The following is a 144,179-nucleotide window of genomic DNA, read 5'->3' on the forward strand; positions in this document are numbered from 1 at the left end:
AAACATATCAGCAAAAGTCACAGGCCTAGAGGGGCCTTGAATGATTTGGAAATGAAAGACCACCAGGGTCTCGTAAGTCTACTACTGTCGGTGTCGGAAGACAGAAGGTGTTGACCAAGAGAGGTCATGCAGAAAAATAAGAGTTACTGGAAGCAACTTCGCAAAGGGTCCCGTGGACGCCATTCTGACTAGTGTGAGAACACCGGGGAAAGGACGAGGAAGATTTTAAAAAGCCATCCTTCAGATGTCTGCAAAATGTGTTTCTTAATGCTGGAAGTTCAGACTCCTAGACAAATTATCGCGCCTTGGAACAGTATCCAGAAGAGCTTATGTAGAAATCCGAAATGGATGCTAGCGCAACCTGTTGACCGCTACATGTAACTATCTCGAGCAGTACGAAGGCGCCGGAATCAAAGGAAGGATCAAACTCTCCGAATTGTTATTTTAAAATAAGCATAATAGTGGGAGTAAGCGTTATATCTTCATGGTTCTGGAAAATTATTATTATTATTATTATTATTATTATTATTATTATTATTATTATTATTATTATTATAAGTATTAAGGGACCTATTGTCGGGCTGAGTGGCTCATATAGTTAAAGCGCGCGCCTTCTGACCCCAACTTCTCAGGTTCGATCCTGGCCGAGTCCGAAGGTACTTGGAAGTGCTCAAATACGTTAGTAGCCGGGCTGAGTGGCTCAGACGGTTAAGGCGCTGACCTTCTGACCCCAACTTGGCAAGTTCGATCTTGGCTCAGTCCGGTGGTATTTGAAGGTGCTCAAATACGTCAGCCTCGTGTCGGTATATTTACTGGCACGTAAAAGAACTCCTGCGGGACTAAATTCCGGCACCTCGGCGTCTCCGAAAACCATAAAAGAGTAGTTAGTGGGACGTAAAACAAATAACATTATTATTATTATTATTAAATACGTTAGCCTCGTGTCGGTAGACTTACTGGCACGTAAAATAACTCCTGAGAGGGCTAAATTCCGGCACCTGGGCGTCTCCGAAAACCGCAGAAGTAGTTAGTGGGATGTAAAGCAAATATTATTATTATTATTATTATTATTATTATTATTATTATTATTATTATTATTATTATTATTATTATTATTAAAACGCAAACCAAAGCCCAGATAGCTCCTCATTTGTAATCACGTAGCTGAGTGGACCTCGGAAAAGCCCTCAAATCCAGGTAAAAATCCCTGACCTGGCCGGAAATCGAACTCAGGACCTCCGGGTAAGAGGTAGGTACGCTTCCCCTACACCGTGTGGCAGATGGTATTATTATTATTATTATTATTATTATTATTATTATTATTATTATTATTATTATTATTATTATTTATTCATCGTTTGGCTTTCTTAGTGCCAGGAGTGTCCAAGGGCATGTTCAGCTTGCTTGTTGTAGGTCTTTCTATTTGACGCCAATAGGCGAACTGCGCGTCTTGATGTGGGGGGATAATGATGATGATGATGATGATGATGATGATGTTAATGAGGTAGGGAAAGGATGAAACCCGGTGTCGGTACGTAGTCTACTCTTGTCGAATAACACTAAGGGGTCTGCTCAAAGTTTTACGTCCCCATCCGACGGACGAATCATCATCAACAGCGTCATATGCCCTCACTCCAAACGAGCACTGCGGAGAGGTTTCGAATTTAATCCAGGCTTTTGGCACGCAATCTAGTGATTAGAAATTGTATGCCACCAAATCTCCAACCCTGCCGGGCAACATTCTGATGGTGAAATTTTTTCCGACCTAACGAGACTCGAAGCTGCTAACCATGGTTTCAGACCATATAGACTTCAAAGACACCAGGCGGGAATAATAATAATAATAATAATAATAATAATAATAATAATAATAATAATAATAATAATAATAATAATAATAATAATAATAACAAGCAGAAGATGCACAAGACCGAAATCTTTTCAGAGCAGCCATCAAGACTGTTGGGACTTTCCGGGACGAAAAACGGGCAACTGGTGCTAAACGGACAGAAGAACATCGTGCTAAACACAGTGAGCTAATGAAGACGATGTGGATCAAGCGAAAGATGAACAAATGCCAGAATGTAAAGTGAGGCTTATCGTGGTCCCTCGTTGCCCGATTAGCGAAGATGAGTGAGTGAATAATAATAATAATAATAATAATAATAATAATAATAATAATAATAATAATAATAATAATAATAATAATAATAACGAAATGAAATGGCGTATGGCTTTTAGTACCAGGATGTGTCCGAGGACTTCGGCTCGCCAGGTGCAGGTCTTTTAAACTGACTCCCGTAGGCGACGTGCGCGTCGTGATGAGGATGAAATGTTGATGAAGACAACACATACACATACACCCACTGCCCGTGCCAGGGGAATTAACCAATTATGGTTAAAATTCCCGACCCTGTCTGGAAATGAATCCGGGACCCCTGTGACCAAAGGCCAGCACACTAACCATTTAGCCATGGAGCCGGAAATAATAATAATAATAATAATAATAATAATAATAATAATAATAATAATAATAATAATAATTTGTGGGCTATTGATAGCCTTGGTGTATCCCTCGTAAGGTGAACCCTCCAACTTTGGTGGGCAGCGACTTTTCTGTATGGTAAACTTGCCTGTTACTGTTTATTTGCTTTACGTCGCACTGACACAGATAGGTCTTATGGCAAGGATAGTATTGTCTGCGGTATGCGAGTTGTAGGGATGTTCGCAAAAGTACGTTCACCTAGTCCATTAGCCAACGGAATCAACCGTTTCAGATTAAAATACCACAAGCCGGATGGTAATCGAACCTGGTACTCTGAGAACCAAGGATCAAGACGCTGGCAACTTAGCAATGGAATTGGACTCCCAAAAAAATTATTTTCAATCTTTCATCTCAGGTACATTAACATAAGAACCGAGGGAGTTGGGTACGTAGCCATGAGCTTGTTTAAGGGATTTTGTGGGTTCAAACCTCACTCTCGGCTGCCCTGAAGAGGTCTTCCGTTGTTTTCCCATTTTTTTTTATTTTTTTTATTTATTAATTAATTAATTTATTTATTTATTTATTTATTTATTTATTTATTTATTTATTTATTTAATTTATTTATTTATTTATTTATTTATTTTTGCTAGTGGCTTTACGTCGCACCGACAAAGATAGGTCTTATGGCGACGACGGGATAGGAGAGGTCTAGGAGTTGGAAGGAAGTGACCGTGGCCTTCATTAAAATAGGAAACCACGGAAAAACATACTCAGGGCTGCCGAAAATGGGATTCGAACCCACTATCTCCCGGATGCAAGCGCACAACCGCGCGCCTCTAACCGCAAGGCCAACTCGCCCAGTTTTCCCCTTTATTTCCATGTTTATACCAGTCAAATGCTCGGGCTCTACCTTAATAAAGACCATGGTTGCTTCCTTCCTAGCCATTCCCTATCCCTTCGCCGCCATAGGACCTGCCTGTGTCGGTGCAACATTAAACAAATACCAGAAAACAAAATGTGTTGCAAGGCATGCACATAGTCCAGTGATTGCAATTTAAATGCCGGTCGCCTTCACAAACAGATTAATTTCCCTGTAAAACATGTATAATTTTGTTTAAAAAGAGCAAAGAGGCAGAGTAAATGTTCTTTGGAGGAGACAAGTTAGTGGCTGACGACCAAACGTCTCGTTCTAGAGCTCTTTCTTCCCTCTCTGATGAAAGTTCTGTATCATTGAAACGAGCAGGTTTTCGAGAAACCGCTTTTCCAAACTGATCTCAGAGTTTTTCTATTAACTTAGCTGGGCCTTTTTCCCAATAACAAAACGCTGTGCGGCACTTTCTTTTCACTCACCTCTCTTGTAGATCCGACAAGACAGAACTGGTTCCCATCTACCTGAAAGTGAGAAGCGGGGTTGTAACTTCACCCCTCCAAGATCACTAACCTGTGGCGGCGTTGTTCGGAAAGAATCAGCCATGGTTACATTTAAATCGTCTTGTACTACTACTACCGCTTATAGCACTCATTTGACCTGATAAGAAACAAAACAATGAAACCAAAAAAACCATACCCCATGGCGCAACAGCCTCGAAGGGCCTACCACGCGACCGCTGCTCAGCACGAAGGCCTGCAGATTATGAGGTGTCATGTGGTCAGCATGGCGAATCCTCTCGGCCGTTATTTTTGGCTTTCTAGACCGCGGCCGCTATCTCACCGTCAGATAGCTCCTCAATTGTAATCACGTAGGCTGAGTGGACCTCGAACCAGCCCTCAGGTCCAGGTAAAAATCCCTGACCTGGCCGGGAATAGAACACGGGGCCCGCGAGTAAGAGGCAGGTACGCTACCCCTACACCACGGGGTGGGCTAAACAAAACAATGAAGCTAGCCAAAATGCTATTAGGATGCCGAAGTACAGTAAAAGGAATAGAATAATTCGAACCCATTGTCATGCATAGGCTATCCGCATCCGTGGATATTGTAAATATTGTGTTAACATAATATAGTAGGCCTGGCACCAGAACCCCTACAGTCACAGTTTTATGAGGGATTTTCTTTTGCGACATCTACCGACGTTTTGACGTTTGTTCCTTCCTTCCATTAGTTGTGGGCAGGAGCCAGTTAGGCTTAGGTCAGATTTACGCCTTAATGGTCTCAAGGCTCTTTATATATCACTGTTCTCCCATACCACTGTCAAGGGTCGCCTAACCACAAGCAAAAATAAGAGTCGTTATTTAGAAATCACCAGCAAAATTATCCACACTGTCACACGGTTTGTATCCGCCAAGAGACATCCGCATCCGTGCTCTAGCTTTCAGACGACTCCACTGTCCAGCGTGACAGAGGGAATGGTGTCAGGTAGGTATATGTATAAGACAGTCGCAAACAACATAACAAGATGAGATAGTCGTCTCACTCATCAAGTACTCCGTTTCGATTCTTCGTCACCATTTATATGGAGTTCATGCCATTTAACATGGTTAATTGTAACCTATCATTTTTTTAAACATTAATCTTTTTATTTTCCCTCAAAATTGTTATTGTGTATTATTCTGTGTCTTATGGCAAATCTAGGGTGTCCTGGATCAGACTAAATAAATAAATAAATAAATAAATAAATAAAGACGATCGACAAAAACGGTACAAAATCATCTCTCAATGTGGCGGGGGGGGGGGGAATGATTTAAATCAATTGCCGACCTCAGAACTTTTACGCAAATATTCTTATTCCAGTATTTTTTCCTTCTTCAGTGTACAGTACATGTAGCCCGTAAGAGAACGAGCAGCGTGAAATTTGACATAGCAAAGAGCAATCCAATGCCGCAGGATGCACAGATTTCTCAAAATGTATCTAAAAACTCTGCAAAACATTTCTTTGTCCCGTAATATACGTGCACACTATCTGGAGTTTCATCCATGTACTGTTTGCTTATTTCGGATGGTAAAAATCAAGGACATGTGATTTATAAAAATGCTTGACATTACAAATGGGCAGATAAACGTGATGTATAACCAAAACATTGTATCAATTAAATTCCTATTTATATAAAATACTCAAGTTGTCCCTGCATGTAAACAATACAGTCTACATTTCTTGACTGATAAAACAAATCTACTCACCTTAGAAAGTCCTGCTTGGTAACGAAATAGGTGACGGCACTATTTTTCCTTCGAACAGTACAAACATGGATTTCTTCAGAATGAGGTCGGAATATTTAACATCCGTTCTTAATATCAATTTACTATCACACCTTTTAAAGTCACTGTGTTCGCTCTGGCACGTTGGTCATCGTAACGACAGTCATGGTGGTATTTAAAACAAGTAACCTATCTCATTTACTATCACAAAGGCCTCATGCACGTATTCATAAAATGAGAACTCATACTCGCGTCTAAATTCGTTTTGACTGCTCTAAGGACGTAAGATAAAGGTGTAATTTACACTGTTATCCGACTGAGGATCCAGTTCGTACTCACTCTGCCTTATTTCCAAACCGGCCTAGAATATGTGGCGAACATGTGACTTCCCCAAAAACAAATGAAGCACGTGCAGCGTATGTTTGATACGAGAAGGAAGCTTGCGCAATACAGTCACGAATATTCGTACATTAGAACATATTAGAACAGGTACAATTTCTTCGGCTCTGACGTTCACAATTCTTCCATGGACATGATTGAAGATTCTAATACCCTTTAAGCAAGTAGAACCTCGCACTTTCTTCGCAAGTGTGACGTGATTTATAGGTTTTCCTCTTTTTTTACATGCTGCATTAGATCGCACCGACACAGGTAGGTCGTATGCCGACGATGGTATAGGAAAGGGCTAGGAGAGAGAAAGAAGCGACCGTGTGATTAATTAAGGTACAGCCCCAGCATTTGCCTGGTGTGAAAATGGGAAACCACGGAAAACCATTTTCAGGGCTATCTACTATCTCCCGAATACTGGATACTGGCCTCACTTAAGCTGCAGCTATCGAGCTCGGTCTTCAATAGAAAAAAAGGACACATATTTACATAAACATCTTGTATTTGACCGCGACATTGTAGTTATAGGGTTGAACGTGGGTAAGCTGATACGGTGTATATTCCGGAAATTATGGGTATCAATTAGAAGTGTAATTGTGTACAGCTAAGTCGTAAACCTGTATTAGTGCATATGGATGAGAATTAGCCTTGCTTATCGCAGGGAATGTATTCAGATGACCATCTCCATAAATGGATCGTGGAAAACGATGTCAAATAGCGTCGAAGTCAAAGATATAGAGGAGCAATAAGACACTAAATTACTTCATTTTATTTTTTATTTAATTGTCGGTTTACAACAGGATAGTAAACCCCAATAAAGTAAACCTAAAAATCTTTAAAGTGCTTATTAAATTACATTGACCCAATTCTTCGATCTTAATAACTAAAAATACAATTCTTAATAACTAATTTATTCATTAGTTACATTGATAAAAGTCTTGTATCTTAATAACTAAAAAGACAATTCTTAAAAACTAAATTATTCGTTCAGTTACATTGATAAAAGTATTGTATCTTAATAACTAAAATACAATTCTTAATAACTAAATTATTCATTCAGTTCCATTGATAAAAGTCTTGTATCTTAATAACTAAAAATACAATTCTTAATAACTAAATTATTCATTCAGTTACATTGATAAAAGTCTTGTATCTTAATAACTAAAAATACAATTCTCAATAACTAAATTATTCATTCAGTTACATTGATAAAAGTCTTGTATCTTAATAACTAAAAATACAATTCTTAATAACTAAATTATTCATTCAGTTACATTGATAAAAGTCCTGTCTTAATAACTAAACATACAATTCTTAATAACTAAATTATTCGTTCAATTATATTGATGCAAGTCTTAGATTTTAATAACTAAGAATAAACTTCTTAATAAATACATTTTTCAGTACCTACAATAACGTTCTGACAGCTTTCAGTGGGATGTTAATTCTTAGTGTTGTGGCAGTGTAGCTGCAAAACGTTTTACGAATACAGATATTGACTTGTCGAAGTCCAAGTTATAATCTAAGTTAACAGCTTCATTATAGTAGTTACAAAACCTACAGAGTGGTGAATGGTTGTGGGCGGTCGTCAGAGCTCTTTCAGTCCGAAACGTTCTGCATTCTCTTGAGTGCAAACGAGGTACGCGAAAACTCAATAACGACAGTAAATACACATTATCTACTTTATTGTTTAATAAATTTTTGCAAGTACTTAGCATCGATTAGGGGCTGCCAGGCCGAGGCGGTAAAGGCGTGCTCGGTTCGCCCGGAAGGACGTGGGTTCGAATCCCCGTCAGGAAGTCGTAAAATTTAAGAAATGAGATTTCCATTTCCGGAGGTGCATATGGCCCTGAGGTTCACTCAGCCTACACCAAAAATGAGTACCAGGTTAATTCCTGGGGGAAAAGGCGGCCGGGCGTAGAGCTAACCACTCTACCCCACCACGGGCCGCGGTTAACAATGGCGAAAGCCTTTACCTTCCACTCCTCCACGGGCCTTCATGGCCTGTACAGAAATGACTTAACATCGATTATGTTTCTCTCATTTTCAAGGCTGGTCATTCAGACACTGGTTAGTCAATTTTTATGACATCATAAATGGGTACCAGCCATGTGTTTGGTGATGTAGGAATCTTACAAAACGTTTTTTCACTCTTTCGATTAACTTAATAGGATTATCGAACCTTGGATTCCATAAAACGCTAGCATATTCCAATTTAGTTCGTAAAAAGGCATTACAGAGTGTTATGATGGAATTCGTCTTCCTGAACAGTTTTGTGTTCCGTATGATAAATCCCAATGCCCGGTAGGCCTCTCCTGCCACCTTGTTTACATGAGCTGTGAAAGTAAGACCCTTGTCAAGCCGGACGCCGAGGTCACTAACTTGGTTAACTTCCTGCAGAGCGTTTGGACCCAGCATCCATCGTACTGGAAGATATGTCAGAATTCTTTTTCTTAATATTATTTGTTGTAAGTCCCACTAACTGCATTTACATCGTTCAAAAACGCCGAATATTTGGTACAATAAGTTCCCGCTATGTGATAATATTTCAGCTTAGAGCTCTGACCAGAAAGATTAAAGTTCTGTCATCTAAGGTTCAGTACTCCATGAACTGTATCAACGATTTTTTTTTGTTCTAAGTGATTTCATGAGCTGCGGGTCATTATTTGTGTCCTCCTTAACATCTGAAGGTGCAACGACAATATTCAGTCTTACGGCTGGTTTTCCCCTTTCGAATGTCTTCTCCATTTTGATCGGCATTGAGCAGCACATTTGGTCTGAGAGTCTTGCGTTCTCAAGAAATTGCTTCAAGATGATCTATCTTGGTCTTCCTCAGGGGTGCTTGCCTGGTATTTTACCTCCAACCACTATCCAAATAAACTCTCTCCTTCTCAGCCGCTTTCTTCTCTCTTGTGCATTGTCTAATACATCAGCGGTGGGCATCCTCTTTACCCAACTTACTTTCTGCTTTCGACGCCAACACCACATCTCAAAGGCTTCCATTCTCTTGCTGTCTTGATTACGAGCGTCAGGGTGTGGCAATGAACAATGCAACAGACCAAACATATGTCTTCATTATCCATTTACATATACTGTGGAACATTGTATTTTGGCATAGCAGATATTGCTTGTCACGAAGTACTTCTTACACCATAACTATTCGAGTCCTTATTTTTTTAAATTTTCGTTTCGGCCGTCTATGGACCACGCTTGACAATCTTTGCAGTAATTTTAGTCTTCTCTGCCTTCACTCTCTGCCATACCCTGTCATCCTTTCTCCAACTTCCTTCTTCTTCTCTTCCGAGAACCTCCCTTTCCTCACTAGTGTTTCCCCCAGTCTCCTGGAAACCACGGAACTTTTTGACGAGTTGTCTAAATTGATTTCTGCCCATGATGTAACTTTCCGGAACCTCCATCTTCGTCAAGTCCAGCCTCACTTCTCTAAACCATTTCAGCTCTGCCTTCCTCTTCCTGAAGAATTCAAAGATTCTCTTCATCAGTCTGTCACTGTCCATCCTCAACAAGAGTCCATAGAACTGTAACCTTCCCTTTCTCATCAGTTCAACCACTCCTTCAGTTCTATGTCACAAATCTTAGATTTGAGTCTCCTCTCCCCACGTTTTACAGTTGGGCCCAGAATTTTTCACAGCATTTTTCTTTCTCTCTTCTGGATATCTTCAAGTCCACATTTTTCAATCATGTCCAATGTTTCCACTGCCTACGGTACTCCGGTTTAACAACGGTGCCAAGTTGCCTCAATTTAGCCCCATAAGATAAAATATTATTATTATTGACATGATACTGTATAGGCTTGGGCTTATGCCGTGTCAAGAAAATAAGATGAAATTCTTCACGTTTCGCAGAGAACTGTGCTCTGCCAAACGTCCTATCTATCCTTTCTCATGGACATTCGAGATTTCTTCTGATGACGCAGAGCACAGTTCTCTGCCAAACGTGAAGAATTTCACCTTATTTTCTTGACACAGCATAAGCCCAAAAGCCTATACAGAATCATGTCTATAAGTACGGGCCGTGAAAGCATCAATGGCAAACACTATTATTATTATTATTATTATTATTATTATTATTATTATTATTATTATTATTATTATTATTATTATTATTATTATCATCATCGATTGCGGTCATCTAAGGATCATGCAAAGTAACCCTTTGCATTTATCTTGACCCTTCTTTTGTACTTCCAATATTTCTTCATCTTTTCACTTTGCTATTTCCTCCTCTATTGTGTCCCGATGTTATTACATTTCTCTCTTCTCCTCCTCGTGGAAACCGTTGAATTTGTTTTATCAATCTTCTGAAAGTTGTTCTGCCTTGTATTATATCTTCTCTTATTCCAATCTCTGTCATTTCTTTACTTCTTGGATCCACTGCATGTCATGCTTGCTTTTGTAAATATGGCTGAACATTCGTGTTGTCAATCTGCTGTTATCCATCCTCATTATGTGACCAAAAGTAATTTTCCTCTCTCTGATCATGTCTGACATCCTTTCATTTGCATCGCCCTTGTATACACTGACTGACAGAGCAAATGCAACACCAAGAAGGAGTGGTCAGAACTTTATGCCAATTGCAGGGTAGACTGACGTCACTGAGGTATGCTCATGATGTGAAATGCGCCGCTGTGCTGCGCACGTAGCGAACGATAATTGGGACACGGCGTTGGCGAATGGCCCACTTCGTACCGTGATTTCTCAGCCGGCAGTCATTGTAGAACGTGTTGTCGTGTGCCACAGGACACGTGTATAGCTAAGAATGCCAGGCCGCCGTCAACGGAGGCATTTCCAGCAGACAGACGACTTTACGAGGGGTATGGTGATCGGGCTGAGAAGGGCAGGTTGGTCGCTTCGTCAAATCGCAGCCGATACCCATAGGGATGTGTCCACGGTGCAGCGCCTGTGGCGAAGATGGTTGGCGCAGGGACATGTGGCACGTGCGAGGGGTCCAGGCGCAGCCCGAGTGACGTCAGCACGCGAGGATCGGCGCATCCGCCGCCAAGCGGTGGCAGCCCCGCACGCCACGTCAACCGCCATTCTTCAGCATGTGCAAGACACCCTGGCTGTTCCAATATCGACCAGAACAATTTCCCGTCGATTGGTTGAAGGAGGCCTGCACTCCCGGCGTCCGCTATTCTCAGAAGACTACCATTGACTCCACAGCATAGACGTGCACGCCTGGCATGGTGCCGGGCTAGAGCGACTTGGATGAGGGAATGGCGGAACGTCGTGTTCTCCGATGAGTCACGCTTCTGTTCTGTCAGTGATAGTCACCGCAGACGAGTGTGGCGTTGGCGTGGAGAAAGGTCAAATCCGGCAGTAACTGTGGAGCGCCCTACCGCTAGACAACGCGGCATCATGGTTTGGGGCGCTATTGCGTATGATTCCACGTCACCTCTAGTGCGTATTCAAGGCACGTTAAATGCCCACCGCTACGTGCAGCATGTGCTGCGGCCGGTGGCACTCCCGTACCTTCAGGGGCTGCCCAATGCTCTGTTTCAGCAGGATAATGCCCACCCACACACTGCTCGCATCACCCAACAGGCTCTACGAGGTGTACAGATGCTTCCGTGGCCAGCGTACTCTCCGGATCTCTCACCAATCGAACACGTGTAGGATCTCATTGGACGCCGTTTGCAAACTCTGCCCCAGCCTCGTACGGACGACCAACTGTGGCAAATGGTTGACAGAGAATGGAGAACCATCCCTCAGGACACCATCCGCACTCCTATTGACTCTGTACCTCGACGTGTTTCTCTGTGCATCGCCGCTCGCGGTGGTCCTACATCCTACTGAGTCGATGCCGTGCGCATTGTGTAACCTGCATATCGGTTTGAAATAAACATCAATTATTCGTCCGTGCCGTCTCTGTTTTTTCCCCAACTTTCATCCCTTTCGAACCACTCCTTCTTGGTGTTGCATTTGCTCTGTCAGTCAGTGTAGATCTTTATTCATCCTACGTCTGAACTCTTCTTCCTCCATTTCCAATAGTCCCCGGAGTATTATTAACATTATTATTTTTCTGCGTGAATGGATCGCTGCCCGGCTCCATGGCTAAATGGTTAGCGTGCTGGCCTTTCGTCATAGGGGTCCCAGGTTCGATTCACGACAGGGTCGGGAATTTTAACCTTAATTGGTTAAATTCGCTGGCACGAGGGCTGGGAGTATGTGTCGTCTTCATTATCATTTCATCCTCATCACGACGCGCAGGTCGCTTACGGGAATCAAATCAAAAGACCTGCATCTGGCGAGCCGAACTCGTCCTCGGACACTCCCGGCACTATAATCCATACGCCATTAATTAATTAATGGGTCACTTAGGACCACGCGAAATCAACATTTGTTGAGCTCTCCTCCGTGCCCAATAGTTGTTGATTTTCATCGATTCTTGTGATTTCTTTTCCTCGTGTTAGTTTCTTTTCGTGTGAACAATTTTCCTGATTACATTTCCATCCTTCGGATTTAGTGATCCTAATTTTGTGAGGTCTTTCTCTACTTGCAGGGGGGAGACCCAGCTTAACAAAGGAAAGAAAAAGGTTAATGTTCATTCCATTGTTAAATATGCTACAATTGTTGTTTACAATTGCTGCACATATACCAGTATTGGCATGCTTCCTGGCAACCAGAAGCAACTTCAACAATGTCAAAATTCTAATAATTATAATGTTTTAACATAAAATGTTCAAGATTTTCCACCTTTTTTACAATAAATCACCATCTTTCTTATAAATTCCAAGTTTATAAGAATTTTCGTACTTTTCCTTTTTTAAAGTGTGTATCAAACCTCCACCTACAAAATGAACCACAATCACTAACATAGACTGTGATTTAGATATTTTTGTCAAGTTTTTTATTCCGAGCATCTGAAAATATTAATATTTTTGTAAATAAATATGTTATATAAAATCTAATCTAAATTCTAGTAAAACACTATGGGAGGAAACCCTGAAAAAATTCATAATTATCCGTGAAACAGTAAGAGACTTATGAAGAAACCCGTGATATATTAAAAAGGCGGGAAATTTTGAACACTTTTTTTAAATTGTTAGAATTTTGACATTACTGAAGTTGCTTCTGATTGATAGGAAGCATGCCAATACTGGGATATGTGCAGCATTTGTCAACAACGTTTGTAGCATATAAAACAATCGAATGAATATTGGCTTATTTAACCCGTGTTAAGCTAGCCCCCCCCCCCAATCCATTTTTGATCTCGTACGTTTAATTTGCACAAAAATTGTGTTTTTGATAAGTAAGTCTATTGTTATTCATTCTTTTAAAATGGCTTAAAAATTGAATTCATCGCAGTCCTACAGTAGGTTTAGATATTTTTAAATATATTTTTGAGTTGGGTTTGGGGTAATGTATTCCTTGTTGCTTGTTGTTTAAAGGACATCGGCCCGTAATGTATTACATTTTTAATTCTTGGCTCTAAGATTTTTCTCATGACTTTCCTTTCTCTAATCTCTAATTATTCCTTTGCATTTTTATGATGTAAATTGAGCATTTCTGAAGCGTAAAGAGCGTCAGGTTTGACCACTGTTAAGTAATGCAACAACAGAGGACTGAAAATAAACATTAAGAAAACCCAGTTCATGGTCATCAGTAAACGGCAAGACGTCCACGTGCAGCTCAATCTCGACAATGAACCCATTGCTAGGGTTCACCAATACCAGTATCTAGGATGTTACCTCAACCAGAAATGGGACTGCAGCCAAGAAATACGGGTCCGCATTGAACATGCGAGAAGCATCTTCATGCAGATGGAGAAACTGCTCAACAACCGCAACCTACAACTAAACCTAAGGCTCCGTCTGGTCCGTGCCTACGTCTTTCCCACGTTACTTTATGGAATGGAAGGCTGGACACTTACTCAAGCCCTCTGTAAAAGACTGGAAGCATTCGAAATGTGGGTGTACAGACGGATGCTTCGCATTTCGTGGACAGACAAAATCCGGAATTCCGAGGTGTTGGATCAACTTGGAAAGAAGACTGAAGTCATGCTGACCATTAAAAGGCGGAAGCTGGAATACTTCGGCCATATAATGCGGAATGATAAGTACAGAATCCTGCAGCTTGTTATACAAGGAAGAATAGAAGGACGTAGGAGTCCTGGTAGACGACGAACTCTATGGATGAAGAACCTCGTAGACTGGTATGGGTTGGACACGATGGCTCTCTTCCGTGTCGCTGCATCCAAATTCAAGATCGCCATGTTGACCGCCAACCTTCGCTAGAAGATGGCACATTAAGAAGAAGAAGTAATGACAAATTTTACTGTTCCAGGACAAGCATTTTTGTCATAAACATTCTTTGTGTTTTGAAAAGCAGTTTCCATTTTCTGAATTCTTGAAGCTACTGATGTATTATCACTGCCATTTTCAGTGAAAACATTCCCCTTAGTACTGTACATAAATTCCTTCATTCTTGCAATTTTATTCTTATCAATGCTAAGTTCATGTGGAGCAGTTTTGATATTTGTCATAAATTTTATTATTATTATTATTATTATTATTATTATTATTATTATTATTATTATTATTATTATTATTATTATTATTATTATTATTATTGTACCGGGCGGTACACCTCCACGCCGCTAATTTAAAATGTGCGCCAGTTGAAACTCCTCTGCTGGAGGAAGTCTGAACTTTATCTACGGTATTAATTTTCTACTTTCTCAGAAGATGTCACTACCTGGAAATTTTGGAGTTTTTGAACTGTGTCATTTTCCACATATTTTTTTTTGCTTGTAGTAAGAAGTGTGAACTTTCTCTTCTAGAGGACACTACTGAAGATCAACAATAGTGCACCCTAGTGCGGAGTGAAAGAACTGTTTTTTTGGAGAAAATTTAATTTCAAAAGTTTGTTCTTTGCTAAATTTCTTTCAGTCATTGTTTAAGTTGGCAATATTAACCCTTTCTTTCCCCTTGTTTTGAATTTAGCCAATCCCGAATTTCTTAAATTAATTTTCCACCAATAATGTGTTTCTTCTTCATCTTGTGTAGGGGTTTTCGTTATCCACCAATAAATGATTGTGGGCGGGTGTTTTCCTTCCTGAAACGCCTCGAACTTTCCGCGAGAGTATATAAACTGCTGATTTTTGGGTCTCTGCGCCACTTCTGTTCCATCTTTCAGTGTGTAAAGTACATAGCAGGGGGCGGGAAGCGCCTCTTTCTTCGGCAGCGGTCAACAACAAGGTAATGGCCGATTAATAACTTCTTTCTTTGCTAGCTCAGCAGTTTAACTCTCGGGGCGGGTCCGAAGTTTTTCCATAATGTAACCTTCCTTAAAATGTATCTATTCTATCTTTAAACTGCATATCGGGATAGAGAGTGCTTAACCCTCTCGAGCTCCCAATCATATTGTTTTGAGGTGAACTTATTTTTCTCAACCTATTCTTCGTTAACGTAAAGCAAATTGTTCTTTTCTAAAGTCACCTCTGTAGTATGGGATTAGCCCTTGCATTAGTGGCCTAGAGCCAGATTAGGTTTTAAAAACAAATGCATTAGGAGTGCTGATCGCCTCCTCTCTAATTGTTATTTTAGAGGTCATGTAATTAACCTTCTTCTCATTTAATAGACCTCAGTAGGTTGGGTATTTTACCCCTGTGTATATGTCCTTGGAGGACAGCTTGAAGGTGGAATTAGGTGTGGCCTTTGACAGGCCTGAATTTTGAGAGCAAGTTGCTATTTTCCCGAAAATTTTGTTTTCTGCGTGCCTCAAGGAGGCCTTACTGTGTATTTTGGAGCAAGTGCTCCTAGGCATGAATGGGGTTTTCTGCCCCTCTGTTGAAACTTGTGTTTGGGGTAAAACTGGGCTAATTGCTCAAGAAGTGTGAGGCTGGGGCTCGAAGCCCAAATCCTGTAAATATTGTAATTGTATTTTTATTGCCTTGCTACTCTGTACCTGCCATGATTGTTATTTCTTTATTTGGAAAAGAAAATATAACCTTGTTAATTTTACATGCACTATAATTTCGTAGCTTGAGACCCGTTCACACCCGCACCTTCTTTCACGCATAACTACCACAAAAACACGGTAACAATTATTATTATTATTATTATTATTATTATTATTATTATTATTATTATTATTATTATTATTATTATTCCGAGTTAAACAAGGTTTAACAATTTTCACTAGGTGAAATAACAAAGAAAAATCAGGTACAATGTAATTTTACAAACGAAAGCACAAGTTAAGGGGTCTTTACAAATTCTGGGCTCCGAGCCCCAAAGTTTAACAATTTCTGAGCTCTCAGCTCACAACCACATATTTTAGAAAAGGGCAGAAATTTCCTCAATACAATGGAGCACTTGCTCCCAGCAATCAAAATGTTACGCCTCCCCGAAGCACCTTTCAAAATACCAGAAAGAGCTGACCCGCTCTCAGTCTTTCAAGCCTATTCGCGGCCATACCATACATTACGATCGCTTGCCGTCACGGCACAACTTACAAGAATTAAACGGGGGTACCTTGTACCCAGCCTACTGGGCCTTCGTGGAAAAGGAACAGATTAATTAAATGGCCCAAAATATCAAGATGAATGGAGGCGTGTACTAGCATTCCTACACGAAAGCTTGTTAAAACTTACGTGGCGCTAAGCCGATACACAGGGGCTATTCCCACACTATAGAGGTGACTTGTATAAGAAAAATTTTAACACATTAGAAAAGAATAGAAAAGCAGTTACGAAAACATAGTCACCTCAAGTCAAAATGAAGGGGAGCTCGAGAGGGTAAGGCACTCTCTATCCCCGATTTACATTTAAAGATATATGAAGTTTTACAAAGATGGAAAAAGATTTACATGTTTTAAGTTAATGGTTACATATTAAAGGTTTCGGACCTGTCCCGCGGGTTAAACTGCTGAGCTAGCAAGGAAAAAGAAATATGTTAAACGGCCATTACCTTGTTGAAGAGCTGCTGCCCGAAGAAAGAGGCGCTACCCGCCCCCTACTATGCTTCTATACACTAAGCAAGATGTTGTTGAAGTGGCGAAGAGCCGAGAAAATCAGCAGTTTTTAAACCCTCGTGGAAGATTCGAGACCTTTCATGAATAATAAAGACACACCCACTCAACTTCATTGGGTAGCTAAGAGTTACACATGGAAATTCGAAGAAGAAACCTCTGATAGGTGGAAAATTAATTACAGATATTACTGATTGGCTAAGTTCAAAACAGGCGGAAAGAAAGCTTTATATTGCCAACCTACAAATGAAAGAACGAAATTTAGTTATAGGAAAACTTGAGTATAAAATATCTTCAAGAAACGTTCCATCACTTCGCACCTGGGTGCATGATCATAGTTTCTGGTAGAGACATCTGTTAGCGAATGTCCACACTTCTTGATCCATAGAAAACAAAACACTTTGAAATCCACACAGTATAGACAACTTTGTAATCCCAAAATTTATAGTAGAGACCTCTTCTGAGAAAACTCATGAATTAATACAGTTCTAAAAGTTCACAGTTTCTCCGGCAGAGGAGGATTTATTGGCGGAAGATTTAAATTTGCGGCGTAGAGATGTACCGCCCGGTACAATTATTATTATTATTATTATTATTATTATTATTATTATTATTATTATTATTATTATTATTATATAATACGCTGGGGCCATCAAGGACCACGTTAAGTCTTCTTGCGTTTGACACTGAACTTGGCCTTCTTGAGAACCCAAATTTCCCTCATTCTTTGTGAGTGGGCCTGCTTACGCTCCTCTGTCCAAGGGGCACCGTGTTTTCTCTTCGGTTGCTCGTCTCGGTTTAGCCCGTTCGTCAATACTTTCTTGCGGAAGCGATCTCTGTTAAGGGTATCTTCAGCTGAGATATGTAGCATGTTCAGGTCTTCTTTAGTATTCCTAAGCAGGGAATTGAGGTTTTAGGGTTTGAATCAAAAAGGTGAAAGATCTCTTTAGTTAACTTTCTTCCGTCCATTCTTTTCAGATGACCGTAAAATCGTGGCCGTATTTTTCGGATTGTGTCAGTAATTTTCTCTACTTTGCTGTAGACTTCCTCGTTGGATCTCTTTTGATGGATTCCATTTCTATACTTTGATCCCAAGATTCCCCTCACAATTGTGTGCTCTTTTTTCTCCAGTTCTTCAAGGAGTCCTCTGTTGGCATTTAGAGACAGGGTTTGAGCTGCATATAGAACTACTGGCTTCAGAACTGTTTCTTAGTGACGTATCTTGGTGTTTTGGGAAAGGCATTTTTGTTGTACATTGTGCGGGATGTTTGGTAGGCTATTTCCAGTTTGCGTACTCGCTCCTGAAGTGCTTCTTTGTCCAGTCCATTTTTCATGACGATCTCACCCAGGTATTTGAATTTGTCTACTCGGGTGATGTCCCCGTATTTTGTAGGGATTTTTGGCGGGGCATCTTTGATGTTAGTCATTACTTCTGTTTTCTCAAACGATATCTGCAGACCAGTTTATTCGGCAATTTCCTTTAACATTTCAACTTGAGCTCTAGCGGTTTCTACGTCGTTTGAGAGAACGGCAATATCATCGGCAAATGCTAAGCAGTCTGTTGTGATCCCCTTGGATTTGGTTCCTATTCTTAGTGGACTGTAGTTGGTTTCCTGTAATCTCGCCCGCAAGGTTCTGATGATCTTTCAAGAACACAGTTGAAGAGTATCGGGGATAGCCCATCACCTTGTCGGACTCCTGTTTTGATGTCAAAAGAATGCGAGAGACATCCGTGGAACTTCATCTTGGATTTTGTATCGGTCAGGGTGGCTCTAATTAATGCCAACAGTTTCAAATCAACTCCAAATTCACTTAAGATGTTTAGCAGGACTTCCCGGTCAATGGAGTCGTACGCTTTCTTGAAGTCCACAAAGGCAGACACATACTGCTTGGACCTTAGTGTACAATATCTGATGATCGTTTTGAGATTTTGGATCCGTTCGGCTGTTGAGCGACTTTTTCTGAACCCTCCTTGGTATTCACCTATTTGATGTTCGACTTCTGCTTCCAAACGCTCCAGGATGGTAAGTGATAGAATTTTGTAAGTCACGGGTAGCAAAGATATTCCTCTGTAGTTGTTGATGTTCTTCATGCTGCCTTTCTTGTGTAATGGATGGATCAAAGCTATTTTCCAATCTTCGCGTAGGGTCTCTTTGCTCCAAATTTCTTCTATTCGCTTTTGCAAGATATCAAGTAATTCCTCTGGGGCATATTTCCATAGTTCTGCTACTACTGAATCTTCCCCCGGCGCTTTGTTATTTTTGAGACGGGCAATGTGGCGCTTTATTTCATCTCTGTCGGGTGTTCTGGAATCCGGGAACCTGAGTAAGGGTTCCTTGGTCTCAATGGGGCTTTGCAGTTTAGAGCAATTAAGTAAATTCTTGAAATAGTCTGCCAGAATGCTACAATTTTCTTCATTTGACGTCGCCAGTGTGCCGTCCTTTCGCTCAAAGCATAGAGATGGTGGTTTATAGCCAGTGAGTTTGCGTTTGAAAGCTCTGTAGTACTCTCTGCTTTCATTCTTCCTAAAGTTTTGTTCTATCTTTTCAATGAGAGATTTTTCGTATTTACGTTTCTCAGTACTGAACACCCTAGCTGCTTGGGCAAGTTGGGTTTTGTGGGTTTCCCAATCATTTTCTGATTTCGTAGAGTAGTATTGTTTCCACGCATTGAGTCTTTCTTTGAGGACTGATTCGCAAATATCATTCCACCAGGCATGCTTTTTGCTTCTCTTGATTTCTGCAACGTCTTTGGCGGCCTCAACACGGAGACTTTTGGTGTTGTTAAAGTCACAGTTATTTGGTCTAGACTTCTCCTGGAACTCCTCGACCTTTTGCCGAAGTGTATTATTATTATTATTATTATTATTATTATTATTATTATTATTATTATTATTATTATTATTATTGTCGTTGTTTTAAGCCCACTAGGAAGCGCTCATGACTAGTTCTGTTTGGAGCTTCGCTTTCTTTCCCAATATCTCTGAAACACGGCTAATAATTTTTCCTTTTCTACATTATTTGTACATATCAATTGAAGTGCCTGTCTGTGTTTATACGGGCTAATTTCGAGAGGCTCAGAACAAATATTTACGCAGGTTTTATTGCTTCAATTGATAATGTACAAATGCAGAATTTAGATGCGTTAAGAAAATATATATCCAACAGATAATATGTTTGAACTTACTGCCAATTTATATTCGGAAAATATATGTCGTATATATAACCTTTTAAAAACTTACAGATCTAAAATTTTAATTTTGTTACTGATTCTCCTGGTTCATTATTTTAAGCTTGCCGGGCTTATTAGTTCCCACGGTAGAGCGCTGGCCTTCTGAGCCCAACTTGGCAGGTTCGATCCTGGAATGGCTCCGTCTGGTGGTTTTTGAAGATACTCAATTACGTCAGCCTCGTGTCGGTAGATTTACTGGCACGCAAAAGAAGTCCTGCGGGACAAAATTCCGGCACCTCGGCGTTTCTGAAAACCGAAAAAGTAGTTAGTGGGATGTAAAAACAATAATATTACTATTTTAAATTTAACAACAATTTAACAATTTTAAATTTAACAATATGTATGGTGTATGGAACAGTTTTTCTGTTACAACCTACTGATTTCATACAATAACTTTCTTTCTGATTCTCCTGATTCATTGTTTTAAATGTTCTAATTCGTTTGCGATGTTTCGAATTTATATTTAGGTGTATTAAAGGAAATGTGTATTGAACAGACAATCTACTGCAATTATCAGTCCTAATTTTTAATTGATCTTCCTGATTTACATTTTTTATTGAAGTTTGCTTTTTTCTCCTGTGGTGGCTCAATACATGTTGTGTCCTAATTACCTTTGGTATTATTTACTATTGATCCGAGCGCTGCAGTGGCGCAATGGACGTCATCACTGATCCTCTTCAAGTTCAGAATAAAGACGTTAGATGGCAGTTAATGGCCAACAGATAACGCGGCATGTACTTACATGTGACCTCGTTATTAACTCCAGTCTGGATTAATTCAGTAAATCAGACGACATGCTACCCCCTGCGCACTATTGAAATCCATAATTTACTTCTCCCACACTGTGTTTCACAGCTGATGAGATGAGTACAGGGATGATTCAGCTTTACGTTGAGTGCAGATATGAATTATTTTCTTCCTTACGTCTGTGAGTCCTTGCTTGATATTTAATGTTTGCCTAAACTGAACGGAGATCTTCTAATTCATTTTTAATATTTGTCGTAATAATTCTCAGGCATCCTATTAATAATAATAATAATAATAATAATAATAATAATAATAATAATAATAATAATAACAATAATACGGTCGCGTAGCTGTGAGCTGGCATTCGGGAGACGTTGTGTTCGAATCCCACCGTCGGTAGCCAAAAGGTGGCTTCGTATTTTCATACTAGGCTGTACCTTAATTAAGGTCATGGCCGCTACCTTCCTAATCCTAGCCGTTTCTTACATTTGTGCCGCCGTAAACCTTCGATATGTTAGTGCAAAGTTAAACAATAATAATAATAATAATAATAATAATAATAATAATAAGTAAAATAATAAGAAGAAGCCAGCCTGTCTATGTCAGGATTAATATTATAATTCTCATGTCGGTAGATATACTGCAACGTAAAGGACTCATTCCGGAAAAAAATTTCGGCATCTTGGCGCCTCTGAAAACCATAAAGGCAGTTAGAAAGGATGCCCCGTTTAGTGAAGAATACTGCAATCATCCTTTACTCCACTGACCTTGACTTTCGCACAGTCGCAGGAATACCCTCATCTTCAAACATCCACACCTTGTTCTGGGATTTTGAATTTGAATTTTGAATTTGAATTTATTGATCATGATTTACATGCCACTGAGGCTGAAAAGCCCCTTTGTGTAGCGTCTTCTTATAATACAAAACAGGTTTATGAACACAGTAACTACATTTTTATAATATTAAAGTATTAAACTAAACATGAAACTTTAAAATAAATAAAAAATACAGATACCAAATCCAAATCAAGATTAAGACATACATTATATAATAAGTTAGAAAGTAAATCATTAAGCCCTTCTGTTATTTTGGACAACAAGGATCTAAAGAATATAAAGCTAAAGCAGAGAAACGATTTTCTTCGAAATATACATATTTCTGATTGTTAGACACAAGAAGCCTGATCTCAGCCTCTTGCGTACTCCTCCAGAAAGATAGATGTTAAGAACTGCTTTAGTTGGGTACAGTTAGTGTTGGAACATCGTAATTATAAAGCCAAGTTTCGTCACCTATAACGATGCTATTGACGTTACGCGAAGTCCGATTTTCAAACTGTTTTAGCATTTCTCGGCACCATTTCACTCGATGTGCCCTTTGTTCCTCTGAAAGTGAATGGGGCGCCCAAAGGGAACAAACCTTTCTAACATGGAGATGGTTGTGTAGAACTGAATGAATAGCTGATGCAGGGATGTGGAGGGTCTCTTCTACCTGCCGGTATGTGAACCACCTCTCTTGCTGGAACATTTTCCTCACAGCTTCAATTTTTTCCTCAGTCACTGATTCAGATGTTCGCCCAGAACGAGGATCGTCTTCAACCCCAAAATTTCCCCTCTGGAACTTTTTGTACCAGCGGAAACTTGTTGTCCGATGTGGACAGTCTTTCCCCAGCACAGGAGTCATTTCCTCCAGGCACTGGTCAACAGTTAATCCACGCGCAAAATTGTAGCGGATAATTGCACGATATTCACCTTTAGACCACACTGACATCTTAACTTGCTTTCATTCCCACTGCTTGGTAACAACTGGTGTGAAGGTCGCGCCTTGCTGTCTTCTAGACCGGTTTACACCCCTCTTTTTATCCCTCACCATAACAGGGGTGTCCAGTCAACCGTTTTTGCATATTGCAAAACTTTCCTAGTGCCATTTGTAGGACTTAAAAGCAAAAACATTATTATTATTATTATTGTTACGGAGTTATCCGTGGAAGTCAGAGGTGAAAGAAGGTGCGGGCTGGAATGGGTCTAAGTATAAGTCCGAAGTATGAATTTAAAATTTAAATAAAGGTTATATTTTCAACAGACAACAACATTTAACAACTTTTCACTAGGAATGAAAATTCAGGTACAATAATGCTTTCACAAACGAAAACAAGAGTTTCGGGTTTTAACAAGTTCTGGGCTTCGTGCCCCAAGTTACAATTCCTGTGCTCTCAGCTCACAACTACTAATTACCAAAGGGCAGAAAACCCCTAATTACATGGAGCATTTGCTCCCTCCTCGTAATGTCAAGCCTCCTAGAGGCACCTAGAGATCAAATTTAGGAAAGAGCACGCCCGCTCTCAATAGTTCAAGCCTATCAGAAGGCCCTAAACAGACTTTACACTTAACTGCCCTTAAGGCATACTTATAAATAAACAGGGGTAACTTGTACCCATTCTACTTGGCCTAGAACGAAAAATAATAGGTTAATTTAAATGGCCCTAAATGCAAAAGGAATGGAGGCGTGAGTTAGCACTCCTAAATACACATTTTAAAACCAAAGAGGCACTAGGCCGATTTCACAGGGGCTAATCCCAATCTATGGAGGTGACTAGTATACAAAATAAATTTAACACATTAAGAAGGAAGAGAGAAACGGTTACGAGATCATAGTCACCTCAAATTCAAAAATGAAGGGGAGCTTGAGAGGGTACAGCACTCTCTATCCCCGATTTACAGTTGAAGAAATGTGTAGTTTTTACATAGACTGAAGAGGGATTTACATTTTAAAGAGATGGGTTACATATTAAGGGTTTCGAACCTTCCCCGCGAGTTAAACTGCTGAGCCAGCAAGAAAAGATGTTAAACGGCCATTACCTTGTTGAAGATCTGTTGCCCGAAGAAAGAGGCGCTTCCCGCCCCCTGCTACATATCCACACGCTAAGCTAGATGTTATTTTCAGGGCTGCCGACAGTGGTATTCGAGACCACTATCTCCCGAATGCAAGCTAATAGCTTCGTGACTCAAACTGAGCAGCAACTTGTTCGGTAAAACAGAGTGTCTTTATGCAAGTGAGAACCTCCGAATGACTGGAACTGAGAAATTTGAGAGAATTTTTTTTCGCAAGATAATAATAATTTCATGTGGCTGTTGATCGCTGGTGCAGCCCTTGTATAGCAGGGTATAGGGTGGGTGGCATCTATCGTTCATGGAAATATGCGTGGAATTGTGGTGGAGAGTGGTGTTGTGTGTCATGTATGAGTTGCAGGGATGTCCGAAAGCCGAAGGTTAAAATCTTCAACCTGACCGGTAATCGAACCCGGTGCCCTCTGAACCGAAAGCCACTATGGTGGCCAATCAGCCACGGAGTGCGAAGATGGTGGATGGGCAACTTAAGAAAAATTGAAGAATGTTGTATTAGGAAAACGAACGATTGAAAATGAAATGTCGTATGGCTTTTAGTGCCGGGATATCCCAGGACGGGTTCGGCTCGCCAGGTGCAGGTCTTTCTATTTGACTCCCGTAGGCGACCTGCGCGTCGTGGTGATGATGATGATGAAATGATGATGAATACAACACATACACCCAGCCCCCATGCCATTGAAATTAACCAATTAAGGTTAAAATCCCCGACCCGGCCGGGAATCGAACCCGGGACCTTCTGAACTGAAGGCCAGTATGCTTACCGTTCAGCCAACGAGTCGGACAACGAACGATTGATGGAGTTAATAAGGAGACGAAGACTGAATTTCAATGGACATCTGGATATGAATGAAAAGCGGTTCACAAAACAGGTCTTCAAAATGCTAGACGATAGGCCTGAATAAGTAGTTTCAGGAGTTCAAAAAGGATTTCGACAGGTTTGGTCTCAGGAAAGAAAACATCTCAGATCGAACACGATACAGATTAGAGATCAACAACACCAAGAGATACCATGAAGAAGTGAAGCAGAACAGAGGACGGGCAGGTGAAAGAACACAGGCTGTCAAAGAAAGAATGTAACGATTCTGGACTGCAGAAAAAATTTCCAAAAATGTACAACGAGGTTTCCAATGGCCCAAAATGATTCATGGCCTCAGCTACGCCATTTAGGCTGCATTCGTATGTCAGTCTCGACATTCCCGAGAATTTTATTGGGTGACATTGCTGGGATTTTTTTGCTTAATACCAAATGTATCAACATAGATATTTCACATGCCGACATCATAGGACAGTGCACCGAATGAACCATTTTCTCCCTTCAAAAATCTGTCTATTTCAGCACGGTTATTACCCACGATATTGAGGTTCAGAGACTGATTACTCTGCATCTGATCCACAGTGGAATGACGATGATTATGATGATGATGATGATGATGATGATGATGATGATGATGATGATGATGATGATGATGGTGATTATGGTGGTGGTGGTGGTGGTGGTGGTGGTAGTGGTGGTAAGAAGAAGAACCTTTGTTGATTTTAGGAAGCCCTACGACTCCGTGGAAAGACAAACCCTCAGTTAAGTTCTCGACAGAACAAGGACTAGACAACAAAATCCGAAGAGTGATTCTACAAACCCTGACAGACACACACTTCAAGGTAAAATTCAGAGGTTAAATCACGGACACCTTCGATATAAAATAGGGGTTAGATTAGGTGATGGACTTCCGCTCTCCTCTTCAAATGTATCCTTGAAAAGGTTATGAGAGAATGGAGCAAGGGACGGTTGAACTTGGTTGTCAAGAGTGGGGTCTATTTGTGTCATAAAAGGGAAGGGCTGACAGTAGATTTTCTGGCACAGTCGCTTATTATCTGGAAATAGCAGCGATCCAGGTCAACTGTCTAAGGAAACCGGCGGCCAAAACGGGCCTCCAAGTGATCCCAGAGAAACCCTTACAAATCTCAATGAAGCTAACGAAGAAATGTGACAAGAAGAGGGTAAAATAAAGCGACTGGACTGAACCCTACTTGTAAGAGAAAGAAGCCCTCTAAGTGAGAATGAACAATGTGTGTCAAAACACCTACAATGAACGATGTCTATTACGCAGTCTGAAGCTGAAACACTACACTACGGTCACCTTGTATGCGATGGAGTGTCTACTTCTACGCAGAAAAGACTTTGTTTAAAAACTAGAAGTCAAAGAGGAGAATTCTCAGTAGGATTCTAGATCCAATATTGGATGATGAAGAATACCGAAGACTTCACAACTCAGAACTCTATTCCCAGCCTCTTTAACTGCGCCAAGAAAAGGAGGGTAGCTTTATATGACTATGTGGTAAGATCGTCACCCAGCAGACTGACCAACCGCCTGTTCGCTCACCATCTGGCAAAACAAGAATGTCCTTTCCACCTGGATAACGGAGACTGAGAAGAACAAAAATCAACAGGACTGCGAGACTCAAAAAACAGACAAACAGTCAGACAGATCCTACTGAAACAGAAAGGCTTTGGTTTTCAGGAAAAACTCTGAAGTAGAAAGGTGCCTCCTGCTCAGAGAAAAAAAGGAGTATCACTCGGAGAAAATGCAGTAATATTGGGTGAAGATCTAAGCCCAACGTTTATACAAGTGTGATAATATCCATCCTTTTCATAAGGATTGTACAACCACTGAATTTAGGCATAGAATTTGGCCAGAGAAGACGCCTAATTCATTATAAATTCTGACATTTGTAAGTGGATGATGCATTCCAGATCTTTAATGAGACGGTACATATTGAGAGTTCTGACGTTTCGCGTGCACTGTTATACGCTTCCTACCGAGCAAGTTGGGTAAAAGGTTTGCGTCACGTAGCTATTAGATAGCTTCGAACCTCACTGTCGGTACCAATGAAGATAGTTTTCCATTGCTTCCCATTTTCAGCCCATGCAAATGCTGGGGTTGAAAATTAAGGCCATGGTGGTTTTCCTCCTAACCCCAGCCCTCCCTTATCTCACCGTCGCTGTAAATCCTGTCTGTGTCGCTGCGACATTAAACAAATATGAAGGGAAAAAAATGTTTCAATAATTGCGATATAAAGGTGTGCATATTCGATGAGTAGTTGTGAATATTAGTATATTAAAGAAAGAGTTTCATCCCATATTTGAAAGCTGATATTGATTTCACCTCTAAGTTTTCGTACATTCCCTCAGTTACGTCATCGCAGGTTGTTAATCATCGTGTTATAGACGTTGGATCTAATTGGCACGAGGAGTTGTGAAAAGAATTTGAAAACTATTAATCACATTAAATGTTTACTCAAAAGCAGATAAATGCTCAAATGATCAAAAATTAGATTTTTGCAGTTTCGTATCAAGCTTGTTGTCATGCATTACCTTTTGAAACGGGTTTGTCAAAACCTGATATTTGCTACTGTTACAGGTTATTGAAATCTACGAATTTTTGCAAAACTCAATATTTGCTCTCAGCCACTTAAGTCGATAAACATCAACAGTGTTTTGCTTCTGTGAGACATGAATGGACAATAACAATGGAGGACGTCATTATCAGTGATAATGTGAGAAAGAAATAAAGAAAAGAAAGAAACGCTGGGCAAACACTTCCCGCCAGAAACAACAATAGGAATTTGTTTTTCACACACCGTAAACTTCTAATATTATTATTAATTTCGAGCCAGCTTTGTCAGGGAGAAGTTTCCATTAAAAGAGTAAGCTATTAAACGATAAAATGAAGGTTAATGATTTTTAAAATGATATACAGGTAACTGAATGTACAGGTGGTAGGAAGTCCAGGTCGAAAGTGAAAGCACCCAATAAGTCTAACAAGAACAATGTTCGCATGGGCTACCAGACATATCAGTGAACCCAAAAACTGTGAGAAGAAAATAATGCAGAGCAGCTGATCTCACTTATGATGATTTCACTAGTTTTCATCATCATGTAAATAGTTAAAAGAAAATTGACCAGGTTAAATTATTACTAAAATGCATCATCAAAACGCAGGATCAAGATAGAAGCAAAAAAGAATAATACTGTTTCAATAAAGTACAGCACAAGGAAAAAAGATGGCCATACAGTACCTGTATGTGCCGCAACATTTCAGTCAACATTAGGGGTGTCCAAGGACAGACTCTCACATTTACCCGGTAAATATCAGGTAACAGGGAAGTTAACAGCTGGAAACTGAGGGGGACACCGCAGCACCACAAAAGATAAGGAAGTTACACAGGCTATAAAGAATGACATCAAAACATATAGGTGCAGAGAGAGCCACTATTCAACTAAAAAAATCCAGAAGGGGATATTTACCTTCCGAACTGAATACAGTCAAAATGTGGAAATATTTATGTAAACAAACGATAAGCGCCAACCCTTCCTCCTTTCTCCTTGTCGAAGTACAAACATATTTTCTATCACAGCTTTGCCATTCAGAACTCCCCATACAGATACATGCTCAACATGCAAGATTGGTGTCCTGAAATTGAAAAAGCGACAAGATCTGGAGAAAAAGAATGAAATAATAACAAACCACAGATTGCACAAACTTCGTTCAAAAACGTTCTATGCAATACTGAAGGAGGGAAATCCAAATGTGATTAACTATGTTTTGATATACAAAAGAATCAGCCAATAACAAAGCTCCCCATTCCTATTCAAGACTGGTTTGATTTTATAATTTGTGCGTTATGATTCATTCCCGAACACATACAAAGGAACGGACTGCTTTTTATACTTGGCTTAAAACAGAAGGACCAAAAGGATTCAACCAAGTAGCTTCTGATCTATTCAACTTTCTCATAAACCTTACGGCACCCCAGCAAGAAATATGAATGAATTTCATTTGTTTTCTGGCTCCTGTAGCAGTCAGAATAAAAAAACAGTAATGGTTTGCACACTAGTTGCCATTAGGAAAGAAAGCAGAAAGTTTAATAAATTGGCACATTATTTCCCTATTCGTGGCCACAGCTTTATGCCACCCGACAGAGACTTCGGAAGAGTGGAAAAAGACTAACTAAAAAGGAAAGATATTATTTCACCGACCGAATACTATAAAATGCTGGAACGGCATGGCATAGTCCGGATACTAAATAAAGATTGGGAAGCAAAGGATCTCAAGTCCAGCGCACTAAAAACCCTGCGATCTAAGATGTCTTTCAAAATAACTGCTCAGCGAGTGATGGTTTATGAAAAGTCTAAGAAGAAGGTATTGTTATCAGTATCAGGCACTTATAACAGAAGTCCTGTAGAGGTTAAGGTACGGAAATCCAGAAACTACAGCCAAGAAGTGCGGAAAGCGACCACATTGGGAAAGAAGAACATGGTCAACAAGGAAAAAGAAAAGGATGTCTTAAAACGTATGAGGCATTTTAGCGTGCCAGAAGGAGCAGAAGATTTGTATAAGGGCATTGTGGAAAGTGACCAATAGGTTTCCAGTTTAGTAATGTTGTAGACATTATTTCTTTTCTTTTTTATTTTAACATTGTTTGTTTGTTTGTTTGTTTGTTCCTATTTTGCACGTCTGCTTATCAAACAATGTATGGAAAAGTGTAATACTAAAGTACTGTATCGTAGTATTATAGTATATCACTGTATTTATATGCACTTTGAATGTGTCTATCAAGAAAAATGTTGTAATTCAGCAATGTTTGTTGCTGTTTTGCACTTCCGGTTTTTCAAACATTTATGGAAAATTGATGATACCAAAATGTTATATTGTAGTATAATGTCGTATTTCTATTCAAAATGAAAAATAAAGTGGCCTTTCTGCAGTTAATACTGTTTAAAATGTTTTAAAATATTTTAAAACAGATAAAATAGAAGCAAGAAGAGGGCACTTTCAATGTATATTCACAAAACTTTTATTATCTTCCATCCTTGCATTTATCGACTTTTGAAAAAACTTGAAAACTTTGTCCCTCTATTCTGATATAAGGAAAGACAAATTTAGAAAAATCAAACACATAATCGGAATCGTGCCTACAAATGCATTACAAATGTTATATTGTTTCGTTTATATAATTCGTATTTTAGTGTGATATTTAAAAAAAAGCACTTTCCCTACGATTTACTCGTTTGTTTCTTCACAAAGTTGGGGTATCTCGACACAGATCATCGCAAAAATTTAATTATTACAATTTACAAACTGTTGTTATGTTGTGAGAGACCAAACAAAGAAATAATTTGTACTGAATAATCTCGTTATCTTCGAGTACGCAGTATCATAAAACGCTTGAGCCGTGCAGTCGTAAACTTTAAGCTATTGCAAAAGTATAAATAATTTAATGACCAATTAAAATGCGAAAATGAACATTAATTGAAAAAATTTACGGTGTTTAAGGTAGGCAATGATATATCTAAAAAGGCGTGTAATGTAAGTAAGGTGAAGGCTCCCATTATCTGCAACCTTGGCACTCAATGGGGTGGAAAAGCAAGTAGTTTTAATTGACGATATTATGATCGTAACGAAAGGATCACAAAATACGTCGAATTTAAACCACAGAGACATAAATGTTCGCATCAAAACTTCCACAGGTATTGGTTGGCATAAAAATCGCAACCTCTCTCTTTTTTTTGTTAAAATCGAGAGATAACTCCTTATAGATGGGACCAGGTGCTCTCAAGTTAGGAGCATAGGTTAACAAACACCAGACCCTAGCTGAGTCTGACAGCCGAGCTGAGTGGCTCGGGCCTTCTGAGCCCAACTTGCCAGATCTGAACCTGGCTCACTCTGGTGGTATTGGAAGGTGCTCAAATACGTCAGTCTCGTGCCGGTAGGTTTACTATCACTTTAAAGAACTCCTACGGGACAAAATTATGGCCCATCGGTATTACCGAAAACAGTAAAAGTAGTTAGTGGAATGTAAAACTATTATTATTATTATTATTATTATTATTATTATTATTATTATTATTATTATTATTATTATTATTATTATTATTATTATTATTATTCTGGCATGGCTTCCACCTTCTTGTGCCACACTCCTCACTTTCATCCTTTCTATCTGTCTTTCCGTGGTATTGTTCTCTTACGACCCTTATGGTATTCATCTTGTGAGTCTTCGTGGCCCTTCCATTCTTAGGACACAATATTCATTTTTCGAAAGATCAGACCTCGTCCATTGTTCCAACACCTTCATTCTTCGATCTTCAATTCTTTCGAAACCTTCATCCTGCGAAGGATCGGACCTCTTCCATTCTTCCGACATATTCGTCCTTCGAAAGGTTCAGACCTCTTCCATTCTTCCGACACCTTCATTCTTTGAAGAATCAGACCTCTTCTATTCTTCCGACACCTTCATTCTTCAAAGAATCAGACCTCTTCCATTCTTCCGACACCTTCATTCTTCGAAGGATCAGATTCTTCTATTCTTCCGACACCTTCATTCTTCGAAGAATCGGACCTCTTCCTTTCTTCCGACACCTTCATTCTTCGAAGGATCAGACCTCTTCCATTCTTCCGACACCTTCATTCTTCGAAGAATCAGACCTCTTTTATCCTTCCGACACCTTCATTCTTCGAAAGTTCAGACCTCATTCATTCTTTCTCTGATTGGTGTTATTAAGAGGGGATGGTTTCCTATAATCTGCGTCAAATGGGAAGCTGTTTCCGCTGGGGTAATTTTCATTAAGTATAACTATTTTGGCCTCGCTAAAGGGTTATATAAGTCCGAGGAATATTACGTGGAGCACAGAGCAATGAGTGGGTGGGATTAAGTGACAACATAGCAGCAGCTTGGTTGGAAAATTCTGAGTAGACTCTCGAGGCCAAAACGCTTACCATTTGAAACAGATTATAATTGTGCTTCCCCCTAATAAAATCACCACCACATTTTCCTCTGTGGGTGAAGGTGGTATAATATACCCACAGTAGCCCACACCTGTCCTAAGAGGCGAATGACAGGGGGAACCCCCGAAGCGTGAGTAGACGACCATGGATATCCTAACTGAGTCTGGCATAGCTTCCGCTTCCTTGTGCCAGGGACAAGCGAGAGCGAGAGCTTCCCGTAAATAGATAACGATATCCAAGAATATCTCTTCTTCACTTCCAGAACTTTTAACGCGTAAAACGATGTGCACGTAACACCCCAGTATCAGCATTACTGCACTGTTCAGTTCAGATGGTCTCAAGCTGAGTATAGGAGGAATGAGCCAATCAGACACAATGTAGATGCCTTACTGGTTTATAATGGTTTCTAATATCCCATTAAACTGTCTCCATGCCTACTACATGACTTACTGAGCATTTCTACAGTTCCTACAGGTCGTTTGCTTTCATATTAATGTGGTGGAACTTGATGTTTGTATGTACAGTATAATACCGTATATTACTCTGTACCAGGTCCCGCGAGATGTTTTGGGAATGCATGAATAGACAGATGCATTCCTAAAGTTGAAATTCAGTTGCCGTCTTTTTGCAATGAAATCATCCATTAGGATTTTCCAATCCTTGCCGTTAAGCATAATTTCAATGTCACTCTGTGTTTCATAACATTTGTCAAATTCGTCTCCAACTGCACCCTCGCATGGTGATAACAATGAGAAAACTATCGTCCTGATTCCTATCACCGCTAAATCTATCCACACCATTCGATCAATTACGTGTCTAATATAAACTACGTTGCGTGCTGTGGTGGTCTTGATGAACAGTCCTGCCCTACACTCTACCCGTCCTCTTTTCATACCTCCTAAAATAACTTTTAATATCATATCTTCTACTTGGAAACTTCCTTTACCCAAATATGATTCATTCTTAGCATATCCAGGCACATCTTCTTTGTTGACTCCAGTAATTGCACTTTATTTCTTCCATAAGCCTCATTAATACCGATAGCTCCCGTCGAATTCCATTTCGTTCCTCAAGTTGTTTCCGTGGAGTCTCTGACTTTCCCACTAGTCACAGGCTTGCTTAAAATGTTCTGAGCATGTTCAGTAAACGTTCTGTGAAGAACTATGCTACCCTACTTATACATGGTCCCGTTGAGAATCACTCCTCTGACGGGTTAAGGATCACCGGTGAATTGCATAGTTCTAACCACCTGAGCGCAACGAAGGCCACGATTTAGAATATGTCCGAGATGCTCTCTCACATTCTATAGCATTTGGTATCTCATCTCTCAGAATAATTTACCAGGCCATTCAGCCGTTGCTCTTGGTTCACGAATTAGGACGTGTCTACAGTAACCCACGCCATGAACCATCTGGCCACAATTAGGATTGATGGCAGAACAAGTTCTTGGTTCTTGGGTTGGACAAGACTGAAAAACACCCTTGCTGTTCATAGTACGTAAGGATCATTTACTGAAGGATATGCAATAGCAAGTTCTCCACCCCACGTCCGCGTATCTCTTCTTATCTTGCCTTTTAAGATCAGTTATATCAGACTGAATTTGTCATTCCTGAAGACATGACTACATTTCTGCATTTTGCGAGGTTTAACTTTACATGATTTGCGGACACGACGGAGTAGGCTGTCTTCTCGTTGGTGGCGTGCTATGTTCATTAGATCTTGAACATTCTGCGATAGATCCATATTTTAAGGGAAGTCTCCACTCCAACATACGTATTTATTAAGATAAGTTCCATATTGCAATTTCATAGGTGTTTGGATAGAAATAAACATAAATATTTGCAAATATTGAGTATGACTTGATAGAATCTTTGTTTAACAGGGTGTATTTTTATTCCTTGCACAATAGTGTGTGATTTTTACAGATATGTTACAGTGTAATATTTATGTTTAACTTGTGTGTTCGACAGACTGAAAGGCTTTTAAGTTACATTTAACTCAGTCGACACTAGAAAGTATGGCTTCGTTCATAACAAAATAAAATACTTTCATCAGCCCCAGGTGAGAAGTTAGTTCTTTCATAGAATACACATTTCTCTTAAAAGAGATCTCGGGGAATCAGTTTTAACTTCATATCACAAAGTTTATACTCTAGTGCAGGCCCTCTCAAACGCCCAAAATCTCACGCGTGCAAGTAGTGGTGCAGAGTTCCTGTGCACAGTGCATCGGTCCCGCTCGGCTCGGCTCGGACCAGCGCTTCGTCTCTGGGCTACTCGGCTAAGCTCGTCTCAACTCGGCTCAACTCAGCTCGGAATTGGAGCGCTACGGAGCAAGTGAGGAAGAGGGAGACAGGGGGGAACGAGCGAGACAGGCGTGGGGAAAGAGAGAAACAGCGCTATTGCTCCAAATCGAGGAGTGGGGGTCTGCACTCTGGTCAACCAAGCGAAGTCTTCTTTTGCACCGTGCACAGTGCATGTACCAGGCACATGCACCCTGAGAGGCCCTGCTCTAGTACGTCTTCATTCTTCGGCAGGTCCAAACGTTTCCTTCTCTATACATACAACTCACCGTTGTGCCACTCACCGAAACTTTATCACTTTACTAAGCCAGTATTCACTTTTACCTTCATAATTTACAATGACTTTTTTTTCTATGTGAATATTTACTTTCTACGAAGAAAGTATGATTTCAATATTCTGATTCTTGGAGATTAGATTCTATGGCTAGTATACAACTGACCATTGCTCCAGCTTTTATCATATGCATTATTCGGGTTATTTCCATTTCAACAAACTGAAACTGAATATTATAACTTCTTAAACACTTCGAAACATATAAAACGTTTAATAATTACTTTAAAGGATGATTTGCGAAGTTAAATATAATTGCAATGTTATGTAAACACTGGCCTATAGTTGCGTTTCAAGTTATCATTTTCCATTTAAACCTTAAGATCCACATGAATATTTTAATAATCACGGATATTAAAAACATCTCCAATAAATGCAATTACAAGTACGATATTCTTTTTCAATTTCTCTTCTAATCTTGCTTTCAATGCACAACGAAGTTTCCATAGGTGTCTCCTCACAACAAAGTAGATTCTCACAAATAAAGCTGTCTCCAGCCAACACCTCCTCTAGGTGGTGCTGCTCCGGCTGTCACTTCTTTATTGGTAGTAAATTGGTTTCCCCAAAAAGGGCACCACTAAGTAAGCTTCCATGTTCAACGCAGAAAACAGAGAACTAAGTAGAAGACTTGGTTAAGACAAAAGTGTACAACGGACCATAGTTACATGCCAGGACTATAGTTGTGGGAAATTACAATACAAATTTTGAAAGAGAAGTAAAGAATGTTTAAAACCAAAAGTCGGAAAAATCGATATCTTGGACGAAAATGGCTAAAATTTTAGTCATGACTACCCTTAAATGCCTGCAATTGGTTGTTGATAGATGGAGCTTTTAGTATCAATCCTTCGACACAACAAAGCAGCACCGTTAACACATAACACTTCACGACGCACCAACAAGTTTAGAATCGGAAGTTAAGGATACACACAAGATATTTAATTTCAGCAAAACACTTCCTATAATGGCGTTTCTGGTCTTCATTTTATCAGGGAGCCCTCTACTTAAAAGTACCCCGCATGCACTAATGATGAATGAGATGCCTAATGACTGCATCACAGAAGTGCTGTATTTCGAATGTGAAACAAATAGCTGTCGTTTTACTACACGCGTTCTCCGACGGGGTACGTTTGTAAATGCTCCAAAGATGCAGAAAATACAATTTAGTACACCTAAAAACATTAATCTCTACCAAAGGGTTGCTTGTATGTGCCTTGAACGATTCATTAGATCTTAACTGCAACTATGTTCGGCGAAATACGTGTATAGAAGCCAGGAGGCTATTTGGGAACTCCTGCGCATACCGTATGCGAGCTTCGGCTGCATTCCGACCAGATTCTCCACAGATTAAAATCGTCTGTGTATTCGTCGTTGCTGAACACACCAGCCTCTGTCGATATGTTAACAGCAACTTTAGTGCTGCTGTACGAAATACCAGTTCGAAAATGAAACTTACTAAAGGAAGGGCCGTCCGGTTGTTATCGTATTCTGAAGTAATCTTACTGCAGGCAGTAATCGGTTATTAGACATCCCATTCATCATCAGTGCTTGATGTGCACTTAAAGTAGAAAGTACGGCGCTAATGAGCCACCTGGTGCGTCCAGAGCTCATTCTTGAGTTAGCCAACATCCTACTTACTAAAATAATAATAATAATCGTATGGCCTCAGCTACCGTTTGCAGACATTTCGATTTGACGCCATCTGGCTGTCTGCTCGTCAATTTCGACGTTCCGGTTTACTCTGTCTGCCATCTAGCGGACCTAGAGTAAACCGGATCTCTCTTGGGCGTCTATGGCTGAGATTTAATTAATTTTGTCGGGTAAATACCAAATGTATCACCAGAGATCTTTTACATGCCGACATCGTACGACATGGAGTGTCGAATGGACTTTTTCCGCCCTTCAAAAATCCGACTACCTCTGCCGGGTTTGAACCCGCTATCTTGGGATCCGGAGGCCGACACTCTACCACGGATCCACAGAGGCAGCTATCCTACTTACTTACTTACCTACTTACTTAAAAGGTTATACACAGAGTAAAGGAAAATAGCAGAAGCATACCTACAGTACGATAAGATCTACAACGACAAGACGAATCTGCAAGGTGGGAGACTACAGTATCAAACCGTCAAAGCACATCCATCACAAACTAGCTAAAGTATCCGTTCTTGGTGCGGATTTATGAGCAATGATTAAAGTGGTTAAAGATTGGTGGCCCGCACGTATACGTGTGTCTTATAACACCCTCTGTAGATAATATTTACTATCTTCTCATCGGGTACATGAACATGAAGGTTATACCCACTCGACACTTGAGAAGACGGCACGTAAAGCTGAACGTGACTGAAGCACTGGTTCTCAACATAACGACGCAAAATGAAAAGCGAAACGCTTAGTAAAATTCTCCGCGGAACAACAAAATCCGCAGACACATTCTAGAATAGACTAACACCCATTTCAAGGTTACATTTAGAGGCGAAGTCTCGGAGGGCTTCGAGATAAAAACAGAGGTGAGGCAGGGGGATGGACTTTCCCCACTTTCTTTCATCTGCGTTCTTGAAGAGGTTGGGATAGAAAGGCACAAAGGACTGACCAACTTGGGTGTCCAGAGTGGGATATACCTGGGTCATAAGAAGGAAGGGCTGGTTGTAAATTGCCTGGCCTTTGCTGACGACATGGCACTGATTGCCGATTCGCTGGATACAGCATCAATACAGGTCAATCGCCTCTGAAGACAGGCAGCCAAAGTGAATCTTCAAAGCGCCGTTGGAGAAAACATAGTTCTTCACCATTATCAAAGAAGCTAGCAGAGATATAGTACTAGAACGCGGAAAAATCAAGAGGACTGAAAAATTTCAGTATCCCGGGGAATGGATTTAAGCCGACTTATCAGAAAGAGCATCATTATCCCTGAGAGTCAACACGTTGAAAGTGGCCTATCGACTGACAAGGAACACTTATAACAAAAAATGCCTGCTCTGCAACCTGAAACTGAAGCACTGCACATCAGTCATAAGACCAAAAATTCTGTATGCCATGGAGGATCATTCATTGAACCGAAGAGGTCTGATGGAGAAATTCGATGTCAGAGAGAGAGGAGAATTCTCATGAAGATCTTAGGTCCGGTAAAGGAAGATGAGGAATTCCGTAGACGGCGAAATTCCGATCTCTACGAAAATATAGAGAGGCTTTGTGATTGTGCTAGGAAAAGGAGAGTAGCCTTATATGGTCATATAGTATGACTCCCTCCCAAAAGGCTGACCAATCGCCTGTTCATCTCCTGGAAGAAAAAGAAGATTCGCATCACTTAACTGACAGAAACTGAGAAGGGCATTAAAGAACTGGGAATATCAGAGATCTAAAGAAGTCCATGGATTTCAGGAAAAACCCCGGAAGAAAGGTACCCCTGGACAGATGAAAAAAGGGGGTTACACCGGCAGAAAAAGAAAATGCGACAATACTGGGCAAATATCGAAGCCCAACGGTTGAACAACTGTGGTCCAAAGTAGGTCCATTTGAACCAAGAAGAAACCTAGTAAATATGAATTCTAAACCTCCTCAAAGTTAAAAAGATAGAAACAGGGAATACAAGTGTAGTACGATGACAATAATGATTAAAATGGCTGAATAAGTATACTACAGCCCGCAGCAGTTCTCAAATATTGATGATCACGCTTTACTTTAACAGTCATACTAGTCTTCACGAAAATGTAATCTCCGTTTTACACAGGCAGTAATTGGTCCCTGAATTATATCCGTGACATGTTCTTGGATCAAGAACACGACATCTGAGTACTATGAAAAAACAAATAACGCAATTTTATGTACTTTGATAGTTACTACAATGATTACAAAATATTTTTGAAGATTAGAACCACTATATCCAAACATCATCACTTGAGTAATCCTAGAGAATACAACCAGTTAAGCAGTAAACCTTCAACACGTAATAGTCATTAATTCCTTTCGTAAAAAGGAATATTTTAACAACACAGGTGTTCAATTTCATCAAGATATATGTCAAATAAAATGTCCTGTATCTTGTCTTTCTATATTGTGAGCTCTTATTTACATACTTTTCTCACAAAGCTTTTCAGACGTTAAATAAAACGGAAAGAAACATAAAAGAACATTCTATTATGGTCTTACTCATAAAAGTTTGAATAGTCTTTTGTATATATTCAGCGTAACAGAAGGTTATGATTGTTTGCATTTAAATCTTACTGGACGTGAAGTGGGTTTTATAAGCGGAGCGATGATTAGTCCTAAGTATTTTTATTAAATACAGAGAATGAGTACTAGCTTTCTCTATTCCTACTGTTGTCAAACTTGTTATCTAGTTCACCAGAACAACGTCCAGTGTGAGAGTATTTATTGCTAATACATCACAAGTGTATTCTAACACGAAATGCACAGTGAAGGCAACGCTACACGGCATATAACAGTGCATGGCATTTAGCCTTCAAAGTTCATGATAGTTTATACGTTACAATACATTAGAAACAAACAATATAACTGAAACTGCAGTGTGACAGTTAATATCATAGAGAAACTATTTCGTAAGAGGTGTGTATATAATACAGATAAAACATAACCGTTCACATAATATACGTTTGTGAAGCAGAAACAATAGACACAGGCCATATCTTACAATATAGGAATTAGAGAAGTTGTGTTACCCCAAAGAAGACATGATATTTCTAAAATTGTTAAATGAAATACCTCAATGAAAGTCGTAAATGAATGTTACTGTTACTTTTTGGCACATAATGTTTGAATGGGTTATGTTGAATAAGCTACATCAATTGTCATTCTAGAGCTTGAAGACGAAGAAAGAAAACTTTAATTTTAAAAAAGAACTGATAATAACGATTAATATCCGGTCACTAAACTTCAAAAAATTGCTTAAAGTAGCTCAATGAATTGATGTTAGTACTATAACAACATTCCAATAAAGGAGTATAATAGAATTTCAATGATTTTCGAATGCGTTCTAGTAATTGAAATGCCTGTCTTATTTAGAAGTTTTGGAAACATGAAACGTTGGTAGGTGGAACTGTACTTGGAAAGTGCTGTGTTTATGGTCATCAGAAATTAACTATTTCTGAATAAAAGTGACTGTACCAGTGCTTTAATTTAATGTAATAGATCGAACAAATTCCATTTGACATAGATCTATCTTCAAATCTGTGATCCTATGATATACGTAAAGAGTGTTCGCTTTTAGTCTGGAAAGATTCCTAAAGTGATTATTTTGATACATTTCAGTGAACAAAATAAAAAAATCATAAAATCCTATAGTTTTATACAAACGTTTGTGACAACATCTACCAACATGTAATCGAGTGAGAGTAAAAAAAATAAGCTGCTTAGTTTCTTGGTACCTTATTGCTATAAAAACGACATTAATGATATTCTGTCTTCAGTTTATGTAATTTCTTGCAGTTAACCAATGAAAATCAGTGCGCTGTGGTCACTTGTAATCACTGTTACTGAAATAAGGGTGTTTTTGCAGATACTGCACATTTAGATGATTCTAATAGATGATATTTAATGCGTAATTAAATAATTCTCTACTATTCGAACATATATATTGAAACTATTGAAGTTGTGATATTCTGATTCGCTACAAACCAAGTAGTCAATAACAGATTCTTTCCATGTGACAGTCAATATACATTGGCTATTAAGGAGAATAATTTATTTTCATTATAATTTTGAACAATTATATCATGAATATTAACTAATAGTATTTGGAAATACGTTAGTAGCTCATAAGACATCAGATATCTGATCTAATAAAAATTGTTTTTTCATTATGTTCTTAGATACTGCGGTACCCAAACAAACGATGCTTTGATTCATCTGGCAAATCTAAATCATCACAAAAAATTTGGATCTTTGCAAGATGTTATTTATTCATATGTTAGTACTGAGTTATTTCTAGAACTAAACAGTTATAAATTGTTCTTATACGTCATCGACACATTTAATAAGATTCTGTACCACTCGAAGGGTGATTTTCTCTTTAGATTATGTACATCTAACAACGTTGTATGTCACAATTATTGACTTTATAACAGTAAAAATAATCTTGTAATCTATTTACCTAACTTTGGAAACAGTCACTCTCTTATCTGGGTTGTTTTTACAGTATATGATTCTGATTTAAGCTTCTATAAATTCCGAAGTATCAACTCGGATGTGGAATGTTCATTAATATTCGCTAAATACTAGGCGATTACTTTAACTCAACTCCAAGGGTACCTTTTTTCATCTATAGTGATAGAAACATACAGCAACATACATGTACATAAGTCAAACGTAGCCTAGGCCTACTGTACACATATTATTAACTATGTTCTTCTGGCTGTAATTAAAAAGTATTTCTCATATGCGTCCAAATATGACATCACCTAAGCCAAATCTATATTATTCATTAGGATCCTACTTCTCATTTTGCAAACTGTTCGGACTATCCCCTTTCCACCAAGTTGATGATTCTCCATTTCGATTAAAATCCTCAGTACGTGAACTTTTGTATTCGGGATTCGTATTCATCTTCTTCGTTTTATCATTATGTGGAAGCTTTTGTTGGCGCACTTCACACGTATACCCCCATAATAACGCCTCATTCATACTCACAGACTCTCTTACGCTCATTCTATTACATTCCGTAATATTAGTAACGTTATCTAAAAATGCCACAGGTAACGTGAGACACTTAGAAGATATCATCAAAGAAATTGACAGGATTGACAATTTTCTTTTCATAGATTGTAGAAATGTTCATCACAGCTGTAAAATCACAATGTTAATGCAATCTGTAGTTATAACATTAGCTTTTGGTATTTTATATATTTTTGGTTTCAAAATATGGGTTGTAGAATTAAAAATGTATGAAACAGTTGCAGATTTCCTTTCTCATTTCACAAGTCTGCTCATTACCTTTCAGTTTGTAAACCTAGTCCACATATTAACACTTCGCTTCAAAGTCTTAAATAGTTCTTTGATGGCTTATGCCAACAATCGGCGACACTTTTCAGAATTCGGAATTCCTGTAGATGTAGGTATACCAGTAATAAACTCATGGTTCGCAATGGAAGAACGGACATGCCATCCGATGCCAAGAATTCTGTGCTCACAGAAAGATGAGTGTAGAATTCGGGTGTTGAGAAGTGTTCATCTCTCACTCTGTGAACAAGCAAACAAGTTAAACATTATGTACGGAATATCTATGTTATTGAAGATTGGGTACCTTTTCATATCTGTAGTTGTGTTATTGTTTTATGCCATAGATAGAAGTACTGCCTATTCTGGTAAGAGCAACATAGAGATTGTTCTCTACTTCTACTGGGTAGTATTGAATTTTTCAGTAATGATAATTCTTACAGCATCATGCCATGTTGCTAGTAATCATGCAGCGAAAACGAAACATGTATTAAACAAAATTATATTGATAGAACCTTCGACCTCAGGAAGATTGTATGAATTAAAATCATTTCTGAAACAACTAACAGTCTCCTCTCTAAAGTTCACAGCAGGCGATCTATTCAACATAGATCTTCACATGCTTTTCGGTTTTATTGGAGCATCAGCCGGGTATCTAGTATTTATGCTGCAGTTCAAGCCATAATATACATTTTCAGCAGTTATTTGAAGGAAGTTAGGGACATTCTGGAAATTTATGACAAATATCTAAAACCGTAGTGTTTTCTTAATTTTGAAGGCTTGGTGGTATCGTAGATATTACATGCAAAGGGCTAGGTAGCATTTTCAGAGTAATATGAGACAGAAAGTTCACAGAAAAGTAAGTCCAAGGAACGTATTTATTCCAATCCCTAATTTCTCATCGTGTAAACAAATATTTGCCCTACTTTGTCATCTTGAATTCCAGCTTTATTTCCTACTTCTAAACCTCAATTCAAGCTTATTCGTCTACTAATCCCCACAAAGACAGATCGAAACATACCGCTTAGTTAAGCAGATCGTCTCAACTCATATTTTGCAACATTTTTTTAACACTGTTCTTTTGTTGGAAATCACCGAGAACAAATCCTGCTGCTTTCTTTTGGATCTTTTCCAGTTACAGAATCAAGTAATCCTTGTGAGGGTCCCATACACTAGAACCGTACTCTAATTGGGATCTTACACGCCCTCTCCTGTACATCCTTACCACATCCCCTTAAACACCCTCACAACCACATGAAGAGATCTGTAACCGTTATTTACAACCACGTTAATGTGATTACCCCAATGAAGGTCTTCCCTTATATTCACACCCAAGTGATTACAGTCATTCCAATGAGGTATTTTCATCCCACAGTAATTAAATCTGAGAGGACTTATCTTCATGATGAGACTTTCTAACTGACTTTTCACCAAATTTACTGTCATGGTGGTGGTGGTGATTATTGTTTTAAGAGGAAGTACAACTAGGCAACCATCCTCTATATAACACTAATCAGAGTGAAATTATGGAAGGGATCCGACACTTCGAGAAATGAAGATATCGGCCAAAGGAAGACAAGGGCCACGAAGGGCATGAAAATGAAAGACTCCCTAGCCCTCGCAAACCTAATAGCGTCGGGGTCTGAAAAGAACAAGAGTTGACCAAGAGAGGTCGGATAGGATAGATTAAAGTGAGGAGCCTGGCACAAGTAAGTGGAAGCAATGCCAGGACTCAGCTAAGGGCCCCGTGGTCGCCAACCCACGCTCCAAAGTTCAGAGCCCCTGGGGCCCCTTTTAGTCGCCTCTTACGACAGGCAGGGGATACCGTGGGTGTTATTCTACCGCCCCCACCCACAGGGGGTTGTCGTGCTGTTGTCTGCTGTCCATCTCACAACTTCGTCAATACAAATGCAGTATATCATTATCCGCAAAAGGCCTTATCTTGATTCCACTTCTTTACTCATATTGTCCGGCTCCATGGCTAAATTGTTAGCGCGCTGGCCTTTGGTCACAGAGGTCCAGGGTTCGATTCCCGGCAGGATGGGGAATTTTAACCATCATTGGTTAATTCCGCTGGTACGGGGGCTGGGTGTATATGTCGTCTTCATCATTCATTTCATCCTCATCATAACACACAGGTCGCCTACTGGCGTCAAATCAGAATACCTGCAGCTGGCGAGCTGTACATGTCCTCGGGCACTCCCGACGCTAAAAGCCATACGCTATTTCAATTTTTTCATCTTATTCATATATAAGTTACACAAGAAAATATAATGATCCAATAATGCTACATTGCGGGACCCCTCTCTTAATTAATACACGATCAAACAATGCTTCACCTACTCCAGTTCTCTGAGTTCGGTTTTCTATAAATTTAACCATCCATTAAACCACTCTTTTGTCTAGTCCAATAGTCCTCATTTTCGTCAGTAGTCTCCCGCGATCTACCCTCAAAATCCGTGGATAGGTTAATAGCGATACCGTCCATTTGACCTCGAGAATCTAAAATATTTCTTATATCTTGCTGAAATCCTGCAAGTTGACACTATTGGAATAACCTTTCCTAAACCTGAACTGCGGTCTATCAAACCAGTTAGTAATTTAGCAAACGTATCTAATATAATTAGAAGGAATGCTTTCAAAAAGCTTGAATGCAACAGATGTCAAGCTGACTAACCTCTAAATATCAGCTTTATGTTTATCACCCTTTCCCTTATACTGTGGGGCTACTATAGCAGTTCTCTATTTGTTTAGTGTGCCTCCTCCATGCAAACAGTAATCAAATACGTACTTCAAATATGTTACAATATCCCAACCCACTGCCTTTAGTTTATCCCTAGACATCCTATAAATGACGGCTGCGGTTTTTTAACTTCCATGTATTGTATCTTTTGTAAATATCTTCATTACGATATGTGAATTTCAGTACTTCTTTAGGATCAGTCACCTCCTCTACCTGGGCATTATCCTTATTTCCAACTATCTTTACATACTGCTGACTAATGTCTTCTGTAAATCCTCTCATTGTTCAATAACGGTACCTGAATTTCCCTTCCTGGACATGTTTCTGTCTTAAAGCACCTTAACACCCCCTTCCGTTTTTCACTAAAACTCATACGACTATCAACTATGCTTACTATCATGTTATCTTAGGTTATCGTATCGTGTGTTCAGTAAATAGTTGCTAAATGTAAATTCTGTTTCTTCTTAGGTACTTTGATATGTTCCATGAATTTATTTTGAAATTTCAACTGATTTGTTGTTTGTTATTGTCCTTAATAAACTGGTGTTTCTTTACTGTTTAACATAACATCATTTTGTAGAGTGCTGATGAGGAGAGAGACTCTTTTTTTTTCAAACAGTTGTCACCTGACACACGAGGGAGAGGGAACAGAAACCCGTAGTTCCAAAACCTGGTAAACGTTAACATGGTTTGAATGCTGCTAAGCATTAAAAACTGAAAAATATCTAACAAGGTCAGCATAGTTCTGGAAGATGGCATTAGTTAAGTCCAGGACCCAAAGTAAATAGGATAAGAATTTTTGACTGTTCCTGCAAAAGTATATTTAAGGGCATTCATTTTTAATCCCCACCACTAAACTGCCTCAAACGTTAGGCGTGAAGAGTCTCTCTACTCGCCAAACATAGTGTAGGTGCTATGAACTATTTTCAATATACAGAGTGTCCCTGGAGGAACGGTCAATATTCAGGGATATGACTGGAACGATAATTTGAAGCAAAAAGTCTTCATACGGACATATGCCCTATTCCGAGATAGAACACATTTAATGTATATTTGGGGGGGGGGGGATTAGTGGCACGCACTTACATGTCTTACCCACCCAACCTCTTTCACATTTTATCCTAGCCCAACCTAACTCGTTGCTTTCAACCTCTTTGCTCGGAATGTCTTTCTGCCATTAAACTAGCCAGTTGAACGAGCTGTTGTCCAAAGTGTGTTGTGAGAGAAGTAGTGCGAGAGATTGAGAGTGTATAAGAGAGAAGCAGCGGTTAACTGTGTACACGCGCTGGCTAAAATGTCACACATCTACACTAATGAAGAATATGCAGATGTGGTGTATGTGTAAGGCTTCTGCGATGTTACTGTCGAGGAGTAGCGTCAGCGCTTTCCGACACGTCGAATTCCTTATCGTAGGGTATTCACCAGAGTTTTCTGCACATTGCGTGAAACAGGTATTATTCCAAATTCCCATTTTTCTTCTGCACGTGTAGTTCAACAACATAAGCAGGAACAGCAACACATTGTTGAAATGGTGCAGCGTAGTCCTACTACCAGCACAGGCCGAATTTCTGCACGTATCAGTGCCCCACTAACATGTATATGGGGAACATTACATACGGAAATCTTGTACCCATTTCAAAACGTCAAAGAGGTTGGGTGGGTAAGACACATACGTCCGCGCCACTAACCCAGAGACAAGTGCACATTAAATGTGTTCTATTTCGGAATAGAACATACGTCCATATGAAGATTTTTGCTTCAAATGACCGTCCCTGTCATATCGCTGAATATTGGCTCTTCCTTTTGGGACACTCTGTATATATCACAAGTTTCTAAAATTGTTTAGATGAATAATTTGTGTGTGAAGTTTGAGCTCATTCACACTGAGACTGTTGCTCACCGATATTACTACAGAAAATACTGAATAAAGGAAAATTACACCCCTGAAAAAAAAAAGTCAATTTAGTATTTGGACTCACTTTAAATGTTTATATCTGTATTAAAACTTAGTAGTGTCAATCTTTGATATTTTCAAGAAAACTTTTCATTGGTATAAAAGATTCAAACATACCTATGCAATTGTATTTGTACAGAGTGGAATGTAAATTCACAGTGTAAACTATAACATTTAATATATTTGCTTCTCCTACCTTACAAAGTTGCGCTTTACGTTTTCTATACTATTTTCCTATTAATCCTTCACATCCTTCACTTCTTATCTGCTGAACCTTTCGGACTCTGGTAAGAGGTTTTAAATTATATGTTATAATAATAATAATGTCCGACTCGTTGGCTGAATGGTCAGCGTACTGGCCTTCGGTTCAGAGGGTCCCGGGTTCGATTCCCGGCCGGGTCGAGGATTTTCACCTTCATTGGTTAATTCCAATGGCCCGGGGGCTGGGTGTTTGTGCTGTCCCCAACATCCCTGCAACTCACACACCACACATAACACTATCCTCCACCACAATAACACGCAGTTACCTACACATGGCAGATGCCGCCCACCCTCATCGGAGGGTCTGCCTTACAAGGGCTGCACTCGGCTAGAAATAGCCCCACGAAATTATTCTAATAATAATAATAATATTAATAATAATAATAATAATAATAATGAGGTGGCATACATTGTGACATGTGATATTTTATCAATGAAATGCTCCAAAAAGCAAAGCAAAGTCACCATGAAGGCCCTTGGAGGAGTGGAAGGTAAAGGCTTCCATCATTGTTAACCTTGGCACGTGATGGGGTAGAGTGGTTTGCTCTATACCCGGCCGCCTTTGCCCCCAGTAATTAACCTGGTACTCATTTTTGGTGTAGGCTGAGTGAACCTCAGGGTTATATGCACCTCCTGAAGTGGAAATCTCGTTTCTTAAATGTTACGACTTCCTGACGGGGATTCGAAGCCGCGTCCTTCCGGGCGAACCGAGCACGCCTTTACCGCATCGGCCAGGCAGCCCCTAATGAAATGCTCCACTTAGTAATAAATTGAATTTACAATGGTATTAAATACATCCTGTCATTTAACTTGTATATCTCTACTAACGTAAAATCTCCTTGAAATATAATCGTAAAATGTTTCCACTTGGCGACCCATAAAAATTCTTCATTGTTACCCATTAACCATCAACAAACAAACTATTCGTTAAGGTTGCATATTTGTGAACTCGTCTTCTATATAAAATTTTAATGATCACGCTGTCAAATCAATTATCTCCACATCAATTCCAGTGTCATTGTTCATGATCGGAAAAAAAAAACGTGCTTCACTTTACTTCGTAGACAACATTAATTCGAGGCTGAAGTCAGGATAAAACGTGCTAGAGTTTACCGCATATAATGATGTAATTAACAAATAGGACGAACAGAAAATGTTTTCCTTCCTGAAGTGGACAGTGTTTAATTTTAATTAATAGTTCTTCAATAGCCTTCACGTCATTAAACTCACGTGAATGCTGCAATTAGATTGTCATAAACTTGAAATGACTAGTTCTCAAGTGTCCAATACAGTGTTTACTAGTCTTTGGTGGTAATTATGTCTCGATTTCTTATTTTAGTATTTGTGTGCTCCGTGGGAGGATATTCAAGTAAGTATTCCAACTGATGCAAAGTTATAATTATGATGTGTTTATATTTTCTGCAGGTCCTGATAATATTTGGATATTAAAATGAAAACCTACAACCTGTTTTCCAGTCATAGACCGGGTCAGGGATGTAATGAATGAAACATATATAGGCTGTTATTACAATGGGGTCGCCACTCCCAAGGTCATTTATATTAATGAGTGATAAATGCTATGAAATGATAATGGAGAGTGGTGCTGGAATGAAAGATGACAGGGAAAACCGGAGTACCCGGAGCAAAACCTGTCCCGCCTCCGCTTTGTCCAGCACAAATCTCACATGGAGTCACCGGGATTTGAACCACGGTATCCAGCGGTGAGAGGCCGACGCGCTGCCGTCTGAGCCACGGAGGCTTCCTTAATATTGGGATACTGTGTTGAAAATGTTCTTGTTTTTAGTGTACGTGAAATATACTCCCCTATAATATCTGCCTTAGTTCGAGTGTGTGGGGGGCTCGGGGAGGGGAAATACAGTAGAATTTGGTTATAAAGACATGCAAGGAACCTGATAAATTGCGTCATTATAAATGGTTATAATTTTGACCATAATGGCTATCAATAATCTGTATTGACTTAAATCGCTATCATTAATTTAATGATCCGCCTTGACAATACAATAAATTGCCTAGTATATTTCATTAGAATAATTTGGGGATATTAAGTCGCGAAATATTAATAATCAGCTCACGCGTTTCAATCCTGCGACCAGAATCGTCTTCAAAGCAATAACAAAGCATATAATCGCGACTGTCACTCCATAGTAACTGGTTACAAGATAGAGACACCCTGTTAGAAACATAGTTCATTCTAGGGCCTCCAGTATATTTGCTAATACTTCCAATACATAAAGATATATAAGCACATGTTTCGAGAATCTATTGATATTCTCTCCTTCAGCTTACGGGTGAAAAATCACTTAAATGCATGTACTTTTTTAATCTGTGCCCTAACATAAAACTGGTCATAAACAATACAGTAAAACATATTAAAATTTCAAACATAAAAAAATTCATGTTATGTTCAATCTTGTCTTGTAAATATCGTGTGAGAGTTCATGTATAGTAGTATTGTTAACCTGATCTGCAGTTTTCAAATACTGTTGTGGTGTGGCATATATATGTCCTTCATAGACCGAACACCCTTATAGATCTCATGATAAGGTTTATAAAGTATTTACCTACTTTTACCATAAACAGTGACAAGGCGCATCCATAAGGAACGATATTTGGTCATGTTAAGGGATTAGCCTGCCAGATTAAATTGAACTCTCAAGACAATGGATGCGAAGGCCTTGGAGATATGTTTGCACTTTAAACTCAATCGGCAGACTCTTTACAAAAAGGTATAATTCGTTTAAGTGATTTTAACCTGTAAGATGAAGAATAAAATATGAATAGATTCTCCAAGCATGTACTTATATATCTTTCCATATTTGATATATTAGCAAATATACTGTCCGCCTCTGTAGTGTAGTGGTTAGTGTGATTAGCTGCCACTCCCGGAAACCCGGGTTCGATTCCCGGCTCTGCCACGAAATTTGAAAAGTGGTACGCGGGCTGGAACGGGGTCCACTCAGCCTCGGGAGGTCAACTGAGTAGAGGTGGGTTCGATTCCCACCTCAGCCATCCTGGAAGTGGTTTTCTGTGGTTTCCCACTTCTCCTCCAGGCACTAACTTAAGGCCACGGCCGCTTCCTTCCCTCTTCCTTGCCTATCTCTTCCGATTTTCCCATCCCCCCGCAAGGCCCGTGTTCAGCATAGCAGGTGAGGCCGCCTGGGCGAGGTACTGGTCATTATCCCCAGTTGTATCCCACGACCCAATGTCTGAAGCTCCAGGACACTGCCCTTGAGGTGGTAGAGGTGGGATCCCTCGCTGATTCCGAGGGAAAAACTGACCTTGGAGGGAAAGCAGATTAAGAAAGAAAGAAAAGCAAATATACTAGGCATTGTATTATGCTCACAAGGCGGATCCTGAAATAATTAATAATTGTGTTTATAAATTATTGTCATTGTAACTGATATTCACGCTATCAGTCCACTGAGGTGGAAAAATAATAATTATAAGAAACTTATTTACGCTTATTTTAAATTGTAAAGTCGTTCAAAACAGAATATGTGCACGGTATTGTATGAGCTCCTTGCAGATACACTTTTGCCAGAAACAATTTAAGTCCTCGCTGAAAAAAAAAAAACGTTCAAGTCCGAAAAGTAACATTTTACAGGAGACAATACAGTCATTCCAAAACTTCCAAATGAGCATGAATATCAAATAAAATTGTTCACACAAAAAGTAGGGAAATTATCGGGAATGTTGGGTGGTTAAAAACATTTCTCCTTTTTTCCTGTACATAAACACATTCTAGGAGGACGGATTTAAATGTTTCTTGACACTAAAAACATCCAGCGCCTTATTAGCCATGCTTAAACGGTATTTATTTGTTAATTACTTGAAAACAAAACCATAAAGCCCTTTTCTCTTCTCATTTTATTTTCCAAATAAGACAACTGGGTCGTTAATCTTTACAAATGTGGAAGTCTTATACATATTCTTATTTCGATGTTAAAGGTAATACTTATCTGTATTAGGCTGATGTAAACAACACAGAAATGAGAAACGTAACCTGGTTAGGAGTCTACATCTTATGGCCTTTAGTTTTATTCACTTAAATAATTATGTTCTTGTTCCTTAGTGCTGCATGACGTAGGGCTAATGTTTGTATTATACCCTCTCAACACTTTGGCACATATTGTTTGGAAACTTTTTGTACATCTTTAAATTTAGTTACCTTGATTGACATTGGACTATGGTAGCAATTCACATGTCAATACACAACACGTGCAATAGGAAGTTGTATTCGTACTGTCTTTCCTCAAATCTCATACATAAGTAATGTTAATGTCATCTAGTGGGAGGATTTCAGAGTAAGATTCAGTTGAGGGGAAATGGAATCACCTATCTTCACAAAGTTAAATTATGCTTAATATAGGGAACACTTTCTCATAAATCACTGCAGCCACAAATCCAAATTTTTCAAATTGCATGCAAACATATATGTTGTTTGTACAGAAACAATAGTATTATGAGTTCTATTCCTGAGTGAGATATTAACTTTTATGGGGGGTAATTTTTCAACATATTTTTTTAACATTTCACTGCCTAAAACTCTCATTGTGGTAGATTTTAAAATAATATATAATGGCGTATGGCTTTTAGTGCCGGGAGTGTCCAAAGACAAGTTTGGCTTGCCAGATGCAGGTCTTTTGATTTGACTCCCGTAGGCGACCTGCGCGTCGCGATGAGGATGGAATGATGATGAAGACGACACATACACCCAGCCCCAGTGCCAGCGAAATTAACCAATTAAGGTTAGAATTCCCAACCCTGCCGGGAATCGAACCCGGGACCCCTGTGACCAAAGGCCAGCACGCTAACCATTTAGCCATGGAGCCGGACGATTTTGAAATAAAATTGTTCCATTACATCTAGGGTACTGTAATGAATATGTTAGGAAAATTTCAGAATAATAGAGTCAGTAGAATATTAGAATATGTTCCTTGAATATGAAAATTGTAAATTTACGGAGAACTGAGCTCAAAGTTAAAACATCCCTGCTACATAATGTCTACTTCCTTTGTCATCTCCAAAGGGATCCTCTAGGCTTCTCTTGACAATTCTAACTTGTCTTGCTTTTCTGGTTAAAAATCTTGATTGCACTGTCTGTATTTCTGAGTCTGAGCTTATCTTAAGCCAGCATAGCATCAACTGTCTGAGAACCAGCATGCAATCCTAACTTTTCAAGAATCTGACAGTTGGTAATCTTCCTTTGGTTGTATGTTACCAGTGCCTTGAACATTGTTTTCCTTTCTATTCTCCTGCAAATTCACGTGAACTTTAAAAACTTTACCAATAAATCTAGGCATTTCCGCTGATACGGATACCACCACAATACAAATTCGAAACAATCGCAATGTTTACAAACACACCAAGTATAACAAAATCCAAGGAATATATATATATATATATACAGAAGTAACATCACACGCACGGTACCAACTGAAAATGAAAACCTACGACCTGTTTTGCAGTCATTGACCGGGTCAGGGATGGAATGAATGAAGCCCCATCTAGCGGCGAGGAAGGAGTTGGGCCGGCTGCCGAGGCCTGTCGCACTCCTCTGGTGCAATGATTAATGACTGACAGATGAAATGAAATAATGGAGAGTGGTGCTCGAATGAAATATGACAGGGAAAACCGGAGTGCCCTGAGAAAAACCTGTCCCGCCTCCGCTTTGTCCAGCACAATTCTCACATGGAGTGACCGGGATTTGAACCAGGGAACCCAGCAGTGAGAGGCCGACGCGCTGCCGCCTGAGCCACGGAGGCTTTGCGTGGTACCAACTATTGAAATCAATCTTTCTTTCACCACATATTAGCATCCCATTGAAAAGTAGGACCTATGAAGTCACGAATGAAGTCCGACAGCTATGGAGTCAGCCACGCCCCCGTCTCAGATAAAATAGAATAGTTACAATTACTCTAGAGTCATGTTCATTTTAAAGAGGAAGGTTGCAAGAACAAATTAAGATAAGAAACGATATTTGATTTTTTACCCAAATTCCTATTCCATTTCCCCAGTTCAGACATGGCCGATGGTTCTTTTTAAAATATATTTTGCTTTACGTCGCACCGACACAGATAGGTCTTATGGCGACGATGGAACGGGAAAGGCTTAGAATGGAAAGGAAGCGGCCGTGGCCTTAATTAAGGTACAGCCCCAGCATTTGCCTGGTGTGAAAATGGGAAACCACGGAAGACCATCTTCAGGGCTGCCGACAGTGGGGTTCGAACTCACTATCTCCCGGATGCGAGCTCACAGCTGAGCGCTCCTAACCGCACGGTGGCCGATGTTTTAATGTAAAATTGTGATACAGTCAAGTCTTCCTCTAAGGCGGAAACGTTACTCAAAGCTGATGCGTCTGATTCTTTTATCAAATGTGTGGAATCTGTTTCTCTACCCTGTACACATAAAATGTCATTTTATCAAGAAAGTTGAACTTGACCGATTTTGCACCGGGATCTCCGGAATTGCCCACCGGTGAATTATCAGACATTGCTAGGTCACTAAGTTTAGTCACTAAATAAATCACTAAATAACCACGCCAATAAATGCAGGCGAAGCCTTACCCTAGCCCACAACACACCCTGTACTTAGCGGGTTGCTAAGCGATGAACACATTCATTAATATTCTGATATACTGTACGTGATTTTCATCTTTAGTAATGTGATTGCATGCAGCCATGTTTGATTACCACCTGTCAAGCCAGAGAGTATACACTTCCTCTGATCATGGAAGAATACTATTCTCTGCTAGACACTCTTTGATTCTCTGACCTTCCCCAGCTTCTAAATCTACTCAACAGATGGCAGAACATTCCTAATAACTTAACATGCTGCCAAGAGAAAACAGTCGACGTACGCAGAGACGGGAAAGCATCAAGTCGACTAGCCTTCTGTATGACCATTAATAAAGCGCAGGAACAAATTCTTGAAACAATGGGTGTCTACTCACCCGAATTCATTCACGGCCAAATTGTATGTTGCACTATCTCAGACAAGATCGTTTGAAAACGTCAAGATCCAGACACGCCCGAAAAGTCGAAGTGCAGTGAATATTGTACGGAAAGAGGTGTTATAAACTATATTACGAATGAATCAATTATTACGTACCAGTATTAAATGTTCATAAAACAATTGAAAAGGGCAGGAAAAACAAAATGACTACGACAGGCATATCAAGACGTGTTATCTGAACTATTTATAACATATTTTAAACATAGCTTGGCTCGGGAAAAAATGAAACTGAAATTCATCAGTAATTCATATATTCATGATCATGCAACTTGGCAATCTGAAAACTTCTATGATCCTAGAATGAATACTGTGATGTATGGAACTAATGGTGTATTTTATAGGCTATAAGAGCATTTAATTCCATTCTAGACTCGATAAAAGCTTGTCAGTATTTCAATAAATTCAAAAGAAATATTAAGAAACATTTATGGGTAAAATGTAATTCTCTTGGATTTAGTCTGTTTATATGAACGTACTATCAGGTATCATTTCGAGGTGTATCGTTCTGTTTATATAAACTTTTAAACACATAAATGTATCCTTGAAAAATATTGTATTTTAGATTTAAATCATTATAAATGTTTATCAGCTCCATATTATAAATAATTCAATTTGTCTTTAATGTTGTAAATGTGCCAGCTCTTTAATGTACTGTCCCAGTACGAGCATTAGCATTAGCATTGCAACGAAAACACGCCCATTCACTACGTATGAGGGAATACTGGACTAAAAGAAAAAGCCAACATTAATGTTGATTCCGTGTGGTCCTATGTGACCCATTCACGACGACAACGACTATTGTATCATCTGCTTGCCTAGACACAGCGGAGCAAATGACCGGCAACTCTGCTGAGGCTAGTACTGTACATAAACGATAATTCTGTGGCGATAGACAGTTGTTGCTTGAAGTTCCTGATATTATTGTACCAGGTTGGTCAATTGGAGCCACGAGATAAATAGTCATACTGAAAAGCAAGAAAATGGTATTTTTTTATCATCTTTGTTTATTGTTGTAATATTTTGACTGTCTTTAGTGTCCGTAGGAAACTATAAAACTGAGATTTTTATACATTTCGTAGATTTTGGGCGGAATACTTTTCTCGACACACACAACCGGGACAACCTCGATTTTTTGGCTCATACAGGAACTCTATCTACATTATTTCACACTAATAAATGCATGAAAACTAAGGGGTGCAGTGACTGCTTTATCTGTAATTCCTTCTACTACATCCCTGTACAAGAACAGTCCTAACAAAAGACGTTGAGGAAGCAAGGTGAAAGAAAAAACTGCAGTTACTGCTACCATACTTCCTTTGGCGAGTATTAGTCTGTATCCTTGCTTCCTTTCCTGCTTCTTTCCTCCTTATTTTTCCTCTTTTATTATGATTCCCAGATTATATGTTAATGCCTTATTTCTCTTTCTTCCTACTTTTCTTTCTTTCTTTCTTCTTTCCTCATTCATTCTTTCCTGTCTTAACTTCTTTCTATCGTCGCCATAAGACTTATCTGTGTCGGTGCGACGTAAAGCCACTAGGAAAATACTAATAATTTCTTTCTTTCACTGTTTTCATTTCCTCCTTCCCTTATTCATCCTTTGATTTTCTCCTTCCTTCCTAGTTTCCTATTTTATACCTTCCTCCTTCCTTTCGTTTTTACTTTCTGCCTAACTCCACGTTTTTATTTTCTCCTTACTTCCTTTCTTCCTTCCTTCCTTCCTTCCTTCCTTCCTTCCTTCCTTCCTTCTACCCTTTATTTATATAATGCCTTCTTTCTCTTCCTCTCCTTTTTCTATTCTTTTGTCTTTCTTTCGTTCTTGATTTCTTTTTTCCTCCTTCCTTCCGTTCTTCCATCTTTCGATCCTCATTTCTTTCTCTTTTTTCTTTCCTTGTTCCTCTCTCCATTCTACCCATCTTTATTCTCTTTTCATTTTCACATCATCCTTTATTTTTATTTTCATTCTTTCTTTTTCTTTTCCTGAGTCCTCCGCTTCCTTCGTCCCTGCTCATTAACTTTCTTTCTGTTTTCCTTCTAGTTTGCCTCCTCCTTTCTTAATATTTCTTTCCTTCCCTCTTTCCTCATTTCTTCATTACTTTCTTTTATTTATTTACTGACTGTAGTACCCAGCGTTGCCCGGATAGTTTTTCAATGTTTACGTTTAAGATTTGTATTGCCTGTTAATTATGTGAAGTGAATTTTTGTAGAATTCCTTATTGATATGTTGGTTGATATTTTACGATCTGTTATGTAGTTTCAGTGTTATTTATATGTTTTCGATTTCAAGTTTTAGATTATTTCATTTTCGAGTAAAAGTTTGTCCTTGTGGAAGGCTGAATAGACTGGGAAGTATTTGATCCTTTCAAACAAAGGTTTGTATGTATTTACCCGTCGCGCTGTAGACATGGTGTACCTGATTTCAACGGTCATTAAGACTGTCACCAATCAGCCTTGCGACCCCAAAAATTGTGAATTCAACACTAATCTCGGTCATTGTAGACTATTTAGTTTTCACCCCATCTCAGCCCCGTCCAGTGGAGGCTGAACGTTGGGTTAAACGATACCATTATTTTTACATGTCATCTCCTCCAATTCCTCACCCCTAGCGAGGGTAGGGTTTTCACACCTCCATGGTGCTTTTCTCTTTTTTCTAGATGGTAATTCATATGTGTATCAAGTTCGGATGTGAACTGTGCTGTAACATTTCTCCATTATCTTGTTCATTTGAGGTGTTTTCTGTCTCATCACTTCTCATACCCCATGCCGATGAGATTGTACTTGGACTTAGGCGACATCTGGAATGTCACTATTCATCCCAATGACCCCGAAAAATATGTGTTGGAAAATAATATTCGTCGTTTTCGATTATTCTTACATGTCATCCCCTTCCAACACCCACACGTACCAGTGGTAGGGATGTCTCACATCCATAACAATTTTTTTATAGATAGTAAGTGAAATGTGTGCCAAGTTAAGTTGAGAGATGTGCTGGAAAAAACACACATACATCCATAATCTTGGCCTTTCTGGACATCCTTTTTCTTCTCAACCCCCATGCCTATGGGGACTGAATTTTGACTTAAACGGTAACTGAAGTGTCACTATTCATCTCAGCAACAACCCCAATAAGTATGGATTCGACACTAATATTGTAAGCCCCCTCTCGAAATAATAGTAGAATAATATCACAGGAGAAGGAAAATTCCAAAAAGAAGAAAATCCCACTGAAGAAATTAGGAAAATAACACTAACTAAATGTTTAACATCACAGAAACTCGTCAAATAAGAAACTAATTCACAAATAAGCAGAGGTAGGGAAACGAGTTAACAAGGAATATTAAAATAAATATAATTAAAATGCACAAGGAAAAACAGAATAAAAATGACAAGAAAAATCACTTGCCGAGTTGAAGCTTCAAGAAATGTAATCCCTTACCAAACCGAGACACAATCTTAGAACGAGGATCACGTGATTTTCTGTATTCTAACAATTATATCAATCAGTGGAATCCAAAAAAGCCTCTGAAGTGTATTGAAACCCACGAGGTATAATTAAGTACCACAGTTTCTTTTTGGGTTACCATTCTTTTAATTAAAATATGTATTTTCTTCTTTAAAACAACTACATGAACTTGTTTGATGAGAAGTAATCTTTCATTCGCAAATAAGTTCAGATTAAATCACCAATGTAAGACAAACAGATAATAATTTTTATAAACTGAAAGTACTTCTGATTAATAAGATCTTGTACAACTCATGAAATAAATTAATCATTTCAATAAAATTAGCCTTTCTGTACAAAAAATAATTTTAAGAATTTGGATGAATACCGAATGTGGGTAATTTAAATTAAATTTTCGTCGCCAAAATCTCTATTAAAAATTAAAATCTGTCTTTGCATGGAGTTTCCTCGATTGTACTAAACTGAGTAAATACCAGGAATAGACTGAGTCCAATATCGAAAAATCAATAAATGCTTTAGAGAAAGAAATTATTAAATACATTAAAATAACCAAACACAACTTCCAAGTGTGTCAATATTACCAATTAATTAAAATGTTAAGACGAAGACGAAAAAATACGATGAGATAATATCGATCTGAAGAAACACCACTCGATGTCACTCATCTACGAAACTAATTACCGCAATGATATTAATTGCGGAAGATACCAGTACGTATCCAATTCAAAATTCGGGCGATTCACCATAAAACACACAAGTTAATGCAAAAGAAATATGTTTATCTCCAAAGACGCAGCTTTCATGACTGACCTTCATGAAACATCAATAGCAATTATCTGTAATAATCATGATCAACATCTGTTTCACCTTTTCAATAGAAAACAGTTGCAGGTTATGTGATATATGAGAAAATTCAAAAACAAAATAGAGATACGCGCCTAACAAGGAAAGCAAACAACAAAACCACTAAAATTACTCAATTCAAAACATTCAAATCAACCCCCAAGAATTACAATAATTTACTGACCATCTTTGTGAGGATTTGAAGTAGTAGGTTCAGGAAAATTTTTGCTACTACTGCTACTAATAATGACTAATTAAAGATTTCGAATACTTCAAAATTAGGACCTCACAGAAACGTAGTAGTGACAGAACCGGTAACCCTTAAATACAAAACATATCTATTGGTAGATAAATGAAAAATTGAGAAAAAAGAAGCTTCTCAACTATTTCTTACGTGTAAGAGGAAAAGGAGAAATTATCTGAAGAAAATTAGAAGCAGACTGAGTAAAGCACTAGGGAGTAAGTTTAATTCTAATAGAAAATGACGCACTTAATGTATTCATCTATGTAGAAACAAAGGTATTAAACAAGGGCACTATAATTGTGGTTAATCAAACCTTTAAAAACCAAGAAAATAAGAATAGTAGCTAAGGAAACGTAAAAAAAGATTCTTAAAATGCAGAAGAAAAAGGAATGGAACATATTAAACCAAAATAGGCCAATACAGAAAGGAAGCAAAATAAACGGGACCAATATGGAGCGCGTGGCCCTTCGCCATATAGAGAGCAAAGACCGAGAATGATAATATTAAACCAACATAGAACACCGAATACAATTAAATAACTTATTCCCTAGTACTGACTCCACCTGGAACATGTGATTAATCCATGAGAACAGCACATGTCCCTTACATGGGACACAGTCCTGAACAAGGCAAGCCGTAGGCTGCCTTGGAAAAAATTAATTTGCTACATCATGAAAACTTTGCCACCTTTAAATAAACCTAAATAGAGTAGTTTGGGTTTTATAAACTTACTTTGGCCTCTCAGGGCTCTTCTTTCTCTTCTTCATCTTCTTTTTACGGTAAAAATTTACCTTACCGAAGAACGTGGGTATCCACATCTTGCAACGTTCGGACAAGACCGACTACAATTGTAGTCGGTCTTGGTTCGGAGATAGACAAACTGCCGGTCGACTTATTATTATCGACAAAGAAGGGAATGGAACATTACTCCGCCACTATTGACAATTAGTTCCCTTTTCAACCAACAGAACCCGTGTGCTGTCCACACACACACAATTTGATTTACAAGGATTGTATCATGCAGAAACAACTTTTTAACATGTACATGAACGAGAACAAATCTCGTGAAATAAAGTCATGAAATTGAAAAAATTTAAAAGAGCATTGACAAAGATTTCAACACCTCTAGGGCAATTACCGAAAGACATAGACGAGATATTATCGGTACTCCCACACCTAGGGACGCTAGGGGTGTCTGATCCCCACAGTATTTGTTTCCAGATAGTAAGTCGTATGTGAACCAAGTTTGGTTAAGAGTTATACTAGAACATACCCATATTTCTTTCTTTTCCTATCGCTTTTTTCCCACATCTGTAGGGTCGCGGGTACGATCTGCGTCGCACATGTGGATTTGGCCCTGTTTTACAGCCGGATGCCCTTCCTGACGCCAACCCTATATGGAGGGATGTAATCACTATTGCGTGTTTCTGTGGTGGCTGGCAGTGTGGTATATTGTGTGAATATGAAGAGGACAGTGTTGGGACGGACACAAACACCCCGTCTCCGAGCCAGAAGAATTAATCAAAAGCGATTAAAATCCCCGATCCGGCCGGGAATCGAACCCGGGTCCATCTGAACCGAAGGCCAGTACGCTGACAATTCATCCAAAGCGTCGCACACCAGAACATACCCGTTTATATCCATAATATCGGTTACTTTAATATTCATTTTCAGCCCTTGTCAACCTCCATTCGCACTGCGGCTGAAGTATGACTTATCCGGCATCCAGAGTGTCACATTTCAAATCACCGACGTCGAAAATTATGGATTCAACATTAATATCAGTCTTTTTCGATTATTTTTGTATTTTACCCATCATCCTCTAGGGTTGCTTAGTGTTTTTTTACCTCCGCAGTATTTTTTCAGATAGTAAGTCATAAGTGTACCATGTTCAGCTAATATTTATTCTGGAACGTACATACATACATACATCCATAATCTCTGTCATTTACGACATTCTTTTTCACGCCTTCTAACCCCCATCCCGATTGGGAATGAACTTTCACTAAAACGGCATCCAGAGTGTCAAAGTCCATCTCAGCTACCCCAAAAACTACGGATTCGACACTAATATCGGTCATTTTCGGATATTTTTACATTTCATCCCATTCTTTTAAGAGTACAAAGGGTTTATTGTCCCTACATTAATTTATCCAGACAGTAAGTTGTCTGAGTATCAAGTTTGGTTAAGAGCTATGCTGGAACAGACACGCATTCATCCGTAAACTCTGACATTTCCGACCTTTCATTTTTAACCCCTTCTCACCCCCTATGCCGACTGGGACTGAACATGGACTTAAACGACATCCGTAGTGTCACTATTCACATCAGTGACCCCGAAAACTGTGTTCTATATTAATATTGGTCGTTTTGTATTATTTTTATATTTCACCCCGTTCTGCCTCCATTCCTAGAGATGCTAAGGGTGTCTTGCCCCCACAGTATTTTCTTTAGATAGTAAGTCATATTATGTGTACCAAGTTTGGTTGACAGCTATGCTGGAACATACAGACATGTAAGTCCATAATTTCGGTCATTTTTGGACATTTTCTTTTTAAACCCTTCTCACCCCTTATTCTGACTGGGGCTGAATATTGACCTAAACAGCATCCAGAGTGCCACAGTTAATCTCAGCGACCCCAAAAACAATGAATTCGACATTAATATCCGTCGTTTTTGATTATTTTTACCTTTCACCCCCTCTTATAGGAGTGCTAGGGGTGTCGTGCCCCCAGAATATTTTCTCTTTCAGGTAGTAAATCACATTTGTACCAATTTTGGTTGACAGCTATGCTGAAACATACAGACATGTAAGTCCATAATCTCGGTCATTTTTGGACATTTTCTTTTTAAACCCTTCTCACCCCCTATGCTGACTGGGACTGAATATTGACCTAAACAGCATCCAGAGCATACATAGCAGCATACACTCATGTATGTTCATAATCTCGGTCATTTTTGGACATTTGTTTTCACCCCTTCTCACACTCTATGCTGATGGACTTCAACGATATTCGGAGTGTCACTGTTCGCCTCAGCGACCCTGAAAACTACAGATTCGATTATGTTTATATGCTACCCTCTACACACCGATCCCTAGGGGTTCTAGGGGTGGCTTACTCCCACAGTTTGTCTCCAGATAGTAAGTCATAAGTGTACCAAGTTTGGTTGAAATTGCTCCAGTACTTTAGAAGATGATGTTGAAATTATACTCATATAGCCTACATACTTCTATTATAATATACATCTCGGTCACGGTATGTTGGACTGCTATTTCCAAATAACAGGCACGGCCATCAACCTCTTAGCAAGACTTTATAAAACATGGCGGCGTGTTCCCATCCTCCTACATACAGCATTTCACGCCGGACTCCCATGATACAGCGTATGTTGCTGTCGCCTAGCGACAATCTGTTCAAGTCGTTACAATCTTGGCACGGCTTTGCAATGAAATTATATAAAATTGCTCATAAAAAAAACACCCATCGGATTTCGTTCAAACCACTTCCTAAACCGTCTCAGTAATAACATGAACAAATTGCGAAATTTTCAGCGAATTCGGTCTAGTAGTTTTGGAGTCCATGCGAGACAAAAACTCATAGTTTCACTTTTGTATATATAGATAGATATATGTATTTATTTATTTTTCTTATTTTCATCCTCTCCCTTTATCACCTTTTCTTTCCTTCATTCCTAATTTCCTTCCTCCCTTCCATACATTCCTTCCTTCCTTCCTTCCTTCCTTCCTTCCTTCCTTCCTTCCTTCCTTCCTTCCTTCCTTCCTACCTTCCCAGTGACAACCTACCACCGTTCGCTAGTCTACAGCATCACATCTGTATTATTAATCACCTCTTACGAATTATAAGATAATCTTGAAAAACTGTGTTACTGTTAACATCTCATTTTATCCCATAATTATATTGGAATATTTATGTTTTCAGTGACCTCTGACTGGGGTGCATTATACGGACAGAGACGCTCTACATACCCTAGATTTCGATACACTCCGTATAGATATGAAGACAGAGAACGGAGTTATCTGTCAAGGAATGCAGACAGAGCTACTGATCGTATATACCACACTAGGAGAAAAGCAGCGAATCAGATTAAAACGACCTCTAATCAAGACAAATTAAGAAACGCTACTGAAATCGTTCAGAGACTAGTGAGTAATCCGGACAAAAAAGAGGATATCAGCTATAGAAACCATGACTTAGAAAAAACTCTATCATCTTTATCTCCTAATATTACTGAAGTTTTAAAAGAATTGGCGGTACGAATAGCAAGTAATTCCACCGCACAAAATCCCTCCTCTCTAAATGGTAAAACATATACCGCCGATAGAAAATTACAAGATAATTTTGATTATAATCTTACAAATGCAAACCCTGATTACAATAATGATGGTGATAAATCTTCCTCCCGTTTTGCAGTTTCCCGACACTCATGGCTTAACTACCGAAATGCTTCTCCAAGTAATAAAGAAGACGAACTTTCTGAAAAGCGATTTGAAGATGAAACAGAAAATATTTCTGTTTCGAAAGGAGATGAAGCAAACGATCCACCAAAAGACAAAAAGGATAATACGAGGAGTAGTGAATCCTTCTCTAACACAGAAGTTGAGAGTAGAATTAATGGTTTTAGTGAAGAATTCGAAATGACACCCCGTCCTATCTCCGAAAACAATATTTTTCCAAACCTTGACTGGAAGCAAAGTATAATTCCTGAACCAGTTTTCCCTAATTATGGTGAAATATTAAGTCCGTTCGCTGCTTTAGGACAGGTACCATCTTATCCAAACTATTATCAGAATGCACAGTTGGATTTCCTCAAAGAACAAATGCCATTATATTCGGAACAACAATCACTACAGCCAGCTTATCAAGGACACCATGTGTTACCACCTCTTCCAATGCCAGAAAGAATTAGTGGAACATCGCTGGCTGGGAAAGCGTCTACAAAAAAAGATGAGCCGGAGTTTACTAGCCTGGTAAGTACTTTCAGCCAAATCTGTATTTGTTCTTTATTACTCCTATTCTTCTTTAGAATGCGCCTACCCGGGACCACACTTGTTCAACCGTTGTGCTTTGATCTTTGCCTAGCATTGTCACGTGTTCTCCCGGTGCAACTCCTGTCTTTCCTCTGACCTCCTTCAGAGGTATTTTCTGAAGAAGAAAAAAACAGACTTTCTTGAGAATCAGGATCAGCCTGTCTGTCAGCCAATTTACTTTTATGTTTTCTCGGTTTAAGTTGCTTTACACAATAAGGTCTTATGGCAACGAAGGTGTAGGAAAGGGCTATCAGTGAGGTGGTGATTGGTGGTGATTACTGTTTCAAGAGGAAGTACAACTAGGCAACCATCCTCTATATCACTAATCAAAGAGAAAAAACGAAAAGGATTCAACACTTCGCAAAATGAAAGTATCGGCCAAAGGAAGACAAGGGCACGAAAAGGATTCAACACTTCGCAAAATGAAAGTATCGGCCAAAGGAAGACAAGGGCACCGAAGGGCGTGAAGATGAAAGACTCCCTACGCCTCGAGTGCTGTAATATCGCCAGGGTCGGAAAAGAACAAGAGTTCACCAAGGGAGGTCGTATGGTGGTGGTGATTATTGTTTTAAGAGGAAGTACAACTAGGCAACCATCCTCCATATATAACACTAATCAGAGAGAAAAATGGAAGGGATAGGACACTTTGAAAAATGAAGGTATCGGTCAAACAAAGACAAGGGCCACGAAGGGCTTGAAAATGAAAGACTCCCTAGGCCTCGTAAACCTAATACTGTCGTGGTCGGAAAATACTGTAACAAAAGTTGACCAAGGCATGTCGGATAGGAGAGATGAAAGTGAGGCGCCTGGCACAAGTAAGAGCAAGCAATGCCATGGGTCAGCTAAGGGCCCCGTGGTCGCCAAACCAAGCTCCCAAGTTCAGAGCCCCTGGGGCCATTTTAGTCGCCTCTTAGGACAGGCAGGGGATACCGTCGTTGTTATTCTACTGCCCCCAACCACAGGGGGTATCAGTGAGAAGAAAGTGGCCGTGGCTTTAATAAGCTACAGCCCTAACATTTGCTTTATATGAAAATGGGAGACCACGGAAAATCATCTTCAGGGCTGCTGACAGTGGGGTTCGAATCCACTATCTCCCGAATGCAAGCTCACAGCTGTGCGCCTCTAACCACACAGCAAACTCGCTCTCTTTTTTCAGTCTCCGCCAAGTGACACGGACTTACTTGTTTCACTACAAGGTGACCAGGCGGTTGGTCAGTCTCTTAGGATACAATCTTGCCACATGAATGACCATAGAAAGCTACGCTCTTCTTCCTGGCACAGTCAGAGAGTCTTTATATTTGGGAGTAGAGCTCCGAACTGTGATGACTCCGGTATTCCCCATCCTCCATTACCGAGTCTAGATCGATAATTGAGCAGTTCACAATCAAAGTGAACAAAGATCGTTTGGAATAGTTTAGATAAAATGAGTTCTAAAGTTTCTGGCTCATAACTAATTCCTGGATATTTAAATTAATTTTAGAAATTGCTTAATCTCTAGGGTATTTTCTAACTTAAATTTTGCCGTACATATGAAATGAAAAGTTATTAACCCCCGTGAATAAATTTCATTATATTAAAAAAAAAATGGATTTGGTTCACTCTGGTTGTGAATTTTAACTTATTGGATAAAACAAAAATTGCAGTTTAAGCAGTGTATTGAAATGTTCAATGTACTTTTAATACACATCACAGTCAGGCCATTATTTGTGCCTGTAGCATAATTTAATACAAATAGGGATTTTGTTGACATTTCTTCCTCATAACCATATCAATAAAATATTCAAATCAATTAGTGTTCACAAATTCATCATAGTGATCTTCTACGTTGTTTACAATATCACTTGACCTTGTAGTAATCTCAACTTGGGGATTCTTGAAGAACTGACAATGAATTGGACGTATATAGGGCAAGAGGTCCATCACGTCCTTCTTCTTAGCTGCAGAGATCGTTCGTTTAAATCCATATAGTATGCCATATCTTGTCTTAAATTCGGCCTAGCTCAGGAATGAAACGCGTGGTGCGTCCGGATGTGGGCAAGAAAGTCTATGGACAGGAATACATACAAATAAATCTAGTGAATGAGAACGCAGGTAATCGGGTAAAATAGATTTATTAAATTAAAAACATGAATTAAAATCATACTAAATAAAAAATATACAACAGAACGATTAACCGACCATAGTTGGTCAAACAAAAGGGACACGCACACATACATAAATTATTAACATTATTAACAAAGCGTTTAAAAATAAGAAAACGGGTAACGAACCCGAGAAAATAGAAAAATATGTTTACATTGAATATGCTTGAATTACATTTTAATTCGTTATGTTGCCTGCCTCGTTAAGTCCTTAGTTCTTTGCCCGAAGGCTCGATATATAACCGTTCATGAGATGTGGTAGTAATATCCGGTACACTAGTAATTGGCCTAATTTACATATGTACAGTCCGATCACTCGGATACAAATTTATGAAACACTTGTTCAGGACTGTGTCTAAATTATCCATCCAAAATAACATAGATTCTAATCATATGGGTCCGTACCCATGAGTATGGATAAGGTCAGAACCTTTCTTCCCAAAATTAGCCGTCGGGCTAAGTCTCACCGTTAATCAATAAAAGACAACATCACAACACAGAAATACACTAGACACAACAATAAACGGCACAAGATATAATCACACCTGTAAAATTAAACACACACAGAAAGTACACTGAAGTTGATTGAGATGTCGGGTCTCGATCCCAGCATATCCAGGTTCGGGACATTTCATGTCTCACACATAGACACAGCATATCAGCATTATTCACACAACATGGAAGATTAGCTGGTTAGCAACAATCATCAAAATAACTGAGCTTTGTGGTCCGGCATTTCACGCAGGTAACGGTATCATTTGTAAATATTTTCAATCTCGTCTCTCCGCCCTCAGCCTACAGCTGACTCAAGGGATCCTGTCTACCTGGGGAGAGCAATTATCACGTCGGGGTCTGTCCGACATTCTCAGTGCTCCATAATGGTATGCAACTCTCACAGACAAAATATGGCTCACAGCCTTACACATATTCTTGCATAAAACAGGCTGGCTTACCAATTCACATAAATCACAGCTCCAAACATATCACCATGACTTTCATCGTCGGCCTCTTATCATCTCAGTCCCGTAAATATCTAACGGCAATTCTCTAGTCTCTCATATGAAAGATCCTCGGTTCGACAACCGATATATTCATGAATTCACCTTGCACCGTACTCAAAGACACTATTCTACTCTCGACGTTGAAAGATCTCCCGTAGAGTCACCTTGCAGCTGAAATTCATGCGTCATGCAGAGAAACATCCTAACATATGTTGTCTCTAGTCCAATCCTCTTTAATATTACGACGCTGATGGAGTACAGCCCATTAGGTATTATGAAGAATCTACCCAAACAACTCTATCTAAAAATCAACTCACACTGGAATAAAATACTAATAACTAATACACACACCTATATCCAACCTATTCTCTCCCTCATTCCCATCTAATTTATATACAACACTTAGCTCGGGGCCTTAGCATGCATACAGACTTGAACGTATTTAATTTTACTTAAAATGAGCAAAACAAATGCTACTTTCGCTTGCATTTAAAGATTAATTTACTTCTTTAAGTTTGCTTTAACTAGTGCATCTAGATATCACTTCACATGCTTATAGAACAAAAGACTTAACTTGGCTGCAACTTCACCATCAGCGACGACACACATGACCTACCCAATGACGACGGTACACAGCACAGGTATGAAGGTCCTCTGCTCGACTCCTGGATACTTCATCGTTGTCGTCTCCTTGATATTGGTCGTATCTGGAATTGGTGAGTTACGACAGAAACATCTACTTCACCGCTTAGCGTGCTCGTGCACACGATTACAACCTTAGCATTTGACTACTATTGAATATAGCTTCTGCGCAGATATGTGTTCAATCTGTGCGGCACTAAATTAAGAAAACTAGCCCGATTGTAATCAGTCCTTGGCAACGGTTATATTTTAAACGACTCGCACACGTTAATAACACAATTCGCATACCGGTACGCGTTAAATAATACTTATAAATTTTATATAATCACTAGCTCTTGTGAGCTAACTCATGGCGATTGTACTATAGTTTAACAAAAATTTCAAAAATAAATACGTCTTGTTGGCTCGCAAATTACGACACGCCGCACTTGAAGTTTCAAAGCAGCAGGTGAATGAGACAATGAATGAGTGTGCGACTGACTGAGACTCAATGAGGTACCGAGTGACCAGATGTCAACGGCCGCTTCTGTAAATACGCACCTCTCTCAATTCAGCACAAGTAAATAATATTATCGACTCCTGTTACTTAATAATTCTAATCTTAATTATGTGTATCCCAGATCTGTAGAATTTAGCATAGTGGCGGATTAATTGTTCGAAATTCAAATGTTTCCAGCCCTGGAAAAGAGAAGTTTGTCAACCTGTGACAATTGTTATGTACATCCCCTCGTTTAAATCTCACCCCCTACAAGGTTGCTGCGCGTGGGTACGCCGATATTGTAGGGGTCTACATGATTGAAATCACAGCTTGCGGCTCAAGTCCAACTAGAGGAAATCGTTCCTACCGGAGCGCTGTGGGGTTCTCACTGCCTATGGCACGGCCACCAGGGTTCCTTCCTTCACTCCCCGCGACTATATGGCGCGCTAAATAAAATTATACCACAGTGTTATTGTAAATAAATTGAAGCATATTATGATATGGTTCAATAGGGACTGTTGAATGACAGGTAAAAATTATAATAATGATGGTTCTGCATACTTGTTTTGCGAAATAACTACCTCTAAGAGAGATATATCTTCATTCAGAGTTTCCTTGAAAAGTATCTTGAAAGGGGAACCGTTCACCACTCTTAACCATCTTATTTGTAGCAAATTTAATGCCTGACAATCAGCAGTCTTTTTTCTTTTTGGTAATTGCTTCCTCCAGTACCTTTGTTGATATGAATTCTTCTCTCTCCAACTTGTGGATACGTCTGCTTTGAGGATTTGGTAACTTGCTCCCAATATTCTGTGCCCAAATCATTTCAGAAACTGTTGACTCATAAGAGTCGACAGTCTCGTTTTTATGCCTATTTGTCCTAGGAATGACGCGTTGGTACGGTGTATCGTCCAAGTTATTCGAAGCAGAGCACTCCAATTTAAAGGCATCGATCCTCCGGCGGCCTACCACCGTCACAGACCAAGTTTCTGCTGCGTATGTTGCGATGGGGAAGATGAAAGTTCGCACTAATCTTAGTTTCGTCTTGAAGGTATGGAGGAGTTCTTGCATGTGCGCGTTCAACTTTTCTCTCGCATTTCTCGCCATTGGGATGTGCATGCGGATTTTACGCTCTCAGTCACCAGTGTCAGTGATGATTGATCCCAGACACTCAAAGCGGTTGACGTATCATAGCCAGAGAATTTGCGATGTCTAGGTGGTTACTTTTGTGTACTTTGATCTTCAAACTGTCAATTTCGAATCCATACAAAGAGATGATAAGTACAGAGTAAAGATACCAGGCGTACACTGATGGGACGCTGAGACTGTAACCTTCGCTTTCGTAGCCGATACAGTGTCGATTTAGTTTCCCTCTAAGCTACGTATCTTAACGATAGCTAACCCCTCTAGCATCACTTCAGATGAAAACTTCATTTGAAATCAAGATCTCAAGTATAAAAAGGTAGCTTCTTATTTTTTAAAGACTTCTTTAATTGGAATTATAATTCCTTATTTTAAAATTATTAAGAATTTCTGTTATACAGGGCCGGGCTGCGATGTAGGAGTAGCGTGCCTGTCTTTTACCCCGAGAACCCAGCTTCGATTCCCGGCCAGGTCAGCGATTTTACCTGGATCTGATGGCTGGTTAGAGGTCCATTCAGACTATGAGATAACAATTGAGGAGCTATCTGACAGTGAGAGAGTAGCCCCGGTCTAGAAAGCCAAGAATAATGGTCGAGAGGATTTGTCGTGCTGGTCACATGACACCTCCCTCATAATCTGCAGGCCTTGAGGCTGAGTAGCGTTCGCTTGATAGACCATGACCCTTCCGGGCTGTTGTAACATGGTGTTTGATTTGCTTTGGTTTGGTTTATTATACAGGAGTGAAGTTAATATTAAAAAGCAATCAAATAGTACAAATTAAAATGTCCTCTTTTATGGAATGATAACGAAACATTACTATCTCTTTTATTTTCAGCTACACCTAGAGACATTCAACAACTCTTTAAATTACCATTGCGGAGGTATCATTATAAGTGAAGATTGGGCCCTTACATCAGCAGCCTGTGTACATGAGTAAGTTGAGAGCTAGTGTTATATACAGCACTTAAAATTGATTCTTTTCATTTAACTCAAAATCTTTTGAAAATATCCCGTATTAATACAATAAAAAATACGGATATATTGCACTTCTAGAGCAAATTTCACATTATCAGAAGGCTCCATACATAGGATGTTTTCACTTTCAGTAATGTTACTGAGGAGCTCATACCCATACTCATACTCATACTCGAACTTAACTGTGCTTTTGTAGGATGTCAATATTTGCTGAGATAACAGAACTAACTTATGTTTCCTTTTTTTAAGGGGTATAATTATTTACAAAATCCGATAAGTATTTGTCAAGAAAACTAAATGTCTTCAAAAGTGATTCGTTCACCATCTACGCGCCGTCCTATTTGAATGAATGTTGTTCCTTAGCCTTAGTATATACGTTTTCCTATTACCTGTTACCTACGGCGAAATGAAACAATATAAATTATTCAATATTATAATCGTGCATTTACTTGTACGGTACAGTGAAAATCTGTCTGCCAGAAGAAGACAAAGGCCAACAGCTCAAAAATGTTAGTGGCTTTACGTCCCACTAACTATATTTTTATGATTTTCGGAGACGCCGAGGTGCCGGAATTTATACCCGAAGGAGTACTTTTAGGTGTCAGTAAATCTGCTGACACGAAGCTGACGTATTTGAGCACCTTCAAATACCACCGGACTGATCCAGGATCGAATCTGCCAAGTTGGGGTTAGAAGACCAGCGCCTCTACCGTCTCAGCCACTCAGCCCGGCATTAACAGCTCATGTAGCATATATAACACATACAGTACCTTGCCCACTAGGTGATTATTTATTTATTTATTTATTTATTTATTTATTTATTTATTTATTTATTTATTTATTTATTTATTTATTTATTTATTTATTTATTTATTTATTTATTTATTTATTTATTTATTTATTAGCAAATGTACCCTGCTTCACTACGGTATTCTACATTGTATACGGATATCGAAGTAAATACTGTACGTGCAGTAAATAAGATTGTTTAAAAATTGCACGTCTCTTAGCGTTATCCGAGAAATAGCATGGGGAAATCCCCATACGTTGCTTCCAATATAAAGTGTGGGTTGCAGAGTTGTGATGATAACGGCAGGTTCACTTGCCTACTGCCATTCACAATCGAGTTGGGAAGTTTACATTACAATTGCAGGCTCGATTGCCTACTGCGCGGTCACAATCGATTTGGGGAGTTTTCGTTACAATGGCAGGCCACTTTTCTACTTCCAGACAGATAACAGTTGAGGAGTTTTTATTATAATGGCAGGCAACTAACCTACTACCAGTCAAGATTGAGCTGTGCAGTTATCATTATATTGAGAGGCCCTTTTTCCTTCTCCCAGCCAGCTTACTGCCAGTCACACAGAGTTGGTGAGTTTCCATTAAAATAACAGGCCACTATGCCTAATGCTAGTCACATTTTAGATGGGTACCTTTGTTTATAATGGCGGGCACCCTGGCCTATAGCCAAACACAATCGGGTAGGGGAATTTTGAACAAAATTGCATGCTCCCCTTCTTTCTGCAAGTCAAATCGAGAAGTGAATTGTTCATTACAATGGTAGACCCTCCTTACTAATGCCAGTTACACAGGAGTTGGAGAAGGATCCCATTCCTACTGCCAGTCAAAGTCGGTGTGGGGAGTAGGCATACTGATTACAATAGCAGACACACCCTTTCTCGATCGCTACAAATCGACATCAATGAATATATATAGACCGAGATACGAAAGTATATGAATGTTTACAATATTGCAGACCTTCATTTACAGATTAACTGCTGCTAAATGGTACGTAATATCGACAAAGGATTGTACCATAAAACGCAGTATTTAGCGGCCTAAATGGCTGGCCTTATGATATTTTCTCGCATCTCATCTATTCATGGGTCATATTGTGTTAGAAACGTTGAATAGGGTGAAATTTGTGTAAGATTATCTTACATTGCATTACTTTTCGGATAATTATGTGACATAGCATTTGGCTCACATATGGGTACTGGGTGGGCCAATGTTCGTGTAGAGTTTGATGATTCTATCTTTCCTGTAAGTTATTGAAAGTATGAATTATGCATGTAAAAAGTCCAAATTTACTTAAAATCGAGAAATAGAGACGAATCTAACGTATAAGGGATACAGATACGATAAAGAGTCATAAGACCAAGGTTGAAGATCACTCCAAACTGAACCCGAGATTGTGCCATCCGTCATGTGATAGGACTTCCCGTTTATCCCACGAAATACCTCGAAACGAAGGTCTGCACCATTATTAAAATTGCCTCCATATTTCGATATTCTTCGGAGATAAAAGTGAAAAATTTAAAGAGCTTGGAAATTTTCCATCGTTACAGGCTAAAATGTATAATTTTGCCAAATTTCAATTTTTTTGCTCATCTTGCAGATTATGCCGCAATTTGGATTTTGGGTGAAGGGGTAAAAATTAAGACTTTCAGGAAACTACATCAAAAATATGCAGATGGTCATTATTACTCCTCAAACGGGTAGCTGTACGAAAATTTTACCAAAATAGTCAATGTGCATGCACACACAGTCGTTACGATTTTAGATAGATAAGGAATCTGCTCCAAGTACAACAACTTTTGGTCTATGTACGCTGGACTGAACCTGCAAAACCGACCGTTCATGATATCTCACTTATTAATCCTCCTGTCGAAAAATGCACATTGTAGATTTCCATTAATTTCGGATGTGCATATTTTGAGGGAGTGCTAAATCATGGTTACGATTTCGGATAAACCTCCAGTAAATTTAGGTATTCAGAAATAATATTGGCCCTAAAACTACTCAAAGACAGGTGAATTCTAAATATCAAGTTTGGTAGAAAAATATTCAGTAGTTTTCAAGTTATAAGAACTCACACAATCAAACAAACAGACAAACAGACACCAAAGCTAAGAAATATGCAGATGGTCATTATTACACCTGGAACGGATAACTGTACGGAAATTCCGCCAAAATAGTCAATGTACAGACATACGGTCGTTACGAAGTGCCAACCTTCATTTCAAGATTTACTGCTCCTAAACGGTAGATCATACCAACAAACGGTTTGCACCCTCAGACGTCCCTTTTATCGCTCTACATGTTTGGTTCTAAAACATTTTCTCGTATCTACCATATTTATGGGTTCGACTGAGTTACGATATTTGAATGGGGTGAAATGTGGGTACATTTTAAACATTTTACATTATTTTTCACATACTTATGTGTAAGCTATAATCATGAAATTTCGTTCGCATATATCCATTGGTCGTGTCAATGTGCGTGCCAAATTCGATGACTATCTTTCCTATAAGTGTGTCAAACTAAGTAACATATGTGTTAAAAGCACAAAATTTACGAACAATCGAAATATACAGCCAAATCTACTCTATAAGGGAGGGAGAGAGAGAGACAACAAAATGTCACAGGACCAAAGTTGTAGATCACTCCAAATTGAACGGAGATTGTGCCATCCGTTTTGTGATAGGATTTACCGTTTAGCCACGAAATACCTCGAAACGAAGGTCTGTACTGTCATTAAATTGCCTCCATATTTCTATACTCTTCGGCATAAAAAGTAAAAAATTGTAAGATGTTGGAAATTTTCCGTAGGTTACCGGCTAAAACGTATAATTTTGCTTAATTTCAATTTTTCAGCTCGTGTGGCAGATTGTCAGGCAACCTTGATTTTGGGCGATGGGTGGGTAAAATTTAGGACTTTCAGGAAACTATAGCTAAAAAATATGCAGATGGTCATTATTACCCCTTAAACGAAAATCTGTACGAAAATTTCGCCAAAATAGTCAATTATTTATTCATTCATTCATTCATTCATTCAACATTCATTCATGCAGTGTCCTCATATAATCCAATCAGGCAATTCATCCATTCATTCATTTATTCATACAGTCATTCAGTTAATTCATAATGTCTATTGCAAGCTAAGGATAACACTGTTCAGACTAGTGACACAAATAAATACTTGCATTAACATGAATTAATAGAGGTAAGACACATGTTGTCCTAGACTAATATTACAACGCTAACGTCTTGGACAAAAATAAAATTCTTAGAAACTACAATTTAGATATCGGGTGTAAATAGTGTGTAGGTGTAACTGTAATATTTAAGGTAGTAATAAATAAATTAATTGTTATAAAATCATGCATGTATCACAATAATTTGAATTGCAATAAATGGTTACTCTCTCCCCAGTTCCTGGCGATCTATTCTATTCAGAAGATGAATAGTTTAGCCGAGTTGAAGAAGATATTCGGAAAATTGCCGACAAAGGCAATGCAGAGAAAGGAGACTTGTCAAGAAAGTTTTAAATAAGATAGGCTGAATGGCTGCCTGGAATGTTTAAAATGAGCCTCCTTTCTGCACTTGAAAGAGGCCTTTGTCCTATATGGGATGTTCTGGGCTGATTCTTATTTAATTTATCTCATGTGTTTCAGATTTAAGGATTCAGGACTACTTGTCAGACCGGCAGGGTGGATGGATGATGGATCATTTTCTACAGTTGAGTCTATTGTTATCCAAAACGGGTACAAATTCTCCGAAATGGGAAGACCAGTAAATGATATTGCTCTTTTGAAGGTATTATTAGAATATCTGCTATATTCTAGATATGAGTGTGATAATATAGAGCCTGGATTTTTTGGGAGTAATAGGATAGAATGCAAACTTACTGAAGCCCGCGAAACGGCTGCGCTGTGAGCTTTGCATAAATGGCCCATCAGAAGCCTCAGAATTTATGTTACTGTCGCTACATTACGGGAGAGCTGGCTAGACGACACTTCATAATAACTAAATTCGTTTACATTCTAACCTATTATTGCCTGAACATCCGAGGTCTACTGTCGGATTTGTTATCATGAACGTTGAGCGTTAATTAGACGTTAATTACAAGAGAACCAACAGTCCTATTTCAAAATGAGTTATACTAATATTTTCCTTATTTAATTCTGCATCACTGCGCTGCTCCATGGCTAAATGGTCAGCGTGCTGGCCTTTGGTCACAGGGGTCCCGGGTTCGATTCCCGGCAGGGAGTCGAATCAAAAGATCTGCATCTGGCGAGCCGAACTTGTCCTCGGACACTCCCCCACTGAAAGCTATACGCCATCTCATTTCATTTCATTTCTTCACCACTGAGATCGATAGCTGCAGTCACTTAAGTGCGGCCAGTATCCAGTATTCGGGAGATAGTTCGTTCGAACCCCACTGTCGGCAGCCCTGAAGATGGTTTTCCGTGGTTTTCAATGTTTACACCAAGAAAATTCTGGGGCTGTACCTTAATTAAGGCCACGGACGCTTCCTTCCCACTCCTAGCCCTTTTCCTGTCCCATCGTCTCCATGAGACCTATCTGTGTCGGTGCGACATATTCATACAACACACTACAGTACACTACCAACCACCACAGAAACACGCAATAGTGATTACATCCCTCCATATAGGGTTTTGTTAGGAAGGGCATCCCACCGTAAAACAGAGCCAAATCCACATGTGCTACACAGTTCGCATCCGCGACCCCACAGGTGTGGGGAAAGTGGTAGAAAATAAAATATACAGTGTGACACTTCTAAATTAGGAATCCAATCATTTTTAAGCCTTAAATTGAACGCCCAAAGTCCTTGTATAAAAAGGTGATGGGAAGTGAAACTTGTACAGGAAATAAAATCAAAGGTTGATATACTGAAATTCAAGTTAAGAGCTTAGGAAAAGTATCCTTCCGCATGTGAGCACGTCCCCTGTTCCCCCTTCCCGTCTCGTCATGGTTCTCCATCTCCGCCACAACCAGCTTATCATTAACGCCGTGCGTCCATCTGACAAGTACAGTACTTCATTCTGAAATAGTGAAGCATCAAACGAAATCACTGCCTTTCACATAGCTGTACTTTGATTACGTACCATACCTATTTATCCCTTTATTGACCATGTAAAACCTACAGATTACTGACGAATTCCGAGGCAAGAGAAGCAAGAATTATTTTTGTTTCATAATGCGATTTGTGTGAGGCACATGGGGACTTACAACATACGTATACGATTCCGCTCTCGTGCAACGACTGTCAGTGGCAGTTTCTCACAGTTAAAAAAGCTGAAAAACCCACCGGTGAGTGGGATTGCAAAATACAATGCTTCCAGGAATGTTGTAAATATTGTAGTCTCGTCATTCGGAAGGTAAAAACGAACTCATGATCCTCTCATGACAACATTTCTGTAGGTAGAGGGCGGTTGCGAATATAAAGTAAAGTACACATTATTATTATTATTATTATTATTATTATTATTATTATTATTATTATTATCATCGAATACGCCAAAGATCCTATTCCCATACCGTGTTAAGGCCCTTCCTGTTTTATTTACGGCGAGTGCTGAGCTGACACATCGTTCTTTCCCTGGAGACTTGGATTTTCCATTCCAAGCGAACGGCGTAAACACTGTACACAGAAATGCCGATCAGCTGCGCGGACTTTTTCACGTCTTCCACAGTCCACAGTGGATTCTAATCTCGTAGGCTACTGTAAACGCTTAAAACAATTTGGTTTAGATTTTCTACTTTATTTTCCTCTACTTTTGTTAGCTTTAAAGTATTTCACAGGGAACTCAAGCGTCACAGCATCACACACGTCTTGCTCACAGCTGGCAGCCATTATGAATACTGAACAGTGAACACGCTGTTGCAGCCAGTATTGCCAACAGTTTTCTTGGATCCATCTTCAACTTCCCACCTATTATGCGAACTTATCACCAGTGGAATGAACTCGAACAAACTTACTAAGTACACAGTGCAATAAGATATCAATATCATATTAAATTATTATTATTTTGCTACATACACCACTGAGAACAATAACTATTCACAGCCATCTACGTATGAAATATAAGAGTTGGTAACGAACCCGAATAACATACAACCTGTGATATATTTTCCATATTTATACAGGCAAAAATTTTAATTCATCAAGTCAGTTCACCAGAATATCTAACCAAACTGAAGGAAGCTCATGACTTCAGGAACAAGTAACAAACCTAGGGAACTATTTGGCGCTGCGGAAGCCTTTTCACCGACCAGAAGTCTGACTAACATCAAAGGGACCGCTAAGGTCTTAAGTTGACTCTCAGTATAGTAAACAAACCTGTGTCCGTTGCGCGCTGTGTTTACTACCCGACGCAGCAACGCTGTACCCGATTTCACCACCCCCTCTGCTGTTAATCGCACGGTCCAGCGGACACACAACTTCCCAACAACATTACTCTTCATAAATTCAGTATCCTATTGTACTGTTACAGTGGTCTACGTTTATCCTGGGCTGAGAAAAAGTTGCTGTAGAAAAATTATAAGAACTTTCTTCAGGGTGGTTGAAAAGAATTCTAACTTAAGTATTTCACTAAGAATACATGTGGCAAAAACATGTAAAAGTTTCATTACCATCAGATAAGCAATATTTTTTTAAGTGAGCGGTTTCTAGAGAAGAAGTAAAAAACTGGACAATATTTGTTACAACTATAAATAAAAATAATTAATAAATTGGATTTCAAAAAGGATTTGTCTTAAACACTCTAATGCATAATTAAACAAGAAAAATATTGGTATAACTCATTTTGCAATGGACCTACCGGTTCATTAGTAATTAGAGCCAAAATTCGAGTGTCCATAATTTAAAAATCCGACAGTAGTGATAAATGTATTTAATTTTAATTCAAAATTATATTTCAAATTTCGAGATGTACCGCAGTGATGTAAAATCCCAGTATAAAGCTCTTCAAGGTTGTCAAGAAACAATACTATACTTACCAGTGACAATAATACATGTGAAAACGGCACAGCCTACCCCAATAACAGATAAATCAAATGGCTAGGCACTAGTATTAAATCAATGTCTCAGCTCACTTACCTATGTCCCATGAAATGAGCAACACCAATTAAAACAATATATATTTAATAAATCTATTCATAAATAACATATACCATGTAGTTGTTGGTGTTGTTGTTTGAGTCATCAGTCCATAGACTGGTTTGATGCAGCGCTCCATGTCACCCTAACCTGTGCTAACCTTTTCATTTCTACGTAACTACTGCACCCTACATCTGCTCTAATCTGCTTGTCTACCCCTACCAGGTGCAATCCAACACCTGGTTTCTGAATCTCTGCCTAATCATAATGAAGTTTATTTGATATCTTCCAGTGTCTCCAGGTCTCGTCCACGTATACAACAGTCGTTTGTGGTGTTTGAACCAAGTATTGGCAAGGACTAAATTATGATCAGTGCAGAATTCAACCAGCCGGCTTCCTCATTCGTTCCTTTGTCTCATCCGAATTCTCTTACTGTATTCCCTTCTCTTTCTTGGCCTACCACTGCATTCCAGTCTCCCATCATAATTAGATTCTCGTCACCTTTTACATATAGTATTAAATCTTCTATCTCTTCATATATTCTTTCGATTTCCTCATCATCCGTTGAACTAGTAGGCATATAGACCTGCACTATTGTGGTGGGAATTGGTTTGGTGTCTATCTTGACGACAATAATTCTTTCACTATGCTGGTCGTAGTAGCTTACCCGCTGCCCTATTTTCTTATTCATTATTAAACCAACTCCTACATTTCCCCTGTTTGATTTTGTGTTAATAATTCTGTAGTCGCCAGACCAAAAATCCTGTTCTTCCTGCTAACGTGCTTCACTTATACCAACTACATCTAACTTTGGTCTATCCATCTCCCTTTTCAGATTTTCTAACCTACCACAACTATTCAAACTTCTAACATTCCACGCTCCGACTCGCAGAATGTCAGTATCCATCTTCCTGATGATCGCCCCCTCTCGTGTAGTCCCCACCCGGAGATCCGAATGGGGGACTAGTTTACCTCCGGAATGTTTTACCCGGGAGGAGACCATCATCCGTTCATCATTCATACAGAGAGAGCTGCATGTCCTCGGGAGTTAGTTATGGCTGTAGTTTCCCGTTGCTTTCAGCCGTGTAACAGTATCCACAGTGCTAAACTATGCTGAGTATTATTACAAGGCCATATCAGTCAATCGTCTAGACTGCCGCCCTTTTAACTTCCGAAAGGCTGCTACCACCCTTTCGATGAACCATTCGTTAGTCTGGTCTCTCAACAGATACCCATCCGATATGGTTGCACCTGCGGCTCGGCTATCTGCTTCATTGGGACACGCAAGCCTTCCTACCACGGCAAGGTCACATGCTTCGCAGGGGGAAGACAGATAACATATATGAAATTGAATGAGGTAATTTGTAAGTTAAAATTTGCTGATGATAAAATAATAACTTTAAAATGAGGTACCTCAAATGTTTACTTAAATATACTAATTTCTGACAACCAATTCATTAATTATTTAAAATATATCTTGAAGGAAACTGATTACTGCCAAATGGGTTAGAGCACAAAATGTGGAACCCCAAAATTATAACTGTTTGATACGATCAGTAAAGGTAAGATCAGGAAAATATAATTCTCACCTTAAAATTCGAGAATCAGGAGACAATAAATAAAAAGTTGAACAAGGATCAATGGATTACTATTTAGCATACCACCACGAAGTGACAAGATTGAAGAATATATGTTTTAGTCATCTGATAACGATTCCTCCGATCAGTAACATCTGAGGTCTGTCATTATTTTTACAAAGAAGAGAAAGGGCGAAAAAAATTCATCATCAAATCAATGCCAGTACCCTGCAACAAAACCAGAACAATAGGAAAGGCAAAATATAGCTACAGTAAACTTGCCTTAAGACAGCTAATAATTTTGAGGTTTCGTTTACGTTAGAAGAGATGAATGCGACGACATATTATTAAGGTTCCGGAATCAACCCTTACTTAGTTAAGCTGAAATACATAATGAAATCAAACTACTACATGGGCGTAAGAAAAACAATTTGCCCCAAATCAAATAAACCTGCAAAACAAAATTTCGGCGGCTAGATCCAACCAGCCTCGGGCTGACGACTGAACATACATACAGCGCCGATGAAAAGGGTTTTTCAACCCTGAAACCAATTGTGATCCTTAGCCAGGATCATAATTCATTCCTCTGGACATCTTTTTTTTGCGAGGAACACGAAATTTGGTCAGACGCCGACTCTATGTTAGTCATTCGTCTTTTGTCTGTATCAAACTATTTACCACACTGTCGCAGTTATGGACAGCGCCCGCCAGATGCGCCACCAACTGGATGAAGCTTTAGTAAATAGTCACGCCAACAGGCAGCGTTGAAATGCACACCAGCTGCATTTCTTCGTAACTTAAGAAATGAGACGACACAAATTTCCAAGTATTTCCTAGAGTTTTTAAGTTCTTTAGTAACGTTACAAAGGGATTACGTGTTAACCGCGTATTATATGAGACGACATATTCAGCGGAAGAAAACCAACCGCAAGAACAGTATAACATATACAAGGTGGTCGGAAACAACGTGAACCGGATGTATGAACATCAGAGGTTTGGTCATATTGATACATAATTTGAGAAAAAGTAATTCGATATCTCGTACTGTTGTCATTTTATCAGATGCTGAAGTTATCCAATCAGATCGCATCACGGGTGAATTTAAATGGGCTTTGGGAGGCGGTATTGCAAAATCTGCACGTGGCGTTAGATCGACTTGAGAGCACCAATCGCAGAAACAACTTCGCCAGGGGAGGGATTGAATACCGTCCTTCCAACTGACAGGACCACGCCACAGGAAGTAAACAACCCCCGCTGTGTGTGTTTTTTTGTTTGATGCTGGTTTCTTGTCTTGGCTCTCAAGCCGGTTTTAAGCCGCGTGCAAGTTTAACAGCGCCACCTGGAAAAGCCCATTTGAATTCGCCCGCGAAGCGACCTGATTGGCTAACTTCAGAAGCTGATAAAATCACAACGGCGCGAGATATTGATTTTTTTAAATTATTTATGTATGATCTACCCTCTCGCCCTTATATAACCGGTTCACGGTGTTTCCTATCATTCTGTATACAAAGTAGCTTTGAGTTCCAGCGCTGATGAAAACATTCACCTAATAATATGTGACCATCGCCGCAGGTTATAACGTAGAATACACGCTGCCCGAAGGCAGGTCCGAACCTCCGCAGAGGTGTGCCTGAGCCGGAGTTTACGGACAGTAGGGTGGCCAGTTCCTTACGCCCCAACCAACAGCGCGTGGCAACCCATCCAAATCTTGATCACTCCCAATGTTGCTTAACTTCGGAGATCTCACGGGATCAGGTGTTTCAACACGGCTACGGCCGTTGGCGCGTAATAAGTGCTGTCAAAATAAAGTACCTAATCATTATGGATTTGAAATTTGATTGTTAAAATGTTATTTATTCATTCCAAACAAATTTACACTAGACAATGAGTTCCATATCATTTTCCACCACTGGGACAGTAGATGTGCTCGTCTGGGGTTCCAATAGCACAGAATTCGGTTCACAACATTCGGAACTTTGAGAAGATCTCGATAAGACTTTTGACAATCGACATTCGTGATTATGGACACAAGCCACTCCATTCTCTCGAATGCATTTGCGGTCATTTTGAAGCTATTTGTTGTCCGCATGCTGCGACATTTCACGGAGAGAAATTACTCGTACACCAGTTTTTTTAAGTTCACTTATTTGAATTGGTTTTGTTGTATGGTTGAAGAAACCCCTGAGATATATCAAAGACATCTCAGACGAAGTGCTATTACGCCAAAGTCCAGAGCTACGCTGATTCTTAGCCTCACAGCATGGTGATTTTAATCTCAAAGTAGAGGCAATATAGTATCACTTGATGGTGGTGGTGGTGGTGGTAACTGCTGTTTTAAGAGGAAGTACAACTAGGCAACCATCCTCTATATAATCCTAATCAGAGAGAAAAATGAAAGGCATCCGACACTTCGAAAAATGAAGTTATCGGCCAAAGAAAGACAAGGACCACGAAGAGCGTGAAAATGAAAAACTCCCTAGGCCTCGAGTGCTCTAATACCGTGAGAGTCGGAAAATAACAAGAGTTGACCAAGAGAGGTCCGATAGGATAGATCAAAGTGTGTAGAATGGCAAAAGTAAGTGGAAACAATGGCGGGACTCAGCTAAGGGTCCCGTGGTCGCCAACCCACGTTCCCAAGTTGAGAGCCACTGGGGCCCTTTTCAGTCGACTTGTTTATGAGTGAACTGGTCCTTTTTCGTTAAAATGAGATATTGAACATTGTTGTAGCACAAGATGTGTAACAATTATTTTGAATGCAGGTGAAGTCATCAGTGTACAGCAGATGTGCTCCATATGTTATATGAAGATAACGGCCAAAGAAGTACACCTGGTCAACCATCCTCTATTCACATTAATAAGGGAGAAAATGGAAGAGGTTCAACACTTTAAAGCTTGCATGTTTTTGTAACGCTTCAAGCCCAAGTACGGTTCCGAAATTAGAGACGTAGTCTCCGTCAAGACATCTCTAAGTTCTCGTATTTCTTAAATTTTACTTTCCACTACTGCATCTTCCTTACGACGCAGTTTCAGTAATTGACGTCGGCGGATGTAGAATGGGTCTCGGCCCACAAGTGGCGACGGCTGGTCCGTGGTCCGACAGCTCTGCACTCCAACCGGCCAACCGAGCAGAGGAGAGGTGGCCACGGCTCTACCGTCGCTCTACGCATCTGTATTTGGGAGACGAAGAGAGGCTGGTCCCCACCGTCGGCTGTCCTGAAAATGGTTTTCCGTGGTTTTCAATTCTCCTGCGCTAAGGGGAATGCCGGGACAGTTCCTAGTATACGGTAGGCCAGACCACCAACCCTCTCACCTTCACCGCGTATCTCCTTCTCTGATACAAATCTCCTGGTCTGAGAGACGGCGTCACAGTCTAGAAGGCCCGCCTCCCTCTTCAGGGGAGGAATGAAAACATTTAGTAGTATTAATAGTAGTAGTAGTTATTGAATCACGGTTCTTTATTATTTTTCTTAATGTTGACGATGGGATGCCTAAGGAATCAGCGAGTGGCTTCGCATTAAGAACAGAGATTATTATCACCCTTCCTTAAGATTTCTGACTTATGCAAGAAAGAAAATCAACACTTATTTTAATCATACAGACACTTCAGTGCAAAAGAAATGAATGTGACAGTGGTGGCGGCAATGATGGTGGTTGTACCGGGCGGTACACCTCCACGCTGCTAATTCAAACATTGCGCCAGTTGAAACTCCTCTACAGGAGAAAGCCTGAACTTTAACAACCACATCAATTCTTGGGTTTCTCAGAAGATGTCGCTAGTGTAAATTTTGTATTGTTCTGAACTGTGTCTTTTTCGATGTATATTTGTTTGCTCCGTAGTAAGAAGTGTGAACATTCTCTTCTAGATGGCACTACTGAAGAACTACAATTGTACACCCTAGTGCGAAGTGAAAGAACTGTTTTTTGAGAAATTTTGTGTTCATAAGTTTGTTCTTTGTTAAATTTCTTTCAGTCATTTTTTGGGTTGGCAGTATAACCCTTCTCTTTCCGCTTGTTTTGAATTTAGCCAATCCCGAATTTCTCTAATTAATTTTCCACCAATAATGTGTTTCTTCCTCATCTGGTGTAGTGGTTTTCGTTGTTAGCCAATAAAAAATTTGTGGGCGGGTTGTAATCATTCATGAAACGTCTCGAATTTTCCGCGAGGGTATATAAACTGCTGATTTTCTGGTCTCCTCGCCACTTCAGTAACATCTTTCCTAGTGTGATTATATAGCAGGGGGCGGGAAGCGCCTTTTTCTTCGGGCAGCAGTTCAACCATCAGGTAATGGCCGTTTTATAACTTATTTTCTTGCTAGCTCAGCAGTTTAACCCTCGGGGCGGGTTCGAAACTTTCCTCATGTAACCTATATTTAAAATATAAAAGACACTTAGGATTAATTCTGTTTCTTTAACTACAAATTGGGATAGAGATTGCCTAACCCTCTCGAGCTCCCGCTCATATTGTTTTGAGGTGACTACCTTTTTATAACAGTTTCCCATCTCTTCGTAATGTAATAAAGTCTTATATCGTGTCACCTCCGTAGTATGGGTTTAGCCCTTGCATAAGTGGCCTAGTGCCAAATAGGTTTTAAAGAAGTGTATTAGGAGTGCAGTTACGCCTCCTCTCAAGTTGGTATTTTGAGGCCATGTCATTGTCCTGTTTCTTTACTGAATAGGCCTCAGTAGGTTGGGTATTTTTACCCCTGGTTTTTTGTGTCCGGAGGACAACTTGAAGGTGGAGTTTGGTGTGGCCCTTGATGGGCTTGAACTTTGAGAGCGGTTGCTCTTTCTTAAATTGGGTTTCTGTGTGCCTCAAGTAGGCTTTACTGAGTAATAGGGAGCGAGTGCTCCTGGGCATGATTGGGGTTTTCTGCCCCTTTGTTAAACCTTGTGTATAAGTAAAGTTGGGCTCATTGCTCAGGGATTGTGTTTCTGGAACTCGAAGCCCAAAATACATTAATAAACTGTAATTGTACATTCTTACTTTGTTGCTATTCAACTGGGTTCTTGTTATACTTGTCATTTCTTGATCTCGAAAAGAAAATATAACCTTGGTGAAATTTTAAATTAACTTTAATTTCGTAGGTTGAGACCTGTTCATCCCAGCACCTTCTTTCACCTCCGCTGTTCCACAGATATCTCGGAACAGTGGTGATTACTGTTTTAAGAGGAAGTGGTGGTGGTGGTGGCAGTGATTATTGTTTTAACTACAACCAAGCAACCATTCTCTAAATAACACTAATCAAAGAGAGAAAAATGGAAGGGACCCGACACTTTGAAAAATGAAGATATCGGTCAAAGAAGTACACATGGGCAGCCATACTCTATTTACATTAATCAAAGAGAAAATGGAAGAGATTCAACATTTTGAAAAATTAAGATATCGGCAAAAGAAATAGAACGGCCACGAAGGGAGTTATTTTTTTTCTACAATTGGTGTTACGTGGCACCGACGCAGATAGGTCTTATGTGACAATGGGATTGGAAAGGACTAGGAGTGGAAAGGAAGTGGCGTGGCCTTAACTAAGATTCATCCCCAGCATTTTCCTTGTGTGAAAATGGAGAAAAACCATATTCAGGGCTGTGGACAGTGGGGTTCGAACCCACTACCTCCCGAATGCAAGCCACTTGCTCGGTGGGCGTGGAAATAAGAGACACTTTAGACATGGAAAATCCAACACCGTAGGGGGTCCTAAAAGAACAAGCGTTGACCAAGAAAAGATGAGTGTAAGGAGCGCGACACAAGTAAGTGGAAGCAATACGAGACTCAGCTAAGAGAACTGTGGTCACCAACCCACGCGCTCAAGTTGAGAGCCACCCTTTCAGTCACATACAGTATTATGACAGTATTCAGAAAAAGCAATAGGAATCTGGCAAAACAATTTTCCAGAACTGAGGAAAGAGTTAGTGTGAAAGAGAAGGGGTAAAAACACTGTAAAAGGGTATAGATTTAAAGAGCACAGGTACCGGAACAACTATTTTACAGAGCCGTTAAGTAAAGAGTGGAATGATTTGCATATTAATGGCCCTTATGATAAAAAACTAACGACCGAGCGATTTGGCCGTGCGGTTAGGATCGCGTACCTATGGATTTGCATTCGGAAGATGGCGGGTTCGAATCCCTCGGCCAGCAGCCCTGAAGATGGTTTTCCGTGGTTTCCCATTTTCACACCAGGAAATTAAGGCTACATACGCTAGATGCGTTAGTCCGACATTAAACCACTAGCAAGGAAAAGTAAAAATTAAATTTTCTTCCACGTGGTGGTGATTGTTGCTTTAAGAGGAAGTAGGACTAGGTAACCCTCGAGTTTGAAAGTTAACTAGATTTGACCAAGGGAAATCGGATAGGAAATATTCGGATTAAAATCCCTCGGGATGGTGGGGAATCGAACCAAGTGACCCTAGGGCCGAATGCCAAGATACTGACCGCTTGACCACAAAGCCGGCTTTATTATTATTATTATTATTATTATTATTATTATTATTATTATTATTATTATTATTATTATTATGTCTCCGTTATACTGGCACGTAAAAGAACTCCTGCGGGACTAAATTCCGGCACCTCGGCGTCTCCGAAGACCGTAAAAGTAGTTAGTGGGACGTAAAGCAAATAACATTATTATTATTATTGTCTCCGTTAGGGTCTTCTAGGGACCACTTGCCAAGTACAATGCTTCATCCTTGGTTGTTCCTTCTTCTTCTTCAATACTCCCTCATCTTTTCACTATATCTCCTTTTCCTCTCTTCGGACTATTTTGAACGCATTTTCTTTCCCTTCCGACCTTGGAATCCTTCCATTCTTAACACACTCTCTTTCTAAAAGTTTCTCTCTCTGTTTCTCCTTCTTCCCCTACATTGTTTCTTTCCAAATCTTACTTGACTTCGTGAATCCAGGTTCTTTTGACTTTTTGTTCCAAATATATTTGAAGATCCTTTTCTTTAACCTGTTGTCATCCACTCTGTATAAATGTCCAGAAGATATCAATCACCTATTCCGTATTGTATCTATTATGTTTTCTGTGTTTCTATATATTTCATCATTACTTCTTGATTTCCAGAGTTCTGTAGTTCTTAGCGGATCGAGTATTTTCCGTATAATTTTTCTCTCCAGTACTTCTAATTTATTCAGCTTGTAATTCAGTACTAGACATTCACTCGCACATAGGCATTCCTGTTTGTATCGTAGTGTTGTATTTCAAGGTGTTTAAATAAACAATTTTTGTTGTACATATCCTAGTTATACCGTATGCTCTTTCCATCTTGTAGGTCCTATATTCTACAGCGGATTTTTCGAAACCATTTTCTTGAATTGTGTCTCCCAAATATTTCAATTTCTTTGCCTTCGTTATTCGATCAATTTATGTTATATTAAAAACTTTGAAGCATTTGTTTATATTTGTCATAAATATGATTGTTTGCACAAATTCTTAAACCTGTTCTGTTAGTTATCTCTTCCAAGAGATTGATTTGTATTGCTGCATTTGTCAGATTATTATTATTATTATTATTATTATTATTATTATTATTATTATTATTATTATTATTATTATTATTATTATTATTATTATTATTATTATTATTATTATTATAAGGCATATCAACTTTATAGCACGCATCGTCATTTACTGGCCATACTGGCAACAGACACTAAACATACAATTGCTGAATATATCCTTACTGTAGAGATGCAAATCCGTCATTATAACCAGTACATGCTCGGGTGGTCAGGGAACAACCAGCAAGGTCACAGATTTGGTCAAACAGAAACTTCCACCGGTTACCCCACCCTGTATGTCTTCCGAGTTGCGTAGGATACCAACAGGCGCATAAACATTTCGCCCCTAAAAAAACTAACCGATACTAGGAGAAAATTCACTTTTCAGATTTCAAAGTAGCCTTTTGTCTATACTATATGGAATGAATACTGAAATACACTGTCATGTTTTGCCTTATTTTATACCTGAACTTACAAATTTACTCCAACAACGCGAATTTTCTTCAACCGTTTAGGTATGCCGTCTGCATGACGCAAACTTGGTGCATATTGCCTATAGCACTCAGCATTCCATAGGAACAAAAGTGTACCAGTTCAACTTTAGGCTTGCTTGCCCCAAGCAACTCTGCAACAAGTAGAGCAACTGAGCTTGCTCGATACCAAAGCAAGAGTGTACGTGCACTGAGCGTACAAGCCATGGCCACCAAACCTGAGTTCCCTCAAGCCCACCAAGTTTTGCGGAACCCGTTTGGACTATATACAGAATGACCCAAAAGACCGTTAACATTTGACGAGGCAATACTTCACGGGATATTAGAGGTAGAGAGATAATAATTGATAAACATGATTGGCATGATATGGGGTTTTATTGACAACCAAATAAAGTGCCTACACAACATGACCAACAGATGGCGCTGGACAGCAACACATCAGGTACAAATGGCCACATATTCTTGACATGACATGGGGTTCTATTGACACCAACAAGTGCGCAAACAGACCAACAGATGGCGCTGGACAGCAACGTGTCAGTGATGCCACATGCGATTCATGTACGGCATAAAAGGAGTTGTCGTGACAGACGACGTCAGATGCGCCTGCAATCGCCGCATGTTGACGTTATCAGAAAAGCAATCCTAGCGAAGTTTTCTTTTTTGGTGTCAATGAAACCCCATAACATGCCAGTCATGTGTGTCAATTACCTCTCTACCTCCAATATTCCGTGAAGTATTGCCTCGTCAAATGTTAACGGACTTTTGGGTCATGATGTATATATAACTTAATTCATATCAGTATATATTAGTGTGTTGCTATATTTTAGTGTAGCAACGCATTTCGTCCAGTTCAGCTCAGTTGTTGTTATTGGTGTAAACAGCGGGAAAATAAACAAACCACCTTAACGGAAATCGATGGATTTATACAAGAAAGAGGGTTCATCTCCGGCGTAGGAAAAATGTTCATGTGTTTATGAGCGGGTATCAAATAAGCTAGTAGGTTTCTCGTAATGCAATTTTTGTAAAAAGCTACTAAGCACACATTCAGGAATCTCAGGTATATTTTGACAAGTGTGCAACTTTGACCAAAACTTACCACAGTCTATTACCATAATCAAAGTGGGCAGTGAAATAATTTTCCGATATAGTGCATGCAATTCAGTCTGTTACCTGCACATGATTCGCTGATCTGTGAACAAACAATATTTCAAGGGAATGCACTATATAAATAATAATGTCGTGTGGCCTCCGAGGAGACCTGGTGGCAGGTCTTTCGAGTTGACGCCGTATACGCGACCTGCGCGTCAATGGGGATGGGACGCAACTGATGATGAATTCTAATACTGGAAACGGCACACACAACCATTGGAATTAACCTATGAGGGTTAAAATCACCGAACCCATCAGAAATCGAAACCGGAACCCTTGGGCCAAAGATCAGCATACTATTTAGCCATAGAGCCAGACTATGTAAATGCAGAGTTGTATTCCAATAAATGTACTGTATACTGCCCGACAACTGGTGCAAAAGTTCGCAATAAGTTGGAAGTGGTGGTGGTGGTGGTGATTTTTGTTTAAAGGGGAAGTACAACTAGGCAACTTCCTTCTATATAATACTAATCAAAGAGAAAAAAGGATGGGTTCCGACACTTCGAAAAATGAAGGTATCGGCCAAAACAAGACAAGGACCATGAAAGGCGTGAAAATGGACTCCCTAGGCCTCGGAACCTAATTGCGTTGGGATCGAAAAAGAACAAGAATTGACCAAGAAACATCAGACAGGTTAGATGAAAGTGAGAAGCCTGACACAAGTAGGTGGACTCAGATAAAGAGCCCCGTGGTCACCAACCCACGCTCCAGAGATTTTAAAATCTTATTTACGTCGCATCGACACATATAGGTCTTATGGCGATGATGGAATAGGAAAGGGCTAGGAGTGGGAAGAAAGCAGGCGATGCATTTATTAAGGCACAGTCCCAGGATTTGTCTGCTGTGAAAATTGGAAACCACTTAAAACCACCAAGGCACAGCCCCAGGATTTGTCTGCTGTGAAAATGGGAAACCACTTAAAACCACCTTCAGGGCTGCCGACAGTGAAATTCGAACCCACTATCTCCCGAATACAAGTTCACAGCTGCGCGCCCCCGAACGGTTGGAAAGGTCTAGGTGTTTCACGTATTCGTATTTGCAATATCAGATTTGTAACAGACCAAGATAGCGATGTTGTTAAGAACCTTAGCATGTACAAATATCTTCTAACCATGGTTTATATTATTAATACGGTCTTGAAGCATGTTGTGAGGAAACCCTGTTTAAAATAGTTTCCCGATGTATTAGCTTTTATGCATTCGTAAAATCTTTAGTGGCATGGTTTAACAGAAGAGACCTATGAATGAAATTACACTATTCATTTAAGAGAACATGTTACCACTGAGTTGAACAGCTATTTTGACATGCTTCACTCAGGTTTAGAGAATGAGGGGCCTTTCCGATAAAATGCTAGATTATGATCAGGATATTACTGGCTAGCGTATAGCGTTTCTCAAGATAGGCAGCCGTAATTTATCGATCTTGAGGGTGAATAGAAACCGGCCTTAGGACTACGTTTCGTAGCACAGTAACAAGAAAGCGAGCAAGCAAGCCAAGTTGCCTGTAGCCTGTCCAAACTGGGCTGCGCTTAAACTGGACAGCAGCTGCAGCAGCTTGCCTGTACTGTTGTTTACATGCGACCAGCTTGCCTGCCTGCTCTCCAGGCAAGCATGAGCAAGTTGAAAGCGGAATCTGTACACCTTTGGATTTGAGCTTTCTCGACCGGTTAGTGCAGGACTCTAATCGCTACACATAGGATTAGCGTCAGGAAGATAATTCAGTAGTAAAACTGGACCAAGGTTACATATTTGACACAGATCGCACCTATGGTCCAACCAGAGATTGGGAAGACGCTAAAGGAAGAACATAACTTCGAACCAAGTCGACCGACCAAATCAGTCGAATTTTCCCACCCAGTTAGATGTAGGTTCTTTTCATCCCCAGGCAGTCTTGAAATGAAAATCAAGTGAAAAGGAATTCATTCAAGCTAAACCAAAATTAATGCCATTTTAAATTGTCAACTGTAAACTGAAGCATATTAAAATATCTGAATTCGTATGTGCACATTGCATTGTACTGTTTGCTAGGCTATATGTATTTATTGGTCCGATAATAACAATTCATCTCCTTATTTCAGGTGAATCCTTCATTTTCGTTAAGTTTTCAACATTTGCATCCTGCCAAGTTAGCGGTCCCATGGCAACATACACCTGAAGGAAGCTTTGCAACTACCATTGTCTTGCGAAGGCCTGTGGATATCAACTCGCCTCTCATGACGGTAATGCCCATGCATATTCAGTTCAAGTTACTACTGTTAAGCAATACAGAGTTCCTGTAAGACAAGAAGTTGCTTCTTCAGAACAAGACGTAAAAATCAGAAGATTTTAATATTACACCAAGGCTAAGACAAGGAGATATCCGTCATGCTATTCCTCTATAATGTAAATGGAATTATGTTTTCAAAGGAGTTGAATCAAAATTGAGGAAATATTAATTAACTGGAAAATGAAACAAGTTTAGATATTTTAATTGTTATATGCAGATGATATTTGTACCGTTTAAGAGGTCTGAAGCAAATCTGCAGAGCAATTTGGTAATAATGAATTCAAAATTAGTAAAGAAAAATACAGTTAAAAATCAGGAAGAACTTAATGATGGAAGAAATTTCTAAACAGTTCTGCATAACAACCCTCATGGAAATGAACTATAACAGGCAGTACATTTCAGATACATGGAAGTTAACGAAAATGAAAAGATTGGATCAGTAAAATCCAAACTGTCAAACATAATTAAATTTTATAATTACAGAGGATTCCAAGACAAAAAAAATGGCACTGAGTCTGTAAGGGCGTGTATAATTGGCACTGACCAGAAAATAAAAACAAAGCTTAAAATCGGCAGAAATGAACTACTTGAGAATAACAATAGACAAGACAAGAAGAGACAAAGGAATCAAACTATTACAACGACATTAATTATCCAGTCTCTGAAAAAGGATGTGGAATAACCTCAACTTAGTTGGCTTGGGTATATCAACGGAATTAACAACAAATTATTATCCAAGCAGCTGTGGTAAGCAAGCACACGAGCTATTGAAGAAAAATAGACTCAGGAGAGGGGTCACAATACACATGAAACGATTCTATACAAGAAGTTCTGGAGAGTTGGAACATACCATGGAAAAGAGCCAAGAGTTGTCTTTTAAGACGAAATAATAACAATGTATCGGCAAAACCTCGACACCGGGCGGTAGAGGACAACCGATTGCTTGGAAACATCACATAGGTAAGTTACTTCCGGAATCTCCTACTGTAACACACGGCTACAATGAAGTTTCGCCATTGGATCCTACATTTGGCCTGCGTATGATGATCAGCCCGCACCTTTTCCTCCACGTTCCTTCTTCATCACATTCTCGGTCTTCGTCGTCGTATGCAAACCTGAAATATCCATGCGAAGCCATCTTTCTCTACGGCCTCCTCCTTATTCAGGCTGTGACGTATAACAAGTCTTTTCTTAACATTCCGTTGTAACCAGAGTTTTGTTTCACGAATATAGGAAATTTGGATCTTCTAATGTGATGCACAGTTATTCTTACCAGTGTACCTCGCTGCTGGTGATGGTGTTGATTACTATTTTATGAAGAACTACTACTGGGCAACCATTCTTTATAAATAATGAGAATTAAAATTGAAGTGGTCCGATACTTCGAAGAATGAAGGTGTCGGCAAAAGAAATGAAAAGGCCATGAAGGGCGTGAAAAGGAAATACTCCCCAAGCATCGTAAACGTAATAACGTTGAGTTGACAAGAGTTGAGCAGGAGAGACTAAACAGTAAAGATGAAAGTGAGGAGCCTAACACAAGTAACTGTAAGCAATACCAGACTCGCTTGGGGGAAGTGAAGTCGGCTACGCACGCCCCCAAGTTGAGAGCCCCAGATCCCCCTTTTGCTCGCCTTTAACGACAGCAGGGGATACCGTTGATGTATTCTACCACTCCCATCCGCAGGGGATATATTACTCACTCAGTCTCAGAATATTCATTTTGTAATCCACCATCCCTGAACAAACTTTAACCTGTGTGATTTAGAGGCCTGAAGTTCAAGCATTCTTTTTCCGTTACTATTTTCAATCCAAAGCTCGTCATCGCGCTAGCAATTTGGCCTTTCGCCCTGCTTTATCTAGCTCCATGAATAATTCAGTCTCAAGGGTGAAGATCAGTGGTGGTGGTGGTGGTGGTGATTATTATTTTAAGAGGAAGTACAACTAGGCATCCATCCTCTATATAGGCTAACGCTAATCAGAGAGAAAAAATGGAAGTGATCCGACACTCTGAAAAATGAAGGTATCGGCCAAAGGAAGACCAGGGCCACAAAGAGCGTGAAAATGAAAGACTCCCTAGACCTTGAGTGCTCTAATACCGTCGGGGCCGGAAAACAACAAGAGTTGACAGAGCGAGGTCGGATAGGATAGATTCATTTATGAGCCTGGCACAAGTAAGTGGAAGCAATGCCAGTACACAGTCCCGTGGTCGTCAACCCACGCTCCCAAGTTAAGAGCCCCTGGAGCACCTTTTAGTCGCCTCTTACGACAGGCAGGGGATATCGTGGGTGTTATTCTACCGATCCCCCCTACAAGGGGAAGGTGGCGATCATATCTGCATAGTTTGGTGACGCAATATCTTTTCTTCAAGAGTGATTACAAGTCTGATCATTCTGAATGATTCACCATAACGAAGAATGTTGTTTCGATTTGGATGGAGCGTACTTCTGTTATAAATGGAGTTACTCTTTCTTCATTCACTGGTCATGGTGCAAGAAAAGGTCTGCTTTTATTATTGTGAAACGTAACTCCTTTCTACTACAGATCATCAGATAACTGTCGAGCCACTCAAAGGTAAACTTCTAACCGTTCTTTTCTGGTAGAGGTTTTCTATTAGCAGCTAACATTGTGTGTGTGAACTAGACATTGTGTGATGCTTTCAATGATATCGATAATCCAGACATCGACGAAATACCAATAGTTTTTCTCTTACCGGTTGAGTGGCCGAGCACAAGTTGGCAGGTTAGAACCTAAACTCGAAATGTACTCTGATAATAGAAATATTTGCACTCAGCGTATTGATGTAGGGGACAATATGAACTTCTGCAGCGTAATTATTCTTAACGTAAATGACAATCACTATCAGCCATATTCAATCGTTTTTACGATGTGGCCTCTTTAAGTCTGAAGCAAGGTGGGTTTTCATGAGATCTCTCCATCTGGGACGGTCTTGAGCGATGTTCTGCCAATTGATCCCAGTAATATTACGGATGTCTTTATCCCATCTGTCCGGTGGTCTTCCCCTACGTCTCAGATGATCTTTCGGACTCCACTCAAGCACAAGCTTTGTCCACCTACCATCAGTTCTCCGAGCAACATGGCCTGCCCACTGCCATTTTAGGGTAAACACACTTTCTAAAATGTGACTGACCTGATGTAATCTGCTCTCTTCCTGTCTTTCTTCGTGAAGCCTCGCATGAACCGTTCCATAGCTCTTTGGGTTGTACTGAGTTTATGCTTAACAAACTCGGTCAATGTCGAGGTTTCACAACCGTAAGTCAGCACAGGGAGAACACTCTGGTCAAAGACTATCTTCTTCAGGTGGGTTGGCATTTTGGATTTGAAGATTGAAGAATTTCTTCCGTAAGCTTTCCATCCTAGTTTGATACGTCGGAATATTTCCGGTCTTAAGTCCCCTTTCATGTTTACAAGCTGCCCAAGATAGACAAACTCATTGACCTGTTGTAATGTGGAGTTTCCCACATGCAGATTTCCTGCTGGGGCCCATTTGTTGAGCATTACCTTGGTTTTAGAAAGGTTCATGGATAGTCCCACTTTTTGACAGGCTGAGACAAGATCTTGTATTAGACTTTGTAGTTCATCGATGTCGTTGGCCAAAAGTGTAATGTCGTCTGCAAATCTTAAATTATTCAAGCTTTTTCCCCATTGATTTTGATTCCTGTACTTTGCCAGCTGTTTTGACATGGCCATTTCTAATACTGCTGAGAATAGCTTGGGAGATATGGGGTCGCCTTGCTTTACACCTCTTTGAAGGGGAAAATCCGTGGTTGGCACGTTGACGTTCACGAAGGCTGAAGAGGTTTCGTAGATATGCTGGAGTACTCTTATGTAGGCAGCATCGACGCCGTATTCGGCTAAGACTTGCATAACAGCAGCGTGGCTCACCGAGTCAAAAGCCTTTTCAAAGTCCGCAAAGGCTAGACAGAGCGGCATTTGATATTCATTACTTCTGAGAAACTCAAAGAATGCGTGACCACTTCTTCATATTGACCCCCTAATCAGTGGACATGTTGACGTCCGCCTCTACCATGATAATATGAATGAGGCCTTGAAATTATAGAAAAGTGCTCAAATTCGTTGATTTACCAACACGTAAAAGAGATCCTCTAGAACAACATTCCGTCACCTCAACGTCTCAGAAAACCGTAAAAATAGTTAGTGGTCAGTAGAACTAATTACGGTATGATTATTATTATTATTATTATTTTTATTATCATTATTATTACCGTAGGCTTTTGTTTCTTTTTCTCTTTATTCTCCTTCTTCTTCTTTTTCTCATTCTTTCAGATGTGTACCAGTACGTTCCACTTACATCACTCTGCTACCATTCTCTCCCTAGATCAAGTTTCTAGATCCATTGTCATGTTACCAGAACGCCTCCTTTAGAGACTTCCTTTGACTGGCTCCTGTACTAAATCTACTTCCATATTATTATTCCTTATATGCTTTACTATTCTGTAGAAAAAGCTTTATCATAAATAATTGATATCACTCCTTTCTTCGTTCTTATTTTTCAGAATAGGCGAAGAGCTTTGACCCAGACTGAGGATATCCAGAAATCGAACGCTTCAGTGATAAGCTTACAAGAATGCAGTGCTAAACTCGAAATGTATTCTGATAATAGAAATATTTGCACTCAGCGTATTGATGTAGGGGACAATATGAACGTCTGCAGCGTAAGTATCCTTAACGTAAATGACAATACCAAAGTGAAATACTGAGAAATCCAAAGAATACGTGACCGCTTCTTTATATTGACCTCCTCATCAGTGGACATTTTGACGTCCACCTCTACCATGATAATATGAATGCGGTCTTGAAATTATAGAAAAAAAGTCGAATTATTTTTATAACTGCTGCATATAAGTTAATTTGCACAATCAAAGTTTTCCTTCTTATTTATTTATTTATTTATTTATTTATTTATTTATTTATTTATTTATTTATTTATTTATTTATTTATTTATTTATTTATTTATTTATTTATTTATTTATTTATTTATTTATTAAGACAGTCGACGCAGACTTCTTAGGTGAATGTTCCGCTCTTGTACCCTTTGACATATGTTGTCGATGTTTCATACTTTCATTCTTTATAGATACTGTTCTTTAGAGTTTCCAGTTCAAACCTATTCTTCAGCAGTGTAAGACAATTTACTTTGGTAATGATCCTGTGACCCAGTAAATCCGCCAGCCCTGAAGACAGTTTTCCGTAGTTTCACATTTTCACACCGGGCAAATGCTGGGGCCGTACCTTAATTATGGCCACGGCCGCTTCCTTCCCACTCCTAGGCCTTTCTTATTACACTGTCGCCGTAATATCTATCTGTGTCGTGCGACATAAAGCAAATTGTAAGTAAAAAAAAAAAAGTAAATCCTCACCTTAAAAACACGTTTTTGTAACATTATACGATTTCCTTACTTCTGTATATTCAATTGTTCATTGTGACCCGTTTCGCGGAAAAGGACCTAAAGGATGAATTTTTTCATTATCGATATGTTTGTGGTTCTACAATTGGCATACGATACTGAGCATTTAAAAATATAGGGTCATCCTTTAGGGATGTCAGAAAAGTAAAACGTTATACACAAGAAACTATGCACATTTATTGCTTTTTAACGGTGCATACATGTTAAGGAGAATTTGGAGTTTGTGTCACAGCACTCAACATGTCCACCATCGCGTGTGCGGCACAAACGATACCTCGAATTCATGTTGCGCCACGTGGCACGCAGCATTTCTGGAGTGATTTGCTGAAAGGCCGCTGTAATCTCCTTCCGTAGGTCAGCCAGATTCTGTGGTCTTCGTGCGTACACTGTCGACTTGACATAGCCCCACACAAAAAAATCTGGAGGGGTTAGGTCAGGACTATTAGGAGGCCATGGGATAGGTCCACCACGGCCGTGAACAGTCTCTTCCGGAAAAAAGAATGGCCCGTAGACTTTCTCAGAGGTCACACGGCACCACACATTCACTTTAGGGCTGGCTCTTTCGAGTTCGTATGAGACATGTGGATTTTCTGTTCCCCAAATGATGTAGTTATGCGTGTTGACTCGGCCACTCACACGGAATGAACATCCATCGTTTTAACCATTGATCGTCACCTTCCTGCCGCTCACACATCATTGTAACAAAATTGAGTCGAGCTCCGTAATTCAGCTGTGTCAATCTTCCTACTTGTTGCTATCACGCCGCCTTCCACCAGTGTGAGGCATCTGCAATACATTTTCCAAAAACATGTTGTACAATTTAACAATGTCCCGATGTGATGGGACATACCTAACTTTGTACTGACGTCTGAAAGCTCGCTGGGTCTCCACTACACTCGAAATTCTGGAATACCACACGACACACTGAGCACGTTGTTGTAGTGTAACGACCATCTTCCCAACACCTCCAGAACAGCTACACGCCCCCGCCCCTCCTCACTCAATACACAGTGCTACAATTGCCTGAAACTGGGCCACTCTGCGGCTTCATGCCCAGATGCAACAAGATGCAACAGATGAGGTGGACCTCACCGCCACACTGTCTGCACAATACCAAAGGAACAGGCGAGGTGCGCTAACTGCGAAGGCAGTCACGCAGCCTCCTACCCTGGCTGTCCTTTCCTAAAGCAGGCAATTAAGGCACACTATAAACACGCACAACACCTGTACAAACACTCCACCCCCTCCCCTCAGATTCATCACCGCACAGTCACCACCTCGAACCCAGCTCCTCCGCCTACCCAAATCCCCACCCTGCCCAGTTTTGACAACTCCACCCTCCTCAACTTGCCCCTCATCCAGTTGCTTTCGTCCCTTAACCAGCCTATGCCAAGCCGTCAGCTACTTATTAGCTAATTTCCCCCCCCTGTTCAAACACCGCCCGGTTCCAAGACGTTTAACTCCTCATCAGCTACCCCCTGCCAGCAACTCTCCCAGCACCATCATCCACCCTGACTGCCCTAACCTACCTCCCAATAATTATGCAAAATTTCACAATGATCAATCATGACAGCAACATCGGGCGTGGTCACCTAATGGATGGGTGACCCTCCACCCGACATTGCTTTCCCCTCCCCCGTTGGCCTCTTTCATCAGAGAACCAACGTCGTCGTCCCCCCCCCCCCAACATTTGCCCTACTAAGGGCACCATCCGCCCCGCAAGGGGCACAGGCCATATCCTGGCCAGTTAGATCCCACAAAAAGAGAACCCACCTTCTTCCATATCCGTTACGTTCCACAATACCAGATTCAGAAATACCACTCAAGGCCCGAAACAACGGTCGATGGGCTATAATCCCTCACTGGTCCCTCGGCACCTTTGAATATGGTGGTCTTCTTCTTCTTCACTCAACTCTGTTTCAACACTGAGCACTGAGCGCGTGCGCTAACTTGTACCGCCTCTGTACCTGACATCAGGTGATTGCACTATGAACTACAATGCTGCATTGTCTCGCGGAAGTCATTGTTGCAAAGAGAGTCATTGTTAACTCCCATCATTGTCACGTACATTATAGAAAATTGCATAGATATATATGCATTAACATAATAGCTATAACGTTATACTTTTCTAACATCCCAAACGGATGACCCTGTAGTTCATGCTTCTCGGTGCAATACCTCAAAAGATATTAATTATTGACTGTTGCTACTAATAAAGCAGTATTTTGAGAAAAAAAAGAATTACAGCTTTCACTAATTTCCTTAACAACTATACAGAGTTTTGATGACATCGAGTGGCGAAGACTCGAACTGCTGCATAATTTAGATTTTTAAGAAGACCCATAGTTAGAGCAAGAAGTCAAAACATCAAAATGCAATTCTTACACCCTAGGCAGTTTTGTTCACCTTGCTGTTAAATTCCTATTGCCAACTTCGGTTCACTTTCCGCACAACGGGTCACAATACTGACTGGATGATTCTCTCAAAAATATGAGCGCACTCTTAATACCTGTTTTGGCCAAGTCCCACCGGTGGGTTTTCACAAGAATCTTTATAGCAGCATCAGAGATTATAAGTGGATATTATGAGGTGATTCGACTCATTCCTTTGAGTTTAGGCTCTGGGATTGAGAACGCGAGGTGAAAGTAAAAGTAGGCCTATGCACTGAGACTTGAATTCAGCCTCTACAAATAAAAACAAATAGTCGGACGAGGTGGTGGTGATTATTGTTTTAAAAGGAAGTACAACTGGACAACTATCCTCTATTAGCATTAATCAGTGGAAAAGAGTAAAAGGGCTCCGTCACTTCGAAAAATGATGGTACCGGCCTAAGAAGGGCAAGGGCCACGAAAGGCTTGAAAATGAAAGACATCCTAGGCCTCGAGTGCTCTAACATCATCGGGGTCGGAAAAGAACAAAAGTTGACCAAGGAAGGTCGGATAGGATAGATGAAAGTGAGGAGCTGTCACAAGTAAGTGGAAGCAATGCCAGAACTTAGCTTAGGGCCCCGTGGTCGCCATCCCACGCTCCCAAGTTGAGACCCGTTGGGGCGCCTTTTAGTTGCCTCTTACGAGAGTCAGGGGATACCGTGGGTGTCATTCTACCAGCCCCCATCCACAGGGGGAAGAATACGTCAGAAAGAAAACGGAGAGAGTCACGTGTTAGGTGTGTGATTAGAAGTATTGGATTGAACTGACAGTGTGGCAAATGGGAGTTGGCGTTCTAGCAAGCTGGGTTCTCTTTTCAGTTCCATTGTACTGATTTCTCGTTCTAGGAGAGATGTGGGCGAGACCATGAGCGGACAGTATCACATTCATTAGGAGTATTTTTTAGTAATTTCCTGGAGTTCTGCCTTTGCAAGTTTGCCTCATCTTGCTCTCTGGTACAGACCCATGCGCGGCCTGTAGAATTCATATTTGCTTCTTGTGGTGGTGGTGATGGTGGTGGTGGTGATTATTGTTTTAAGAGGAAGTACAGCTAGGCAACCATCCTCTATATAACACTAATCAGAGAGAAAAAATGGAAGGGGTCCAATACTTCGAAAATGAAGGTATCGGCCAAAGGAAGACAAGGGCCAAGAAGGGCGTGAAAATGAAAGACTCCCTAGGCCTCCATACGTAATACCGTCGGGGTCTGAAAAGAACAAGAGTTGACCAAGGGAAGTCGGATAGGATAGACGAAAGTAAGGAGCCTGGCACAAGTAAGTGGAAGCAATGCCAGGACGCAGCTGAGGGTCCCGTGGTCGCCAACCCACACTCCAAAGTGCAGATCCCCTGTGGCCCCTTTTAGTCACCTCTTACGACAGGCAGGGGATACCGTGGGTGTTATTCTACCGCCCCCACCCACAGGGGGTCTTTGCTTCTTGAGCATGCTCCCTATAAAGAAGCATTAGGGTCGTTCGAGCCGATTCTGATGTGTGTTTGTATGTGTCTGGTTTGTTTTATTCGCAGAGAATGATGTTAAGTATCAAGGCACATATTTATTTTCATTCCTATAAAGGTTGACCCATCGCCTAGCAGTGACTGCGGGAACGTTTTCATTATGACCGGCTTCTGATGCCAAAAACTTTAGCCTTCATCAGCACCGACACTGCTGACCTACCGTCCACCGGCTCCGCCATTATAGGAATTTAATAATAATCGTATGATCTCTGCTACCGTGTGCAGACATTTTAATTTGATGCCATCTGGCTGTCTGCTCATCAATTTCGACGTTCCGTTTTACTCTAGGTCTACTAGATGGCAGACAGAGTAAACCGAATCTCTCTTGGGCGTTTGTAACTGAGATTTAATGTATTTTGTCGGGTAAACACTAAACACCAGAGATCTTTTACACGCCGACATCGTATACGACATGGAGTGTCGAATGAACTTCTTCCCGCCCTTAAAAATCCGACTACCTCTGCCGGATTTTAACCCGCTATCTTGGGATCCAGACGCCAAGACTCTACCACTGATCCACAGAGGCATCTATTATAGGAATGACGTTTGCAAATACAGTACAGGGCCACATAACGACATGCAAGGATATCAGACAGTAAGCACTAAAATTAAGCAATTGAATGTTTGTGTCTGTCTATGTCTGCGTATTCTTCAGCCATCTGCACCACTTGGCACGGGTACGAAGCGACCCACTGGCATCAATATACTGATCTTAGACGGATGAATCTAATTACATGCGACATGTGTATTCCTTAATTTACCAGATTCATAAGAGTTAACGTGAACTTGAATTCCTTTCATTTCGTCATTCAATTGGCCAGAATAATCTTATGCAGCCATACACGAGTGTCTGAGCCACTCAACCCGGCGGGGTCATTGTTATTTCCCAACCTAGAAGTGGCATTGGTTGCTAGTGAGACATATCTCATCTATTGTCTTTAATTCTGAATTTTGTTCCAAGACTCACTTACATTTCCTAAAATGTAATTAACAATTCTATATTTCTGTTTCAGTCCGTTAGAGGAAGTCCAGTGTTCGTTAATGGTATAGTGGTTGGCGTTGTATCATTACCACACGGATGTGATTCAGGACTTCCAGACTATCACAGTCAAGTGTCGACATTCAGAGAGTGGATTTTAGCTGTCACTGGAGTCTAAAAACATTTATTGTGAATGCACAGAAAGCCAACATCAAGAAGGACATATGAAGAAGAAAGACAAAATATATATTCCTCTGATAAAAGCTTATTTCTAAATCTGCCAGCTATCTAAGAATACAATTCAATGTGAATACTCTATTTGAACTTCTATCGTACAGCACCTTTTGTTTACCTGTATCTATGATCATGACTCGTCCAATTACACTGCATCTCTGATTCATCCTCATTAAAGCATTTTTTATTATTTTCTTCTTGTTTCCGAATTTGGCCGCCTATGGGCCGCATTGAACTTAAGGATTATTTTTCTTCTTCTTCTTCTTCTTCTTCTTCTTCTTCTTCTTCTTCTTCTTCTTCCAGAACCTCTTCCTCCTTTCACTTCTGATTTTCCTTTCTTTCTCAGATATGACCAGTTTGGGTCTACATTTTGGTGGTTTCTCCTGAAATGTTTTGATGCTGTCCACTCGGCTGTTATGCCTTTTAGCGTTCAGACTACAAGCATCTGTGAATTTACTAACCACCACCAATCATCTATCTCTAACTAGTTCTGTGGTCTCGTTTAGTTCTATACCTCTTATCTCTAAGTCGTTAGAAACTGAGTATAACAACCATCGTCTTGGTCTCCCTCTACATCACTTCCCTCTATAACAGGACATTATTATCCTAAGTAACCTATCACGCTCCATTCGCCTCCCATGACCCACCACCGAAGCCGGCTAATAGGTACAGCTTTATCCAATGACTACATTCCCAACTTAGCCTGCATCTCCTCATTCCAAGTACCCTCCTCCCATTGTTCCTACCTATTTGTACCAGCAATAATTCTTGCTACTTTCATGTCTGTTACTTCTAACTTATGAATAAGAATACCTGAGTCCACCGAGCTTTGACTCCCGTAAAGCAAAGTTGATCTGAAAACAGAGATGACTTCCTTCTTAGAGAATACTGTCCATCACAACTGCGAGCTCACTGCCATAGCTTCGCTGCACCTTGATGTAAACTCCCTTACTGTACTACAACACTGAGAAAGTACACATCCAAAATTACGCGATATTATCGACCTGTTTCAGCTTTGTATCCCCAATCTGGCATTCAATTCCCTTGGATTTCTTACCTATTGACATCAATTTAGTTTTGGAAAGGCTAATTTTTATACCATCCTCATTGCACCTATTTCCAAGTTACAAGATATTAGACTCCAGGCTTTCGGCACAATCTGCCATTAAGACCAAGTCGTCATCACAGGCCAAAATGCTTACTGCATTTCCACCTAACTAAATCTCTCTCTGCCACTTAATATATTTCAGCAGTTGATCCATGTAAACTATGAACAACAAAGGAGAAAGAGTATAGCTTTGTCTAACCCCTGTAAGTACCTTGAACCAAGAACTCATTCTACCGTCAACTCTCACTGCAGCCCAATCGTCAATTAATTGATTTTAGTAATATAACCTTAGTCCCATAGTCCCCCAGTACGACGAAAATCTTTTCTCTCGGTACTCTGCCATAAGCCTTCTCTAGATCTATGAAACATTAATGTTCCTCTCGTAGCACTTTTCAATTACCTGACGCAAACTGAACATCTGTGGTCTGAAACCACGCTGGTTTTCATCCAACTTACTCTCAACCACTGATTGCACCCTCCCTTCCAGAGTCCCAGTAAACACCTTGTCTGGTATATTGATCAATGAGATACCTCGATAGTTGATGCAATCCTTCCTGTTCCCTTGCTTATAGATAGGTGCAATTACTGCTTTTGTCCAATCAGAAGATACCTTATTACCACTCAATGCTATAGTCTTATTACTCTATGAAGCCATTTCGTCCCTGCCTTCCCACTATATTTCACAATTTCATGTCTAATTTAATCTATTGCTGCTGCCTTACACCATCCTTTCCACTTGCTATGGAGTAATGTGGGCATAATGTCACCAAATTGTCTTCCCCATGACCTCGGTTGTCGCGACATCACCAGAAAGATTTCCTTTTACGTTGAGAAGATTTTCGAAATATTCCACGCACCTCCCAGGTTATAACCCAAAACAATATTCATTTCCTTCTTCCCTCCCTTTCTAGGATTCTTTATTGTACCCGATGCATTTACTGGACGTATTAAAAATGGCGCCTACAGAAGGTAGAGGCCAGCCAAGGCAAAGAAATGTGTAATAGGGTATCGATATTGATGTATGCTAGAAGGCCATGACTAACTTAAACCTACCACTATGAAGGCGGTGTACAATGGTGTAGAATCGATAGAATTGTTTTTAAAAAATAAGAAGGATCAAACAGATTATTATAAAAACTGACTTAAAAAATTGACGTGGTAAGGACAAGATATCCCGAACATCGCTCTCAAAAATAAGCAAGATTTGCAATATCTAACGTGAAATTTTAAGCTGAGAGGACGGAAATATTGAACGAAACGAAGAGATAAACGCTGAAATACCGTAAAGAGGGAATAAAATCCAGAAGTTTTGAAAAGTTCGTCCAAATACTTAGACGCAAAATCGTTTGAAAACAAGAAGTTGATTGAGACGTGAGAGCTCGAGGTTGAGCTATATTTAGTGGAAATAATAGCAAGGACAGCCTAAATAAAGAAGCAATCACTATAAAATATATATATACTACGCAGAACCATGATGAATTCATATTTTCCAGAATCGACGCATATTGTCTACTGTGTTCCTGAACAGATGATGGCTTGCTAAATCGGCATAGACCAACCTGGAGGGAGATGTCATCCTGGCTGTTAAAACCACCCGACCCGTGTGGAGGAGGTCACTCTACCTGAGATACCAATGGTGGAGATCCTTCCCAGTCCAAGGCCTGCGACCAGACCGAAGAGCAACTAAGGCCCGAGATATTGAATGGCGAGCTAAGTAATAGTATTAAGTAGTATAATTTCTTATGTAGAGTATTACCAGTATATGCAATAGATCTGAATAGCCTAAGCGTGAGATAATTAAGTGTGCAGTGAATATAAGAAAGGGCAGTGTGAAATATTTAAGACGATATCTCGTGACAGAATGGTAACGTGTTTACTACATTATTTTATCCAAGGATGAAGGAATACGATTTAAAAATGTGACATAGTGTAACAGCTGTTTTCAAAGAATCCCGGTTAGTTAGAAAGATCCATGAGTGATGTAATACCAGTCAAACCCAGTTACGTCACAGAGGGATGCATGTTTGAATTGGTTAAGTTAAATTACCATACTCTTTGCTGTGTGAATATATTGAAAGAATAGATACTGAATTTGGGGTTATATGTTGAATTGTATGACAAAATGCGTTTTGAGGAACGAATTCTGCGCTATTGAAGAGATACGTATCGTTGTGTTTAATTAATATTGGAGGTTAAACGCGGTAATTATAGATGTTAAATGAATTAAATATGGGTTGAATTGAAGGTTAATAATGAAATAATGGAAGTATATATGGTATTTTAAATGATATATTGCGCAGATTAACAGGGAGTAAAACGTATATGATATATATAATGTGCGATGTAGGAGCACATGTAAAGCGACTACGGAATATAAGTATGCCCCAGGAAGGAACTATAGCAAGGTATGGACAATAAAATTACGCATATTTTAATGAAGTGTGAAAGTGGTTTGACAATAATAACAACCGGTGATGGGTAAATGAATACATGATTGTATCATATTCTGAATGAATGGTAATTGCGTGGAAGATCAAACTTGTATGCAATTAGTATGATAATGTAGTGTTGAAATATCTTTGTGTAGGCATTTGCACATCTATATATGAAAAATGCTTATTGGCTATATGTATATTGAACTGGAATACGTTACATAAGAAATTATCTAGCTAGAGTAGGGAAATTATTTGAGATTTACGTAGGATATCATCGATGTTTTGTTAATCTGAAATATTATTAGAGCGAATATTTAGTTAGGAGCCGTAATTTAAGTGGCAATCGGACCGAGAAACTTAGTGCGTCATTCAATATTTCATTTTCTTCACTGTAGTCTGCACCAACGAACTCAGATAATTTTCAATGTAACTTAGGTCACTGATATTTGTATTCAGGACACTTTATTCAAATTCAGTTCATTTCCGCGATAACTTGAACAATGTAATGGTTGTATTTTTGATGAGGGTGTATAATTAACACCGTGAGTGATGGAATAACTTATTGATACACCGAATTTTGACCGTGGTCTGAAGACTTTGATGTAATATATACTTAAGTGACCAGATGTAAATTTTAATAGGAAGATGAAACAAAGCAACAATTCATTTAAGGAATATGCGACCCAGAATGTTAAGATATGTAAACTTAGTTTAGGAGTAAGGCAGCGCTGACCTAGAATATTTGATTCAGTAATTAAAATATTTATTTATTAGGTTGATAATTGGAAGATTATGAGCAATATTTGACATTAACCATTTCTTTCGCGAATATTGATAGTTTAATAAATGTGTTTCTTGATTAGTTTTTATATAATGGAATGAGTTTTCATTTATAATGGTAGTCAGTAGTTGTACTTAGTGAGTAAAGTTCTCGTTATGCGGACGTGTTTTCCGAAAGGTTGACTGATGTTTATGTTCGCAAAATCCATTACTGAGCGTTGAATTACGTAATTCTGAACCGCGTATGATACCGTTACTTTCTCTTTGAACACACGTTAAACCAAAACATAGAAAAATTAACCATTTTTCTGGAGGCATGAATACCCTGAGATATATATAACTGACTAGTTGGGAAAATACTGTGGTCACCCTGACCCGTAGGGTGCATTATTAATCATACTTTCGAGGTCATTACCAAAATCTTCCCACAATTTCTTGGATTCAACAACTATTGGTTTCGCTCTGTTCCTTTCATCTACGTACAATTCCTTGTCTGCAGAAGTCCTTGTTTGGAAACGTTTCTGATAAGCCTTCTTTTTAAGTTTACAAGCTGCTCTCACTTCTGTTCATCATTCCACCAAGATGTTTGTTTTTTCCCATCTTTACCCACAGTTGTTCCTAGGCATTCCCTTGCTGTTTCTACTACAGAATCTTTGTATTCCACCCATTCTCTTCCTATATCTTGAACCTGCTTACTGTCCATTGTTTGGAACTTTTCGCTAATCATATCCATGTACTTCTATCTACATTCCTCGTCGTGAAGATTTTCTACCATTATTCGTCTGCACACAGATTTCACTTTCTCTGTCCTCGGCCTAGAGATACTTAGTTCACTGGAAATCATAAGAATTATTTCAGAGAGGCACTCTTATTAGTTGAATTACTAAACTAATTATATGATTCAATCACAATACACTCTACATCATATTTAAACACATTACAACCATGTTTCACAGAACTATTAATGAAATGGCAGGAGCAGTCTCTAACAATTAAATTATTTTGTTTTTCCTTTAAAGCAGTACTGTAGCACTATTGCGCTTACACGTCACAATAATAATAAATAATGAAAATAGAAAAATGTGGAATTAAAACAAAATTAACTCCCTGTTCTAGGTGCAGGGTGTCCGAGAAGTCCTCGTACCCCTAGTTTCATACGTTTCATATTATTATTTTGTTATATTATGGCATGGACAATTGAGTTTGTATAATTGAGGAATTCCATAGTTGTTTTATTGGTATTGGTATCCCTACTGCTAGCGCTGTTGTCAGTCTCATTTCAGTTGTTAAGTCATGGCGGACGTGAGCGGACACAGCTACACTGTTGAGGAGCGATTAGTGGGTGTGTGTGGGTGCACGAACGAGCACATACGGGGAAAACAATGACAGTGATAATGAGTGCATTTAGAGATCGCTTTGGCAAACCCCCACCTCGTAAAGCTACTCTGCTTGATTGGGAGAAACGTGCGTTTGCTTCAGGCAGTGTCAAATACAGGCCGCGTAGTGGACGTAAGAAGACGCGGGAAGAAACGTGTGCCGCCGTCGCTCAATCAATTCAGCAGTCTCCAATGAAATCAATTCGCAAAAGGGCAGCTGAACTTCAAGTACCGCGATCAAAAATCCATTACCACAGTAAAAGAGATTTGAAAATGAAAGGATTTAGGCCGATGCATGTAAATGAATTATCTGACAATGACATGGAGCAACGAGTTGCAGCCTGCCGTGCTTTGTTGGAACAATTCCCAACTGCCGTGTCTTGCTCAAGAGTGTTATTTTCTGATGAATGTGCGATATATCGCAGTTCACGTAGGAGGAATGTGGTTTTCTAGTCTAAGGAAAATTCTCATTATGTGCAAGAGTTGGAAAGGAACCCCCCCTCATGTTATGGTATGGGCCGGGATATCATCGCGTCACTTGTGCGTACCGTATATTTTTATGTGAATGGAAAATCGTATATGCATATTTTACAATCTTGGTTAATACCTCAGCTTCAAGACAAGGGAATCATGGGGCATGTGTGGTTACAGCAGGATGGGGCTCCAGCACATTTTGCTATTCAGGTACGCGAGTTCCTTGATGAACAATTTCAAGGCCACTGGATTGGCCGTGGCTCACCAACATCTCCAGCCCCGTTGAAATGGCCACCACGAAGCCCGGACCTTACCATACCAGACGTCCGCCTCCGTAGCGTAACGGTTAGTGTTATTAGCTGCCATCCTCAGGGGCCCGGGTTCGATTCCCGGTTCTGTCAGGAATTGTACATGGTACATGCAGCTCACCTCCAATGGGGGTGTGCCTGAAAAGAGCAGCACCACCTGAGGATGAGGACACGAGTTTACTTTTTACCACGCCAGACAACTCATTACGGGGAATAATCAAATCCCATGTGGCTCGACGTCGGTACACGACTAATGAAGAATTGCGCCAAAGTGTGGAGGAAGCCTTTGGTTCCATAACTCCTGAGATGCTCCGCAAGATGTCAATGAAGACTTGGAGACGGATAGAACTCTGTGTAAGGCATGATGGTGCACATACAGATTCCCTGGATTCATAGTTTTTATATGTAAGTACTCCACTATAATATGAAACGTATGAAACTAGGGATACGGGGACTTCTCGGACACCCTGTATAGTGGTCTGTGTCATCGAAAACTCCCCGGAAAACTCGTACATTCCTAACAGATTTCCTGAATTCAAAGTCGGTTAAGATATAGCCTATTACGGATTTGGTGCCCTACCCTCCCATTTGTAGTGGTGAATAGCAGTGGCGTATCCTGGAATCTCCACTGAGGCATGCAACTAGTAACCATGCAGTTAACACAATGTATTAAGTAAATTTCAATTCTACTCACCCTAATTGCATGTAAGTGAACTCGAGCCAAACAGTTTTACTGTAAGTTCCTGGATTGAACGTGCGTACACAATTCTTGTTTTCTATTTTTAAATTTACGAGAGTCCGCCTCTGTGGTGTAGTGGTTAGTGTGATTAGCTGCCACCCCCGGAGGTCCGGGTTCGATTCCCGGCTCTGCCACGAAATTTGAAAAGTGGTACGAGGGCTGGAACGGGGTTCACTCAGCCTCGGGAGGTCAACTGAGTAGAGGTGGGTTCGATTCCCACCTCAGCCATTCTGGAAGTGGTTTTCCGTGGTTTGCCACTTCTCCAGGCAAATGCCGGGATGGTACCTAACTTCAGGCCACGGCCGCTTCCTTCCCTCTTCCTTGTCTATCCCTTCTAATATTCCCATCCCCCGCAAGGCCCCTGTTCAGCATAGCAGGTGAGGCCGCCTGGGCGAGGTACTGGCCATCCTCCCCAGTTTTGTCCCCGACGCAGAGTCTGAAGCTCCAGGACACTGCCCTTGAGGCGATACAGGTGGGATCCCTCGCTGAGTCCGAAAAGCCGAGGGAAAAGCCAACCCTGGAGGGTAAGCAGATTAAGAAGAAGGAGATTTTTTTTGCTACGGGCTTTACGTAGCACCGACATAGATAGGTCTTATGGCGACGATGGGATAGGAAAGGCTTAGGAGTTGGAAGGAAGCGGCCGTGGCCTAAATCAAGGTACAGCCCCAGCATTTGCCTGGTGTGAAAATGGGAAACCACGGAAAACCATCTTCAGGGCTGTCGATAGTGGGATTCGAACCTACTATCTCCCGGATGCAAGCTCACAGCCGCGCGCTCTACACGCACGGCCAACTCGCCCGGTAAAGAAGAAATATACAAGGGAAGGTAGAGGTCTCCTGGCTTGAACTATTTGAATCTTTTCATCAAACGAACGGCCAGTAAACTGATTTACAATTATATCCGTTTCAGACTCATCCATCGTTAATACCACAATAAGCGCAAAATATAATAAAAGACCGAAAACGACGAATAGCACAGGAACAGCACACACAGAATGAACTCACTAATCAGCAAAACACACAATGAATTAACTCACTAGTTAGCCACAACTGAAGCACTGGAGGAGAGTCACCTCAGTGGCATTGGTCAGTTTCGTCACGTTGGGTTCTCGCTGGGGAATAATCTGTGGGTCCCGTTCGCTGTAAACATGTCGACTTTCTCCAAGTTGCTAACAGATGGTAGAGGGTAGCACGGGTATGGGGTGACAAATTCTGACCAAGTTTCAATTGCAGCGACATCGTTCGGAGGGTTTCAGAACTACGTCTGCCACCGAATGCAATTTTAAGATTGAATGCCTTGCATCCTTAACTCCGCCATGCTGTCTCTTTCTTCCTAGAGAGGAGTAGACGGCGAGACTACACCAGCACCACACGTAGTCAAGCAACGGAACTAGTACAGTTGCGCGGACCTTTTGAACTTCTGAGAGATGAAATCGTTAATATTTGACTTAAAACAACCTAAAATCGTACATCAGACAGTTCTTTGTGTTATCATAACGCATGCAGTGAATGCCTTGCATTCAAGGAGAATACGCCCCTGGTGAATAGCCTCATGCTTAAAGAATATATTCATATCTGCTAATTCAGGTACGCGAGTTACTTGATGAACAATTTCAGTAACAAGTCCAGTAAACGCTTACCATTCCTGTTCCCTTAAATATCTTCCCCACATTTACCAATCTCTCTTTCGTATTCTTCAGTTCTATTTCCAACTCTCGCACTGAAATCGCCCATTAGCACTATTCCATCCGTGCTGTTGACCCTGGCTACGATGTCATTCAGTGCTTCATAAAACTTGTCAACTTCGTCCTCATCTGTACCCTCACATGGTGAAGACACTGAGACGATTCTCGTCCTCATTCCGCCAACTGCCAAATATACTCACATCAATCGCTCATTTACGTGCCTAACAGAAATTATGTTGCGTGCAATAGTATTCCTGATGAACAGTCCTAACCTCTGCCCTCCCTTTTTAACACCTGTTAAGTACACTTTTAATCTTCTCTTCCTCGTTATCTCCCCTTACCCAAATATAATTAACTTTTAACACATCCAGATGCATCCTCTTTGCTGACTCTGCCAGTTCTGCTTTATTTCTTCCATAAGCCCCATTAATGTGGATAGCTCCCCATCGAATTCCATTCCATTCGCCAAGTTGTTTCCAAGGAGTCCCTCAACCATCAGATGGGAAAATTCTGTGAAGCATGATGCTACCTTTACTTACACGTAGTCCCCGTGAGGATCTCTCCTCTGACGGGTTGGGGACAACCAGTAGATAATACTCCAAACGTAAAAGGTTGATAAGAATGAAGCTCACTTCGTACTACACATTCATGAGTTTCTACTGTGTTCAGAATGTCTAGCATTTCTTCCATTTTGTTATAGTGGCGTATAACCTAAATCTTGGAGTATCTGCTTATGGTTATCTGTTAACTCGATGAGTTATCGCAAACATTAAGTATGTCTTCAGAATGTACACCGTGTTTTGTAGATGTTTTTCATACTGGTTTAAGATGAAGTTTGTAAGCTACGTACGTGTGCCGATCTAAATTAATAAGCTGATTATATTTATTTACAAGCCTAAGAATGATGTTACTAATGTATTTTACAGACACAGAATGATAAAGAACTACTGACGGTTTCTCACGAATAGTATATCCACGTTCCTCTGTAATAATAAAGCCGTGCAAGACGTGTGAAGGTTGTTGATTACTATTCAAGTCTGTAATAATATTACAAGTAATGTTCACATGATGATCATCGAAGGGTGTTATAGGTTGATAGACTCGTAACGTACGTTCGGTATGAGCTCTCTTGGTGAAAATCCACGCAATGGTCCTATCGAATCAGGTTGTGATTTGAAATCAAACTTAAATGATGACTCAGTAACACACTTATGTGTGATGTTGCTTACAGTAATTGAGAACTTGTAATTATGATTACTAAAACACTCCTCTCTAAACTGTTCAATTAACGTACTTTCTACCGGGCGAGTTGGCCGTGCGGTTAGGAGCGCGCAGCTGTGAGCTCGCATCCGGGAGATAGTGGGTTCGAACCCCAATGTCGGCAGCCCTGAGGATGGTTTTCCGTGGTTTCCCATTTTCACACCAGGCAAATGCTGGGGCTGTACCTTAATTAAGACCACGGCCGCTTCCTTCCCATTCCTAGGCCTTTCCCATCCCATCGTCGCCATAAGACCTATCTGTGTCGGTGCGACGTAAAGCAACTAGCTAGTGTACTTTCAATGTAGTCAAGAATATCGTCTACTGAATAACTGCCTGATGGTAGCGTTAGCACATACTCATCGTATTAGAACTTGTTTCCGTCATCAAGCACATTATAGATTTTATTGTAGCTTTCAAACAACACTAGTCCAAAACTATGTGGCTGATAACCGAGTTCAATCGATGGATTAAAGTAGACGGTTGTTTCAGGTCCTTCTCCGCGTACAACGAACGTTCTTTCACAGTTAGTCATCACGTGCACACTAATGCTCTTTGTCTACTGTCTGGGATTAATATAAGAACATAAGACACAATCGTCCTCACAAGCGTGCATTGAATTTTTGCACACGGCTTTTATTGTAAACAATCTCTGCACTGCTCCCGAAATAACGTATGAGCTCAAATGGAGGAGGTAAGTCTCCATAGCTATCGAAATACCATACTTTATATTTACGTTTTACGTAGGCAACGTAATGAATTCCAGGTACACGACTGTTGTCTAAGTTAATCACAGAACACTCACGTTCACGTGGGCACGCTGGTAGTTGATCGCGCATATACACACCTCGAAAATAATGAATTCCTAGTTGTTTATCAAACGTAAAACTCCTTCATGGGTTAGAGCTCGATATGGCAGTGCATTCAGTAGACGTTTTTTGGAGATATGTAGATGAGAGGATGTTGTAGGAATGAAAACTGAAGGAGCATTGGTGGGTTTTGGAAGACTTGCACCTTCCCGGGCGATGTTTTCCGCAAATTTCCCCATGGGAGTATTCAGGTAGGAAACAGGCGCTATGCGTGGCACAGCAATGGATGATACGAGGAAGGCTTTTTAGATTCTGTGAGAAAATCAGGGAGATGTGGAAGAACTGGGAACTGAGGGTCCGGTGGAAGTAAGGGTTGTCGCAAGGGTCGATGAAAGCTTCCGGCATCGATGATTTCTTCCCAGTCGTCATCTGCATAGTGAGTGTCAGATGTGGATTCGTGATCACTGTTATCATCCTGCGGGGATGACACGGCGTCTCCGAAGTCGGCGATGTCCCAGGGTGCTGAATCCCGAGGGAGATCCCAGTCTGTCCTGATGATCGGCGCGGATGGTACGTTGTCCTGGTGCTGCTGCGGCTAATCCGGGTCGGCAGGGTCGAATGTCGACCAAAATTCTCGCAGAGTAGTATCCAAGGAACGTTGAGGGCAACTGGAGACTGCCTGGAGGGGACGTGTAGGACCGTTCTTCCCCTGTAGTGGACCGACCTCCGATAACCAGGCCACCGCTGCCCTGCGCCATCGATGCGTAGGTCTGCACATTATCCCATTAGTTGTGACTGCCGGTCGCCCCGTCAAGAACCAGACTGACGCGCTCCTCTCGTGCGGGCTGGCTTACGCCTTTGCCTCGTAATGAAATTGCTTCCATCGTCTTGTTATGACGTTCACTCACTTTCAACTGTTGTTTCGCTTCTTCTACAGCCTTAGCAGTTCTTGCTACAGCACTAGTACCACCCAGCAAACACCCTAAAGCTGCTGGTCCAGCAAATAGCGCAGGAAGAAATCCTCCTCGTTTTGGTACAGGAATAATACGCGCAGGTTTACAAAACATTGTTCTGCACTTTGGAGAATTTCTCGTTCTTGCTGCGCGTAGTGCCTTAGTAATAGCTACACGCGGATTGTATTCCCCTCGAACAGCTTTTTTGTGCAGCCTTTACGACATCTTTCCATCCAACAGTTTTAGTTTTCTTCTTCTTCATATCGTTTGGATATCGTTGTTTCACCATTCTGTACACGACTTCACTCGTCAAGAGCATATTATAAACTGTCAGTTACCTGTTGTTTCGTTTGATATATATAGTACTATTGTCTACTTAATTATTCAGTTACCATGAAGATTAAAAAGCAGCAAGACACACTACCTGATAGTAATGTTGTGCCACATCTTTTATCTAGTTCTAGTACAACTACAAAAAGACGTCATGGAAAGTTGTTTCCTTTTACTATTCTGGCCATCTGGATGTAGGAAGACAAATATTTTACTTACACTCATTACTTCTATAAATGATATACGCTTCGAGAATATTTACGTTCTCGCAAAGTCACTCTATCAACCGCTAGGCTATATCTATTCTACAAATTGTAATGCACGGTCTGGTTAAAGATGGAATAAAGTGCTTTGAATTTAATTCACATGATCAAGTACCATCACCGAATGATGTGCTTCCCAATTCTCTTAAGATCTTTGACGATGTCGCAACAGAACAGCAAAACGTTGTTCGTGCATACTTTAGTATGGGGCGACATAAATATGTTGATTGCATGTATTTATGTCAAACCTATTCTCGTGTGCCTAAGCAGTTGATACGCGACAACGCAAATATTATTGTGCTTTTTCGGCAAGATGAGCGCAACATGCGGCATGTGTATTATGATCATGTTAACACTGATATGACATTGAATGACTTTAAACGTATGTGTGCTACATGTTGGTCACCACATCGTTACGGCTTTTTAGTTAATGATAAAGAAAGTGATGTTCAGTATGGACGATATTGCATGGGTTTCGATCATTTTATATGCATTAGCACAGATTTGCAGTCACCACTTGATCAAAAACCACCAACATATTAACACCTAGCAAGTAGATTACAAAACATATAATCCATGCTCGAAACAATATTCGACGGAAATTTAAGGAGCTTAAACGTATTCAAGCAGACACTGAATTATTTTTGAAAATGCAACTAGGAACACCACTGAAAGAAATTTTTAATTCTACTCCATTGCCACCAGTCTACTACAAGTTTTGTTTCTATGCAAACATCACATGATAAAGAGAAGCATGAACAAGAAAAGCATGAAGTAGAAGAAGAAGAGAAGCATAAACAATAAAAGCATAAAGTAGAGAAACAGGATGAGGAAGAGGAGAAGCAGGATATGGAGGAAGACGAGGATATGGAAGAAGATGATGATGATGATGATGATGAAGAAGAGGATGAGGAAGAAGAACTTAACGATACTTCACCATCTAAGCGTTTTAAGTTATTAACTACAAATGTTATTGCTGAAACACCTACCGTAGGCGCACCTTTTAGCGATACATGGACACCCTTGTGCTGAATAGGTCGACCTCGGGCATTTTCGAGATTCGTATTGGCAACCTTTGAAACACAAACTATGAATCGCTTATGCATCACTGTGTGACATCTGGCGTACACTTTACGTACTAGTACTGTTGTTGTTTACACAGCAAAGCCAAGCTATAGAATTCATGCTGGGAACAAGATTCGCATCGAGAAATGTTATATAATGTTATATAAAGTGTGCATGCCACAGTTGTTGGCTTAAGATAATAAAGGCTTAGAAAATTAATATCGATCGATCATATTATCGATTCAATTCAGATTTCATTTTCATTCAGTTGGCAGTACTATCGGAACCGTGAGAGGTCCCTCCTTACTCCACCACCCGTACAAAGAAATATCACTAAATGGTGCGCGGACTATACTACATCAACACAAGATCTATCTTCTTAGTCTGAGGTTATGATCACTCCTGAGTATCGTAATCAGTTTAGAACTTTTATTTTTGAAAATGATGTGCTTCCCAATACTCTTAAGATCTTTGACGATGTCGCAACAGAACAGCAAAACGTTGTTCGTGCATACTTTAGTATGGGGCGACATAAATATGTTGATTGCATGTATTTATGTCAAACCTATTCTCGTGTGCCTAAGCAGTTGATACGCCCCTGTTGCCGTATGTAGACGTAAGATACTGGAATTACCCTAACTTACTTGTTGAACGATTACAAATTCTAAGAGAATCGCAAGATGCTGGTCATACAGGTCACGAATCAGAAATTCTAGAAATAGAGAGAGAATTACGACGTGCGGGTATTATTCAGTAATGTCTCGTCAAGATAAGATCTCACCTGTGAAGGTGCTTATATACAAAAACTCTATACAGGACAAACTGACACAACCTACGGTATTCGCTATGAAGACGACTGTTTCTGGATAGGAAATGCAAATGTTAAGATTAATAGCAACAGACTTGTCGTAAAAGGTGTTACCTATAAACCTATTAAAGGATTCTTAGAACTTCTTTTCTCACGAATACCTGACGAGGATATAATTTTACAAGACGATCTTAAAAAATATAAACCAATAATTTTTGCTACTAACGCAATACGGCGTAATTACAATAGAACAGAAGCTGTAAATTCAAATAATAGTCACGAGTATCGTGAGTTTAATGGTAAGCTGTTTCAGTCACATCAATCAGCTGCACGTGGTCTTAATATTATCTACAAGCCCTTGTTGCCGTATGTAGACGTAAGATACTGGAATTACCTTAACACATTGGAAACCGTGTCTTAAGGTGGCACGTCGGCAGGCAGACCGCCATATTTTGAAGGTTTTTAAACAATTGTAGAAAATAGTAGGTACGTTGCAATTGTAACATGTATATATCATCAAAACATTATAAGTGTCTATTCTACAGATTGAAAAGTTGCATTAAGATCTACTGAATACTTTTCACATTACACATTTTCCAACAGTATGCCTTTTGCAACAAAAAAAAGTCTGACAACAAAGTCTTACAAATAATGAGCTTGAGTGCGGAATAGTTTGAAGCATTTAGGGACACAAAGTGCTACAGAACACATTGGATACCACCAGTATGTCTCTTTCCTCGTTACTTTCCCATTTTCCGCTTTTCCTTTATCTGCACGGGCGTTGCAAGTGCATCCAAATCACCAAAAGTACCCGGTGAGTGTGAATCAATCCCTGCCTTTTAATTATCATCGCTTGCGTCACTTCGTTCTAAATGAAAATCCAGTCATATGAAGATCGTGAAGCATTAGCTACATAAACTACAAAGTGCAAAATCACACCTGGGTGGAATATAATAGAATAGGTTATGAATAGCTTCGTCACTAACATGAAGTTCGAAATCAGGGTCTAAATCTAAATCATCTACCTCTTCTTCTGAACCACTGTCATCAAACATCTCTTCTAAAATCTCTACAATTCCACCTTCATTCACTGATCCAATCATTATAACATAAACAAAACACAGTTTAAACACTTCGCACGATGTAAACAAAACTCTGAAAGCGCGCGCCTTGAGCAGCTGGAAGCATGCAGTGTAGAAGCGAACTCGAGCAAAAATAAGCTGCTATAAGTTCAAAACAACGACAGAGGACACGAACGCACTGTATAGCTGTTATAAAAGTTCTTGAAAGTGGTGTGTAAACTTACCGAGCGATTCTCGCCCTGGCTGTGTTGACAATATATCAAATACGCGGGCCCGAGTTAGCCTCGGGCGCGGTCAGTCTGAGCTGTTACCCCACCCCAATACACACTCGGGCTCGGTCTCCAACGTGCCAACTTACTTGTTGAACGATTACAATTTCTAAGAGCATCGCAAGATGCTGGTCACACAGGTCACGGATCAGAAATTCTAGAAATAGAGAGAGAATTACGACATGCGGGTATTATTCAGTAATGTCTCATCAAGATAAGATCTCACCTGTGAAGGTAAGCATCGCACACGAGTTACATAAGCCAGCACGTTGCACCTATTGTCACAGACGCGTTATTACACGTGGAAAAGATTATCTCTGGCAAGCTGACTTAGTAGAAATGATTCCATGTGCCTCTAGCAATAAGGGGTATAAGTATCTACTTACTGTCATTGATATGTACTCTAAGTTTGCTTTTGAACAACCTGTGCGTTCTAAGACAGCAGCTCAAGTCAAAGACGCATTTAAACATATTGTTAAAGAAACGAAACGCTGCCCAAGGCTTCTTCAAACCGATCAAGGTAAAGAGTTTTACAACAAGGATTTTTCTTCTTACCTCAAGTTACTTGGCAATCATCACTACTCTACGTTCAGCAATCTCAAGGCAAGTGTTGGAGAACGCTTTATTCGTACACTCAAAACAGTGATGAGGCGAGAATTTACAGCACAAGGTTCATATCGTTGGATTGATCTGCTACCTAGACTTGTGTTTTCCTACAACGATACACCACACCACACTATCGGGACAAATCCACGTCTTGTTACAAGGAGTACACCATGCCTAGATGTTATTCATCTTGTAATCAAAACGGCTGATCCGCGCCGCCATCGCTTTAAAGAAGGTGATTTCGTTCGCATCAGCAAACGCAAGTCTATATTTGCAAAAGGATACACCCCTAACCGGAGCACTGAAATTTTCAAATCAGGAGTGTTAAGTTTACTAGGCTAATCCAGTTACGTATTTACTTCGCGATCTCAGAGGAGAGCCTATTGAAGGAGGATTCTACATCGAAGAACTGCAGAAAACAAAACATCCTGATCTCTATTTAATCGAACGTGTTATTCGACGTTGTGGAAATAAACTGTATGCCAAATGGCCTGGCTTTCATAATAACTTAAATTCATGGATTAATAAAGAGGATGTACTTTTAAATCTTGTGTTTCTTAATTCTCGAGCCTCTACCTCTCTTTCTTCTACGTCACAAAACAAGATTAAACTTGCAAGTCAACATTATTTCTACTAAATAATTTAGAACATGCTATAGGGTAGGATTAATATTAAAAAATTAAACAACACCTGCAATATGTTTCACAATTCGTATTTATCTATATATATAAAATAAGAGTTTTGTCTGTACATTGGACAGAATTGAAAAAGAATGGTATTTCTGTATCAGTCGTGTCTGCAGTAACAAGGAAATACACTTTTACTTTTCCGTAATTTCTGTATGTATGTATGTATGTATGTATGTATGTATGTATGTATGTATGTATGTATGTATGTATGTATGTATGTATGTATGTATGTATGTATGTATGTATGTATGTATGTATGTATGTATGTATGTATGTATGTAAGTATGTATGTATGTATGTATGTATGTATGTATGTATGTATGTATGTATGTATGTATGTATGTATGTATGTATGTATGTATGTATGTATGTATGTATGTATGTATGTATGTATGTATGTATGTATGTATGTATGTATGTATGTATGTATGTATGTATGTATGTATGTATGTATGTATGTACACGCAACACGAGAAAACGGCTGAAGAGAATTTAATGCAAATCGATATGCAAAGTCGGGGAAAATGTCGCTACAATCTAGGTCGTAAATGATTTTATTCACGCTGACTGAAACGGTAGTTTAGGGAAGGGCTAAAATTTAATTCTCAAATATTTATGTTATTATTGGTCGTATCTTAATGAAAATCGGAATGAAAAGTCGGGGAATAAATCACTATAATCTAATCCATAAATCATTTTATTCACGCTGTGCGAAATTGTAGTTCAGGGGAAGGCCTAAAACATTATTCTCAAATATTTATGTTATTAGTGGTCCTATCTTAATGAAAATCGGTATGCAAAGTCGGGGAATAAGTCGCTATAATCTAGCCCATAAATAATATTATTCACGCTGAGTGAAATAGTAGTTTAAGGGAAGGCCTAACATTTGATTCCCAAATAATTATGTTATTATTAGTCGTATCGATAAACACTCTAAATTAAATTTCCGATCATTTGTCTTCTAGATTGTTACCGTACCGGCTATGATCTCATAGATATTCATGAATTTGAATTTTTCTTACTAAGTCCATATCAGCGCCGAGTCACAGGAAAACAGGATTTAATGAAAATCGGTATGTAAAGTCGGAGAATAAAGAACTACAGTCTACGCTATAAATAATTTTATAAGACGCCCTAATATCACAGAGTCGAAAGAAAACTAAATGTGAAGGCCTACAATATAGAAAGTTCATTAAATTTATAAGGGGCTGCCTGGCCGAGGCGGTAAATGCGTGCTCGGTTCGCCCGGAAAGACGTGGGTTCGAATCCCCGTCAAGAAGTCGTAAAATTTAAGAAACGAGATTTCCACTTCCGGAGGTGCATATGGCCTTGAGGTTCACTCAGTCTACACCAAAAATGAGTACCAGGTTAATTCCTGGGGGCAAAGGCGGCCGGGCGTAGAGCTAACCACTCTACCCCATCACATGCTGCGGTTAATAATGGTGAAAGCCTTTACCTTCCACTCCTCCAAGGGCCTTCGTGGCCTGTACGGAGGTGTCTTTGTCATTAAATTTATCAACAATAACATTACTTGACCATTGTTTGTTGTGATGTACTTGGTGCCTTCTGTTGCCATTCATCTTCGATAGATAGATTACTGCTGCGTACCGAGTTTTTTTAATTTGCCTTACGTCGCACCGACACAGTTAGGTCTTATGGCGACGGTGGGATGGGATAGGGATAGGAGTGTGAAGAAAGCGGCCTTGGCCTTAATTAAGCATTTGCCTGATGTGAAAATGGTAAACCATGTAATAACATCTTCAGGACTGCCGACAGTGGGGTTCGAATCCACTATCTCCTGGATGCAAGCTCAAGCTGCGCACCCCTAACCACACGGCCAACTCGCCCGGTCGTACCGAGTGTAACAATCTGCCTGAATATTGGCAGGAAGTAGCTGGGGAGTTGATAGTTGATAGTTCAAAATTGTCATTTGACGTGTATTTCAAGCACTATTATGAGATAGTCTGCTTCAGTAAACGAAATATTATTTCACAAGAAATTGTCCTTAACTTGCACACGTTTATCAGTTGTATATGTTTTTATTCCGTCTCGAAGAAAATTACTAGTTTCGAATAGTCAAGTTCACTAGAGTTAAAGTAAGTTACTATCACCAATACTGTTAAGTACCTTAAAAATGATGAGATTACCAAGTCTTCGTAGTAATAATTGAAAAGTTTCCAAGTCCGACACTGTTCACTGAACTACAAATCCGAAGATAATTGAAGCAGAGTACCGCTACGCGATAACTAAATTCGACTTTCGACGTGTATATCCGCGTTCAACAGTATGCTTACGAAATTGGTGTGAGTTGAGAACTGTCTGACCAGGGCTTTTTTCTTTTCTTTTTTTCGGGGGGGGGGGGGGGCTCCCGAAGCCCGCTCCCCCCGCGTGACCAACGACTCAATCTACATGGCCTCCGACATGCTATTATTTCTAAGAAGAAGAAAGAAATAGCAGGGAGGAGTGGGAAGTGATACAAGGAGTATCTGCCGGTTTCCGAGTCAGACTCGCTACCACGGCAAGAATTTGTGTTAGGTGTATGGTGTTGAAGTATGGTATTGAAGGGTCAGGGAAAAACCACATAGGCAGAAAGAAGAAAGAGCCTACATGTAAAACCTGACATCTTTTGATAGCACATGCAAGGATGTGGGCTGGAAAAAGACCAGAGGTTGTGTTAGTTAGGAACAGGTAACATGCACAAAACATAATCCAATTCCTTGCCATTCCATCGCCTGGGGATCAGTCCGTCTTGGCACTGCTGTGGCTAGCTCGGTCCTTGCCGGCTGCGGAGGCATGCGTCGAGTACCACTAGGGCCTGTCGCACGGCTCCACCTCCTTGGGGTACCTCGTACCCAGTCTCCGATCCCGGAGAATGAGGCCAAGCCCGACGAGGCGGGGGCCTCCTGGAAGGGGGTGGGTCATGACGCCGGGCCTCCTTCCTCTCTGCCCGCGCCATGGCCCTGTAGACTGGGCAACTGCGATGGGAGGCCGGGTGGCCCCCCGCACAGTTGGCGCACACCGGCGCCTCCTTAAGTGTTGCGCAGGCCGTGTAGTGGTGATCACCACCACAGCGGTTGCACTTCACTTGGAGTCCACAGCTAACTTGACGGTGGCCCCACTTCAGACAGCGGAAACACTGCAAGAGCTGCTGAGGGGGACGTTGTACTCTCACCTGACTGCCGCTACCCGCTGAGGTCCTCTCCTGATTGGCTTCTCGGTTGACTGCTGTCCTGGGAGCAGTCTTGGGTTGCGGCTGGGCGGCCCTCTCCTGATGGGCCGGCGTCGCCTTCTGCTTCCTGGTTCGGCGTCGTCTTCTTCCCGGGGGTTTCTTCCCGGCAGGGGAAGAGGCCTCGTCCTGGTGGCCCTCCTCCCGGCCTGGTGTCCCCGGGGTAGCTGATGGCTCCGCTGCGTCGCCGTCTTCTTCCTTCTCCTGGCTGGCGGCAGCGGCGTCGGTCGGTGCTAACACTCGACTGCGTTCCCGGTCCTGGGGGGGCGCACATCGAGGTCTGCAGCTCGACAGACGCGATGGCAGGCTGGGCCTGGGTAGCAGCCTCCGAACGCCATGGGGCGTCTTTTTCCACTGCTGTGCTGCCATCCGCCATCAGGGGCGCCTTCCTGGAGTGCGCCCGGGTGACAGGCCCTTCCTGGTAGGCCTGGGTCTGCGACCACTTCATGGAGGTGGCCCTTGGAGGAGCGGTCTGCGTCCACTTCGCAGTCCCGAGCCGCTCAGCCTGGGTCGCACAGTCGCGGCGCCAGGGGGCGGCGTGCTCCACCTCCGTGGTGGCGTCGCTGGTCTCTGGCGTGGACGGGAGGACTAAGTCGCTATTAACCGCTTTATTCCTCGTCCATCGGTCCCTCCTGTCCGTCTGGATGGCGGTCGTGCTGGTACTGGGCTTCCATTTGTAGGCGTCGTACATCCCTGGTGCGTCGTCTCCGCCTGGTAGCCGGATGACCTGGTATATCTGAGAGAGATCTCTCGCGATATTGTCCAGGCGCTCCTGCCTGGGGTCCCTGATGATTAAGCCTCCGGGGAGGAAGCTCTCGACGCCCTGCGTAGGGGAGATCCTGGCCCCCTTGGACACGGGGTGGCGCATGAAGTTCAGGATCCCGTCCCGCTCCTTGGCTGGGTCCGCCCCCGGCCGGTAGTAGACGAGGAGAGCCGGGTCCGCCGGGGTGCCGGAGCTCTCTCGGAACTCGAAGCCGTCACGGGGGTCGCACCCGTCCCTGTAGGCGTCCCAGTCCATCTCGTCGTCGTCCGCCGTAGTCATCCTGGTCCTCCTGTAATAAACTCTGAAAGAGAAAGAGCGAGCACTGAGAAGTGCTCAGCTCAGACAAATGCTCTTCCGAAGTCGTACTAATAAGTACAGTTGCCTGGTTAGCACTTGAAAAGTGTCTCTGACCAGGGCAAATGCCTGCTCTTTTATATCGTGCAGCTGTGTTAGCTTTCCTCCCCTTCTGATAAAATTGCATTTCTCTACTGTGGAATTACTTTTAACTTTGTGGGCCAATTTTAATGAAATTTACACATGTTGACGTTTAAGTCATGGGCTACAAGATGGTGTAGGTCGTTGTTTGATATATCCACGGGATAAAAAGTTAGTAAAAATACTTCTCGTATGTTCTAAAGCAATCATGCGTTGTTCACACGACATTACGTCAGTTTCCAACGTGGAAGTTCTGACGTAGATAGCTCGCTGTTTGCCTGCCTGAGCCGTACCGTTGCAGTTCTTCCCACGTTAGACCGTGACGTTGAATCTAATTGACATTACAAAATAATGTTCCAGGCCATTAATGGTTCCGTGTGGTACACCCGCCCCTGTTACTCAGTTTTATGCAACCCCCAGATTATAGCCTAACCTACAGATATTGACCTTGGCTACTCGCAACGTCTGGTCTTACTACTCTTTCTATAATTCGCTTATTCCTGTCAACCAAATCAGCATTAAATATAAAATACCGAATGATGCTGAAGATTCGTGAAAATTCTGTATCTCAGGAACGTCATGTAACAAGGAATATGGTGGCTGAATGACTAGAAGTAGTAGTGACATAACAGCAATAAATGACGCATGATAGCCGAACCTGGTAAAGAGGAGGAATCCGGTGCTCGTCAGTCGGAGAATCGAGTCCGGTGTAGGACGAATATTCTTATTTCGTTGTCAAAGTTCGTGTGAGACGAATTGTTTAAATCAAATCTAAATCATGATCAGTAATCATATTGCAGGTACTTTGCTATGTTTACTTCTAAGTAGCTCTTTAAAGAGCTATTTGCAAAAAATGAACTATTAACGGCAGAGATCCAATGAGCTTGTGTACGGCCATTCGATTAAGGTAGCAAATGTTCAAAATGACCACCACATTCGCTAATGCAAATCTGGGTATGGTGGAGGAGAGACATTCTTGCTTGCTGTAACATATGTGGTGGAACCTGCCTGCAGGCTTCAGTTGTGAGTCTCCGTAAATGATTCGAGATCTCTGACTCATGTTCTTTCAAATAACCCTAGAGAAAAAAATCTATAGGAGTAAGGTCAGGTGATCTAGCTGGCCTGGTGACAGGACCCCCCTCGTCCAGGATATGTATTATGCAAGTGGTTCCGTACTGCCAACGACCAGTGTGGAGGAGCTCCATCCTGCTGGAACCACATCCTTAACCATGTCATAAGAGGCACAGTCTCCAGTAACAGCGGCAGGTATTCACGATGAAACTGTGGATAGCGTCATCCCGTGAGGTTTCCATAAAAGCAATGTGGTCCAATAATCGCGTCACCTATTTTTTCGCACCGTACGTTGACGCATCATTGTACCTAAAATCGAGATCCGCATATCCAGTGAGGATTTTCAACGCTCCAGTAATGGAAGTTGTGACCATTAACAGTTCCGTTGTTGTAAAATATGGATCCGTCACTAAAGAGAATGTCCGTTAAGAAATCCGCGTCAGCTTCAACTCTTTGCAATATCCACTGCAAAAATTCTATTCGTTTTTGAAAAGCATCTCCATGAAGTTCCTGGTGTAGTTGTTGATGGCAGGGGTGGAATTTATGGCGATGCAATATACGCAGTACAGATACAAGACTAATGTTCAGTTCATTTATTCTTCTTTTTTAGAACTGGTTTTACGTCGCACCGACACAGATAGGTCTTATGGCGACGATGGGATAGGAAGGGCCTAGGAATGGGAAGGAAGCGGCCGTGGCATTAATTAAGTACATCCCCAATATTTGACTGGTGTGAAAATGGTAAACCACTGAAAACCATCTTCAGGGCTATCGGTTCTCGAACCCACTATCTCCCGGATGCAAGCTCACAGCTGTGCGCCCCTAACCGCACAGCCAACTCGCCCGGTCAGTCATTTCTAATTGCGGGTTATACGCAATTGCATTTTGAACAGCTTCTTCGTTAGTAATGAACGTAGGTTTTCGTGGCTCATTGTATTGACGTAAAAAATAAATGAATTCTGGATTAAAAGCAAGGCGCTTGGAAGGGCGGAAGGTAAAAACTTCCACTGTCCTTAACCTTGGCACTTGGTGGGGTAGAGTGGTTAGCTCTACGCCCGGCCGCCTTTGCCCCCCAGGAATTAACCTGGTACTCATTTTTGATGTAGGCTGAGTGAACCTCAGGGCCATGTGCATCTCCGGAAGTGGAAATCTCGTTTCTTAAATTTTAGGACTTCCTGACGGGGATTTGAACCCACGTCCTTCCGGGCGAACCGAACACGCCTTTACCGCCTCGGCCAGGCAGCCCCTATTTCCGGATTAAAGCCACTATATATATTTATTTAATGACGCCGAACTTTCAGCCAAATTGCACTGCCCTTCATCAAGGCATTTTAAGTTCTGCCTCCGACAGTGAACAAAGAAATTCGAAGTTGTCGACAGTTTCGTGAGTGCGCCCGTGTGTTCTATGGTGGTGCATGTATTTCTGCAGTACAGGTCTCCATGTATTTGATAACTTGAAGCCGTCTTCCCTGTTGATGTTATTTGCGCGCAGCTCTTTATCTATGGCTTCCCTTACCAGTCGAACATAGACGTATTTTACAGCCGCGATGACCTTCGCCTGGTCAAAGAGGATTTCATGGTTTGTACTGTAGAAGTCCGCCTCTGTGGTGTAGTGGTTAGCGTGATTAGCTGCCACCCCCGGAGGCCCGGGTTCGATTCCCGGCTCTGCCACGAAATTTGAAAAGTGGTACGAGGGCTGGAACGGGGTCCACTCAGCCTCGGGAGGTCAAGTGAGTAGAGGTGGGTTCGATTCCCACCTCCGCCATCCTGGAAGTGGTTTTCCGTGGTTTCCCACTTCTCCTCCAGGCGAATGCCGGGATGGTACCTAACTTAAGGCCACGGCCGCTTCCTTCCCTCTTCCTTGCCTATCCCTTCCAAACTTCCCATCCCTCCACAAGGCCCCTGTTCAGCATAGCAGGTGAGGCCGCCTGGGCGAGGTACTGGTCATACTCCCCAGTTGTATCCCCCGACCAAGAGTCTGAAGCTCCAGGACACTGCCCTTGAGGCGGTAGAGGTGGGATCCCTCGCTAAGTCCGAGGGAAAAACCGAACCTGGAGGGTAAACAGATGATGATGATGATGATGTACTGTAGAAATGTTCTGCTATGGCAGACTGGCTTATGGCATTCTTCGTGGGGGATGAAAGAGTGACATTCTTTACCGACCTGATATGTTCTTTCACCCTGGTGCTGACAATCGTTTTCGTCATGCCAATATATGAGCAACCACATGGAACTTCATACACGCCCGGTGTTTCAAGGCGTGGTTTTTCTTCGAATGGTCGATACAGAAATTTGAGCTCCCGGTCTGTGGTGAAAACTGGAATTATACTGTACTTCCTAATAATGCGCCCTATTCTGTCAGTTATATTGTACCTGCCACGTAAGGAAGGAATACTTTCTTCTTTTTACTGTAGTGCTGGTCGGTAATATCCCTGTTGGGCTCCTTGATCTTCCCAGCTCGTGAGATACGGTATATCTATTACTTGGTCGGATGGGTCCTGCATAATATTTCAGGTGATATTCACAATGCATTTGTTCATAGTCGGTACTTATATGGCGATATTGATTATGTCTATTTATTATAACTTGCTGTCCGCCTCTGGGGTATAGTGGTTAGCGTGATTAACTGCCAGCCCCGGAGGCCAGCGTTCGATTCCCAGCTCTGTCACGAAATTTGCAAAGTGAAACGGGGTGCACTCAGCCTCAGCCATCCTGGAAGTGGTTTTCCTACTTATCCTCCAGGCAAATGCCGGGATGGTACCTAACTTAAGGCCACGGCCGCTTCCTTCCATCTTCCTCGTCTATGCCTTCTAATCTTCCCACCCCCTCCCCACAAAGCCACTGTTCAACATATCAGATGAGGTAATGGTCCTCCACCCCAGTTGTATACCCTGACCCAAAGTCTCACGCTCCAGGATCACTGCCCCTTATGTCGGTAGAATCCCTCGCTGAGTCCGAGAGAAAAACCAACCCTGGAGGGTAAACAGATTAAGAAAGATTATAACTTGCTTAGAACAATATCTCAGAGTTTGAAAAAGTGAAGTCTTCATAGAGGATGCCTAGGCGAGAACGAAATGAAAATTTAAAAATAAGAGGCATGACTCAAGAAGGGTTTGAACCCTCTCTGCTCCAAGTAGCCCATCCAGTTACATGTACCACGCACAATTGCACGCAGCTACTTCCAGCGCGGAAAGTACCCCTTATAAATCTGTGTTCACGAGGAGAGCGTAAGTTCTCGCTTCGAAAAGTTATTGATGCTTTATACAACCGGTGACAATAAAGTTCGGTGTATGTAGTCAGAACGGTCGATCCCACCAACTCTGGCGACACACAACGCTGCACCTCCGTAGCAGCAGGTTTTGACCACCTGCTCCCAACGTTGTTCAGTTGAGCATCATGTGGGTGCCGTGTAAGATCTGTTTGACACAGTGCGTGCTTAGTGCGTTGGTTCTGAACTGCGAACAGAAACATAAACGACCAAAAGATCAATGTACAGTTTTGTTTTAAGCTTGGCAAGACACCGAAAGAAACGCATGCGATGCTGGTACGTGTTAATGAAGATCAAGCACTGTCCTTGAAGTGTGTGTACGAGTGGTTCGCCCGTTTTTGAGGAATCTGGGAGAGTGTTTCCGGCAATCCCCGTAGCGGAAGACCGGCGACCGTCGTCAGTGACGAAAACATTGAGAAGGAGAGGATATTAATCACGAACGATCGGCTATTAACTGTGCGCATGATAGCAGATGAACTGCAGATTAACCATGAATCCGTGTGACAAATCGTTACCCAGAAGTTAGCGAAGAGAAAAACATGTTCTCGTCTTGTGCCACATCACTTGACTGACGATGAGAAGCAGGCACATTTAGAGGCTTCACAGGATTTTGTTGAAAGGACGGATGCGACACCAAATTTATTGAACTGTATTGTCACTGAGGATGAAACCTTGTCTCAGGTACGACCCTGAAACGAAACGGCAAAGTATGGAATGGCTTTCTCCGGGATCCCCTCGTCGGAAAAAGGTCAGAGTCGAAAAGTCACGCATCAAACTCGCTTTGAAAGGAAAGAGATTTGACGATATTCCTGACATCCACCGAAACGTGACGAGGCTTTTGAACATCGACCCAAAGGAAGCCTTGTTGCAAAGTTTCCAGGACATCGTCGATCTCAGCAGTGCATAGTTATGGGATGGGACTATTTCGAAGGACAGTAAGGTCACTATCGTGCATTGTTCATCTATGTTGATAATACAGGACTATTCACTGAACTTTATTGTCACAGGGTGTATATAGCCGACCCTGTTTTATACCTGTATGGAACACTAGGGTAAAAACACCAGTAGTGGCCATTGTTAAAAATTTTTGAATGCTTTCTTAACATGCCTAGACTACCGTACTTTGTGCTTTATGCGAATCTCATTGGTAGAATATCTTACCTCTTCCGCAATTGATCCCTAGTCTAAAGATGGCCCATTTTTAATTTGCTCTATTTTTTATTAATTTATTTCGAAGCCCCGATTTTGATCTAGTAGTGGCCATATGCACTTTCGAAAATTTTAGTAGTGGCCAGGTAATTGATTCAGTAATGGCCACTCGATATTCTATTCTCTGAACGTGTTTGGAACAGCCCCATTTTAGGTTACAGTATTGCAATACCAATAGTAAGATGTGTTCAACTTATTCTTTAAATAGAGGAAAAGGAAGTGAAACATCTGACAATCAGGCAATTAGAATGGAAACTTTTATTTTCCAAAGTAATAAGAACTGAAGTACTGAATTTTAATATTGAATTTAAAAAACACCGTTGTGTTCACCTTGAATCACCGCATCAGTAAGTAATATATTAAAAAAACAAATCTTAACCAAAACACCGCTACTTATACTATTAACATTGAATTTGACTACCACATATTAAACAGACCGGTTTCGTGTCCGAAGACAGGTAGCTAAACTTAATGCGTGCGAGGAACATGGTCTCTTTACACTACCTTCTCCAACCACTCACCAAGGCACAGGAATAGAGTTTGGGAACTGGTAATGTTTATATTCAATGGTACCGAATGTCAATGGGTTTGGTATCTTGGAATGGACGTCAAACACATCAACCATTTTATTTTCTGCTTCATCCACTACAAAAACATTCCGCATTCGATTGAAAGGCTTCAAAATGGTAACTACAACTTTTTCATCCCTCACATTTCTGACTTGGCAAACACAATGGTAATACTGCTTCTTTCTATTAGAGAACGAAGCTAGGACAAAGTCTCCTTCATGAAGATCTTTTTCAATATGTCGGTGTTCTGGGAGGACTGCACTTACTTCTTCACTTTTCTGAGTCATTTTTTGGTTTTATGCGAAGTGAGCTGATGTTGATGGTGGTTTTTGGTGTTCATTGTTTATGTTTAAAGCTGTCTGATCATTATATTTATATTCGGGTGCGGTTTTATATTGTTGATGATTTTGAACACTCCCTGATGGTACATGTGCGGTTGGTCCAAGTAAATCTTCCTCAGGTGCAGTTTTTGACAGTCCAAACCCACATATTTCACTTTCTCGTTGGGTTTCTCTGCTGATGGGAGCTTCTACGTTTTCCACATTTTGACGTCTGTCTTGACTCATTTTTCCTTTGTTTCGAACTTCTTCAACCACTGATTGCTCATCACCACAGTTTGGTATCTGTTTGATTCCTTTGATGTGACCTGATGATTCTTGAGGTTCATTGTTTTTATTTGAAACCTCTTCGTTGTTATCTTCATATTCTGGAGGTTTTATATTTTTAAGATTTTCAACACCCCTTGATGTTACAGCTGCAGTTGATTCAAATAAATTTTCCTTGGATGCAGTTCCTTGAACTCCTTCTTCTCTTAAAGAGATGTTGTTCTCTCTTACTGGTGAGTTCTATTTTGTTACTTTCAGATTGGTTTTCTCTACTAATTAAAGTTTCTACATTTTCTGGATATTGATATCTGCCTTGACATATTTCTCTATTGTTCAGTGGCGTGCGGTGGTTTTGAAAAGTGGGTATGCTGTCCAAGTTAGGACGTACTAATTACCGGACGTAGGAAGTATAATTTAAAGTGCATCATTATATAAACGAATATAACCAAGCTGTAACCATAAAGACTTACCTATGTGTTATCTCATGAAAATTGAAGAACTTCTAACCAGAGCGTACGGTATCATGTCAAATCCTTGGCTCTTCAGGAAACACAAAATAACTAGCGACATCACATCTATAGATTTAAAAAATCAATATAATTTTTAAAGCTGCAATTAACTTATTGAGATGTATAGAAATAGTTCATTTATGCGCAATGACATTGCATAATCCGTTAGAAAAAGGAAGACAAACGTGTCATTGTTGCGTTTTTGTATAAAAATTGTTATTGTATTCAGTTTCCTACATCAAAGTATTATCGGCACACTTTATCTTGGTGCATTTGTGTAGGGGGGTGAGGAGTAAGGAAAGAGTTGTCCCGGTTCCGATAGTGCTGCCAACTGAATGAAAATGAAAACTGAATTGAATCGAGAATATGATCGATCGATATGAAGTTTCTAAACCGTTATTATCTTAAGCCAACAACTATGACACATACACATTATATACGTATAACATTATATAACATTTCTCGATGCGAATCTTGTTCCTAGCATGAATTCTACAGTTTGGCTTTGCTGTGTAAACAACAACAGTACTAGTACGTAAAGCGTACGCCAGATGTCGCACAACGATGTTTAAGCGATTCATAGTTTGTGTTTCTAAGGTTGCCAGTACGAATCTCGAAGATTGCCGAGGTCGACCGATTCAGCACTAGGATGTAAATGCATCAAGATAAAGTGTGCCGATAATACATAGATTACTACTTATCTCGTCTATTTCATGTATCATCCCTCACTATTCAGTTAAAAGAAACTCTTTGATCTCGTATGTATGTATCAGAAAACTCTCTGTCCTGTTACACTTTTCACCCTTCAGCATTGAAGCCAAGTTGAAACACCTCTGACACTATTGCAACAATATCATGCATATTACATTGTACACATAGGCCTATCAAAAATTGATAGTAACTTATCTGCTACGTTTTTGTGAGAAGTTCTTCTATTGTCCACTGTATGCTCTACTACTAATAAAACTGTGCATTAAGTCCCTCCACAAGATTTTTGGTTTCTTTGAGTCTACTTGAAGGTGAAATCTAGTCGTCTCTCTTGTTTTATGAATGATGTGATGACATTATCATAAAATGTGTCTGTGCTTTTCAGTTGTTGCAGAACTTCCTTTTCTATGGACAGAACTGCCAAGCCTGATAGCCGCTCTTGACTCTGTGTTGACCTCTGATAAGTCTTTATCCTCCTGAGGGCTGAATACGATCTTTCAACTGACGCTATTGTGCTTGGAACAGTTACTATAAGTACACCCAATTTGTACACTTCAGGCAGGGCTGTATCTAATTGTTTGCTTTTCAGAGAACACACTAACTGATGAGGCTGTTGACCATAAAATTCATCAAACGAATACAGCACGGTAAGTTCATTCTTCAATCGGATAAAATCAAACAAGTCTTTATAGGACAGTTTAAGACTTTCAAAAGCAGAATGAGGAAAAGTAGCTTTGTACGCTTCATACTTCACAGGATCCAACAAGGAAGTAAACTGTAATTGGTTTAATGATCCAAATCGTTCGTCTAATTGTACAATAATGCTGTCAAAAATAGAGTGGTAAAGGAAATTCCTTGACAGATCTTCTTCCCGACATTGTCGTTTAGTTGGTAGAGAGTCTTCGACACCATGATAGACTAGAGTCTCGGCCCAAATTACGTCGCACTTTTTCCTGAGGTTTAGTATCTCTCTTTTGATTTCCTGAACTTTTTGGGAGCAATATAGGACGTCTAAATGCTTGGATTGAAGGATATTGAAAAGGATATCAGTGAAGGTGAAAATGTTGCTAAAAATCAGTAACAAAAAGGAAGTTTCAGTGCTGGTTAGAAATTTCATGAAACCTTGTGCCGCTACAACTGTTACACTGTCCCAGTTTAAGCTCTCGTCTAAAACATTCCGAAAGAATTCAAGGAATGAAGTGCGATGTTCTTTCACTGTGTGAACAAGACGACATGAAAAATTCCATCGTGTTGAAGCATTTCTAGGCCTCCTCTTTGCGGTAAATTCATTCAGTTCATGAGATCGTTTAGAGGACATGTGAAAAAATTATCCTAATCCCGTTAAGGTCTGAAAAAATATTCTACATTCCTTGATACAGAAAAATGACTGTGATAAAATCATATTAAGCTTGTGACTAAATAAATATGGATAAATATGGCCTTCGGAAAGAGTTCTTGTACTTGTGTGGCCGGCCATCACAGCTGCTCCGTCGAACGTTTGTGCAACCAACATGTAGTTTAAGTCAAACTCAGTAACAATGTTTTTCACATGTACAAACAAACCACTGGCTGTTCGATCTGCGCTGACATCAGTGAAAGAAATGAACCTTTCGTGAACTTTACCACTTTCAGAATCAACGTACCTCAGAGTGGTTGATAGTTGAGACAAATTCATAATGTCTGAAGTCTCGTCAAGAAGGGCAACGAAAATAGCGTGTTTTATTTCTGACTTCACTTTTTCCAAAACTAAATCACTGACTGCCCTTATTAAGTCATTTTGTATCCTGTTTGAAGTCCCGCGGAACACGGTCGATGTTTCTAGATGTGTAGTACTTAACGTCGCATCGTAAGTGTCGAGTAAGTTCAATGCACCCAAATAACCACTCCTGTTCAAAGAATCTTCACCCTCAGAATGTCCACGGAATGGTAATTCGTGAGTAGCTAAAAAACACACAACATCAATCAATCGCTTGAGCATCTTTCTGTTTTTCCGAACGGTCTCATAATACTGTACAGTGCTTGCACGCAATTGAGCATCAAGCTGAATATCAATTTCATATTTTCCAAACGTAATAGTTCAGAAATGTGTGACTGCGATTTCTCATGCTTTTGAATGGCATTGTGCAAGTTACTCAGATTATCATAACCAGTGTCAGACCCAACAGTTCGGTCTCTTGCAAAGAGTAAACATGGCCAGCAAACAGTTTATTAAATTTGGAACTACCAGCAATCCATTCTATTTTAATGTACTGTGAAGTTTGGAAATGACGTACGTACTATTGACTTTTGTATTTATGCGTCCCTTTAATGTTGGGCATATCTGGAGAAGATTTTCCAGATTGAACAATTTCTAGTTTCTCACATGGCATATATTACGATAGTTGAAACTAATAAGAAATTACCGTACCGTATATTTCACTAATACTTCTACGTAAATATACAATTATGCACTCACGACACAGCACTGTCCACGTTTCATGTTATTATTATGAAAATTATTAGAACGTACGCCCCTATAAACATGCCACATGGTGCACAACAACGCTGGTACCTACTGTACTATATAGTAGGCAAGTTTTTCTCACACTGTTACATTTAAGAAAAAATAATTTTCAATTCTAAAAATGAACTGGGTATTCGTACTTTTAGAACGTTCTTCACTGCTGTCAGTTATCACTCGCAAGAGCTGTTTCAGCAATAACCCAAATCACAATAAATAAACGTATCATAAACCAGCACAAAGTTGCTTCACACTGCTACACTATGCGATCAAGCCGGGCAGCGTTGAGTCTTCGGCTTACCAAGCTCGCTTACTGGCGCGGTTACTACGCATGCGTCACTTTGAACTCAACGCTAGGCGAGTCAAGCGGTAGTTGTGTCGCGTACCCTCGCTAATGCAGAAATTCGTACTGCAGAATAATCTTCCTGCATACTGCAGAAAACCATACTGCAACAAATGCTCTTAATTAAAAAAAATAGTATGGCCAACTGACAAGATAAAATTATTTGTTGCACTTACAGTTACATTATTGCTTACTTTGCTTCTCAAGTCCAACGGGTAAGCCCGGCTTAGCCTGCATACTCACAATGCACGCCACTGCTATTGTTTCCTATCTCTTCAAACACATGTTCATTTTCAGAGTCCAAACATAGGCTTGCGTCATCAGTTAAATTCCCCAAAGGCCTCCACGAATCTTCGTCTTCTGATGAACTTTTCGGTACGATCTTCCCCTTCTTCCTACATGTATTCTTCCTTGGTAGTTGCTTTTTCAGTTTATTTTTTTCTTCTTTTTTCCTTTTCAGTTCTTCCCGTTCTTTCTTTTTCTTTAGTCTAGCCACCTTGCGCTCTTCTTTCAGCTTTGCCGTTTCCAATTTCTTGTTTAGTTTTTGCTTCATCTTCCCCGCTATTTCTCAGAAGTTAATACGGACAGTAGTCTGTGGATATCTTCTTTCTTTAAGTTTCTTTCTGACGTTTCACTGACCACACTAATGCCCGTTTAAATGGACTTGGAATTGTTAACGTCTTGGAGCAACATGGAGTATCATGATTAACGCCAATATTACCATTTCCCGAGTCCGAAGTGACAATGATATTTTTGCAATTCTTAGGCTGATCGCTCCTTTTCAAGGGATCAAAAAGAGATCGCGTTGTGGAGGAGATACTTGAATGTTACTCTCAGTGACGATGTGTTCATATCCCTCAACTTCGTCTTGTAATAAATCATCTGTTAAAGAAATCTCAGATTCTTGGGCTTCTGAATGATAAGTTGGCAAGTCAGCAATCATAAATGTTTGGATGCTATCTTCCAAAGTATCTTCGCTCTCCTCGACTTCTGCAACTGGAAGATCATCATTACTAGATGCATTAGTTTTGATCTTATTCCACAAATGAAATAGGTGTTTGTCCTCAGGTACACCAGTCCACAGTGCACTTCGATTAAATGCTATAATCTCGTCTTTGCCTATATTACGTTCAATCACTTTAACGCTACTTGAAGCTCACTGTCGTTCACTGAAACCTGGGCAGAATCAAGGGAATCTTGCTTAAAGGTCTGCAATGGGGCTGATGGATTCCAAGGCACTAGCCCACTTTTCTTAAAGCCATTTTGAATTATTGCGAGCGTTATTTTATCATCAAGAATCTGTTCACGTAGAGGGCAAAATGAACGAAATACAGATACAGTCATGGCTGGATAAGGTGAGTAGCATTCGGATATAAAACCACCAATGCAATGCCATTAATACTGCAGAATTGGCTTGTATGTAATGTTAATTGGGATGTATGACCATCAACAAACAAAATAATAGGCAATGGGATGTTATTAGTTAGCAACCAAAGATGGAACACATTCGTCACATATTGATAAAACAGTTCTCTATTCATCCAACCACTGTCAGACTTAGCTAGTCCCCAGGTGGAGGGAACACTAGTAATTATGTCATGCGGTATTCTACCATATTTAAAAAACAACTAAAGGAGGCCCTAATTGTTCTGCGGCGTTAGCATTGACGAGGACAGTAACACACTCTTTTTCGTTAGAACTGACCTGATGATTAATGGTTTTTTCACCTTTATGGCCAAAACACGATTCTTTTGTGGATTTAAAAAGAATGCTCTCTTATCCGCATTGAATACTCGGTTAGGTTCCTCAAGAATAAACTGCAAACTTTGAATTTTCAAGTAATCGTAAACTCCTGAAAACCAGCATATTTAACTTTCCTTTGTAACTGATGCCCTGCTAATCGTCAAATTTTGAGCGATTCTTGTTGTCACACTTGTATTTCTCTTTATGAATCCTAAAAACCAAGTTCGACCAGGACGAGCATTTTCAAAAGATTTTTTTTCTATTGATTTCTTTTAAAAGTTTCTGGACGCTACCGGTATCTAAAAGACCGGTTTGTTTTACTGGAAACACTGCTTTAGCAGCTGATGTTATCCAAAGAACCAATATTTCTTCTTCTTGTTTTGTTAGTACTGTTGAATTCCTTCCTCCCACCTACAGCAACATATCTTCGAAGGGTAGTTCGTGGAACGTCATACTTCTTTGCAACCATAGCTATTGGCATTCCACGTGAGATATCCGCAGCCGCATCCTCCAACTGCTTCGCATCATAAACCCAAAATGCTTTCTTTTCTGAAGGCATTCTGGAACCTGCAGGCAATGTCACGGAGAAGTTAAAATTATAAAACCACTATAAGGCCTTTATGATCGAAATACCAGTGAAATAGCCCCCCTCTAATTTCAAAGTACCTTCAATTTTCTCCAGAAAATTAATTGAAACCTCTGTGGTTAGGCTGGTCAAAAGTGGCCAGGATGATCTAAATATCGTAGTGTTTTGTGTGTTAGTAGTGGCCACATAACCTCATAGCAAAAGTAAGAGCTATTTCGAGCTGAAACCATCATAAACATTATATAAATATTTGATGATGTGGTTACAGTATAAAAATTATATTTCAGACAGTTGCTTTCTTACATAACAAACAAAATCTCGTACTTATTTTCTTAAGAAGAAGTATTAGGAGACAGCTGAAATTTAATGATGAGATGAGAACGCCATATTGAACTCATGATAGTAAAATCCCATGATGCTGAGCACTATGTTCGTTCTACTTCTTACCACCAGATGGCATAAGCTCCATGTTCTGCAAGTTTGAAGCTAATAGGAAGTCTCCAATTCTTATCTTTTCATATTTTATCCTTGAGGTGGCCCCACTACCGGTGTCTTTAGCTTAACGGTAGTAATTACATGGCATAAGCTATCACATCTGCTGTGCAGCATTTTCGAGACACAAGTTTATGAAATAATTACTGTGAACACACGTTTCTACCAACTTCGATGTGATAAAACTACACAAAATGGCGCCGAATTGACATGCCCGTACTAAGTCCTAACCTATCACGTTTGCTTTGATACAGCGACCAACCACCCTTTTCTATCAAAAGAAAAGGGCCTTTTGGGCCAATCAGATGCGCAATTCTCTACCGACAGCTATAAGAGTGACTATGGTCTGCACAGTACATTAACATTTCGTGAAAATGACTAAAGTATTGTACTCCGTTCTACATAAAATGGTAGTGTTTATAAGATGTGCCTCCCTCGCTGCCTTTTGAACCGTTTTCGCATTGAGCGTGAAAGTCTGTAATATCGGGCTAACTCCACATAAAATTGCTGTAAGACGCTGCGTAAGATAGGACTACAGGGATATTCAATTTCTAGCCGTTTGCATATGTTCGAGAAAAATAGGGACAGCTGTACCACCCGGTGTATATGTATATATACGCGTATATCGAACGAATCAACGCTGATAAAAAAGACGTCGGGTCGTAAAAACTAGCTACGAAGATTCTCACTTCACACCCGATCCCATAGAGAAACGGCCACAATTTCTTTAACTCCTCGAGTAGAGGTATTACTTTTATCACCCGCTCTAATATCCTTAAATTGAAATATTACCGTAGTTTAGAAATAGAAATAGAAATATATTTATTTAAAGTGAATCACAAGTAGGACCAGAGGTCCCTTTGGCTGTAACTAACTGCCACTTTAACTTAAATGTATCACCTAACATACAAAATCTAATTAAAGAATACATAAAAAGCATAAGATACATTTTCCTACTGAGGATATAAGAATAAGATTAAAAACTAAACATCTAGGAGGTTACAATAATACTTTAACATTTCATAAACATACACTATACTAACAAGGAACAGAAGACGAAACAGAAACCTAAGAATTTTAAAGCCGAGGATGAATTAAGAGTAAAACTGAGCATCTAAAGTGTATCTAGGGGATTATGATATTTCGTACTATTTAATTAATTTGGTGAAAATTCATTTACATGGCTTAATAAGTGGAAAGGTAGCGGTATTTAAGAGATTTTTTTCTGAGTTCCAACACTACTTTGCTGAATTTCATATAGTTTAAGATCGTTGTATAATTGAGAGGCAGTGACAATGAACGACTTACTGCACTTTACCGTACGATGCTGTGGAACCTGAAGGGTGTTAGCTGTAAACCTATTGTCCCGGTCGTGCACTTGACTCATCTGGACAAAGGACTTGGTCAAATATGAGGGAGCATTAGATTTTAAAATTCTCAGAAGTAAACAAGCAGCTGAGTATGATCGTCTATCCCTGAGTTTCAACCACTCTGCGGCTTTGTAGTAAGATGTTACGTGACAGCGTTTACGAATATTGAAGACGAATCGAACACAGGCATTCTGAATACGTTGGAGTTTGCTATTATATTTCTCAGAGATATCGCTGTAAATTACAGCGCCGTAATCTAAAATAGGAAATACCATAGTTTGGATCAGCATCTTTCTCACCGAGAAAGGAAGATACGGCAAGTTTCGTCGAAACTGATGCAATATGCCAGACACTTTCTTGACCAAATGCTTGGCATGAAAGGTCCAGGACAGAGTGTTATCCATTAGAATACCTAAATTCTTAACACATTCCTGATACTTGACTACAGAACCGTTTACAATTACTGGAGGAATGTCCCTGTTGAAAAGATCTGATAAGTTTCTTCGATATCCTAGAAAAATAGCTAAAGTTTTGTTTTCATTTAATAGTAAATTATGACTTAGTGTATATTGATGTAGTCTTTCTATATCTAGATTTATTTTACTAATACTTTCGACAACACGATTCACAGAAAATGGTAATAGATCTGTAAATCATCGGCATACATATGATGTCTCGTGTAGCGTAAAACTCCAGGCAGATCGTTTATATACAGCGAAAACAAAACGGGACCCAACACGGAACCCTGAGGGACGCTAGAATGCACACTAGACCACTTAGAAAAATTTTGTTTGTCAAATACTACACGCTGAGATCTCCCTTTCAAGAACGATTCAAACCAAGAGAGAGCTAATAGAGATATGCCCATTGTACGTAATTTAGTCAGAAGGAGGTCATGATGAACTCTATCAAATGCCTTGCTTAAATCGAATAATACCAGAAGCGTTAGTTCCTTTCTGTCCATTGCAAACTTGATATCATCGGTGACTTTGAGAAGTGCCGTCGTAGTGCTATGGCCTGTTCGAAAAACAGACTGAAATGTGTTAAGTATAGAATGAGTATTTAAATACGAAGTGAGTTGTTGGTAAACAATCCTTTCTAATCCTTTACCTAATATTGACAAAATACTGATTGGCCTGAAATCATCAAATTTTTGAGGGGAAGGAACTTTAGGAACAGGTCTTATATTGGCCATTTTCCATACAGCTGGAAATACTCCTGATTGTAAACAGAAATTATACAGGTGAGCTATAACCGGAGTGATTATATCCAAACAGTTCATTAGGAGGGTATGTGAGATACCATCTGGTCCAACAGCCTTGGTATTCATGCTCTTAAATACCTTGACTATATCCTCTGGGTAAATGTACGAAAAGTGAAAGAGATCATGTTGAGGTTCATTTGTGTTCATGTAACTATGAATAATTTCGGATATTCTGTGAGAATTGTTCACTGGTGAGATCTTTAAGAAATAATCATTTTGCAATTCTGCAGATATGAATGAGGAAGTATGTTGCGAATTTTTCTTAGCAATACCTAGTGATTTTATAGTTCCCCAGAGAGCAGACGGAGTTGTTCTCTTACTGAACAAAGAATGCATGTGTTTGACTTTAGCATCACGGATCGCGAGTTTGGTTTTATTACGCAAGATGCGAAAGGTTTCAAAGTCTTCAGGTTTCCTGGTTTTGATGTGCTTTCTTTTTGCCTTGTCCCGCGCAGAGATTAATTTCTTTATTGTAGACGTTATCCACGGGTTAGGTGGGTGTTTGGCTCGAATTAGTTTTAATGGGGCATGCTTGTCGTACAACGCGGAAATTAAACTATTAAATTTGATGACTATCATCGATATTACGCTGAGAAAATACTTCATACCAGGGAGCGGAAATTACATCTTTTCGAAAATCTTCAGGATTAAAACTGCGGAAATCCCTAAATGTGATCCATTTTCTTTCATATTTGGGTGTCGATATAGAGAAGACAGCATATAGCATATCATGTCCAGAAAATCCACTCGCTGGGGTCTGCCCAAATTTAAGAAGGGTATCATTACAATTTGAAGCTATGGTATCGAGATTAGAATGACAATATGCAGTATGGTATGTGTCATCAAATGGTATTCTAGTTAAATTGCATGAGTCAAGTGCATCATCGATTACTACAGTTTCCGAGGACCCTGAACCAAAATGCCCATTCATATCACCTGCAAGTATAACATATTTATAATGAAAAACGTAATTATACATCGCCTCTACAAACGAATCCATGAAACCAATTTTGGGAGGACGGTAGATGCATGAAAATAATACTTTACCTATAGGTAATTCAAGTTCTAGGAAAATATACTCTGGCTTACGACAATATTCTGCAGGGGAGGTGTGAACTATTTTACATTTTATATTGCTCCTCACGTACACAGCCACCCCTCCTCCTCTCTTGCCCAATCTATCGTTTCTATACAGACTAAAGCCAGGAATGTTAATCTCTGAGTCCGGAATAGACCCCTTGAAAAATGCCTCACTTACAGCAATAACGTTAATATTTGAATCAACAAAGCAGTCATAAAACTCATCGAAATGTACCTTATCAACTAATGACTGAGCATTTAAGTGAATTATTTTCAAATCAGAGGGATAGGTTTCTGATAGATCTTCAATGATTTTGTGAATTTCAGAACACTTGAGTTTAGAAGACATACTTGAATTTGGCTGGTTGCAAAATTCCAGAAAATTAATATTCAGTTATAGGTCCTAATAAAATTACATACAGTTTTAGATTACCTGAAGCAAAGTACAGAAGAGAATACTGAATAGAACATACTATTTAATTTCAGCGAGGAGAGATCTTTTTAAGTTCGACAGTATTTCTCACACGGTGTTTAACACCCCCTTGTAGTACGATAATTGTGCCATCAGAAGTCCACACCTGCTTTTCGCCAAAGATGGAAATTGCCTGTTTCAACAGATGATGTCTGGTAGAGGTAAGATCTTCACGAATCGTCACCTTGGATCCACGTAACAGCCTCTTCGCACGGAAAACTGCCGATCTCTTGGTGTAGGAGACAAATTTACATATGATAGCCCTTGACTTCCCAGACCCAGGGGCACCAACCCTATGCGAGCGGTCAATATCTTCAGCGCTTAAGGGGACTTTCAATTTTTGGGCCACGTTGAGCACTAAGTGAGTTGTATCCTCACCAGATTCTTCGGGCAACCCAAAAATTCGAATACTGTTTCGCCTTTGGTATTGTTCAATTTCGTCCATTTTATAATTCAATAAAGACTTTAATTCCAGAATTTCATTTTAGACCTGTGAATATATGGAACTCGGAAATAACACAGCTGACTGTCTTAAGTGCTCACCCTGTGGGTGGAGGTGGTAGAATACCACCCACGATATCCCCTGCCTGTAGTAAGATGCGACTAAAAGGGGCCTCATGGGCTCTGAACTTTGGAGCATGGGTTGGCGACCACGGCCCCTTAAGCTGAGTCCTGGCATTGCTTCCATTCTCTTGTGCCAGGCTCCTCAATCTATCCTATCCGACCTCCCTTGGTCAACTGTTGTTCTTTTCAGACCCTGACCATATTACGTATGGAGGCCTATGGAGTCTTTCATTTTCATGCCCTTCATCTTCCTTTGGCCGATACCTTCATTTTTCGAAGTGTTGGACCCCTTCCATTTTTTCTCTCTGATTATAGTATTTTTCTACTCTGATGGCGGGCGGCCTACATGCTGTCAGGGGAAGCGGGGAGCATGGGGCCGACCAATCCAGCATGATACGAGAGGCCGTTATGGGAGAGAGACAGAGGCCACTATTACAACGTTGCCAGGAGCGCCCGCGCGCGTTTAAGTTGTGTTGAAATCCACATAACAATGAAATACAGAGCTTCGTATGTTACAGTTCGATTATGGCCCGTGGATGAGTTTTATTATTTTTATTTATTTATGTATTTATTTCTACTATTTTCTTATATCTTCGATGTAGTATGATACGAGTTAGTTAGTAATGCATATAACAAGTGCATTGACAACAGACCGAAAAACAATTCGTTCAAAAGTACAGTTACACAACACATTTTCTTACTTTATCTTACCTTATTCCAGCTGAAGGATCCGTGTTACAGCACCCCGACACTCGCCATCGTCACCAGAGCTGTCACCGGAAATATCCTCGTCACTCGACTCCTCACTGTGGCTGTCGTCTCGCAGATTTATGATGATATCGTCCATGACTGTGTCCAATACTACGTCCCTTTTGTGATCGTCCTCTTGAAATTTTTCAGCATGTGACACACAAGCCTTCCACTTCTGTTCGGTTACTTTATCCAGCTCCTCTTCCATTAAAGATTGGACGTCAGTTAGTTTGAACGTTTTGTTCCTTTTTCCTACAGCAGTTTTAACGTTTCCCCAAACCAACTCTACGGGGTTATATTGACAGTGATAGGGTGGCAGGCGAACAACAGTATGACCCTTTCTGTCAGCAAGTGTATCAATTTCTTACTTTTTGCCTTTGGCTTGAATTGTTTCACAAGAGACAACAGTTCGAGTCTGGTGTGATTGCTGTCATGAGGAATATTCCTAGCAGATAACCAAGATATAATATCAGCTTTTCGTGTGTTCGTTGTAGGAATTCGTTCTAGCTGTACTGAATGGTAGCTGGCATTGTCCATTACAATCACTGCGTCTTTGATGTTTCTTTCGTCAAGAGGGTCTAAAAACTTCAAAAACCACTCTTTAAAAACCACAGCGTTCATATTAGTGTGGTAGTCATCACTGATCGATTTCACCTTTGGCCTGAAAACCAATTTACATTCCTGTAGAAAACCAGTGCGACTGGAACCTACGTGACAAACTATAATTCGTCCGCCTTTCCCTACAAGAACTTTTAAACCTCCTGTACCCTCTTTATCTTGCCAGATTTTCGTTGGAGCGTAATTCTGATGAATTTAAGTCTCATCTAAATAAAATATATGGGGCGATGGGTCCTTCTTCCTCAGGAGATGCATTTTTCTCAAAAACGATACTCTGGCTGTTACTATATCAGCTCTCTCCATTAAAAATCTTATCTCGTCGTTGCTTTTTTTTATACTTGAACCCCATAGACTTTAGTATCCTACACAATGAAGTAACTCCCCATTTAAATTTTATATCTCTTTCTAAATCACCACGTAATTTGTTCAGTGTCGGGTATTCACCCTTTACGTAATAACTGAGGATAGTTCTTCTAATTACATCTTTATGGAATCCGTCGATTGCCTTTATTATACAGTTCCTTTTGATTCGTTTGCGCGGTGATTGAAATGAGATGGAACCAGATGACTGGGTACTGTCTTTACCTTCCTTTACTATACGCTGAACGGTTCGCGTACTAACCTGACAAGCTTCCGACACTCTCTGCTGCACTTTATACACACTCACTAAAGGGCCATTATTTTCTGCTTCCTTTTGAAAATATTCATGAACATTGCTGATCAGTTTTCTACCCTGGCTCCTTATCTCCTTCCTCTTCGCCATTGTACGATATACGTATAGTGCAATTATTATATAAAAAACAACACAGAGCAACACAAATAGAAACAATAGAAAAAACTAACGTCACATCACATGCCACAAAAACGTTAATCGAAGAATGCAGTAAAGGACGCGGCAAGAATTACTCATAAAACAAACTCATCAGACAAGTTCTTTGTAATACCCAACGCACACTGTAAGACTACTCGGCAACGCAGCAGTTCGTGGAGCGAAGTGAGCGCGGCAAAGTCTCCGGACGACTGAATAGTTCTCAGCGCCACCGCTAGGCGATCTTTTGTCTGATTGGGCAGTGACATACTGACTGCACCCCACTTCCTCTGACAGCATGTAGGCCGCCAACCATCAGAGTAGATAAATACTATAGTGTTATATAGAGGATGGTTGCCTAGATGTAGCCTACTTCCTCTTAAAACAATAATCACCACCACCTGTCTCGAGTGTAATGACTGAATAGTGTCCGACTCCATGGCTAAATGGTTAGCATGCTGGCCTTTGGTCACAGGGGTCCCGGGTTCGATTCCCAGCAAGGTCGGGAATTTTAACCATCATTGGTTAATTTACCTAGCACGGGGGCTGGGTGTATGTGTTGTCTTCATCATCATTTCATCCTCATCACGACGCGCAGGTCGCCTACAGGAGTCAAATCAAAAGACCTGCACCTGGCGAGCCGAACCCGTCCTGGGATCTTCCGGCACTAAAAGCCATACGCGATTTCGTTTTACTGAATAGTTACCAATAGTAATGGACAACGCTCTCGCCCGAGACTGACGTCGCAGATCTCGAGACCGATCCTTCTGTAGCGCAAGCTGTGCGACGTACCTGTAACTACGACTGTAAAATTGATAGTATACCATTGGCAGTTATTGCGTGAAATAACGTTCTCATACGAAAACGCGTGTGCCAATACATTTTGTAAACAGCCTGGAAAAGTACTGCATGTTCAACAATGAACCCGTTAATACCATCAACGAAAGAGAAAACAGAATGTCAGTATCTTAAACTGTTCACGACTTATATGTGGTGGACAATCTTAGCTGAATAACCATGCATGATTTGTGAATAACTAGATAGGATGCACACCTACTTGGATACTAGAGGCGTGCATTATTCGAACCTGGGACGGGAAGATGTGCTTTGCTACATATGCAACCACCTTTACAAATGAGTGGAACGTGTAATCTAAAATAACCCGACTTTGCTCCAATTCTTTCAGCAGGGGTGATGGGCTACGCTCTCGAGACCAATTCTCGTGTGCTGCGAGCTGTGCGACGCCCCAGTAACGACGAGTGTAAGCTTGATAGTTGTCATTAGCAGTTCTCATATGGAAACGTGTGTGACGATAAATTTTGCCAAAAGCCTAGGAAAGCACTGCATTTTGAACTATGAGCTCCTTAATACCATTAACGAAAGTGAAAGCAGAATGCCAGTATTTTTAAACTGTTCACGAGTTATGTCAGGTGGACTTAGCTGAATAACCCGTATAATTTGTTAATAACTGTTATTAAGATGTAAACCT

Source organism: Anabrus simplex, chromosome 9, assembly GCF_040414725.1.
Source record: "Anabrus simplex isolate iqAnaSimp1 chromosome 9, ASM4041472v1, whole genome shotgun sequence".
Lineage (NCBI taxonomy): Eukaryota > Metazoa > Arthropoda > Insecta > Orthoptera > Tettigoniidae > Anabrus > Anabrus simplex.